General features: G+C 43.9%; 1 protein-coding gene and 1 long non-coding RNA gene across 4 annotated transcripts; one reads left to right on the forward strand and one right to left on the reverse strand.

The window, feature by feature from the left end:
* Positions 1-19,410: 19,410 nt before the first annotated feature.
* On the reverse strand, positions 19,411-43,495 carry LOC144687602 (uncharacterized). The gene is made up of 4 exons (XR_013578174.1): positions 43,366-43,495; positions 30,460-30,489; positions 24,835-24,897; positions 19,411-19,439 (listed from the first exon to the last, which is right to left on the reverse strand). It is a non-coding gene; the product is annotated as an uncharacterized LOC144687602 (long non-coding RNA).
* On the forward strand, positions 43,234-82,100 carry tcn2 (transcobalamin II). Of its 3 annotated transcripts, none has more exons than XM_078553937.1 (10): positions 43,234-43,391; positions 46,034-46,112; positions 51,059-51,245; positions 53,943-54,085; positions 56,423-56,554; positions 58,076-58,272; positions 69,653-69,824; positions 73,678-73,879; positions 78,442-78,563; positions 80,089-82,100. In XM_078553937.1, the coding sequence occupies exons 2-10, from the start codon at positions 46,055-46,057 to the stop codon at positions 80,148-80,150; spliced, it is 1,275 nt and encodes a 424-aa protein (XP_078410063.1). In that variant the 5' UTR covers positions 43,234-43,391; positions 46,034-46,054; the 3' UTR covers positions 80,151-82,100. The 3 variants fall into 3 exon arrangements, with proteins under 3 accessions (XP_078410063.1, XP_078410064.1, XP_078410065.1); XM_078553938.1 differs by having other exon boundaries at positions 43,287-43,396; XM_078553939.1 differs by lacking the exon at positions 43,234-43,391 and adding an exon at positions 43,531-43,667.
* The last annotated feature ends 62,079 nt before the right edge of the window (positions 82,101-144,179 follow it).

Raw genomic sequence — 144,179 nt, forward strand, 5'->3', positions numbered from 1 at the left:
CTTCTCCCTATCCACCCTGTCCATGCCCCTCATAATCTTGTACACCTCGATCAGGTCACCCCTCAGTCTTCACTGCTCCAACGGAAACAACCCAAGTCTATCCAACCTCTCTTCATAACTTAAATGTTTCGACCCAGCAACAGTAAAGGAACGGCGATATACTTTCATGTCAGGGTGGTGAGTGGCTTGGAGGGGAAGTTGAAGCTGGTGATGTTCCCATGTATCTGCTGCCCTTATCCTTCTAGATGGTAGTGGTCACGGGTTTGGAAGGTGCTGCCTAAGGAGCCTTGGTGAATTTCTGCAGTGCACCTTGTAGATGGTGCACACTACTGCCACTGTTCATCGATGGTGGAGGGAGTGAATGTTTGTGGAAAGGGTGCCACTCAAGCAGCTGCTTTGTCCTGGATGGTTTCAAGCTTCTTCAGTGTTGTAGGAGCTGCACTCATCCAGGCAAGTGGACAGTATTCCATCACACCCCTGATTTGTGCCGTGTAGATGGTGGACAGGCTTTGGGGAGTTGGGAGGTGAGTTAATCACTGCAAGATTCCTAGATTCTGTCCTGCTCTTGTAGCCACAGTATTTATATGGCTAGTCCAGTTCATTTTCTGGTCAATGGTAACCCCCAGGATGTAGGTAGTGGGGGATTTAGTGATGGTAATGCCATTGAATGACAAGGGGTGATGGTTAGATTCCGTCTTGTTGGAGATGATCATTGCCTGGCACAGGTATGTCACTAATGTTACTTGCCATTTGTCATATCACTTGCCACTTAACCAGGTCTTGCTGCATTTGGACATAGGCTGATTCAATATCTGAGGAGTTGCGAATGGTGCTGAACATTGTGCAATCATCAGCGAACACCCCCACTTCTGACTGTATGATGGAAGGAAGGTCATTGATGAAGCATCTGAAGACGGCTGGGCCTAGGACTCTACCCTGAGGAACTCCTGCAGTGATGCCCTGGAACTGAGATGATTGGCTTCCAATAACCATAACCATCTTCCTTTGTGCTAGGTATGACTCCAACCAGTGGAGAGTTTTCCCCCTGATTCCCATTGACTCCAATATTGCTCAGGCCCCTTGATGCCACTCGGTCAAATGCTGTCTTAATGTCAAGGACAGTCACTCTCACCGCACCTCAGGAATTCAGCTCCTTGATCCATGTTTGAACCAAGGCTGTAACGAGGTCAGAAACTGGGTGACCCTGGAGGAACCCAAACTGAGCGTTAGTGAGCAGGTTATTGCTAAGCAAGTGCCGCTTGATTGCACTGTTGATGATCTCTTCCATCACTTCACTGATGATCGAGAGTAGACTGATGGGGCGGTAATTGGCCTGGTTGGATTTGTCCTGCTTTTTTGTGTACAGGACATACCTAGGCAAGTTTCCACACAGCCAGGTAGATGCCAGTTTTGTAGCTGTACTGGAACAGCTTGGCTAGGGGTGCAGCAAGTTCTAGAGCACACGTCTTCAGTACTATTGTCAACTTGAGCTTTACAAGTGCTGGAGATTAAAGCAGTAACAAGTAATCAGGTATAGCAAGAGTAGGATCGAGGCTAAAAGCCTTTTCTGTGCAACATCGACCGGGGGGAGATTTCATCCATTGTATGATTTTACCAAAGCCAGCAAATGAAATGCGGTGAGTCAAACTTGGATGACATGAAATTCTGGTTCTGTTGAAGTCACCAACCGCTCCCATTGGTAGGATAGCAAATTCCATAGAACGACGTCTGTGATAAGTCACACTTCCATGCTGGTAACTCTGGTTTAGCTGAACTTGTCTAAGCTTGTCATCTGACCAAGCTGACCAGAGCAGAGTTAGACCACACAAGAGTGAAAAATCATAGAGTGCTAGGCAAGCCATCATTTGAATAGAGATCTCCCTGTGAAAGGGTGTGCAAAGCCTGCGAGCATCGCTAAACTGTGAGAAAGTTAAAAGGTGTTGTCAATTGGAGAGAAGGTGAAGTTTATACAGCAAGTGGAAAACTGTGGTGCGAAGCAGAAAGCAGACATTGTGAAGGATTAACAGATTCCATTATCAAGTTTGCCCACCATTACGAAATACAAGGCAAACATCTTGGAACAGTTTGACAAGCAGACATTCTCTCTGGCAAAGAAGAGGATGAGAACGGCTGCCTAACCTGATGTTGAAGAACTTCTGCTAACATGGTTTCACACTTTTAATGCCTCTGAGTACTTGTGCTTTGGCCTGTTTTGCAGCCTTTACTTGCAGCTATTATAGTGTGACCAGATTTTAAAAGTTAAAACCAGGATAGGTGGAGGTCTGTAATGATTTACATGTTGGGAGACCAACGGTGGGAGTCAGGAGCAGGGGCTGTTGAAGATAGGAGGCCATGTGATGACATCTCCCGGAATGTGTCTGGCCAGAGTTGGGAAACCTATGCTGCAGATCTTGAGTCACTGAGAAATGCCCAAGCACTTTAATTTTAACCCAATATCTCTTCCCTGAAACACAATTCAAGCCTTCATGAAAACATTTCAATACTGCTTCAATGTGTGTAATTTTACATATTGCATGCTTACCTACTTCTGTACAAACAATACGCAGTGAATCCATAGTAATTATGAATGAGTAACTCAGAACAGCATTATCAGCAATACAGCCCATTAGTTACAGTTGAACACATGTTCTGAGTAGATTGTGTTAGCATGCAGCAGGAGGATTACATTTACGAGCATTTCTCAATCATCATTGAATATCATTTCCACAAATGTACACATTTGTACCAAGTAATAGGTGTATCTTGAATATTAAATACTTGGGTTACAAGGATTTTTGACTTTATAAGCAGAGGTACTGAGTACTTAAAGCAAGGAAGTTATGCTAAACCTTTCATAAAATGCTGATTAAGCCTTGGCTAGAGTATTGCGTTCAATTCTGAGCAGCACACTTTAAGAAGATGTCAAGGTTTAGAGAGGGTGAAGAAAAGATTTAGAATGGTACCAGTGATGAGGGACATAAATGGACAGACTAGAGAAACTGGGGTCATTCTTCTTACAGCAGAGAAGGTTGTGAGGAGATTTGATAGAGGTGTGCAAAATGACCTTTTAAAATGACTGAAACCATCTCTGGCTGTCATCTTCGAACAATATGAGCTAATCTGGCAGTATCAAAGAAATTTGCACCTTGTTATCGCTGAAGAGATGCAAACTGCCTCTGTGGACTGCAGAGACCAAATTCAAAAGGAATTATACAAAGGCCATCTACATTTCATAAGCCAAGCCTGGCCACCAGAGTCTATTAGTCTGCTAGGACAAAGAGTCCTGAAACCTTCCTTTTGAATTCTTAATGTTTGGAACATTAACAATCTCAGGAATCCAGACAAAAGAACGTACGCCCTTTGTCAAAGCCAAAGTGGTGAGATGGTAGTCATGTGACATGACCCCCCCCCCTTCCCCCCAGCTGGGAGAAGCAGTTATACTGCCTTACTGTACTGCAAATCAGTCTACCACCTTCCGTCTACCAAGCAGCAGCTCAGAAAAGGGGCTCTGTCCAGGTTTGAATGCCTGCCCCCATCTACATTGTTTCTACCAGAACTTGTGAACATCTAGATCATCGCCTACAAGACTAATTCATCTCTGCATGCCTATCTCACTGTGGAAGTCAACTCTACTGGAAAAGTGAATTATCCAGCATCAGTTCAGCCTGCTGACCCCTGTGAAGGAATTCACAATTGGACTTTTGATTCTGGACTCTGGACTCGCATGAAACAATAAGTCTTTGCTCTGTGGTTTTTGTCCTGTTCATCTTTCTATCTCTATCCCTCTTTTATTGTATGAATGCCCAGGGGGCTACGTAGCCCACCACAGCATCCCCTGCCCCCCAGTGTTTTGTGTGTGTGCAAACAAACTAACCCCTTTGAGTTTGTCCTATCTTGAGTTCGCTGTGGGGTTATTAATAGAAATTGGATTGCACCAAAACTAAAAGGTTGGGAAATAGGCCACCGCTTGTAAAGGGGGAAATCAAAATTAAAACACCTTTCTGTTTATAGATAAGTGGTGAGAGGAGAAATCAGGGCTGTTTAAAATAAACCCCCTCCTGTCTGTAACACAAAAAACACAGATTTAAGGTGATGGCAAAAGAACCAGAGGTGAAATGAGGAACATTTTTTTCGCACAAGATGTTGTGATCTGGCATGCACTGCCTGAAAAGGCAGTGGAAGCAGCTTCAAGAGAAAGTGGATAAATATTTGAAGGCAATAAAGTTACAAAGGGAATGAGTAAGGGAGTGGAAAGCTCTAATTAAGATCTGGAATGGGTAAAATGAACTGAATCACCACTCTTGTTACTGTATTGTTCTGTGATATATTGCTTACATTTAATCATATGTCTTGTTCTAGACTGCTGAACTGCTAGAAACATTCAGCTTTTAACGAATCGATCCCTCCCCTTCCTAATTTAAATACCTCCATCAAAATATCCTAAAAGTCTCTTCGTTCCATCAAAAACCACCCCAATTCCATGGGCACCACTCACTCAAATTTGCCCAAGTGATAACTATCAGGAAAGACTAAATTGGCTGGGGTTCTTTTCTTAGAAAAACAAATACTAATGGGTGTCTTATTACAGATCATTAAACTTATGAAAAGGCTTGATATGGCACATGTATAGAAAATGTTTCTGTTGTGGAGAATCCAAACTTTTCCATAAATATAAGTTAGTTGGTAATAAATCCAATAAGGAGTTCAGGAGGAACTTCTTCAACCAGAGAAAGCTTAGAATGTGGCATTTGCTACCACATGGAGTAATTGAGGCAAGTCGAATAGATGCATTTAAGGAGAAGTTAGACTAGTACATGAGGGAGAAAGGAATAAAAGGATAGGATTAGATCATGTAGGGCGGAACTGTCCAGTCCCGTTGGTGGCCGGCGCCGTGGTGGGCATGAGCGGACAATATGGTGAGAAGGCCAAAAATCGGTTTCATGCTGTTGTGAAGCCAGTTTGCGATTGTCCACTCCGCCTGTCAATGGCGGGCCCCGTTTCCCGCCGTCCAACGTCAGGAACTTAATTTTAATGCATTTGCATCTCATTATTGTGACCTCATGCTAGAATCAACCTGCCATGTCAAATTTACCGCCCACGTCGGTGTGACTTCAGGACGATGTGCTTCACAACTGCCTTCAGAAGATGTGCGCCTGGCGAGCTGAACATAGACAGGAATTCAGAGGTGAGTGCTCACAACCTTACACAGCGCTCGCGAGCATCGCCCACAGGACATCAAGGAAGAGGCGCTGCGCATCCCGGGGGGCATAGACAAGTCGCTTTTTCCTGGCTGGCTTTCAGTGCCTGGGCAAAGGCTCCAGCGTGGGTGAGGCCAGCGGTCAGAGGGGGCGGGGGGGGGGGTTGCGGGGTGGTGGTAGTGGGGGTAAGGCAGCACACACTGAAGAAAGTGCACAAACACATTCCAGGGGACGGGAAGGGGGTGAGGGGGTTTGGTGAGGGAAATGGCCATGTGTTCGGAAAAGCTTGTCAAAATTAAGTATTCTTCTGCAGCTGAGACCATTTAGCAGCAGCTCCATTGACATGCTTGGAGTCGGGCCTCTGAAGCTTTTCTTCCCACTCAAGCAACGCAAAAGCATGAATGTGCCACTAAATGCCCCAGAACGCTTCACCCCTCAGGTGCAGACTGCAAATTAATGTGTGCTTTAGGGGGCAGCAGAACAATTGGCTAACTGGGTAAGTTATAGAATCCTCTTGTGAAAGGTGGCCGTGGTGCAGTCACTAGTGGATGGGTTCACAGCCCCTTGCAATGTCTTTATTAAGGTTAGGACCAGTATCCGTCATGGTTCAAGCTAACAGTGCAGCCTTGCAGTGCATGTTAGGAAAATGCCTGCGTCAGTCGAAACTGCCACCAATTGATCAAGTGGACTGGGGTGGAGCTGGGTGGGGTTTCAGACAGCCATGAAGCACACTATACACTTTCCATCCAAGTGGTGGGCAGCACTCTCCTGCATGCGTGAGGGGGCCTGCAGACTTAACCAAGAGAGGTTCTTAGGAGGATCCTGCAGGAGGACAACATTAGGATCATGGAGCCTGGTGATTTAGTGGTATGCCTCATGGCTTACAGGGAGCAGAGGAGGAGAAGAAGAAGAAGAGTGTGGCGGAGGCACCTGGCTCAGCAAAGGGAGGAGCACCTCCCTCAAGATGAAGGGGTAGAAGGGCCTGCTGCACACTCAGCTGAAGATCCACAGAGAGCCGTCGCCTGTAGCACTACACCCAGGGTTTATGGATGGCGCCTGTCACTCCTGCGGATGACAGAGAACCAGTCTCGCCGAAGACTGTGCATGTCTAGCAGACTGGTTGGTCACATATGCCACCTGCTGCAGAATTTGGCGCCACGGGGACATTGAGGACATCCATTGCCAGTGGCCATGAAAGTGACCACGGTGCTCAATTATTATGTCAGTGGCTCCTTCCAGGGCTCCACAGATGACCTGTGTAGGATCTCGCAAGCCTCCACCCACAAATGTATCCAGGAGGTTGCGAACGCCATCTTCACAAAGGCACAGAACTTTGTGCATTTCGCCCGGGATTTGGAAAGCCAGGAAGCAAAAGTGCTGGGATTTGTGCACATCTCAGGTTTTCCACAGGTACAGGGTGCCATCGACTGCACTCACATGGCACTTAGATCCCTGTGACAACAAACAGTCAACTACATTAACCGCAAGGGCTCCCAGCCGCTGAATGTTCAGTTGGTCTGCGATTAACACAAACACATCCCACAGGTCTGCACAAGATTCCCAGGGAGAATCCACGACTCCTACATCCTTAGAAAGTCTCAGATCCCTGACATCTTCCAGGGTCCACAGAGGGTGCAGGGATGGCTCCTCAGGAACAAGGGCTACCCACAGAGGACATGGTTGATGATACCCGTGCGGCAGCCTCAGACTGCAGCAGAGCAGTATAATGAGGTTCATGCAGCGACACAGACTTTGGTGAAGCAAACAATAGGAATCTTGAAAATGAGGTTCCAGTGCCTCGACAGGTCTGGTGGAGGACTACAACACAGTCACCAGAGGGTGTCACACATCATCATCGCTTGCTGCATGCTACACAACCTGGTACTGCAACGGGGGGAAGACCTGGTTGAGGAGGGGATGGAAGAGCTGAGGAGGATGTGAAAACTGATGAAGGTGATGAGGTCCTCGAAGATGAGGATCCCGGTGATGAGGCCACCGCACTGCCCAGGCTAGGCAGTCGAGCTCGGGAGGCCCTCAGAGCCACAAGATTTGTGAAGGATGATAACAAGATGCAGTCCTGACATCCTGACCTTGCATCTGTGAATGGTTGTTGACTCCTGTGTGGCTGATGGTAGTGCACATACCCTCAGCACTCAGGCTCATGTCATGGAAATGCAGCAGGGGCCCTAAAAGTCGCTAGATTCCAGGAGAATGATGATGACATGAGGACACTCCATAGATCTTCACATTGCTTCTGTGAATGTTTGACTCCTGTCTGGCTGAGGACAGCTCGCTTGTGCTCTGTGATCAGGATCATATCATGCGAGATGCAGCCGTGAAACTTCAAACGCACCTGATCCTTTGTCAGCCTTCAACACCTGACCCCTTCAGGAGCACAGCGTCACCAGTCACAAGTGCTGAAGAGATGGGGGACCAGCCCCACCTCAAAGGTGCTGAGAACACACAGAGAGAATGACGGAACTCTGTGGTGCCTGCCCACAACATTCTGGCAACAATGACAAGCACCATCGAGGTGTAGGCATCACTAATATGTACAGTGAGTGTGAAGCCAGACCATCATTTTGGTCTGAAGGTTACACAAAGAGGCCCAGGGCTGAGACACCTGCCTTTATCTTGTGCAGGAACCAAGGTTTCACATCTGAGTCACACGAACACTGCTCATAACAAGGAGCCATCGGCAAGGAGACATTCTTGGGAGTTTATTTACAATAGTGAACATTATGTACAAGTGATTACCCGAGCCCAGGCTGTGCAACTACATCTTCTTAACCTTCCTAACCCTGCCTCTGCTTCTTGGTGCTCCCGCAACATCCACAGTGGCCTGCTGACTGCGACGCCCTGTCTGTGATGACTTCAGCGTGAGTCCTCTAGAGGGCTGAGACCTGGAGGACTCCAGCCTGCTTTGGGTGTCCTGCTGTGGGCCAGCTGCATCCTCCTCGGCCTGTGGAGCTGGAGCTGCGGGGTCATAGGAAGAGGGGGTTTGGATCGGCCGGATGTTCCCAGAGTCACCTGGGTGGATGTCCCCAGGGTGTTGAGCTGCTAGTCATCCTCCCTGTGGGTGTCCAATGGGCCCTTGCTGACTCTTTGAGGAGATGGGGAAGCTGGAGTGAGATCGAGCTGCCCCGCACCCCTCTCGCGTTGATACAGTTGGAGGCCAACCATGGCGCCAGTAATGGAGTTCAGCCCGTGCAGCAGTGCAGGACCGATGTCCTGGACCAAAGTCTCCATGGTGGCTGCCATTCAACCAGTGTTGACCTTCGTGTGTCTGCATGCCAGCACTATCACTTCACACTGAAAGCGGACAGACTCCTCCATCGTCCCTTGCAATTTGAGGAGTGCACCAGATATCCCTTCCTAATGTTCCCTTGATTGGCTTTGCAGCTCCACAAACTGATTGAGGACCGAGTCCAGAGGCACATCATCTGACTTGGACTCAGCAGATTCCTTGCCTCCAGCAGTCATCCGAGTGCCAGCGATCTTGGGTGTCCCTGCCTCTGCCTGCTGTGGAACAGATTGTGTTCTGTGCTCACCAGATTGTGATCCCGAGGCTGCTCTACTTCTAGGTCCCACTGAGGTATGTGTCGCTGCACTGGTGGAGGGTGTGGGTAGGCCGTGGCAGGTCATCAATGATGCTGCCCTCAGGAACTTCATCTGAGGTGCTCTTGGTGCTAGAGTTGCAGCCAAGGTTGCCTGAGGGCAACGTGGCAGATGTTTCTAGGAGAGAAAGTGGAGATTATTAGTGCATGGCCGCCGCGGTACACACAGAACAGTGGAACTCAGAGTAGCATTTAGAGAGGGATGATGTGGAGCAGGATCCTCATGTGGATGCATGCCGCTGACCTCACTGTCACCGCAGGAATGGTCTACGTCCTCTCTGGCTAGCTCCAACGTGCGACTCTTGAACGGAGTTAGGACCTTGATGTCCGGCACTCCACCCCCGATCTGGGACCTCCATTGTTCATTGTGTGCCATCTTATCCTGCGTAAACACAGATGCAGAGAGTGTGAGCAAGGCTCATGCCCGGCCCAATGAGAAGGATGCAAGGTGTGTGTGTGTGTGTGTGTGTGTGCGTGTGTGCGTGCGTGCACACGTACTGAGTGGATGTGGTGAAGAGGAGATCTCCAGAGGAGATGAGGCCAGATGGAGATGTGAGGGTGTGTATGAGGGAGTGTGTGGTGATGTCCCTTGGGCTGGCATTGGGTGAGATGCCAGTGAATGTGTGATGGGCTTGAGAGAATGTGAGTTGAGAGTTATGAGATAGTTGACTTAACCTGGTGGCACAGGTGAGATCATTCATCCTTTTTCTGCACTGGATGGCCGACCTCTTGTGTGCAGTGTTGTCACTGACCACTTTTGCTACTCCCTCCCAAGCTGGAGTGGTGAGACTGATGGGCCTCCTGCAGCCAGAGTTGGGGTAGAGGACATCGTGGCAGGTCTCCACAGCATCCAAAAGGCGTCCCATGGATGTGTCAATGAACCAGGGGGCTGCACTCTTCTTGGCTTTTGGGGCCATGTCTTCACTGGAGCAGTCCTGGGCTGCAAGCATTGAAAAGTGCCACGTGGCTGCAGTTTAAATATGGCGCTTGGAGAAAGGAAGTGTAGAGACAACGGCATGGTGGGCAAATCGGAGCCCGGCTGCCAGTGAACTGGCGTGTTTCCCGTCACTACATAATTTATGAAGCAGGAAGGGGACGACACTGTGCAAGAATCCGCCATTGTGGCCGGTACCGCACTTAGTGCAAATCTGGGATGATTCCACCCATAGGGTGGGACGAGGCTCATATGGAGCATAAATACCACCAAAGACCAGTTGGGCTTAATGCCCTGTTTCAGTGCTGTAAATTCAATTTAAGTGGTCATCTTCATGTGAGCCTAGATGGTGAACATCAACAGGCTGGTTTAGTATGTGCTGAACTATAGATGGATCTGATCCTGTCCTCGCTTCCAGCATGAGTTGCTGGGCATTGATCTGCACTGGGACTGATTTAGTCTTCCTTACCTTACAGACATTGTAATCGCCCAACTGCCACCCCAGTTCAAATATGTAAACTCAGCACAGCGCAGGAATTGAATCTGGAACCTTCTATTCAATATGCTTTAGTTTCTTACTGCCTTTTGCTAACAGAGCTATCAGGGGAGCTCTTATGTGCTGATTGATGAACATAGGTATAATTATTGATATTTCTGAGATATGCCATTACTGAACCATCAGGTAAGGATTACACATTAATTTAGTGCATCCGTTCAATATTCACCATGATGAATACAGTACCTTTACAGCTTGGTCCTGCTTGCTCCACTTCAGAGGGTTCTCAAACTTGCACTGCCATCCTCCACAAGCCACAGAGCACTGGATGTGAGCAGGGATAACTAGTCACATGTTCTCTCCCACTTTGGTATTCAATTGGCACTCGCCTTCTACAGACTCCCTGGAAAAAAGCCACACATGTTTTAGATTGCACAATGGCAAAAGAACTGCTGCACTGTCAGAAGTGTTGTCTCTTGGCGGAGACATTAAACCGAAGTCCATCTTCCCTTTCAGAATCACTAGGTGTTATTTCAAAGAAGAGCAGGGAAGATCTCTGCATTATCCTGGCCAACAATTATCCCTCAACCACTATTACTAAATAAAACAGATTGTCATTATGGTCATTATTACATTGCTATTTGTGGACCTTGCTATGTTCAAATTGGCAATTGCATTTCCTACATTACAACAGTGACTGCACTTCATTGGCTGTAAAATGCTTTGGGACTTCCTGAGGTCATGAGAGGTGCTGTATAAATGCAAGTTCTTTCTTTTCTTTCTAACAAGATTAGATATTTCTCAAAATGCTCCCAAGTCTGAAAAACCCCAAATTGCTCTAGTCCCTCACAATTCAAATCTTTAACATTTTGGATCAGCCTCATGGCTCTTCTCTGTACACTGCCTCCAGTTCTTGAACATCTCCCATGTGATTAGTGACCAGACTGAACACATTGTCCATGATGTAATAAAACAGAAAATGCTGGAAAAGCTCAGCAAGTCTGGCAGCATCTGTGGAGAGAGAAACAGTTAAGGTTTTGAGTCCATATGACTGTTGTTCAGACTTGAAACGTTAACTCTGTTTCTCTCTCCACAAATGTGTTTATTTTAGACTTCCAGCATCTGCAGTATTTCCTTCTATTCAAGAAGCAGTTTGACCTGAGCACAGAACAGTTTGATTTCCTGAGACTTGAATTCTACTGACATGCACTATATTTCCACACATGAAAAGACCTATGTTGTTACTTGTGATTGGACATTCGTGAAGATTTTAAGTGCATGCTACCTAGTTGGTTGTTGTGTGCAGTTGTTCTAAAGCATAAAGAACAGAGCAAACTAAGTAGGTATTTGGGGATCTCCCTCTGTAATATGATATTAACATTTATATAGCAATTCAGATGAATGCACTTCTTTAAGTGAGTTGGGCTTAAAGATTTCAGGTCCGCAAATTTGTCTTGATATTGAGGATAATTTTTCCAATTTGCCCATGGAAAGCCACTCTGTATGGTAGCATATGTCAGAAATTTGGGGTGTATATAGTGTGTGATGAAACCATCTGTGATGTGCACCTGAATTTCCAACTATGCTCCTAGTCAAGGAGGCTCCCCACTAGCAGTGAAAAATCAAACAGATGCTTCTACTATATTTATTGAAGTATAGGAAGGAGTTGACCAAAGTGACCTGCTGAAATTGAGTGCAGATGGGTTCAGGGAGCATGTGCGGTCTGTGTTATCACACAATCACTACTTCCTACCCCTGGATTTGGTGCTATACTTAATGAGAACCTGGGGGAAATCAGTGAGTGCATGAAGTATGCAATGATCTGCTCTATAAGATGATCAATCTGTTCATAATGGATGTTGACGGGAAGGAAATATTTCACTGGTTGAGTTCAGCTCTGCCCAGCCACTTCTTCCTTAGCTTCACTTGTTTTATTGCTTTAATTTCCTGTCCCTGATTCTTATCCAGTGATTCCCTGCTGATAAGCGAACATCTGTGGATGTTGTGTATGGATAAGAATGAGCTCTTCTGTGATGCTTGCCAAGTTGAATAGCTTGGTGACACTGTGTTGGCTCCCAAGTGGCAATTGGTCAATTACATTCAGTGCAGGCATCTCACTGCCCCTCATTCCAAACTGTGTAGGAGCTGGATAAGAAAGCATGCACATTGTAACAGTGGATGAGGGGTATCTCTGAGTGATTTCTAGGTTCCCATTTTGATATTGTAGATGTGCTGACTGTGTGTTCTGGGGATTGTGAGCTTGGTACTAAAAGAAGGTGGGAGCAGATCCCTTTCCTTCATAACACAACTGCCTAACAGACAGGATGCATAATAATACATCCAGTTTGTGGTCCCTTTGCTGAGCCACAGATGCAACCCTTCACCTCCTCAGTTTATAGAAAACTTGTTCTTCATCCTTGTTGCCAGCTTAAGTTCAGCTGATCCTGCTGTACAGAGGCAGATGCTGTTTACGTTGTTTTTATTTATTCGCTCACGGGATGTGAGCGTCATTGGCAAGGCTGACATTTGTTGTTCAATCCTAATTGCCCTTGATGGTGGTAGTGAGGTGCCTTCTTGAACTGCTACGGTCTATGTGGTGTATACCTACAATGCTGGTAAGAAGGGCGTTCCAGGTTTTTGACCCAGCAGCAGTGAAGGAATGGCCATATAGATCCAAATCAGGATGGCGAGTAACTTGGAGGGGAACATGCAGGTAGTGGTGTTTCCATGCGTCTGCTGCCCTTGTCTTTCCAGTTGGTAGAGGTCGCTGTTTGGAAGGTGCTTGGTGAGTTGCTGCAGTGCATCTTGTAGATAGTACATACTACTGCCACTGTGCACTGGTAGTGGAGGGAGTGAATGCGTAAGGTGATGGTTTGGGTGCCAGTCAAGCAGACTGCTTTGTTCTGGATGGTGTTAAGCTTCTTGAGTGTTGTTGGAGCTGCACTCATCCAGGCAAGTGGAGAGTATTCCATCACACTCCTTGTAGTATACGGGTATATGGCATAGCAAAGGTTAATGTGGGACTGGAAAACAGCACTGCCCACAGTGTGATGTAAAGGGACACATGACATGAGGCTAGAGTCAGTTGCGGACTGGAGACCGGTGTAGAAGCAAGCATGGAGTTAACTCATAGCTTAGGCTATACCCTGTATGTATGTACACAGCTATGTGTTATCAATAAGCACTTAATGTTCAACCATACAAGACTCACGAAGAGGTTCTGAGACCTACCGAACATATACAACACTCCAGACTTGTACTTTGTCGATCAATATAAGCTAGCCACCAAGGAATCCAATAGGGAATTTAAAAGTACCTTCTTCACCCAGAGTATGAGAATATGGAATCACAGGGAGTGGTTGAAGTGAATAATATAGTTGCACTTAAGGAGAGGTTAGACAAGCATACAGGGAGAAGAGAATAGTGGGGTATGATGATAGATTTAGATGAGGAAAGATGGAAGGAGGGTCAAGTGGAGAATAAACACTGGCATGGACTAGTTGGGCCACATGGCCTTCAAACTTCAAAGAGACTTCAAATGGTTCCAACTTACTTACTGAATAGTTCCCCAGGAAATATTAGACAGAAAAATCCTAGTCTAACGCCTGGGACTAAATGCAACTGACATCCCCACCCAATCATTCACACTGACCACACCACCCCCAACTTCCCCCGACCCAAGCTGACTAGCCTCCATCACCCGACCCTCTGACACCCTCCCTGACCCGACCTGACTAGCTCCAACCACCCAACACCTGCCCCAACCTGACTACTCCCCCAACGCTCCCTCCTGACCCCCCCAAACTGACCTGACCACCCTACCTACCAACTTATCCAGCTGCCACACTACCCCCTTAGCCACTTACCTCACCCACCCCTTACCTACCCTAGCCACTTATCTTAGTCCTGCTACCCTCTTAGCCATTCACCTTCTTTCCGTAGTTTTTCAAAGCAACTTTGGGACATTTAAACTCTTTAATTATCAGAATACGGCAGCTAGCGCTGTAAGAAGGGGGCATGGTTTCTGTGCAGATTCCCTTTGCTAATGTCTCAGAGGTTTCCTGAGCTGAGTCAGTTTGGAAGGATTCTCCATTGGAAATTTGCCCAGAAAAATTGGAGGAAGGCAAGTGTGTAGTTTTTTGTCTGATCAGGGTTGGAAATAGGCGTTTCAACCCTGATGGAAAGATTTGGGCCACTGAAATAGCAGCTGTTCATGCCCGGATGCATCTCACTGGGCATGCAGGGTGTGGGTGAAAGTTTCTGCACTCAAAGGTCATCTGCAGGATGAGCAAATGTCTAAATAAAACAAATAAGATGACACACTGAGCAGAGAGGTCAACCCAGGCAAAGATTTTTCCCATCATTGAACCAGGTCTCCTCAGCATAAATTACAACAGCACATCAATGATATTTAGAAACATAGAAACATAAAACGTAGAAAATAGGAGCAGAAGTATGTCATTTGGCCTTTCAAGCCTGCTTCACCATTCAATATGATCATGATTGATCCTCTATCTCAACGCCATACTCCCGCTCTCTCCCCATACCCCTTGACACCTTTAGAGTCCAGAAATATATCTATTCCCTTCTTAAATATATTCAGTGACTAGGCTTTCATAGGTTCACCACCCTCTGACTGAAGACATTTCTCATCTCAGTCCTAAATGGCCTATCCCGTATCCTGAGACTGTGACCCCTTGTTCTATAACCCCCAGACATTCTTCTGTTTCAGTCTGTTAGGGACTTACATTTGTCTTCACTAATCTTTTTCTTTTTACATACTTATAGAAGCTTTTAGAACTTATAGTCTGCTTTTATGTTCCTTGCAAGTTTACTCTCATACTCTTATTTTTCCCTCTTAATCAATCTCTTGGTCCTCCTTTGCTGAATTCTAAACTGCTCCCAATCCTCAGGCTTGTTACTTTTTCTAGCAACTTTATATGACTCCTGTTTGGATCTAATACTATCCTTAATTTCTTTTGTTAGCCATGGTTGGGCTGCTTTTTATGTTGTGCTTTTGCACCAGAAAGAAATGTATAACTGTTGCAATGCATACATTCATTCCTTAAATACATTCATTCCTTAAATTGTCTATCCACCAGCATGCCTTTTACTGAATTTCCCCAATCTATCTTAGCCAACTCACGCCCCTTACCGTCGTAGTTTCCTTTGTTTAGATTTAGGAGCCTAGTTTCAGATCGGACTACTTCACTTTCCATCCTAATGAAGAATTCTATCATGTTATGGTCACTTTTCCCTAAACACAACAAGATTATTAATTAACCCCTTCTCATTGCATAATACCAAATCAAGGATAGCCTGTTCCCAGTCAGTTCCTCGACATACTGGTTTAAAAAAACCATCAGGAATTCACCTGCTACAGTATTTTTGCCTAGTCTATATGTAGATTAAAGTCACCCATGATTACTGTAGCACCCTTGTTACATGCATCTCTAATTTCCTGTTTAATGCCATCTTCTACCTTATTACTACTGTTTGGAGGCCTGTATACAACTCCCACTAATGTTTTCTGCCCCTTGTTGCTTCTTAGCTCCATCCAGACTGATTCTACATCTGGATTCTCTGAGCCAGTATCCTCTCTCACTATCGTATTGTTTTCATCCTAAACTAACATTGCCACCCCACCTCCTTTTCCTATTTGTCTGTCTGTCCTAAATATCGAGCACCCCTGGATATTCAGTTCCCAGCCTTGGTTACCCTGCAGCCATGTCTCTGTAATCACAATCATATCGAAACCATTTACATCTATTTGCGCTGTTAATTCATCTACTTTATTGCGAATGCTCTGTGCATTCAAATACAGTGCCTTTAGAATTGTCTTTTTAACATTTTTGCACTTTTTTTGTACTATGGTCCTATTTGCCTTCCACTTTTGCTTTCTACTTTTCTGTCTTTCATTCCTACCTTTGTTTCCCTCTCTTGTATTTCCCCGCTCAGGTTCCCATCCCACTGACAGTCTAGTTTAAACCCTCCCCCACAGAACTAGCCAATATCCCTGCGAGGATATTGGGCCCAATCCTGCTGGGATGCAACCTGTCCAGCTTGTACAGGTCCCATCTTCCCAGAATCGGCCCCAATGTCTCACGAATCTAAATCCCTCCCTTCTACAGCATCTCTCCAGCCACGCATTCATTTGGTCTACTCTCCTGTTCATGATCTTGCTAGCACATGGCACTGGAGTTATCCTGAGATTACCAGCTTTGAGGTCCTGCTTTTTAATTTATTTCTTAGCTCCCTATATTCTGCTTTCAGGGCTTTGTCCCTCTTTTTACCTATGTCGTTGGTACTGATATGGACCAAGACCTCTGGCTGTTTGCCCTCCCCTTCAGAATGTCCTGTAGTTGCTCAGTGATGTCCTTGACCCTGGCACCAGGGAGGCAACATACCATCCTGGTGTCACATCTGCGGTTGCAGAAATGTCTATCTCTTCCCCTTATGATAGAATCCCCATCACTATTGCTCACTCTTTTTTCTCCACCACCCCCACACCCCCCCTCCTTCACACCCCCAACCCGCCACACCTCCCACCTCCCCCTCCCGTGCAGCTGAACCACTCGTGGTGCCATGGACTTGGCTCTTACTGCATTCCCCTGAGAAACCATTGCAGAAAATGGAAAATCTGTTAGAGAGGGAGATGGGATTGACCCAGGGGATTCCTGCACTACCTGCTTAGTGTCTTTACTCTATCTGGCGGTCACCCATTTCCTTTCTACCTGTGCACTATTTACCTGCGGTGTGACCACCCCACTGTACATGGTATCCACAAAGATCTCATCCTTGTGGATGCTCCACAGTGACTTCATCTGCAGCTCCAACTCCAAAACGAGGATTTTGAGTAGCTGCAGCCGGAGCCACTTTCTGCACCCGTGGTCGCCCTGAGCACTGGAAGTGTCCCTGACTTCCCACATCACACAGGAAAGTACAGTAAACTCCCACCATTTGCACCCCCCTCCATCGCGATTTAACCGCATGAAACTTTTTGTGCATCAAATCACAGTTTGCGCCCCCGAAACCTCGCTCATCCACGGTTAAAAATGTAACAATCCCGATTTAAACAGCACACATGCACAAAGGTTAATAAAGAACATACTGTACCTTTTAAAATTCCATTAGAAACGCTGTTTGTCCTCTAAGAAAGCATGCATTCGCACTGCAAAATTCCCTTCACTTCGCATGTGCAGTCTCCATGTACATGTGGGTTGCTGAGATTTACGGGATTCTACAGTGGTACAGTATTTTGCAGTACAATTACAAGACAGGACAGCACTTTACTAAAAATGTGAGTCAGAGCCAAGCAGAAAACGGCCCAGGAAGATGATGACACTTGAACAAAAAGTCACAATCCTAGATAGACTGCAATATGGTGTAAGAGCTTCCATGCTGGCCAGGGAATACTCTGTGAATGGATTGACAATCAGGTACATTAGGGAGTCTGAAGGAAAGATAAGGGCCGTTGTTAGCATTTCTGGTAGTTGTACTCCATGATAACTTTTGTAAGCAGGAGAGATCCATACTTGTAGGAAATGGAGAAGTTACTCAACGTGTGGATTGAGCACCAGCATCAAAGGAGGACCCCAGTTAATGGTCCAATCATTTGAAACAAAGCCCTTGAATTGCACCAGAACATAAAGAGTAGTAAAGAGGGTAGTGCTGCTGACAATGAAGGTGGTGCAGAAGGTGCCTATCCTTCTATTTCCAAATAATTCTCAGCCAGCACAGGATGATTTGAGCATTTTAAAAAGTGTTTCGGGCTGCATAATGTGAAGTTAGGAGGGGAGGCTGCTTCCGTTGACCATGCAGCTGCAGGAGAGTTTCCCCAAGGTGCTGCAGGAATACACTGAGGAGAGAGACTACCAGGCAGAGCAGGTCTTCAATGGAGACAAAACTGGCCTGTTCTGGAAGAAGATATCAAGTAGGACCTACATTTCAAAAGAAGAAAAGACAGTTCCTGGGTTTAAAGCAGCAAAGGACAGGCTGACACTTCTGCTATGTGTCAATGTGGCTGGCTTTAAATGTAAACCAATGCTGATTTATAGGTCAGAAAACCCTCCAGCTTTCAAAGGGAAAAATAAATGTCATCTGTCAGTCTTTTGGAAGGCTAACAGCAATGCCTGGGTTACAGCACCCGTATTTGAAGACTGGTTTGCCAGTTGCTTTCTGCCAGAGGTCTGAAATTATCTGAGGGAAAATAACCTGTCTTTCAAAGTCCTACTAATCCTCAATAATGCGCTTGGGCATCCACACTCTCTCGCTGAGAACCACCCAGATGTTGAAATTTTGTTTTTATCCCCAAATACGACCTCACTTATCCAACCAATGGACCAGGGGCTCATTGCCTTATTCAATGCTTACTACACCTGACGAAGTTTCAGCCACATCCTTCATCTTCAGGAAGCAGACCCTTCAACCACAGTCTGTGATTGCTGGGTGGAATTCAACATCCTCACAGCAGTAGGCATAATTAAGGACTTACGGGATGAAGCCAGAGCTTCAACCATAAATGACTGCTGGAAAAAAGTTTGACCTGAGGCTGGGAATGATTTCACAGGGTTCTCCAATGTGGATACTGAAGTTGCCAAGATTGCTGATTTGGAAAAACAAGTTGGAGGGCAGGGATTTGAAGACATCACCACAGCTGAAGTGAATGAGTTGCTTCAATCTCATCAAGCGGAACTCTCTACGGAAGAATTGGTTGAACTGATGAGATTAAATAAACCTAAACAGGAGCAGGAGCAGGGAGAAGAGCCTTAAAAGGCTCAGTTCACAGCCAAGATGATGGCAGATCTCATAAGGTCAGCCAAAGATTTGAAAAAACAGGCAACAGACCATGGTACAAGCATGGAAAGAAGCATCGCTTTTTGTAGAGCCATTGACACAGCTATTTCTCCTCACAGAGAACTTTACAAAATTGAAAAACAAAAGGCAAAGCAGTCAACAATAACATCATTCTTATCATCAAAATCACCCACATCAACCAGCTGAATGTAGAGCCCAACATGAGACTGAAGCTCTTCAGCTTTAAACCAGACATCACCTCATTGGTGTCTTATCAAAAGTAGTGTTCTTCTTCCCTTTAATTTTGATGAGTTTTTTTTATGGTGGCAAATGAAAATAGGTTGGGTAGGACCAGTATGTTGTCCATGGGGTCTTCTGTTCTATTAAGTGGTATAGCACTGATATAGTGATAAAAATGGGAGATGTCAAAAATTGGAGGAGGGCAGAGACATTGCATGGGTCATAGGGCTGTTGGAGGTTAGTAGTGAGGGGTGAGGCAATATAGAGATTTGAAAACATGGATGAGAATTTTTATTTTAAGGTGTTGACAGAGTGGGAGCCATTGTAGGTCAGTGAGCATTAGAATAATCAATTCTGGAGATAACAAAAACATGACTGAGGGGTTCAACAGAAGTTGGGCTGAGGCAGGAATGGAGGTGGCTGACAATACAGAGGTGTAATTAATTATTTATAATGGATATGAAATGGTGTTGGTGGCTCAGCTCAAGATCAAGATCAAGGATATCAATGTTGTGAACAGCCTGGTTCAGCCTGAGAGGGAGGGGGGTAGTATTGAAGGCTAAGGAACAAAATTTGTAGTGGGGACCAAAGATAATAGCCTCAGTCTTCCCAGTACTTAATTGGGGGAAATTCTGGCTCATCCAGAACAGAATGTTGGTCAAGCAGTGTCATAACATACAGACATTGAAGGGGTCAACAGATGTCCTGCTGAGGTAGACCTGAGTGTCATCAGCATAAACAACATATTTTTGAAGAATGTTGCTGAGGGGCAACATTTAGATGAGAAATAGAAGAGGGACAAGTGATGAAGTCTTGGGGGACTCCAGATGTAATGATGCAGGGTTGGGAAGAGAAGCCATAGCAGGATATTCTCTGGCTACACCTGAATAAGGGAAGAAGGTGTTATGACCAGTCCCCAGGTGAGGTCCCCCAAATTTGTTAACTTCCCAATTATGGCTCCAATTTTATGTTCCCGGGTAAAGACGAATGAGCTGGCTCCCCTTCTTTACTTATTGGTCACAACAAGGCCAATTTAAAAGGGATCCCTTTCCCACTGTGGATACCTTTTCCCAGTCCAAATGTACTTATTTTGTAGAAGGCGCCAATTTAACCAGGCTTTCTTGAGTCAAAGAAAGAGTAAGTTTATTAGTTACTAAAACCCAAGAAAAATAATAAAAACTGATACACACAGATCAGAAATGACAAGTTAAGAGTCCAAATAAAAGTTAAAAATGATATGAACCAGTCTTTGGCTTGTCCATGAGGTGTAGATGGTGGTACTTCGCAGCCATTAACGTGGACAACTCTGATAGAGCTGACTTTGGCAGTTTCGTAGTTAATTTAGAGATACTTGGTTCTGCAGGGTGGCTGAAAGGCTGTCCTATTTCCTTTAGATTGTAGCTTCTGTTGAGCTTTGCCTCCAGCAACAGAGAGAGAGAGAGAGAGAGAGAGCAATCCTTTTGCCTGCAAGCTGCAGGGGGATGACTCTTATTCTTCTGCTTGTTGTCACACGCAGCACACTGCACTGCAGCTCACTTTTTAACCTATTTTCCCTGTGTATTCCATGAGGCGAAATAGTTGTCTTGCATCCATCTCAGAACTATTTACATATTCTGAGATATAAAGCAACAGGAGATGGATTTTTGGGTGATGTGCTAATCAGTCTTTTGTCTCTGCAATCACAAGCGATTAAAGTTCAGTCTTTTGCATCTTTCCTATCTCCCTTTCAAATGCCTCTGTTTGAATAAGACAATGATACCTTTTCAGGTGCGGCATTCCATGTTTCGCAGGACAGATCTGTCAATATAATCCACATAGGAATTTTCAGAAATGGTCACTTTACATTATCAGCCATCTTTTGCTCAATGCCTTTGCTTGTATTTCTTTAAAAACACACAGGGTTTCCTTAAAAAGTTCAATATACCTGCCAGTCTGCTTTTCATGACAAAGGGAACCAAGCAATAGCAGTTCCACCCAGCTGGATGACAGCATTGGAGTAGGATGGTATCATCAACCATGTAAAGGCTGCAGACTGGTTGAGTAGACTGAAGACAGTGCACCACGATCCAGGACAAAATAATTAACAACTTACTTATCTGTTTATTAAGAAGCATCTGGATCTTCTTCAGAAGAACTTTCTTAATGACAGAAAGACTTTAGTTCTGAGATGCCTGCAAGCTGCCAGACCTATTGTTACAAGGGAGATAGTGGTGTAGTGATAATGTTATGGGACTAGCAACCCAGAGGCCCAAACTAACGCTCTGGTAGTATGATTTCAAATCCCACCACAGCAGCTGGTGGAATTTAAATTCAATAAAGTTAACTGTAAGGGAGCGGTGGTATTGTCACTGGACTAGTATTCCAGGGTTATGCTCTCAGGACCCAGGTTCAATCCCACCACAGCAGATGGTGAAATTTGAATTTACATAAGAAATAGGAACAGGAGTAGACCATTTGGCTCTGCCATTCAATAAGATCAGGGCTGATCTTTTTGTGTTTCGATTTCCACGTTCCCATTTAATCCCGATAACCTTTGATTCCCTTGCCCAACAAGAATCTATTGTATATCAAATATTTAATGACCCCGCCTCCACCCCCTTCTGAGGCAGAGAATTCCAAAGTCGCACAACCCTCTGAGAGAAATAAATTCTCCTCATCTCTGTCCTAAAAGGGCATCCCCTAATTTTAAAACAGTGTCCCCTAGTTCTGGACTCACCCACAAGAGGAAACATCCTTTCAACGTCCACCTTGTCAAGGCCGTTTAGGATCTTGCATACTTCAATCAAATCACCCCTCACTCTTCTAAACTCCTGTGGAAACAAGCCCAGTCTGTCCAACCTTTCCTCATAAGACAACCCACTCATTCCAGGTATCAATCTAGTAAACCTTCTCTGAACCACCTCCAGTGCATTTACATCCTTCAAATAAGGAGACCAAAACTGCACACAGTTTTCGAAGTGTGGTCTCACCAATGCCCAGTATAACTGAAGCATAACATCCTTACTTTTATGTTCAATCCCTCTCGTAATGAAGAATAGCATTCCATTAGCCTTCTTAATTATTTGCTGTACCTGCATACTAACTTTTTGTGACTCATGTACTAGAACACCTAGATCCATCTGCACCTCAGAATTATGCAGCCATTCTCCATTTAAGTAATATTCTGTTTTTTTGTTCGTCCTGCCAAAGTGAACAACTTCACATTTTCCCACATTAAACTCCATTTTCCAGATCTTTGCCCACACACTCAACCTATTTATATCCATCTGCAACTTCCTCATGTCCTTTTCACAACATACTTTCCTACTTATCTTTGTGTCATCTTCAAATTTAGCTACCATGTCTTCACTCCCCTCATCTAAGTCATTGATATGAATCGTAAAAAGTTGAGGCCCCAGTACAGACCCTGTGGGACTCCACTCGTCACATCCTGCCAATCAGAAAAAGACCCAGTTGTGCATACTTTCTGCTTTCTGCCAGCCATCCAATCTTCTATCCATGCTAATATGTTACCCCCTACACCATGCGCTTTTATTTTCTGTAATAATCCTTGATGTGGCACCTTATCGAATGCCTTCTGGAAATCCAAGTACAGTACGTCCACTGCACATGTTACTTCTTCAAAAAACTCCAATAAATTGGTTAAACATGATTTTCCATTCACATAACCATGCTGACTCTTCCCTATTGCCTTGAGCTCTTCTAAGTGCCCAGCTATAACCTCCGTAATGATCGATTCTAATAACTTTCCCACGACAGACATCAAGCTAACTAGCCTATAGTTTCCTGTTTTCTACCTCCTGTCACGACACTTTTTCAGGTGCAACATTCCACGTTCTCTCAGGACAAGTTAGTCAGTATAATCCACATAGGAATTTTCCAGAAAGTGGTAACGTTACATTATCAGCCATCTTTTGCTCAGTGTCTTTGCTTGTATGTCTTTAAAAACACACAGGTTTTCCTTAAAAAGTTCAATATGCCTGTAAGCAATTCTAGGCTGCAATCTGCTTTTCATGACAATAAAGACAAATCAGCAGTTTTAGCCTGAACTATGAGGTCTGTTAGTGTGATGTTTACCATCAGTTAGAGAGACCAGGAATTGTGGTATCCCATTCTAGATGTAGCGCATAGACTAAATTGTAAAACAATTAGTTGTGTTGCCCAGAAACTGCTATCCTAGATTGGTGCATGCAGGATCAAATCTTGGTTTGTCAGAAGTATGCACTTGGCTATGGATACTGAGTTTTCCTTGAGCATGAATAGAAAGCATTAGAAGGGAACCCCAATCATATTAACTTGCATTAAAATTTCAATCGACTTCAACAGGTAGGCAGCAAAGTCCCCAGAGTATACTCCCACAAGTAGGCTATCAAGGCCAAATAAAGTCCCTGTACAATTCCAACAGAGTACAGCAGGTAGATTAACAATGCTAAATAAAAGCTTTCATATTGAATATCATTATATATACATGCATCTGGATTTAATCAGGAAAAAAATCTCAGACACTTTTCTGGATCTATCTTATCTTTAATTACTACAGAAATTTCTTTAAAAAAATCCCAAATGTGCAATTGACTTGTTTGAAGAGTGACTTATTCTCTGCTATATTCAGTTAATTCCACAAGTTCAGCATTTAGATTCTCTCAGATTCAGTGCTTCTACGAGTCCCAAGTAGAATTCCAGGATTTCCAGCAATCCCATACTTCCCGCTGCATCCTTTTTCCATTTATGCTTCTACACTGAAAAAAGCACCAAAATAGACAGAAAACAAGATTTTTTTTGCATTCAGTGCCAACACAGTTTCCTACTTCTGCTCACAGTCAATTTGATTTAGCCTCACTATCAAGAGCAACAGGAGCCTAACTGACTCGATTCAGAGGGGAGGAAAGGCAGTTGATGTGTTTTGGAAGCTGTGATACTTTTTACTTTGAAATATTCTGCGTTTATCCATCTTTGTTCAGATTTCCAGCATCCGCAGTATTTTGCTTTTATCTTGGTTTGAAGGGTACTGTCTAAAATGAATGACCTGAAGGACAGTGATGACTTTTCAGCTTGCCAGACCTCAATGTGCTAATAGCAGGGCAGGAGAGTATGATCTGACAGGACACAAAAACTGTAAACCTAATCAACTTACACTGAACTGAATGTTAAATGAAAATCCCAAAAGGCCTTTAATCCAAAAGCAAAATATTGAGAATGCAGGAAATCTGAATAATATATTAGTCAAACTTTAATTATAGCTCAACCACATTAATATGCAAGCTGAAAAAACAGGGTCAATAACACATTATCTGTCAGAAGAAGGCAGCTGGTAATCCAGGAAAAATCTTGGGATGCTATGGGATCAACAGAATAGAGTGGTGAAGTCTTGAGTTAAGATACCAATTAAACTACAACAAGTGACATTCATGATGAAGTAACTCCACTAAACTTTGAACCAACCATGAGCAAGGGATATAGACATGACTGGAAGAACCAGTCATCAAGATGTGCATATGAGAATCACAAAGGAAGTGTGGACACAAAGAATATAAGAACTAATACTGTACCAACATCTAACTCTGTCACTGCGGTCAGATAAGACAGATAGGTCCTAATCCAGTGGAAAGAGGGTGTCTAAAAAAATCAAAAGAATTTGAGTGATCACCAGTTTGGCAACTGGGCACTTGAAGACTTTGAGAAAGATTTTGTTCCTTATTTAATGACAGTAAATAAGGATAATCTTTGTGAGAGCTAGTGTGCCTGTGTTTCTGTTAGGCAAATTCAGATCCATGAACCTCACCCTTTAACACCCAATGTGGAGGTATGAAAGGCATAAATAATGCATACCAAGGCTAGCATCAAAGGTTTAAAATCCTAAACATGAAAATATATTTTATTCCCAATCGTGCACTTTTGACTGTTCTTCAATGATGCTGAGTTTGAGCCTTAAACCTGCCTGTTTTGCATAATAAAAACAAAAAATGGTGGAAACACTCAGCATCTGTGGAGAGAAAGAAAATTAATGTTTCAGATCGATGGCCCTTTATCAGAACTCAGAAAAGATAGAAATATGATAGGTTTTAAGCAAGTGAAAGGGGGAGGGGTAGGAGGAAGAACAAGAGAGGTCTGTGATAGGGTGCGGGGCAGTAAAGATTAAATGATAAAAGGTTTAATGGTACAAAAGCCAAAGGAAGTGGTTATGGATATGATAAAGAAACAAAAGATCTGTCCAGATGAATGGCTAGATCGCAGCCATCTGACTGTAAAGTGAAGATGTATAGAAAGAAACAAGAAAAAACTGAACCAGCAAATAAAAAGAAACAAAATGGAGGCAGAAGTTATGACTAAAGTTGTTGAATACAATATTGAGTCTAGAAGGCTGTAGAGTGCCAAGTCGAAAGAGGTTCTGTTCCTCAAGCTTGTTCCTTGAGCTTCATTAGAACACTGCTGCAGGCCAAGGACAGAAAGGTCAGAGTGGGTGCAAGGTGCAGATGTGAAATAACAAGCAACAGAAAGCTCAGGGTCATACTTATGGACTGAATGGAGGAGTTCCACATGACAGTCTGCATTTGTTCCAGTCTGCTTTTGGTCTCACCAATATAGAGCAGACCATGTTGTAAACAGAAAATATAGTATACTAAACTGTTAGGAAATAGATAAAAGCAAAATATTGCAGATGCTGGAAATCTGAAACAAAAACAGAAAATGCTGGAAAACTCAGCAGGTCTACAGCATCTGTGGAGAGAAAAACAGAGTTAATGTTTCGAGTCTCTATGACTCTTCTTCAGAACTCTGTTTTTCTGTTAGCTGTTAAACCTGCTGAGGTTTTCCAGCATTTTCTGTTTTTGTTAGGAAATAGTTATAGTTTAAGTAAGTTACATATGTATTTGGGTGTGTTAAGAATAAGGAGTATCTTTAATGTTTAAGTTTGATTTGTTTTTCTGTACTTGTCTGTTAAGAAAAGAAGTTGCGTTTTAGTTTCACTTTAAAAGGTGCCTGCATTCTAATGAGATTTTTACGACTCTTGAAGGGAGTAAAGCAAACAAAGTTAGATAAAACTGTGCTGTTGCCTAGCAACCAAAGGCCCTACAGAGAGAGAAGGATAGTTTGAAACAAAAACAGAATTACCTGGAAAAACTCAGCAGGTCTGGCAGCATCGGCGGAGAAGAAAAGAGTTGACATTTCGAGTCCTGTTCTGCTGAAGGGTCATGAGGACTCGAAACATCAACTCTTTTCTTCTCCGCCGATGCTGCCAGACCTGCTGAGTTTTTCCAGGTAATTCTGTTTTTGTTTTGGATTTCCAGCATCTGCAGTAGTTTTTTGTTTTTATGAAGGATAGTTTGAGTTCAGTTGGAAGCAGCTGCCAGACAGGCTGGACAGCAGAAGGACAGAAAGCAAGTCCCAAACTGCAGTTGAAGTCAGGATTCCAGAAAGACTGGATACTGGGAGACAGAACTGCAGAGAGAGCAGATTTCCCGAAAGAACTGAAAGGTCCCAAGGCCAAGGAATGAGACAAAAAGGAAGGGTCCAAAAAAGGCCTTCTAGTCAAAGGAAGAGCAGGAGTCTGGAAAAGGACCTATTCTGTGGAAGTGAAAGTAAGGAGCAGAGAGGAATGCTCCAAGCTTCAAGCTTAAAGGGAGAAAGCTACAGAATGCAGATTTAAAGCAATATTGGCATGCAAGAAGCCAGAAGGTCCAAGGAGACAACTAAAGGTCTCTAACTCTTTACTCTGGGCATGTGAAACAGTGGTGTTCTGTTGGCATGGCTGAGTCAGTGAGGGAGAGTGCATGGAAGAAAACTTGAATGCATGTGGCGATCCAGGGGAGAGGAGCATTGGAAGGAGAGTTTGAAACCCTATAGGCGGATCCTTGTGGAAGGCTACTGAGAGAAAGCATTGGTTTGGGAGAAGATTCCAGAGTGAGTTCTTCGAGAGTGGAGATTAGAAACCCCCAGATGAAAGACGGAGTTCAGTGAGACTGGTTGGCTCACCGTGTGACAAGGGGTTGATGCGAGATCTGTAGCATCTATTTGGGGTGGCATCAGTTGCTTGGTTTCAGAGTGTGGTATGCCTGACCACAGGTACCCCATTGGTTTACATGGACTGTGTACTTACTGTGAACATTAGAGTATAAGATAGCTTTTGTAACTTGTGTTATCCTTACAAATCTGTTTATATCTGTAAAGGTATCGTTGTGGTGAATTGAAATATAATTCACCTTTTCTGGTTTAATAAACTTTTAACAAACGAATAAAAAATTTATCAGCTGACTCTGTTCGGTAGCCACTCTCCATGTATCTAAACAAAAAAATAAAAGTTAGGATCGATCAAGCCGGGTTCCACCTTGGGATTTGGCTTGCTGAGTAGTAACATAAGCTGGGATCGTAAGAAAACCAAAGATATACGATGAAATTACTGTTTCATTTGCAAGGTGTGTTTGGGGCCATGGATGGTGTGAAGGGGTAAGTAAAGGGCAGGTGTTGCATAATCTGTGCTTGCATGGAAGAGTGGTGCAGAAAAGGAAGAGGTGTTTGGGGGAGTGAAGAGTGGACCAATGTATTGTGGAGGAAATGGTCCCTTCGGAATGCTGAAAGGGGAGGACAGGGAAATCAAGAATCTTTTGCATCCTTACTGGCCTGACAACCTCTCCTAATGAGATTAATGTGTACATTATCACATAATAATTTAGCATTATTTACACCCAAGACACTGGTATCCTTCTTTTACAATTAAGGGCTGAGTGAGTGATCAGTCCACACAGTTGATTCATGTTAATGAGTTCTTCTCAATTAATCAACTTCAAAGCTCACTTTCTCTAATTAGCATGTGGCTGCCTGGTGATCTTATTGTTCAGGTGTCCCCTGCTACCAGTTGTTCTGTATTATCCAGCAGCTATTGATACATTCTCCAACTCCATGTCATGAGAAAACAAAAACAAAAATACCTGGAAAAACTCAGCAGGTCTGGCAGCATCTGTGGAGAGGAGCACAGTTAACATTTCAAGTCCGCATGACTCTTCAACAGAACTAAGGAAAAATAGAAAAGGGGTGAAATATAAGCTGGTTTAAGGTGGGGGGGGGTGGGACGAGAAGAGCTGGATAGAGGGCCAGTGATAGGTGGAGATAACCAAAAGATGTCACAGACAAAAGGACAAAGAGGTGTTGAAGGTGGTGATATTATCTAAAGGAATGTGCTAATTAAGGGTAGAAAGCAGGACGAGCAAGGTACAGATAGCCCTAGTGGGGGTGGGTTGGGGTGAAGGAATCAAAAAAGGCTAAAAGGTAGAGATAAAACAATGGATGGAAATACATTTAAAAATAATGGAAATAGGTGGGAAAAGAAAAGACTTTATAAATTATTGGAAAAAACAAAAAGGAGGGGGAAAATCGGAAAGGGGGTGGGGATGGAGGAGAGAGTTCATGATCTAAAATTGTTGAACTCAATATTCAGTCCGGAAGGCTGTAAAGTGCCTAGTTGGAAGATGAGGTGCTGTTCTTCCAGTTTGCGTTGAGCTTCACTGGAACAATGCAGCAAGCCAAGGACGGACATGTGGGCATGAGAGCAGGGTGGAGTGTTGAAATGGCAAGCGACAGGGAGGTCAGGGTAATGCTTGCGGACAGACCGAAGGTGTTCTGCAAAGCGGTCACCCAGTCTGCGTTTGGTCTCTCCGATGTAGAGGAAACCGCATTGGGAGCAACGAATGCAGTAGACTAAGTTGAGGGTAGTGCAAGTGAAATGCTGCTTCACTTGAAATGAGTGTTTGGGCCCTTGGACGGTGAGGAGAGGGGAAGTAAAGGGGCAGGTGTTGCATCTTCTGCGGTTGCATGAAACCTTTTTTGATTCCTTCACCCCACCCCATCCCCACTAGGGCTATCTGTACCTTGCTCGTCCTGCTTTCTACCCTTAATTAGCACATTCCTTTAGATAATATCACCACCTTCAACATCTCTTTGTCCTTTTGTCTGTGACATCTTTTGGTTATCTCCACCTATCACTGGCCCTCTATCCAGCTCTTCTTGTCTCTCCCCCACCCCCCACCTTAAGCCAGCTTATATTTCACCCCTTTTCTATTTTTCCTTAGTTCTGTTGAAGAGTCATGTGGACTCGAAACGTTAACTGTGCTCCTCTCCACAGATGCTGCCAGACCTGCTGAGTTTTTCCAGGTATTTTTGTTTTTGTTTTGGATTTCCAGCATCCGCAGTTTTTTGCTTTTATCCACGTCATGAGGTTCTGTTATTCTATGCATTACTTTGAAGGGAAAGGGGACTCTCATCCTAGCTTCTTACAGCTAGAAATTGCTCCATGTGCTACATTTATCCCTATGGCAAATTAATAGACCTGCTATAACTTTGCTTTGTGTGAGTGCAGAGGCAGGATGGATAGAAGGCCCACCTCGGTTCTCTAACACAACAGCCCAGCTCCTAACATCATTTAAATGCCCCTACACCTCACCCCTCACCCCACCCCCCACACACACCCATACCACCCCACATTCCCCAATTCCACCCCATGCTCCCTGAGGTTCTACCATACCATCTCATTCCCCAAGCCACCTCAATGCCCCCAATGTATCCTCCATAGCCACTCCCCCAGTATGTTCTATCTACAGTTCTCAGGAGCCATGTAATACCAGTGGGAATTGTTTTAAAATCATTGGAAAACCATTAAACCTGTAGCAATCTAAGAAGACCTTGAAATCAAACTCACTATCATTGATATTGGGCAAAAAAACCCAAGGAAAAAAGTTGTAATCCTTTAAGTGCCTTTAAGGTTTGTAAACAAACAAGAAACCATATGAAAGACATAATCTGTAATTATAGCCTTGTGAAAGTTTCAATAGTTATTGGATCAATAAGACCACCTGCTGAGCTGAAGCTTTTGAAACCCAGCCATACATTCATAATGGAACAGCTGTCATAACAAAAGCACCACAAACAGAACAGATTCCATTTCAAAGCAGACTGCCTGTCAATCAAGGAGGGGCAGCATGTCCAGACCATTTTTTCAACCTTCAGAAGCAGGATTTTTTTTAAGCAGCCAGAACTGCCAGTCCAATTAAATCAGAGCACAAAAGCTTGACAGCAGAGGACACTTTTTTTTTTACACTTTTTAATATATTATGGTACTTACCCATTGGAAAAGTACTGAAATGCATTTGAACAATTACACAATAATGGTCAATATAAGGGTCAACTTACCTTTGCAAGACAGATCCCTATGATGAATCCCTGCATTAAAAACACATCTACATTACAACACAGCACCTAATAGTGACATTTTAAGGTGTCAAAACAATTTTACTTATCTTTCAGAATGTTTCTGATTCCTCAGCAGATTTTCTATTTTCTTCACAAACTCTCAAACCTGGTGGGCTTTTAATGGGCTCCCAAAACCTCGCACCACCAGACAAAAATGGTGTGTGAGGGGAAATTCGATTTTCATCCCCCATTTAAAACGGGAAATCTGACCTCGGGGGGGTGGGGGGGTCAGTTCGCATTTTGCACACTAGACATTCCTGACTTGCATAAAGTCCAGAGGAAAATGGCTCGGGGTTGGGAATGCGGAGGAAAACTGGATTTATTCCCAAAAAAATCCCAAGTGTGGCCATTTGTGCATCAAAATGTACCTCTGCACCCAGATGAAAAATTTGGCCCCAGAATCTAAAATTCAATTACTTTTATTGCAGATCGGATAAAAGGAAGATGATGTCATATTGCTAGCTGGAAACTTCATGAGTGTAAGTAAAGCCAGCCCTTTGTCCAAGTCAACCCAGAGTTTAATTAGATCCTGCCTTGGTATGTTTATAATGCCCTGCACTTACCTACTGTCTGCTCCCCTTTGAGTGTTAAGAACAAAGTGATGCATGCCAGCATATCCAAAGTAACCAAGGTTGTTAATTAATCGTAAGTATGAAAATAGTCCTTGACAAATATGATGACGCTTATTGAGCTGTGATAGATATCGCCTTTTATTTCTGTTTTATTTTAAAAATAAAATGAAAACTTGAGAAATAAAGAGACATGCTGTTAAAGCTTTTCACCTTGCACTCATCAGGACAGATACAAGAATGCCAAATTTCAAAGGGAACAACAATTTATACTGCATGAGAAAAGGGTGTTGATTGTCAAGTCAGCTCTGATTGGTTGAGGTGTTTCCATGGACAATGCACCAGGGAAGTATTCTTCAATCAGTCAGAACTTAAGTTAGAACCTGCCACTACATTTGAACACAAGAACACAGATGAGAAAAGCCAAATAGTCCACCTGATCCATTGATCATGGCTTACAATTGTTTCTTTAAAAACAAATGTGAGGTTTTTGTCTCCGCTACCCTACCTGGAGATCCATTGCATTTGCTGATCACATTTTGCATGAAGAATTTCTGACAGCAATCAATGTTCCTTCACATTTTCTTTCCAAAATTTTCAAATTTTCTGGTTCACTGGTGGTGACACTTTGCCTCTTATTGAAGCCTCCCCGCCTGGCTATACTTACCATCATCTGCCTTGCATAAAGCTCGTCTGGTACCTACTCCTCCTGTGAATACTTCACCTTATTCAACCCTTCTTCTTTAAAACAAAAGAGTGCAGCTTTGGAACTGAGTGCATACCTGGGAGTTTGGTGAGTGGGGAGTTTGGGTGAGGAGGGGAAGGAGGTGTTCCTTTTCTTTTGCTCTTTCTACCTTTTTCACCCTGCAGGAATAGGTTCTTATTCTACTACAGGGAAAGGAGCCGGCTGTTTGGTGAATATATGGTAAGTGGTTAAGGTCTGTTCCAGTCCTAAGGTTTATAATAGTAAACAAACTGGTTGTAAAGTTAATAAAGTATATAAAAAAGGAAAATAAATAAGTGGATAATATAATTAGACAATTAATTAAAACATGTCAAGGATGGCAGGACAGGTGATGTGTCAAGGCTGCAGCATGTGGCAGCTCCAGAATGCCAATGTGATCCAGGGTAAACACATCTGCACTAAGTGTTTGTTGCTCTGAGTCATTGAGCTGGAGGCTGAGCTGCAGACACTGCAACACATCAACGAGGGGGAAAGTTACCTAGATGCTTTGCACCAGGAGGCAGTCACACCACTTAGGATAGGGTCTTCTGATTGGGTCAATGGTCAGGGACAGGAGGGTGTGACTGCAAGTGAGGCAGGTAAGGGGTCTCAGAGGGAATGAGTGCAGGAGCCTCAGCCTTTGCTATTGTCCAATGAGTTTGAGGTTATCTCAGCTTGTTTGAATGAGAGTGGATGCAGGGTGGATGAGCAAACTGACCATGGCACCATGGTTCAAGAAGCCATTCAAGTCGGGGGTCGGGGAGACGACAAAAAGGAATGTAGTGGTAGTAGGGGATAGTATAGTTAGGGGGATTTGACACAGTTCTCTGCAGCAAAGACCGAGAGCCCAGACGGCTGTGTTGCCTGCCCAGTGCCAGGGTTTGGGACATTTGCTCAGGGCTGGAGAGGAACTTACAGTGGGAGGGGGCGGATCCAGTTGTTGTGGTCCATGTAGGTACCAACAAGACAGGAAGAACTAGGAAAGAGGTTCTGCATAGAGAGTATGAGGCACTATATTAAAAGGTAGAATTATTACCTGAGCAATGTGCAAATTGGAATACGGTAATAAAGTTAGAGAGATGAATGCATGGCTCAAAGACTGGTGTGGGAGAAGTGGCTTCATAGGGCACTGGCACCAGTACTGGGGAAAGCGGGGACTGTACCCTTCGGATGATCTACACCTGAACTGTGCTGGGACCAATGTTCTAGCGAGCCGCATAACTAGAGAAGTAGAGATGGCTTTAAACTAAATAGTTGGGGCAAACGATCAAATTTGGGAAGATGTGGTAAATCAAAGAGCAGAGAAAAAGCAAAAGAGAATGATATTAATATGGGAAATGATAAACAGACAGCGACAGGAAGGTCCAGAGAGTGCAGGGAGTACAAACCTTGGAGTAATTCAGCAGATAAGGCTGGAGGTTACAAAAATAATAAAAGGACAAAACTAAAAGTTCTGTATCTGAATGCACATATCATTCAAAATAAAACAGATGAACCGAAAGCACAAATAGAAATAAATAAGCACAATCTGATAGCCAATACAGAGCCATGGCTGTGGGGTGACATAGATGGGACGTGAATATTGAAGGGTATGTGACATTCAGGAAGGACAAGAAGCTAGGAAAAGGGGGTGGCTCTGTTAATTAATGATGGTATTAGCGTAATAGAGAGGGATGATCTAAGTTCAGAAAACCAGGATGTAGAAACGGTTTGGGTAGAGATGAGAAATGATAAAAGCAAGAAGTCAATTGTGGTTCTAATGCACATGCCCCCTAACAGTAACCACACAGTAGGATGGGGTTTAAGGTAGAAATAATGGGAGCTTGTCGGAAAGGTACAGCGATAATCATGGGGGGTTTTAATCTGCATATAGACTGGGAAAATCAGATGGGCAAAGGTAGCCTAGATGAGGAATTCGTAGAATGTTTTCAGGATAGTTTCTAAGAAAAGCATGTTCTGGCACCAACCAGAGAGCAGGCAATATTAGACCTGGTATTGTGCAACATGATAGGTTTAATTAATGACCTTACAGTGAAAGCAACCCTAGGTAGCAACTATCATAATATAACTGAATTTTACATTCAGTTTGAGGGAGAGGAGAGTGGGTCCAAGACTAGTATTTTAAACTTAAATAAAGATAATTATGAAGTCATGAAAGCTAGCTAAAATGAACTGGCAAATTAGATTAAGGGATAGGTCAATAGAGATGCAGTGGCAGACAGTTATGGGGATATTTCAGAATACACAGAATAGATACGTTGCAAAGAGAAATAAAAATTTGAAGGGGAGGACCCACCACCCATGGTTAACTAAAAAAATTAAAGATGGTATCAAACCTAAAGAAAAAGCCTAAAAAAAACAAAGATAGGTGGCAGGTCAGAAGACTGAACAGAATATAAAAAAACAGCAAAGGATGACCAAAATATTGGTAAGGAAGGAATAATTAGAGTGCAACAGAAAACTAGCTAGAAATGTAAAGACAGTAAGAGCTTCTATAGACATTTAAAAAAGACAAGAGTTTAAGTGTGTTGTTCCTATAGAAGGTGAATCTGGGGAATTAATAATGAAAAATAAGGAGATGACAGATATATTGAACTGGTATTTTGCATTCACTATAGAGGATACAAGTAAATCCCAGAAATAGCTGTAAATCAGGAAATGGGAGGGAGGGAGGAACTCAGGAAAATTACAATCACTAGGGAAGTGGTACTGAGTAAATTGTTGGGGCTGCAGGCTGATAAGTTCCTAGATCCTGATGGACTTCATCCTAGGATCTTGAAAGAAGTGGCTACAGAGATAGTTGATGTGTTGGTTTTAATTTTCCAAAATTCCGTAGATTCAGGGAAAGTTCCATTAGATTGGAAAATAGTGAATGTAACTCCGTTATTCAAAAAGGGAGAGAGACAGAAAGCAGGAAACTACAGGCTAATTAGTATAATATCTGTCATAAGGGAAATAGCAGAAGCTATTATTAAAGACGTTATAGCAGGGCACTCGGAAATATTCAGGGTAAGCAGGCAGAGTCAACATGGTTTTGTGAAAGAGAAATCATGTTTAACCAATTTATTGGAGTTCAAACAGTTGTTTGATAGTACAGAACTTGAGTATTGCTGAAAAAAGACATCTAAGCTTTTCATCTTGCACTCATCAGGACACCTCACAAGAATACCAATAAGGGGGAAAACAACCATTTATGCTGTATGTGAAGATAGTGTTGATTGGTTGGCAAGTAGCATTGCCATGGGGAATGTACCAGTGATGGTGACTGACAGTTAACTGCCAAGCATTGTTGAAATTCAAACCAGGCAGCTTGACTCTGATTGGTGAAGGCATTGCTCTGAGGAATGAATCAACGAATGGCTTTCACTTATTTTGTTTAGCTGAAACAGGCGTAATGTGTGTACATGTTCTTTCTGTCTGCAAAGAACAGGGCCCTGTGTATTAAATATGTAGCTTCCAGGACATGCAAATGCACCACACTGTGAGTCCGACTGACAATCTTAAATTGGTTGTCAACGTAATTCTTAGCACACTGAGGAATATTTAGGAAATGTTGTCCAATTGTGGAATCACGTCTAATGATGGACACTGTGTTTTGAGTTTTGCAAGCACTGGCTGGTCGGGTATGGTCTGTACCTTGCCTGTTATGAACAGTGGCTGGGACATGCTGTTTGATACGATCTGCCAGTCTTTGGGATGTACGACCTACATACCTACACTGGCACTGAAATTCATATACCACATTACTCATTTGTGTGATAGGTAGAATGTCTTTCTGGCTTGACGGCAGCATACTGTTAGTGGTCAATACCACTCGTTACGACTGCATAGTAGCAGCGTGAGATAGTTGCTTCACCTATTGCTTAAATTTTTTGAGATACCTTGCCCTTCCAGGGTAATTTGAGGTAGACTGGGCACTTTTCAGGGCCAAAAGTGATGGCCTTAGGCTCATTCATGAGTTTGAGTCATATACAGCATGAAATGATCTGATCAGGGTAATCATCATCCATGCAGGATACCTTTGATGCGCCCTATTTCAGCATCAAGTTTGCATGGTGAACAAATAGTTCGGGCCCTATTTACAAGATTGCCGATAAGACCAATCTTATAGCGTGTAAAACTGTAAGAATCCCAGCACGTGAATGACCAGTGAAGGTAGGCTTGCAGCAGACTGTGGTAGAGAACCCCCGGCAGATTTCTCAACTAGTATGTGAAGAGGATATAGATAGGTTAAGATAGACCTAGAAAATGGAGCATAATGCGGGAAAGTGTAAAATTGTCCATTTTGGCAGGAAAAATAAAAAAGCATATTATCTAAATGGTAAGAGATTGTAGAGTTCTGAGATGCAGGTTTAGTGAATAATTAGGAAAGCTAATGAAATGTTATAATTTATTGTGAGATGAATTGAATACAAAAATAGGGAGGTAATGCTTCAGTTATACAGGGCATTGATGAGACCACATCTGGAGTACTGTGTACAGTATTGACCTCCGTATTTAAGGAGGAATGTAATTGCATTGGAAACAGCTCAGAGAATGTTTACTAAACTAATACGTGGATTGGGCAGGTTGTCTTATGAGGAGAGATTGGACAGGCCAGGTTTGTATCTGCTGGAGTTTAGGAGAGTAAGCGGTGACTTGATTGAAACATGTAAGATCCTGAGGGGTCTTGACAGGGTTGCTGTGGACAGGATGTTTCCTCTTGTGGGAGAATTTAGTACTAGGGAGCCACTGTTTAAAAATAAGGTAATGTCCATTTAGGACAGAGATGAGGAGAATTTTTTTTTAAGTCTTTTGAACTCTCTTCATGAAAAGGTGGTGGAAGCAGAGTCTTTTAATATTTTTAAGGCAAAGGTAGATAGTTTTGTGATAAGCAAGGGGTGAAAGGTTATCGGGGGTAGGCAGGAATATGGACTTGAGGTTACAATCAGATCAACCATTATCTTATTGAATGGCAGAGCAGGGTCGAAGGGCTGAGTGGCCTACCCTGCTCCTAATTCGTATGTTCATATGTACTCCCCAGTCCCCTTTGCACCTCTAACCCATTTAGATTCTTATTTTCCAAGTAATATGTCACCTCCTTATTTTTCTAACTAGAATGTAATATCTTACATTCGCCTATATTGTTATTCATTTGCAAATTATATTCCCATTCTGCAAGTTTCTTAATGTTTTCTTGAAACGTATTGTAGTCCTCCTCAGAGTTGGCTATTCCTCCCAATCTGGTGTCTTCCGCAAATTTAGAAATTGTGCATATTGCATTATAAATAAGTGAACAATATGCATGTTAGCAATAGTGTATAAATATACAATACACATTAGAAATAGTGTATAACATGTACATTACACACGTTATAAATAACGGGCCATAACTTGTCATAGCAGCATCTAACAGCACTTGCCAATATTTAGATTTGTCCTTGCATATTTTGGTTTTAAAACGTTTGCATGTGGTAAGTTGATGAAAGTGCAAACTGATAATGTCACAGTGAGGGGAACAGTATATCAGGGTGAACAGAACAACAACTGTGTATCTCCTTAACCAATTAGAATTGAGGTCTGTGAATTTAACTGTCCAAAGACTGAGAAGAGGGTAGAAATTAACAGTGGGCGAATTTAGTTTCAAATCAAGTACAGAAAGAGAAATAACGGAAGGGCAGAAAGATTTGACTAGGAGAGCAAGAAACAGAGAAACAGAAAGGAAAACTAAAGAATAACACTTTAAATTTGATATTTTAAAAATTCTACAATTAAAACCTTAAAGAATGAGAATCCCCACCTGTGACAGTTAATTTTTAATAAAGGGATGCTTAGACTAAAATAGGAAATATGGTTGAATTTAGCATTCAGTTTGAGAGTGAGTAACTTGGGTCGGAAACAACTGTGCTAAACTTAAATAAGGGTAATTACAATGGAATGAGGGCAGAGTTGGCTGGAGTGGAGTGGGAAAGCAGTTTAGCAGAAAAGATGGTTGACGAACAATGGCAGATGTTTAAGAAAATAGTTCATGACTCTCAACAAAGATACATCCCGGTGAGAAAGAAGGGTTCTAGGAAGGGGATAAACCAAGCATGGTTAACCAAGGAAGTTAAGGATAGTATCAAATTGAAAGGAAAAACATACAATGTGGCAAAGGTTAGTGGTAAACCAGAAGATTGGGAAAGATTTAAAAACCAGCAAAAGATGGCCAAAAAAAAATAAAGGAGAAAATAAACTTTGAGATAAACTAGCAAGTAATATAAAAACGGACAGTAAGAGCTTCTTTAAATATATAAAAAGGAAGAGAGAGGCCAAAGTGGACATAGGCCCCTTAGAGAATGAGGCTGGGGAAATAATAATGGGGAACCAGGAAATGGCAGAGGAGTTGAACAAATACTTTGCTTCAGTCTTCACGGTAGAAGACAATGCTAAATAATCAAGGGGCAAAAGCGGGGGAGGAAATAAATAGAATAACTATCACTAGAGAAAAAGTACTAGGGAAACTCATGGGGCTAAAGGCTGATACATCCCCTGGACCTGATGGGTTGTACCCTAGGATATTGAAGGAAGTAGTTACAGAGATAGTGTTTGCACTGGTAATAATCTTCCAAGAATCCTTAGATTCTGGAAAAGTCCCAGGGGATTGGAAAACTGCCAATGTAACAACATTATTCAAAAAGGGAAGGAGACAAAAAACAGGTAACTATAGGCCAGTTAGCTTAATATCTGTCATTGGGAAAATGTTGGGGTCTATTATAAAGGATGTAATAGCAGAGCATTTAGAAATACATAATTGAATCAAGCAGAGTCAGCATGGCTTCATGAAGGGGAAATCATGCCTAACAAATTTATTAGAATTCTTTGAGAAGGTAACCAGAAGGATAGATAAAGGGGAACCAGTAGATGTAATATATTTTTATTTCCAAAAGGCGTTCAATAAGGTACCGCACATAAGGCTATACCCCCCATGGTGTTGGGGGTAGTATATTAGCATGGATAGAGTGTTGGCTAACTAATAGAAGACAGAGAGTTGGGATAAGGGGGGCATTTTCGGAATGGCAACCTGTAACTAGTGGAATGCCATAGGGATCTGTGCTAGGCCCTCAATTATTTACTGTATATATTAATGACTTAGATGAGGGAAGTGAATGTAATCTCGCCAAGTTTGCAGATGACACAAAAGTAGGTGGGAAGGCAAGTGGTGAGGATGACACAAGGAGTCTACAGAGGGATACAGACAGGTTAAGTGAGTGGGCAAAAACTTGGCAGGTGGAATATAATGTGGGAAAATGTGAGGTTATGGACTTTGGCAGTAAGAATAGAGGAGCTGAATATTATTTAAAAGGATAAGGACTGCAGAAGGCTGCAGCACAGAGGGATTTGGGAGTCCCTTGTGCATGAATCCCAGAAAACTAACATACAAGTTCAACAGATAATAGGGAAGGCAAATGTAATGTTGGTCTTTATTTCAAAGGGAATGGAGTATAAAAATAGGGAAGTCTTGCTGAAGCTATATAAGGCACTAGTCAGACCACATCTAGAATACTGTGAACAATTTTGGTCCCCTTATCTAAGGAAAGATATACTGGCATTGGAGGCAGTCCAGAGAAGGTTCACTAGGTTGATCCTGGGTATGGAGGGATTTTCTTATGAGGGGAGGTTGAGTAGATTGGGCTTATACTTATTGGAGTTTAGAAGAATGAGAGGCAACCTTATTGAAACATATAAGATTCTTAGGGGGCTTGACAGGGTAGATGCTGAGAGATTGTTTCCCCTTGTGGGAGTGTCCAGGACCAGAGGGCATAATCTCAGAGTAAGGGGGTGCCCATTTAAAATAGAGACGAGGAGGAATTTCTTCTCTCAGAGGGTAGTCAGATCTGTGGAATTTGTTTCCCCAGTGGGCTGCAGAGGTTGGGTCGTTTAGTATATTCAAGGCCGAGATAGATAGATTTTTAATCAATAAGGGAATCAAGGGTTATGGGGAAAAGGCAGGAAAGTGGAGTAGAGGATTATCAGATCAGCCATGATCTCATTGAATGGTGGAGCAGACTTGATGGGCCAAATGGCCTACTTCTGCTCCTAAGTCTTATGGTCTGTGGTGAGTTTAGTATGTACTTACCATGCAAATTCAGGAACTTCATGAGGCAGACAGCAAGATGCTGCTTACACAAAGCTAATGACACAATTGCACAACTCAAACAAAACAGCAACTTTCAGATATTTGAGTTTAACTGTGCATCTACTCTTTTCTGTACCATCTGAGCATAAATAATGGTGAGCCCCACTAGCCTTACTATTACTTTGACAGCTAAATCTGAGCCAGTGTATGTAATGTCATGAACATGTTAGAGTGTGCATTTCAGTGTAGAGAAAAGCTTGCATTTTTATAGCACCTTTCACGACTTCAGGATGTCACAGGATTTCCAGCAAATGAAATGTAATCTCACTGCACGAGAACATATAATTAACATGTTAGGGAGACTGTGGCCTAGTGGTAATGTCACTGGACTAGTAATCTGGACAAAAACAGAATTACCTGGAAAAACTCAGCAAGTCTGGCAGCATCGGCGGAGAAGAAAAGAGTCGACGTTTCGAGTCCTCATGACCCTTCAACAGAACTGAGTATAGTTAGGAGAGGGGTGAAATATAAACTGGTTTAAGGTGGGGGGGTGGGGGGGAGAAGTTGAGGGTGGGGTGGTTGTAGGGACAAGCAAGCAGTGATAGGAGCAGATAATCAAAAGATGTCACAGACAAAAGGAACAAAGAGGTGTTGAAGGTGGTGATATTATCTAAGAAAATGTGCTAATTAAGAATGGATGGCAGGACACTCAAGGTACAGCTCTAGTGGGGGTGGGGTGGAAAGACTGACAAGGTATTAGTTGTAGATTTAAAAATAATGGACATAGGTGGGAAAAGAAAAATCTATATAAATTATTGAAAAAGGGAAGGGGAAGAAACGGGGTGGGGATGGGGGGAGGGAGTTTAAGATCTAAAGTTGTTGAATTCAATATTCAGCCCGGAAGGCTGTAAAGTGCCTCGTTGGAAGATGAGGTGCTGTTCCTTCAGTTTGCGTTGGGCTTCACTGGAACAATGCAGCAAGCCAAGGACAGACATGTGGGCAAGAGAGCAGGGTGGAGTGTTAAAATGGCAAGCGACAGGGAGGTTTGGGTCTTTCTTGCGGACAGACTGCAGGTGTTCTGCAAAGCGGTCGCCCAGTTTGCGTTTGGTCTCTCCAATGTAGAGGAGACCGCATTGGGAGCAACGAATGCAGTAGACTAAGTTAGGGGAAATGCAAGTGAAATGCTGCTTCACTTGAAAGGAGTGTTTGGGCCCTTGGACGGTGAGGAGAGAGGAAGTGAAGGGGCAGGTGTTGCATCTTCTGCGTGGGCATGGGGAGGTGCCATAGGTGGGGGTTGAGGAGTGGGGGGTGATGGAGGAGTGGACCAGGGTGTCCCGGAGGGAACGATCCCTACGGAATGCCGCCAGGGGGGGTGAAGGGAAGATGTGTTTGGTGGTGGCATCATGCTGGAGTTGGCGGAAATGGCGGAGGATGATCCTTTGAATGCGGAGGCTGGAGGGGTGATAAGTGAGGACAAGGAGGACCCTATCATGTTTCTGGGAGGGAGGAGAAGGCGTGAGGGCGGATGCGCGGGAGATGGGCCGGACACGGTTGAGGGCCCTGTCAACGACCGTGGGTGGAAAACCTCGGTAAAGGAAGAAGGAGGACATGTCAGAGGAACTGTTTTTGAAGGTAGCGTCATCAGAACAGATGCGACGGAGGCGAAGGAACTGAGAGAATGGGATGGAGTCCTTACAGGAGGCGGAGTGTGAGGAGTTGTAGTCGAGGTAGCTGTGGGAGTCGGTAGGTTTGTAATGGATATTGGTGGACAGTCTATCATCAGAAATTGAGACAGAGAGGTCAAGGAAGGGAAGGGAAGTGTCAGAGATGGACCATGTGAAAATGATGGAGGGGTGGAGATTGGAAGCAAAATTAATAAATTTTTCCAAGTCCAGACGAGAGCATGAAGCTGCACCGAAGTAATCATCGATGTACCGGAGAAAGAGTTGTGGGAGGGGGCTGGAGTAGGACTGGAACAAGGAATGTTCCACATACCCCATAAAGAGACAGGCATAGCTGGGGCCCATGCGGGTACCCATAGCCACACCTTTTATTTGGAGGAAGTGAGAGGAGTTAAAGGAGAAATTGTTCAGTGTGAGAACAAGTTCAGCCAGACAGAGGAGAGTAGTGGTGGATGGGAATTGTTCGGGCCTCTGTTCAAGGAAGAAGCTAAGGGCCCTCAGACCATCCTGGTGGGGGATGGAGGTGTAGAGGGATTGGAAGTCCATGGTGAAGAGGAAGCGGTTGGGGCCAGGGAACTGGAAATTGTTGATGTGACGTAAGTGTCAGAGGAATCACGGATGTAGGTGGGAAGGGACTGGACAAGGGGAGAGAGAAGGGAGTCAAGATAACGAGAAATGAGTTCCGTGGGGCAGGACCAGGCTGACACGATCGGTCTGCCGGGACAGTTCTGTTTGTGGATTTTGGGTAGGAGGTAGAAGCGGGCCGTCCGAGGTTGGGCGACTATCAGGTTGGAAGCTGTGGGAGGAAGATCTCCAGAGGAGATGAGGTCAGTGACAGTCCTGGAAACAATGGCTTGATGTTCAGTGGTGGGGTCATGGTCCAGGGAGAGGTAGGAGGAAGTGTCTGTGTCCCTCTTTGATCCTTTTGTCTGTGACATCTTTTGATTATCTGCTCCTATCACTGCTTGCTTGTCCCTACAACCACCCCACCCTCAACTTCTCCCCCCCACCTTAAACCAGCTTATATTTCACCCCTCTCCTAACTATACTCAGTTCTGTTGAAGGGTTATGAGGACTCGAAACGTCGACTCTTCTTCTCCGCCGATGCTGCCAGACTTGCTGAGTTTTTCCAGGTAATTCTGTTTTTGTTTTGGATTTCCAGCATCCGCAGTAGTTTTTTGTAGTAATCTGGACACCCAGACTAATGTTCTGGGGGCACAGCTCCGAATCCCATTAGGGCTGGTGGAATTTAAACTAATTAAAACAAATCTGGAATTGAAAACTAGTCTCAGTAATGCAAACTATCACTGATTGTCATAAAAACCTACCTGGTTCATTTATCCTTAGGAAAGGAAATCTACCATCCTTACCTGGTCTGGCCTACGTGTGAATCCAGACCCACAGCAATATTAACTCTTAACTGCTCTCAAGGGCAATAGGGATGGGCAACAAATGCAGGCCTTACTAGCGTTGCCCATGAATGAACAATAAAACACCTTATTCATCGCGTTGCAAAACAGTGCACATGGAGACATGTCATAAATTAATATCGCAGGTTGCAACTATGTAAATTAGATACTCGACTCCGTGTACTTTAAACTCATATTGACAAACTCTACAGGTCAGTGCGGAAAGCGGACTGTCTTGTGAGTATATTGCTGTTACGAAATAAACAGGAAAACCCCATCCCCCGCCCTTTGCTGGCTGAGAGAGGTCGGCGAGAATCAGCTGAGAGCTCACATGATACCGATTCGGAGACAAACAGAAACGCACCATTTCATACTCTTGACCGCTGGCTGGTAAGGTATTGCTTTTCATTTTTGTTTTCAGGTTCAGTGAACGTTGCTGTGTTGGTTGCTCGTTGCTTGACGATCTGGAATCTGTCCCGTTGACAAGCAGCTCTAGGCAGCCGGGGATCAAGGCTGTATTCCAGCTTCCTATCTCCACTGGTCCGGGCTCGAATTCCTGTCCGGTTGCAGACTAATAAGTGGATTAATGAGTTGACTTGGATATCTTTATAGATCCAGGATCTTCGCTCAGAAATCTGTTACAGCAACATACGCCCTGCAGCAAAAGTAAACTCTGTCTTCCCAATGTGTTCATATCAGCTCTTTAACTTGTTTTTCCAGCCCTAAGGGTTTTTAACTCGAAAATCTCCTTTCCTGGCTTTAACCTCGCCTCTCTCTACCTTCGGTGCAGAGAGATCCCCAGAGAGTGTAGGTTTAAAATCAACAACAGGAGGAAGAGTTAAAGTTTACATTCTTGGGACGTTTTATATTTTTAATTCGGGTATCACACATATACATTTTTTTAAGAAAGCCAATCTAAAGAGGAACTTATCTGACAATAGAAAATTCTCTCATTGATCTCAAGATGGATCCAAGAGTAATTAGCCTCCAGTTGACCTCAGGATATGGTACCTTCAGACCTAAATTTTGACTGAAAGGGCAGGCCAGGGTTACACACAATTATTCCTTGGCAGCAAAATGCTACCTTTTGTGTGTGCTCCTGTTCTTATATGTAGTCTGACTGGAGACCTGCTACTAAGAGTGTTGTCCTATGATGAGAGGCTGAGTAAACTGGGTCTACATTCTCTGGAGCTGGAAGAAAAAAGAGGTGATCTTAATGAAACATTCAAGGTTATGAAGAGGTTTGACAGGGTGGATACTGATGCATTGTTTCCCCTGACAAGCAAATCTAGAACAAGGGGACACAGTTTCAGGATAAAGGGCTGATCATTTAGGTGTGCTTCTAACTGTGTTCCAATTACTGGAGATAACAAAAATACTCTGGCATGAACTCAGTGGACTGAATGGCCTCCTGTGTCATAATGAATCTATAAGTGAGATGAGGAGAGGTCTCTTCAGTCAAAGGGTTGTGAATCTTTAGAATTCTCTACCCTGGAGGATTGTGGATAGACTGAGAGAGACAGATTTTTGGTGTCTCAGGGAATCACAGAATATGGGGAGCGGGTGGTAAAGTGGAGTTGAAACCCAAGGTCAACTGTGATCATGCTGAATGGTGGAGCAGGCTTGACTTCTCCTATCATCCCCTGTTCCTATTTCTTATGTTCTTATGCTAACTCGACTTGAAGTGAAGTGAGATTGAAATGAGGAGGTGTGGGTGTGCCAATTATCCTGCAGGAACTGTCCAGGAGTTCAGTCTGTACTATCCTCTCACTATGTCCACTATGTCCCATTTGGGGCGGGTGGGGAGGGGGTGGTGGTAACTGATGTGAGAGGGGAAGTGGGTATAGAGTGGGTAGGAGTGTGGACACAATCATAAAACATCAAAGGCAATGGCAGGGTAAGGTGTGAATCAATATCACTCATTTTACATTATCACCCAAGGTCAAAATTGCCACCCCATCCCCAACCCCGCCCCCCTCACCCTCACCATATGCCAGTAAGAAGAGAAAATAATGAATGAGTGCTTTTGCTGTCTATCAATTTTCCAAATGATTTGGGTCTTAGGGACTTGGTTCCCTACTCTCACAGTAAGACTATTACACACTGGTTCAAGTGTATTTCTTACAATTACCACAAAGAGGCAAGAAGTAAGGGCTGCACTGATACTGGACTCAAGCCCTGGTGGCCATGTGTTGCCAGATTGTTGTATTTTTGCTGAAACAAGAAGCCAGAGTTCAGTCAGGTGTGAACAGTGGTGGGATTTGATGATTAAAGGTGAAAAAGCGACTGAATTTTGGCTGTTAGCTGAAAGGACCTAGTTAATGCGACGTTATTGAACATATCTACTTTGTATTCCTCTATTGCAGTGTTTGTTTCAAGTGCATTTAATTTATAAATAAATATTCAGAGTTAAATGAGAATTATTGGCCTTACTTTGTTGTACTTTTTGCCCTTGGAGATTTTTTTTTGCTCCTGATTTTTAGATCACTCTAATAGGTCAGTTCTGATTCCTGATGCTTTTGAAAGTATCGTAATTATCCTAGTCATCCAGGTAAGCTTTCAGTATTGTATCCAGGATAATGAGCAGAATTGCCTTTTGGTTGATTGTTTTCAATTATTGGAATTATACAATTTCAGGATCTTCCCCTGTTTTCAGTACACAATAGCATATTACAATTTGAATTATTATGAATTTGCTTAGAACCTGAATTATTCTGGTGCTGTTCTCTGAATACTCTACAATGTTGAATCAGTTTAGTTTTGAAGCAAGGATGTCCAAAACTATGTATGCAATTCCAAATGTTGCCTCGTCAATGATTTACATCAGGATAGAATAGCTTATTTTGACTTGTAATAAAATCCTCTTGAGATGGATTCTGGTGAATAATCAGCCCTGTCAATGACAGTTCCCTAATAACTAGATATTTTAAGTGAATGGTCAATAATTGTCCCCATATCTTTTTCTTTTATAATTTTTCAATGGAAAATCATCCATCTTTAAGTAAATTCTCTTTCTGTGTTTTATGAAACAGGTTGTTTTCCTGAAGAACATTATGCAGCCCAGAAAGTTGCTGTTGATAACCTGCATGCTGGTTCTCTTCCTTGAAGTCAGTAAGTATGGCAGGAAGTATAGAAAAGCAGTGTACTATTTAAATGAAGAGATTGCAGAACTGGGTGGTACTGAGGGATCTGGGTGTCCTAGTACATGAATCATCAAAAGTTAGTGTGCAGGTACAGCAATTGATTAGGAAAGCAAGTGAAATGTTGCCATTTATTGCAAGGGGAATGGAGTATAAAAGTAGGCAAGTTTTTACTGCAGCTGTACAGGGCATTGGTGAGACCACACCTGGAGTAATCTGTACAGTTTTGGTCTCTGTATTTGAGAAATGAGAATTGCATTAGAAGCAGTTCAGAGGTTTACTTGACTCATTCCTAGGATGAAGGGGTTTTCTTATGAAGAAAGGTTGAACTAGTTAGGCCTATACCCATTGCAGTTTAGATGAATGAGAAATGATCTTGTTGAAACATATAAAATTCTTAGGGGACTTGGTAGGGTGGATACCGGGTAGAAGTTTCCTCTTGTTGTGGAGTCTAGAGCTAGTGGACACAGTTTAATTTCAATATAATTCCAGTTTAATTCCAAGAATAAAAAGTCTCCCTTTTAAGACGGAGATGAGGAGAATTTTTTTTCTCTGAGGGAGGGTAGTTAGCCTGTGGAATTCTCTCCCCCAGAAACAGTGGAGGCTGGGTCATTGAATTTATTCAAGACTGAGATTGATAGATTTTTAAAAGACAATGGAGTCAGGGATTATGGGGGACAGACAGGAAAGTGGAGTTGAGACCACAGTCAGATCAGCCATGATCTTATTTAAAGATGGAGCAGGCTTGAAAGGCAAAATGGCCTACTCCTGCTCCTATCTTTCTATGTCCCTATAATTGGAATCTTTTGGTGGCCAGTCTGAGCTTTAATCTTGTGTAACAATCCTTGTTGGCTATTTTACTCAGTAGACTGGACACAGTCTAAATTACATTGAGTGAGGGTGGGGGAGGGGCAGTGATGTAAAATAAAGCTGCAATAACTTGAAGCATTTTCTGCATCCTGGCTCCGATCATGCTAATATGGAGGATGTATTGTCATTAATATTGAGTTGAGGTAGGAGGGGAGAATTCTCCCCATCAATGTCCCTTTAACAGAAGGGTAAGCTCCTTAATGGGACCCCAGAAGCCTGTCCTTGTGGTCAGGCACTAATTACTAATTCATTCCATTGATATCTGAATATAATTCTGTATGGGAGTTGCATCTTCCCAAACTGACCAGTGATTTTCAGTATTCTTAGACTTGCTACAGAATGCATGGCTGCTGCAATTTCTTTTATCAAAAGCCAGAGTGGCCTCTTTCAGATAGGGGTATCTCCAACTGTATCCCACTTTCAAACAATTGTAATTAACATGACCATTCTCTAATAAAGTTGCCACCCTTACAATCTAAGACGGACCAATGAGCCTCTTGGAACATTTCTCCCTATCTCTTTCTCCCCACCCCTCTCTCACCCTGGGCCTTCCCCTCTCCCCCTCTCCCGCCGCCCTCGGCCCTCCCCTCTCCCGCCCCACCCCCGGCCCTCCCCAGCCCCACTGCCCCCTCATCTCGCCAACCCCCCCCCACCCTCTCCCCAGCCCTGCCGCCCCCTCACCCCACCCCTGCCCCGCCAACCAGCCCTCCTCACCCCCTGCCTCTAACCCCCCGCAGCCCTCCATAGCCCTACAGCCCCTTTCCCTGGCCCTCCCCAACCCCGCTACCCCCACACCCTGGCCCTCCCCTCTTCCGTTGCCTCCCCCTTGGCCCGCCAGCCCACCCCCTACTCCACCAGCACACCCACCGGCCCTCCCCCACCCCTCCGGCCTCCTCTCGCCCTGCCCTGCACTCTCTTTCCTATCCTCCCTCATTTGCTCTCTTTGCACCCCCCCCACCAACCCCTCCAGCTCACACGTGCCCTCTGCGATGGTGGAACAGTGAGGCTGAGATTGGGAATAAAAAGTTTGTTGAACCAAATGATTCTATTTGAATTTCCTAAGCTTTCCAATGTTCTTGCTGATCTTGTGTATGAATTGCCACTCTTTGAAAGTATCTGCTTTCAGTCTCTGTCTAACACAGTTCTCTAATCTCTCACACAGTAATTAAGGGAAGCAAGAGGGACTGATAAGTGATTTTTGCTTTAAGAGGCATAATAATCACCTTGTAGGATGTTTTGCTCACAATGGGCGGGGGGAGGGGAAAGCTTTCTATTGTGTTGCAACCTTGAGTTTTGACCAAAAGCTATTATAAATTTTGCTGACTTCAGCAACATTCACTTTCTGCTGAGTTTGATATATAACTCCACAGACCAGGAAAGCAAATTGCTTAAGAGTGTCTGAGTCTAACAGAATTTTGTGGGAATTCTTCAATGTATTGTATTGCGTAATTATTAGTGGGGATCACTTATGTGTGCCTGGGAGATTACCTGAGTATTTTGAGTGTATAGTCCATATTCACCTGGTTTTGTTTTAAATCCCGCCATGATCTTGCCCCCTCCCTATTTCTGAAATTTCCTTGCCTTTTTGTGAGCTCTACTCTCCCAATTCTGGCCTCTTGTGGATCTCTGATTTTCATCGCTCCACCATTGTCTGCCTAGGCTGTAAGATGTGGAATTCCCTCCCTAAACTCTCTGAACCTCTAACTTTCACCCCTCTATTAAGATACACCTTAAAACCTATCTCTTCAACCCAATTTTTCAATCACCTGTTCTGATGTCTCCTTATGTGGCTCGGTGTTAAATTTTGTTTTGCTAACACTTCTGTGAAACAGCTTGGGTTGTTCTACTATGTTAAAGGTGTTATAAAAATGCAAGATTGTTGTTGGATTTCACAAGGACAACTCAACAATAACTTGCAATTATATAGCACTTGTTAATGTCCAAAAAACATCTTTGCACGCTTCAGAGACAAAGGGGAAAAATGGGTACTGATTCAAACAAGGAAAGATTGAATAAGGGAACAAAATGTTTGGTCAACAAGGTGGGAACATTTGCAACATGGGAGCAGGAGTAGGCCATTCAGCACCGAGCCCTCTCCGGCATTCAATTAGCTCATGGCTGATCATTTACCTCGACATCACTTCCCTGCGCTATCTCCATATCCGTTTATGTCATTAGTAATCAGAAAACTGTCGATTTCTGTTTTGAACATGCTCAACGATTGAGCTTCCACAGCCGCTGGGGTTGAGAATTCCAAAGATTCACCACCCTCTGAGTGAAGAAATTCCTCCTCATCTCAGTCTGAAATGTCCTGCCTCTTAATCTGAGACTGTGTCCCCTCGTTTTAGACTCACTAGCCAGGAGAAACGTTTTATCCACATCCACCCTGTCACGTGCTGTAAGAATTTTGTAAGTTTCAGTGAGGTCACCCTCATTACTTGAAACTCTGGGGGATATCGACCCAGTCTCCCCAATCTTTCCTCATAAAACAATCCTACCATCCCAGGCATTAATCTGGTGAACCTCTGTTGTATTCCCCTCTATGGCAAGTATATCCCTCCTTAGATAAGGGGACCAAAACTGTACACAATACTCCAGTTGAGGCCTCACCAAGGCTGTATACAACTGCAGTAAGACATCTTTACTCCTGTATTCAAATTTCCTTACAATGAAGGCCAACATACCATCCGCCTTCCTAATTGCTTGCTGCACCTGCATACTAGCTTTTAGTGACTCATGAACAAGGACACCCAGGTCCCTTTGGACACCCACACTTCCCAAACTCTCACCATTTAAGAAATATTCTGCCTTTCTGTTTTTCCTACCAAAGTGAATAACTTAACACTCATTCTCATTATATTCAATCTGCCATGTTCTAGCCTATTCACTTAACCTGTCCAAGTCCCCTTGAAGCCCCCTTGCATCCTTCTCACAACTTATGTTCCCACCCAGTTTGGTGTCATCAGCAAATTTGGAAATATTACAATTGGTCCCCGCATCCAAATCATTGATATAGATTGTGAACAGCTGTGGACCTAGCATTGATCCTTGCGGTATCCCACCAGTAACATGCTGCCATCCTGTGAATAATATTTTTGATGAAGGGCTATTGGTTCCTTGAAGTGTGGGCTCATTGCTGCCCGTCACCAGTACACCAGTAGCTGGTCTGATGCCCATAGTCACCGTGTGAACATCCAGAAATGCCCAGTACACTTGACATCGAGTCTTCAATGGGATATCATCAGGCAATTTACTGGCACAGCAAAGACAGAGAGGTCAGCACTGCAATTAGGTCAGGATGTCTTCCACTATTTATTTATTTGTTCTGCTTTCCATTTTCTGTAAAACGCGTCCACCATAGCTGTGCCTCGTCTGAAAGTTGTGGGATTTTCTGTTTACATAACTTATCTAAGACTGCTTTTTCCCTCTACTCTCACTGTCTATGGCCTACACATTCACACAGAAGCAGAGCCTCACAGCCACACACACATTCCTGATGAGTGCACAGCCGGGCACCAGTGCAGTTTAAACGGTACTTTGCAGCAAACCCAGACATGAGACGAGGAAAACTTCCAGTGGTGGAGAGCTTTGGGAACTGTAAGGTCAAAGTCACTTGGTCCCCCCAAGCAATGCTACACTCAGCACACGTCATGTCACAAACAGATGACTTTCGACTTATAGTTCCCAATCTCTCCACCACTGGAGGTTTTCCTCGTTTCATGTGTGTGCGTGCGCATGTGTGTGGCTGTGCACGCGGCTGTGTGTGTGTGTGTGTGTGTGTGGCTGCGTGTGGTGTGTGACTGTATGTGTACGTGTGTGTAGCTGTGTGGCTGCGCAGCTGCATGTGTGGTTGCACAACTGTGGTTGTGTGCTTGGCTGCGTGTGGGGCAATCTGAAGGAGACGTGCAGTGCAAGAACCTGGCCACACACAGCGAAGGAAAGTTTGAGGGAGTGTTGATATGTTATGTAGTAATTGATGGAAATTATTTGCTATTAAATCCATTAAAACTCCCCCTGATTGTGTCCTCTTCATTCTGTTTCAATCAGAGCTGAAGGCCAATCCAGGATCGATCATCACGTCCCTGAATGCACGTCTTCAGCGATCCACCCTCTTGGCTTTGCCGGCCCATCCCAGTGTCCATATTGCCCTACAATTATCAACAAAACACAGACTCCCGGATGAATGGGGATACCAACAGAGACTGAAAACTGAACTTGAAAGCAAATTGACCAGGTAATCATCCTCCCTGGCCCCATCCCAAAGCTTCAAATAGCTGGGCTCAGTCTAGCATCAAAAATACCACACCCTGGTCTCTTTCACTTGTACTTAGAGCTTCTGCGTACAAAGGGAAAAAGGTAGGGACGGGTGAGAGGCACACCTTTAACCAGGATTGTTCAATGTACCTAATGTAGAATCATATATTCATTGCAGAGAAAGGTTATTCGGCCCAACTGATTCATTCTGTGTTCCATCTGCTGCTGAAACTCTTATCCATGCCTTTGTTATCACTAGAGTTGACTATTCCAATATACTCCTGGCCAGCCGCTTACCTTGCACCTCCATAAACTTGATCCAAAACTCCGCTGTCAGTGTCCTAACTCAGAACAAGCCCTGTTCACCCTTTGCTCACTAGCTTAGATTGGCTCCCAGACCAACAGTGTCTTGATTTTTAAAGTTCCCAGCTTGCTTTCAAATCCCTCCATAGCCTCACCCCTCCCAATCCCTGTAACCTCCTCCAACAACCCTCAGATATTTGTCCTCCTCCAATTCAGGCCTCCTGAGTTTTCCTGATTTCCTCCTTTTCACCATTGGCGGATGTGTCTTCAGCCATCTAGGCCCAGGCTCTGGAATTGCTTCCCTAAACCTCCCCCCCGCTTTCTACCTGTCCTCATTAAAGATGTTCTTTAACCCCTACCTCTTTGACCAAACTTTTGGTCAGCTATCAAATAGCTTCCGATGTGGCTTGGTGTAAAATTTAGTTTAACAATTTCTCCTGTAAAGTGCTTTGGGGCATTTAACTACTTCAAAGGCTCTCTATATGCAAGTTTTTATTGTTACGATGCTCTGCATGAGCCCCTTCCCCCCGCTACTTCATCTAACCATATCAGCATATTGCTTTCCCCTCGTGTAATTTACCTAGATATCTATTACAGGTATCTCATAGTTATAGAGTCCTAGATGTCTACAGCACAGAAAAAGGCCCTTCAGCCCATCAAGTCTGCGTCGGTCAAACAAGCACCTAACTGTTCTAATCCCATTTTCCAGCACTAGGCCCATAGCCTTGTATGCCATGGCATCGCAAGTGCACATCCAAATACTTCTTAAATGTTATGAGGGTATCTGCCTCTACCACCCTTTCAGGCAGTGAGTTCCAGATTCCCACCACCCTCTGGGTGAAAAAATTCTCCCTCACATCCGCTCTAAACCTCCTGCCCCTTACCTTAAATCTATGCCCCCTGGTTATTTATTCCTCCACCAAGGGGAAAAGTTCCTTCCTGTCTACCCTATCTATACCCCTCATAATTTTATACACCTCAATCATGGTCCCCCTCAATCTCCTCTGCTATGCCATTCGCTTCAGCTACTGCATTTGGTAGAATTCTAACCTTACAAATCTAGGCTGACATGCCAATGTAGTACTGAGGTGCCGTCTTTTGGATGAGATGTTAACGCTAAGGCCCTGTCTGTCCTTTCAGGTGGATGTAAAAGATCCCATGGCGTTATTTTGAAGAAGAGCAGAGGAGAATCCCTAGTGTCCTGGCTAATATTTCTCCCTTGATCAACATCACTAGAAATAACGGATTATCTGGATATTATCTGATTGCTCCTTGTGGGCGCTTGCTGTGTGCAAAGCGGCTGCCACCTTTCTTACATTACAATAGTAACTGCACTTCAAAAACTACTTAATTGGCTGTAAAGCACTTTGGGATGTCCTTAGGTCATGAAAGGTACTATATAAATGTAAAACTTTTTCTTTTCTCTCTGGGTAAGGACACTTGTCCTGAATTCCCTATTGGATTTATTGGTGCTGAGCTTTTATTTACAGCTCCTAGTTTTGAATTCCCCACAAGTAGAAACATCATCTCTATGTCTACCTTATCGAACCTCTTCTTCATTTTAACGATGTCTATTACGTCATGCTTTGGCATCCTTGTTTTTAGAGAGAGATCCCCAAGTCAAACAATCCATCCTAGTAGATATGTAGCAGAAAATAAGAGGGTCACATTTCCCTGTGGGAATCCCTCATAAATTGTAACAATGTTCTTCTTCTGGCACTGCAAAAACATCAGGGTTCCCCAAAATAAGTTGTGTGGTAAGTTAGGATAGTTGACTTTGTCAGGAAAACTCACATGAAGCACTTTCTGCACAGAACAATATTCACAATCCCTGCCCCATCTCTACATATTTTGCTAAGGCTTGGTCTCCTCCAACCCTCTCCTCCTTGTCTCTTCTTCCCTACCCTACCTTACTCCTGTTCCTTATTCTCACCTCCACCTCCTCCTATTCCCCACTTCATGCATTCCGTTCCTCACCTCTTTCCTTCTCCCCCTCCCCTGCCTTCTTATGCCTCTCAAACACTCGTTCTCACTCGCTCACTCTTCCATGATTCTCTCCCTTAGCTGCCACAAAATAGTTGGTGTGGGACAGGAATATAGGCCAGGCTGAATAAGGATGGCAGATTTCTTTCTCTGAAGACATCGGTGACCAGTTTACTAGTGCCTAGTTTTGAATGCTGTGAGATTTGAGCTTTCATGCTTTGGATTATTAGTCCAAGCCTCTGGATTACTGCTCCAGTATCACAGAATGGTTCCGATCATCATGAGGCAGTGGGGCTGAGTAATTGGAATCTCACAGATGAAGTGTCTTTAAAGATTTGTGATTAACGATGAGGGGAAAGACTTAACAGACTTTCACGATTCACTCCCTTAGCCCCCCAGATTTGCAACCCTCCACAGGCCTGGTAGCCCTGTACCTGCTGGCTCTGCGAGCATCCTGCTATGACCTTTCCAGTCTACGCCATGCACTGCCGTATCTCAAAAACAAACTCCGAGCTGAAAAAAGACACATAAATGGTATGTACTTTCAGCCTTTTCGCAGATTTGTGGGGGGCAGGGGTTCTGTCTGGGTGTGTGTGTGTGTGTGTGTGTGTGGGTGGGGTTTCTGCATGGGTGACGGTTCTATGTACACAGGGGCATTAGGAGTTCTGTGTGTGTGGGGGTAGGTGGAAGTGTGTGTGTGTTGGGGTTCTGACTGTCTGTCTCTCTGCACTGGGGCTTGTACCCTGCTCTGCCACTAGGTGAATACTGTTCAGTGTGTTATAACTGCTGCCATCTGCTGATGGGGACAGGCTCTGCAGAATCAGTAAAAGTGCTGAAATTGGGCACGTTAAAAAACCTGCATTTCTTTCGGTGCTGCTTTTCCATTGCTGTCTCAGCTATATCTGGCTTTGCAAGTCAGGCTTTCTTTGTACAAACTGTCTAATTTCTGGGAATGCCACACTTAAAAATGTCACACATGCAAAGTGCATCTTAGAGAAAGAGACCTTCATTTATATAGCACCTTTCTGAACTGTAAGACCTCCCAGAGCGATTTACAGCCAATGCAGTACTTTTGAATTGTAGTCGCCATTATAGCGTAGTAAACGCACTGTCCAATTTGTGTGCAGCAAGTTCCCACAAACAGTATTGAAGTAAATAACTAGTTGTTGGCTGAAGGACAAATATTGGCCATAATACAAGATAAACCCCTCTGCATTTCTTTGAATAGTGCAATGGAATCTTTTACATCCATCTGAGAGTGCAGACAGGGCCTTAGCGTTAACATCTAATCTGAAAGACAGCACCTCCAACAGTGCAGCATTTCTTAGTTATGTGCTCAAGTGTATGGTGTGGGAATTTAACACACAAGCTTTTGACTTGGAGATAAGGGTACTACCACTGAGCCACAGCTGACACTGAGAGATTGGTCTTTATTGAGTTACCTGGAGTGGTCTAGAACACCACAGGAGACAGCTTACATTAACCAACCTCGACCAATTTTAGTCCACAGGTGACAGACAGCCAGAACAGAACTGGGGATCTCCATGGTGTTTAGGTTATTTGAACAGTTGTGCCTGTTCTTATACTAGAGACTTCAATCACCTAGAAAGATCAGGACAGCAGGCACTTAGGAAACTGTAACCTCCAAGTCATGCACTATCCCGACTTGGAAATATGTCACTGTTTCTTTTTCGTTGCTGGGTCAAGATACAGGAACTCCCTCCCCAACAGGATAGTGGGAGCACTTTCACCACATGCTCTGCAGTGGTTCAAGAAGACCCACAACCATCTTCTTAGGAACAGCTAGCAATGAGCAATAAATGCTGGCTTTGTTAGCGATGCCCATATACAGAGAATGAACTAAAAAAAGTTCCCCTCTGTCACCTACTGTTGGATGTTTATACAGAAGAAGCCTAGAGCTACTCCAGACCAGTCTGTGCAATGATGTCATGCCTCACTGCCACTCAGCACCTCCCCACCTGTATCTGGTGAATTAACATGCACGCCCATGCTAATGTTCAGTACTGAAATGGATGTGCAGGAGCACTGCCATACCCTCAGAAAAGGGGCCTTTGTGACTCTCTGATGCCAACAATTGGAATTGCTGCCTCATTGGAGTAAAATGGCAGTGAAGAGAGCAGGGCTACTCAGCAATCTTTCCTGTTACCTCCCTTCAGGAATTTGCCCAGCAAGAATCTTTTCCTCCTGAAGGCTGTTTTTCCTGAAAGCAGCAAGGGGCGGTGGGGTGACATGTTCCAAACTGTCAGGGAGAGATTTGTGAGCTTTACAAAATGGTCGCACTTTGACCTTTCGCCTCTGAGGCGTCTTCCTATTTATTGATTTTATTTACATTACTATTTTTAGGATGTTCAGTTGGTAGGAAGCTTTAAGAAGGTAAAAGGGGAGGTTGGGAGAGGATTCCCAAGTAAACTTGGAAATGAGTAGGGGTCAAGCAGCCTGTGCTGTAGCAAATGTACCAAGTGTGGTATTGTGTTAGAGCTTGCACTGTGCATATTGTAAATGTGTGGTGTTGTATGTTGAGGGTTTGTAACATATATAGTATTGTCTTAGAGCATGTGAGGGGATTTTAGGTGTTATTTTTGAGCATGTTGTGTTCCACAGTGTGTTATAGTGTAATTGGATATTGTCGTAGAGGTGTATATTCTGTTGTTGTATACCAGGATGTTATTGCATTTTAGAGGATGTTGTGAAGGCAGCCTTAATTGGTTCTCACTCTGCTTAATTGTATTTCAGCTGGGCCAGTCCAACAGGAACACTTACAAACCCTGAGTCCTGGTGGTTCAGCAGCTCTCCCACATCAGTCACTATTGATGTTGTTATACTAATCCCTGTTTCACCTTGTGATTGCAGATCATCATGTCCCTTTGACCAACTATTACCAGTACAGCCTGGGTGTGCTGGCACTGTGTGTGAGTAAAGTGCGGATGGATCACAGTGTCCTGTCGGGACTGAGGCCACATGAACACCACCATCACTGGATTGGTGGGCATTTTGTTTGACTTTCATTCTCCGATGTGTCATTTTTGAGGGCATAATAATTCATTTTGAGGTTTGTTCTTTTGCTGACTTCTTCCAAAATTAATTGGGTTAAAGAAAACTCTAAGCCGGATGGCCATAGACTTGAGTCCTGGTTTGTACTGAGTTGGCTGTTATTGGTTGAAGTGTTACAATTGGAATTTGTGCCCTAGGCGAGGGAGGTGGGGTTTCCCTCTTCCTGATCACTGTCAGAAAATGCCTGCATCAAAATGTGTGTGTCGAACTGTTGGGTAAGGAAAACTTCAGTGCTATCCCATGTAAATAGAAAGAAGTTTACATTTATAAAGCGGCTTTCATGACCTGGTATTGGTTGAAGGCTAAATATTGACCACGAGAACTCATCTACTCTTCTTCGAATAGTACCATGAGATCTTTACATCCACTTGAGAAGGCAGACAGAACCTCTGTTCTTATCTGACAGTGCAGCACTCCCTTGGAACTACACTGGAGTGTCAGCACAGTTTTTGTGCTCAAGTCTCTGGAATGGGACCTAAACCTCTAACCTTCTGATTCAAAGATGAGAGTGGTCCCCTGCACTGCCTTGTCCACACATGACGGAGAGAGACATCAATGAGAACTAGTAGGGCAACAAAGTCCTGGAAAATAATGCATTGGCAAGGTCAGCACCGTCAAGTGATAAACAATTCCCAAGAATCACTGACATTATTATATTTACTGCTGAGCAGTTTCTGTCAGTAAATTTAAAGAGCAAAAGGACCTGAGTGTGGCTGAGGGCTGTCTCCTGGGGTTCAGCATTGAATGGGGTTAGATTTCACACCCTCCTTCACTAAATGTACATTCATAGCTGTCATTAATCACTCACAAAGAAAGAAAACACCTGCTTTCATATAATGTCATATACCTTTCAGAAACATCCCAAGGCACATTGGCAGTAATTTTAACAATAATGTAAATCAGATGATACCCAATAAATGCTCATTATATGTCTCTCTGGATTTTATAAACTTCAATTGAAGCCATTTTGCACGTAAAGGATCCAACCAACATAAATGAGAGGAACAACTGGCTGATTTGTGTCCTTGTGGGGTTCCTTGAGGAAGGAACTTTTGCCAGGACACTGGAAGAACTCTCTGTTCATCGTCCAGTTCTGCCGTGGGTTCTTGAACATTAACTGGAACCACTGAAGCAGGTAGATTTGAACTTTAACTGCTTATCTGGAAGATGGCACTACTGACAGTGCAGCACTCCCTCAGTAATGCACTGCAGTGTCAGCCTTGGTTAAATGTTCAAGTCTTGGGAGTAGTGTATGAACTCACAGTGCTACTGAATGAGCCAGACTGACACCAATACAACTGCAACACACAGTTGAAGGGGGCTAATGACTTCAGGATGGGCACAATTCGAATTTGCCCCTCATCTTATACACAAAATCCCTGATAAAGGTGAGACAGCTACTTGTTTTTATTGGTTAAATAAATGGCTAACCTGGCTCTGTTTTAACAATAGACACGGAAGCAATGATGGTTTTGGCGCTTAAGTGTATCCATGAATCTAAAGTGCCTAATAGCAATACCTGGATGTACAGTAATGAGAAAAGAAAAAAGGTACAGACAGCAATGAACAAGCTGATAAAAAAGATACAGAATCGGCAAGCAGAGGATGGCAAAATCGGGAACATTTACAGCACAGCAGTGGCCTTGCAGGTATCCCGTTAAAAGGCTTTGACCTCCTATATGTGACATGCAAAAGTTCTGAGATCCAACAAGTCTAACAGCAGAATGATAATGGTGCAGAATCTGTGGCCTGTATACGTTAACCCACTGACTAGTGAGGTCATGAATGGCATTCTTTGTGACTGGAACCATGGTGCATTGTCTCTCCTTGTTGTCCAACTCATTCAATCACACCACCTTCCTCCAACACCTCTCCATTGTTCAACTTGGTGGGATTGCCTTCACAATTGGTTTCCCTTAAACCCACCTGGATGCAACCAGAGCATTTGAACTAATGATTTCTCATTGGGATTTCCCCCAAGGATTCATCTATTGCCCCCTCCTTTCCCTCATTTGCCTGCTTTTCCTTGGTGACATCATCCAAGGGGTCAGTTTCTACACATATGTTGACATCCAGTTCTTACCTGTCCACCATCTCATCCTTCGCTGCCCTTCTGCTGTCAGGCTACTCATCTGACATCCAGACCTGGACGAGCATCGTGTGTCTTCAGCTAAATGTTGAGAACTGTTAACTTTTTCCATCCACCCAGCATAAACTCTGCACCCTCAGCACAAGCTCCAACCTGCTCCCCTGAGCACTGTCTCAGGAAAATAAGATTGTTTGCGAGCTCCAACTATTATTCAACCCTGAGCTGAATTTCTGTCTCCATGTCCTCTCCATTACCAAGACTGACCCCTTCAACCTCAATAACAATACCTGTCTTAGCCCATCTGTCACTGAAACCCTCATCTATGCTTTTAATGTGTCCAAACTCAACTATTCCAGTGTTTTCCTCTGGCTTCCATTCCTCCATCTTCAAAACTGTTGAGCTAAAGAACAGGTGAAGACATGGCTGTGCACGTGGGAAGGGGTGCATTACGAGGACATTTTGGTTCAGGAGGCACTCGCAACCCTTAGGTTAGACAGTGATTTAGATTTGGTTAATGGTCAGGAACTAATTGACTCAAGCAAGTAAGGAGACCACAGATAACAGTGGTGGAGGAGATCAGCCTTTACTATTGTCCAACAGTTTAGAAGATTCACTACTGGTGTAGATGAGAATAAAGACGAGAGGAAGGATGAGTAAATGGACCATTGGTACAGGAGACCATTCTAGTGGGGGACGTGAAAAAGAATATGTTAGTAATAGGGGGCGGTATACTAACTGGGATAGATACTATTCTCTGCAACCGTGATTAGGAGTCTGAAGGTTGTGTTATCTGCTCTCTGTCAGGATTAAGGACATCTGCTCTTGGCTGGAGAAGGAGGTAGAGGATCTGGTTGTCATGGTCCACATAGGAACCAAAGAAATAGGTAGAACTAGGAATGGGATTCTGCTAAGGGAGTTCAAAGAGCTAGGGTACAAATTTGAAAAAAGAACCCCAGAGATAATTCTTCCTAGGCAGTCCCTTAGGTTCAAGGATGGCTTGCTTCCACTCTGGCTTGATGGATTTTGAGATGGTTGACAAGTCCAATGTGCGATCTGCAGACTCTGCCTGATCCTTGCACATGAATCACAAAGTTGATATGTAGGTATAGCAAGCATTAGAAAAGTATTTTAGCCTATACTGCACGGGGGTTAAAGTATGAGAGTATTAAGTCCTGCTACAATTATATAGGGCTTTAGAGTCATAGGCCGGGATTTTCCCTTTGGTGACTTGGGGGTGGGGCCCGCTCGCCGAGGGGAAAATGACATGGGGAGGAATCCCCAACATCATCCCGGTCCATTTAAATCTTCAGGAAGGCGGGCGGACAGCGAAATCAGCTGTCCGCCCGCCGACCTGTCAATGGCCGATTAAGACCATTGACAGGCTCATTAAGATAGTTAAATGCCCTGCCCAACCAACCTTAAGGCTGGCAGGCAGGCCGGGAGCCCCAGCGGCCTGTAGATTATAAATGAAACTTCATCCACTGGTGGAATGAAGTTTCGTTACCGTTTTGTAAAAATTTAATAAATTTTATGAGTTTGTTATCAACATGTCCCATCTCGTGTGACATTGTCACATGAGGGGGACATGTTAATAATTTTAAAATGTCTCTATTTTTAGAGTTTACTTACCTTTCACTAAACTCCCTGAGACAGGACTTTGCCTCAGGGAGCAGTGCACTCTTTCGCGCACACGCGTGAAAGAGCGCACTTTGACAGTTGGGGATTCCCTCTCTCTCCCCCCCCCGGAACAGGAAGCACATAGCACTTCCTGTCAGGCAGGCCGCTGGGCGGGCCTTAATTGGCCCACCCACTCAAAATGGCAGCAGGCCCCGGTTCGCGCGGGGTTCGGCTGCCCGCCTGCTGCCGAGCTGGTGGGTCCCGCCCGCCAGCCAAGGGCTAAATTCTGCCCATAGAGTCATAGGGGTCTACAGCACAGAAAAAGGCCCTCGGCCCATTGAGTCTGTGCCGGTCAAATAAGTAGTATTCTAATCCCATTTTCCAGCACTAGGCCCATAGCCTTGTATGCCATGGCATCGCAAGTGCACATCCAAATACTTCTTAAATGTTATGAGGGTTTCTGCCTCTGCCACACTTTTAGGCAGTGAGTTCCATATTCCCACCATCCTCTGGGTGAAAAAATTTTTCCTCACATCCCCTCTAAGCATCCTGCCCCTTACCTTAAATCTATGTCCCCTGGTTATATCACCAAGGGAAAAAGTTCCTTCCTGTCTACCCTATCTATGCCCCTCATAATTTTACACACCTCAATTATGTCCCCCCTCGATCCCCTCTGCTCCAAGGAAAATAACCCCAGTCTATCCAATCTCTCATAACTAAAACTCTCCAGCCCAGGCAACATCCTGGTAAATCTCCTCTGCACTCTCTCTAGTGCAATCACATCCTTTCTATAATGCAGATTCCAGAACTGCATGTAATATTCTGGCTGTGGCCTAACCAGTGTTTTATACAGTTCCAGCATAACCACCCTGCTCTTATAATCTATGCCTTGGCTAATAAAGGCAAGTATCCCATATGCCTTCTTAACCACCTTATCTACCTGTCCTGCTACCTTAAGGGACTGGTGGACATGCACACCAAGGTCCCTCTGATCCTCGGTACTCCCCAGGGCCCTACCATTCATCGTGTATTCCCATGCCTTGTTTGTCTTGACCAAGTGCATCACCTCACACTCTTCCGGATTAAATTCCATTTGCCACTGATCAGCCCATCTGACCAGCCCGTCTATCTCCTCCTGTAATCTAAGGCTATCCTCCTCACTATTTACCAGCCCACCAATTTTCCTGTCACCCGCGAACTTACTGATCAACCCTCCTACATTCAAGTCTAAATTGTTTATATACACTACAAGCAGCGAGGGACCCAACACCGATCCCTGTGGAACCCCACTGGACACAGGCATCCAGTCACAAAAACACCCCTCGACCAACACCCTCTGCTTCCTGCCACTCAGCCAATTCTGGATCCAATTTGCCAAATTGCCTTGGATCTCGGGCTCTTACCTTTGTTATCAGTCTCCCATGTGGGTCCTTATCAAAAGCCTTGCTGAAGTCCAAGTAGACTACATCAAATGCATTGCCCTCATCTACACACCTGGTCACCTCTTCGAAAAATTCAATCAAATTGGTCAGACATGACCTCCCCTTAACAAAACCATGCTGACTGTCCTTGATTAGTCCCTGCCTCTCCAAGTGTAGATTAATTCTGTTCCTCAGAATTGCTTCCAATAGTTTCCCCACCACTGAGGATAGACTGACTGGCCTGTAGTTCCCTGGTTTTTCCCTTCCTCCCTTCTTGAATAATGGTACCACACTGGCTGTCCTCCAGTCCCCTGGCACCTCTCCTGTGGCCAGAGAGCTATTGAAAATTATTGCCAGCGCCCCTGCTATCTCCTCCCTTGCCTCACTCAACAGCCTGGGAGACATTTCATCTGGGCTGGGAAATTTATCTACTTTTAAGCCTGCCAGACCACTTAGAACCTCCTCCCTTTCTATGCTAATTTCTTTAATTATATCACAGTCTTTCTGCCTGATTTCCATACCCATGTCGTCCCCCTTGCTTGTGAACACCGACACAAGGTACTCATTTAGAACCCTACCTACATCTTGCGGCTCCATACACAAATTACCACTATGGTCCTTATTGGGCCCTACTCTTTCCCTAGTTATCCTCTTACTCTTAATGTAATTGTAAAATAACTTTGGATTTTCCTTTATTTTACCTGCTAATGCTTTTTCATGCCCCTTTTTTGCTCTCCTAATTCCCTTTTTAAGTTCCCTCCCGACACATTCTATACTCCTCTAGGGCTTCCGCTGTTTTGAGCCCTTGGTATCTGCCATAAACCTCCCATTTTCTCTTTATCCAATCCTGTATATCTCTCGACATCCAGGGTTCCCTGGATTTGTTGGTCCCACCTTTATCTTCACTGGAATTTGTTGGCCCTGTACTCTCCCTGTTTCCTTCTTGAATGAGTCCCACTGCTCCGACGCAGATTTACCTAAAAGTAGCTGCTCCCAGTCCACTCTGGCCAAATCATACCTGATCTTATTAAAATCGACCTTCCCCCAATTTAGAACTCTGATTTCTGGCCCATCCTTGCCCTTTTCCATTACAACCTTGAATCTAATGGAGTTATGATCACTATCTACAAAATGTTCCCCCACTGATACCTCTACCAATTGTCCAGCCTCATTCCTTAAAATTAAGTCCAGGAACCCCCGTCTCTTGTAGGACCTTCTGCGTACTAGCTTAAAAAGCTCTCCTGGATGCATTTTAAGAATTCCGCTCCCTCTAAACCTATCACACTATGACTAACCCAGTTAATGTTGGGGAAGTTGAAATCCCCCACTATTACTACCCTATTATTTTTACACTTCTCTGAAATTTGCCTACAAATCTGCTCTTCTATTTCTCTCTGACTGTTTGGGGGCCTATAGTACACTCCCAACAATGTGATTGCTCCTTTTTTATTTTTAAATTTTACCCATATGACTTCATTTGAGGAGCCTTCTAAGATGTCATCTCGCCTTACTGCCGTAATTGATTCCCTGATCAATATTGCAATACCCCCTCTTCATTTACCTCCTTCCCTGTCTCGCCTGAAGACCCTATATCCTGGAATATTGAGCTGCCAATCCTGCCCCTTTCTCAACCATGTCTCTGAGACAGCAATGACTTCCATGTGTTAATTTGTGCCCTCAACTCATCTGCCTTATTCGTCAGACCCCTTGCATTAAAATAAATACCATCCAACCTTGCCAAACTCCCTTGGGCTGAACTGACCTATAATTTCTATGCCTTCCAGACTCATTTGCTCTCTCCTCTGATTTTGGCTGTGCATATCCCCCTGCTGAACCTCCTCTCAGGATCCCACCTTCCTGCCAAGTTAGTTTAAACCCTCCCCAACAGCACTAGCAAACCTCCCTGCAAGGATGTTGGTCCCATTCTGGTTCAGGTGCAACCCGTCCGCCTTGTACAGGTCCCACCACCCCCAAAAACGGTCCCAATGTCCCAGAAATCTAAAGCCCTCCCTTCTGCACCACATGTCCAGCCACTGGTTCATCTGGACTAACCTCCTATTTCTATACTCACTAGCGTGTGGCACCAGAAATAATCCAGAGATTAACTTTTGAGGTCCTGCTTTTCAATCTGCTTCCTAGCTCCCTAAATTCTGTTTGCAGGACCTCATCCCTCTTTCTAACTATGTTGTTGGTACCAATATATACCATGATCTCTGTCTGTTTGCCCTCCCCCTTTAGAATGCCCTGCAGCCACTCAGTGACATCCTTGACCCTGGCACCAGGGAGGCAACATACCAACCTGGAGTCACATCTCCGGCCGCAGAAACGCCTGTCTGTTCCTCTTACTATTGAGTCTCCTACCACTATTGCTCTTTCCCTCCTCCCTACCCCCCGCCTTCCACTGTGCAGCTGAGCCACTCACAGTGCCAATGAGCGTGGCTGCACTGCCCAAAGGAACTGTCACTCTCACCGTTTTTCAACACAGAGAAACAGTTCTCAAGTGAGATGCACCATGGGGATTTCCTGACTACCTGCCTGACACCTTTCTTCCAACTGATGGTCACCTATTCCTTCTCTGTCTGCACTTCCGTAAGCTGTGGGGTGACCACGTCTAAAAACGTGCTATCCACGAAACTCTCAGCCTCGCGGATGCACCTCAGTGCCTCCAGCTGCCGCTCAAGCTCCAAAACTCGGAGCTCAAGTAGCTGCAGCTGGTGGCACTTGCTGCACACGTGGTCGGTCAGAGTGCGAGGAGCATCTAGGACTTCCCACATGTTGCATGCAGTACATAACACGGGACTGAGCTGCCCTGCCATGCCTCTAGTTGAAAAAAACCCTTTATTTTAAGTTAAATACAGTTAAAAAAAAGTTAAATTATTTATGTACTTTAAATAAAATCTAGAACTCTTACCTTTCCTTAGCTTAATCTATTTTAAGCTGGAGAAAAACACTTACCCACTACTCACCAATCAGCTCTCACCTTTGTGCTGACATCACTTTTTGAAGTTTCCCTGCACTCACGCTGGTTCTGATCTCTCCGCCGCTCTCTCGTGCTGTCTTGTGATGTCACTCTTGTTATTTTCAACAAGAACTGACTGCAGGACATTCCTCCCAGACTGCTTCACTGCGATGCTGACTACAGGACACTCTTCCCAGAGTGTGGAGACCTCACCTGGAGTGCTGTGCACAGTTTTAGTCTCCTTACCTGAGGAAGGATATACTTGCAATGAAAGTTCACTAGACTGATTCCTGGAATGAGAGGTTTTTCCTATGAGGAGAGATTAGGTAAATGGGCCTGTAGAAGTTCACCCATGATCTTATTGGGTGGGATTTTCCAGTCCTGCCAGTGATGGGCATTGCTACCAGTGCGGCAGCAAAATTTGGAGAGCAGCCAAAAGTCAGTTGATTTTCAAATTTTCCCGTCCTACCTGCCATGATGTCTGCCACTGGTGGGAGCAGAAAATCCCACCCATTAAGTGGAGGAGCAGACTTGATGAACCAGATGGCGGTCTCCTGCTCCTATTTCTTATGTTCCTATATTCTAAATTGCAGCTCATCCTAAACTCCACTTTATTTTTAATAGCTTTCATTTATGGGATTTTACATAAAATTTACAACATAGAAAGGGACCATTCGACCCAGCAGGCTCACATAAGATTTTATGCTGCAGCCAAGCCTTTTTTCATCTGACCCTATCAGCAGGCTCTTCTATTCCTTTCTCCCTCATGTACTTAACTAGCTTCCCCTAAAACTGTGCAATTGGCCTCAGCTATTCCATGTGGTAGAAGGTTTCCCATTTTAATCACACTGAGTGAAGTTTGCTTGCTGAACTGTTGTCTCCAGGTTAAGTAACACTTTGATTTTAGAATTCTTATCCTTGTTTTCAAATCCCTCCATGGTCTCAGCCCTACCTATCTCTGTTATCTCCTCCAGTTCCACAACACTTCAGGATATTTATGCTCCTCTAATTCTGGTTTCTTTAACATCCCTGATTTTAATTGCTCCACCATTGGCAGCTATTCTTTCAGCTGTCTTAGCTCCGAGCTCTTTCTGCCTCGCTGCCTCTTTTACTGCCTTTTAAGACGTTGCTTTAAAACCTACCTCTTTGACCAAGCTTTTGGTCATCTTCCCTAATATCTCTTTACATAGATTGGTGTCCTATTTTGCTTTATGAAGCTCCTGTGATGTGCCTTTGGAAGTTTTACAACATTAAAGGTGCTACATAAATACAAATAGTGCTTGGTTAATTGGGGACTATCTTATATTTCAGGCACCTTGCCCTTTTTTTACTCCATCACAAGTGGAATAATCTTCTTTACATCTATCAAACCCCTTTGAAATTTTAAAGACCTCTATTAGCTTACCCCAAATTTGTTAATCGCTAATTAACTCACTGCAACAGCCATGTTAGGTAGAATGGACAAGCATCACCAGGTGATGAGCATAACCTTACATGGCCTGTAACAATTTTGAGTTTGCTCTAGATTCCCTCTTAGATTCTGTGTCGCTGGTTTCTCCAGTGTCACATATGATCAGTTTATCCCGACTGCCAAATACTGAGCGCTATGCTAGCACGATCTGGAGCTATATCAGTGGGACATCTTGTTAATGGAACCCTTTGTTATATGAACTAGAGACCATTATCTTCCATATAACTTTGTGCTTTACTCCTCCAGTTTTCTGAAAGGCAGACTGATCAACACTGAACAAATGTAAATCAACACGTTGGCTTATCTTGCAGCTTTCAGATGAATAAAATGGATGATATTTAATCGTATTCAACTTAATTCGGTGTTGCTTCCTTAGCAGGCAAAATATCTTGTTTTTTGGTCATGAGTTCAAGCTGTATTGTAAATAAGACATGCCTGGATTTCTCCCTCAATTGATTTTCCCGATACTTCCTCACGCTAAATCTTCATTTGCCCTTTTGTTCCCTTTCTCGGCAGAAAGTTAACGGCTTGACCACTAACCCTCCCTCAGCTCTCATTGTCTTGGGGATAGCCAGTAGGGCTGCAATTAAATGTCTGTAGGATCCCTAGAAATGAAAAGGCTTCCTGACACATTTGGGACAATTTCCTAACTTGCCAGAGAGGCTAGGGGGAAGTGAGGGGCCTGCAGGATCGGGTGAATCGCCGGTTTTACAATTGATCTTATGTGTTTCCTCAAATTGCCCCACTGAGCCCGAATAATCTGTAAGAAATTTTAACACTGTTTGAAGCCAGAGTGATTTGTGAGGGAACACTGCAACCCAGTTTATCTGGCTCCATTACACGTCCCAGCACTTCTGTTAAGTGAACTAAATTTTAATTTAATAGCATTTTAATATGAATTATACCAATAATTTTTTGTGATTAAAATAGTCAGGATCCCAAAATGTGACATGCATCCTTAGACCAGCAATCTGGTCCACTGAGACCCCAGGTGGCTGAGCTATTGGTTTGAGACCATGTTCTCTGAGACAGAAAATTCTCCTTATACATATATGCCTTGATCGAAAACTGTCAAGAGCTGGCATACAGCCGAATAGGGATGGCTTAATTCAACCGTTTGATTTGTTCTGCAAATAATCAATTGAGTCAAAAGGGAGTTTTAGCTTGGTGAAAAATGGGGCTGTCTCTTCAATCCATCACTATCAAAAATCTTTCATAATTTGGAATGAATAGCTAAAGAAGAATCTGTTTCCAGTGGCAGCAGTGTTGATAACTAGAGGACATAGATTGAAGATAATCGGTGAAAAATCAGGGAACCTGAAAAGGTAGTAGACGCAAATTCAATAGTAGCTTTCAGAAGAATATTGATTATATATTTGGAAAGAAAACTTGCAGGGCTATGGGGAAAGACCAGCAGTTTAGAACTTCATGGATAGCTCCTTGAAAGAGCCAGTGCAGATATGATGGGCTGAATAGCCTGTTTCTATGAATGCAGAATGAGGTGGGGAGGCTGCCATCTCATCTTTAGCTTATGCATTAGCTGTCTTCGATGCCTGTATAAACTAACATGGAGTCACATAATTTCTCATGGCAGAGGTTGAACTACTGGGTACTTCCATCAGAGAAGTTGACTGACCATTCCATTCCCGGGCAAATATGTTCAACAGCCTAGATTCAGTTCCTTTTGTTTCATCAATGTGGAAATGAGCATGTTAAGATTGTGCGGGATACAATCTATCTTGTACATAGATTTTGAGTTTTGAATGCTGGTTTAAGTTCAATATTCTTAGAAGTTGTTATGACCGATGCAGTTGGTAAAGCGGAGTTATTTAAAAATCCCAGAGGGAAACTTTAAACAACTGTCATAACCTATAATTTTAAGTATTATGTTTGAGATGTGACTCTAAATTCAGGAATCAGACCACCAGTTCTCGAGGCTTTACATTAAACTAATTGAAGCATTTTATTAATTTACACAGGTTAAAATATATATACACATGGCTACAAATTACTACTATCATAACTTTTAACAAATACCCAAACTAATTTCTGTTAAGGCAACAGCAACCCATAAACTTAACCTAACACCAGGCAAAGCATTTTTACGTTACGAATTCAAAATGAGGTTCTTTTCACTGTGGAGCCAGGTGGAGGCTTACAGCTGCCTTTTGATCTTACATTGCCTCTGCTGAAGTTATACCAATTGATTGATTTCAAATTCTCATTGTCTCACCAGCCTCTTTGAACTTCACCTTTTAACAATGAAAACCTGTTCATAGTACCAATTTTATTAGTAATATAAACATATGGCTTGGTATCTGCTAGATAAGTGTCAAGTTTTCACCCCACTCCTTGAATGCTGTATTCAAAAAATGCAAGTGCACTCTACCTCTCTGTTTACATCTCAAACTAGTACATATCAAAGCACCCGGACTATCTGACTTTAATCCAATTAAGACACACCCGCAGGCTAAACCTCTATTTTAAAAGAAAAATATTTTCCAAAATATTATATACATTAATAGCTTCATGACAGAAGTGTTGGTAAAGTGTTGTGCATTTTATTGTTTTGATAAACTGAGAATGTCTGGGTTAAATGTTTTAAATTAATTAAATCTGTTCTTTTGATATCTTGCTATAGTTTAATTTCTACTTTTAACAAATCTGGTGCATTAGTAGCTGCATTGATTGTAGCCTATGTCACATGGTCTGATCAAGTTGATATCCAAAGGAATTGGACATATTCCTGGAGGTGTCATTGTATGATCTCCAAGTACCCTGTTCCCATACTCTGCCATTGGTTGCCACGCTCCTCTATCCTTGTGGCATTTCACCTTCCCACCCCAATTGAAAAGCGAATGGAATCTCTGTTATATCATTGGATGATTCTTGATAGTCAAGTCAAACAGCCTTTTATCGCATCAGATAAAAGTGTTCAAAGAAAGCGTTTGTGAATGCACCTATGACTTTTTCCCCCTGGGTTACTTGCAGCAGTGTCCTGAGATTAATCTTTATTTCCTGGGGACTCAACCCTGGAGGGTTGGCAACCTTAATCACAAGTGGACTCATGTAATTCCCAATGATCAATTTACATTAATAAGTGGGTTTGTTAACAGCCTGGGTGGCACTACAATGCCCAGTATTCTGTGGGTAATGTCAAATGTTGGTGCCTGTGGTTCATGTAGAACAGCAGCTTGCTTACTGGAGTGTTCCTGGACATTGAGCTCAAAGTTCTAAAGGGCCCAGAAATTCTAACACTGATGTTCCAAAGCATGTGTTCTTTATTCTGTCCATTTTCCAGTATATGCTGTTGGTATCCTGCTGTTCTCCTGGGCTGTCATTACACCCCAACTCTTGCGCCCCACTGATCCCAGTGTATTATTTAAATAATGGCTGTTACCCAGAACAAATCCTCACCTGTAAATTATACAAGTGGTGTTAACACTGAACATTAATAATCTGTTGCTTTTAGGCTCTGTTGGCTATGGGAGATAACGAAAGATGGTTAAAGGGAAAAGAGAAACTGCTGATTGAGGCCCAAAATGGAACCTTTAATAATCCAATGGCACTGTCTCAACTATTACCTGTTCTATATCAAAAAACCTACCTGGATATTGGCCAGATAGACTGCAGGAATGAGAATGGTAAGCAAAGGATGAGATCTTACTAAGATAAGCTATTATTGCTAAGCTGCTAAGAAAGCAAGGTGAATCACTGTAGTGAATTGTTGCTTAGCTGGAGAGGGAGGACAGCAAGCTGCCAAGGTAACGTATTACATGGATTTGTTTAAAAAGAAAGGAGCTTGAGGACTGATCCTCCCTCTTCACAGCCACAAAGTAGAGTTTAGCCATTGCTTCTGTTATATTGTTATTATTGCAATATGGTTTAGGAACTATACGTTCCTGCTTATGTATATGTAAGTATCCAGGCTGCCCTACAGCCTGTGTATGGAACTAACAATGTACCAGTCCACAGTACAGGATGTGATCTGAGAAATGTGTTTGATGAAGCTCCTGCATTTGTATTTAAAAGTGTGATTATTTTAAACTTCTGAGAACTACAAGACATAACATGGTGGCAGCAGGTGTCCGTGAGTAAAACCTGAGCATTATAAATGAAATAAATGCTGATTTTTTTTTTAATTCTTGCATGGGATGTGGGTGTCACTGGTAAGGCCAGCATTTGTTGCCCATCCCTAATTGCCCTAAAACTGACTTTCTCGGTCATTGTAGAGGGCAGTTAAGAGTTGACCACATTCCTGTGGGTCTGGAGTCGCATGTAGGCCAGAGCGGGTAAGGACAGCAGGTTTCCTTCCCTAAAGGACATTAGTGAACCAGATGGGTTTTTATGACAATCAATGATGCTAAGGGTATCCAATGTAACCATCAAGTTACCTGGCTTGTACTTAATGTCACAATCATAATCATGAATCTTTATCAAGAGACATTGCAATCTTGGTGCTGCACTGGTCAATGGTTTTCACCAAATCATCTCCAGTGGATAGTGATCGGTCTCTACCAAAAATCTTTTGCCAAATAGGCGTGAAAATGCATGACTCCAAATGCTAAAGCTAATGTTTCCCACGTGATGTTGGACAAAGCTTTAGAAGTAAATGCAATCGGTTTGCTTTTTTGTAGCATGCATGTTTCCAGACCTTTCTGTCTCAAGGGTAGCTGTCTCCCTAGGATCGTCAAATTACAATATTGATGTTTCTGATAATGACAGTTTCAGAGCTTCGAAGAGGTATTGGTGGTCGTGGTTGCTATTACTGAGACTAGTTTCCGATTCCAGATTTATAAATTGAGTTTAAATTCCACCAGCTGCCATGGTGGGATTTGAATTCGTGTCCCAGAGAATTAGCCTGGGACTCTGGATTAATAGATAACTAGTCCAGTGACATTGGCCCCATTTAGATTAGATTGAGAAAATTAGATACCTAATACTTTCTGTTGAATCCTGATGCAAAGTTGTTGTCCCAATTGTAAACTTGGCAATTCTATGCCTGCATTTCTATCGTGCACATTGGTCATTTCCACTTGCAGTTTTAAAAGTTGTTGTCTAGTTTCTGAGAGAGTAGAATGGGTAAGAGTAGGTAAATTGGTACGTGTTGGTCTTCCAAACATGAGCTCTGTTGATGATGGAATAGTTGCACTTAAAGGCTTTGCTCTCAGGTGTAACATTGTAATGTGTAGATCTTGCTTGGCCTATCTACATTTGAGAATTAGGGATTTCGCAGTGCAAATTATTTGTTCAGGTAGGCCATTAGATCTAGGGTAATGAGGAGAAATAGTAGGGTGGACAAAATTCCACTTCTCTCTCTCATCCTAAAATAGCTTACCAATAAATTGCAGGCCATTGTCCATAATGATCTCTCTAGGTACACCAAATAAACGGAAAATAGCACTAGGAATGTGTGCGACAGTTATGCTTGACGTATGGTGCAATTGTCAAATAATGGGATACTTGATAAAGTGGTCAATGATGACCATGAACTCAGTCCATGGACATGAAAGAGATTGGATGTGACTTCGAACCAAGGATAGTGAGGAACTTCATGTGGAGTCAATGTCACTAATGTCATTGACGACTTCAATGCCATTGTTCATACCCGGCCAATAGACTGTGTCTCATGTAAGTCTAAAGACAAAAAACTGCGGATGCTGGAGCTTATATTTCACCTCTCTTCTATTTTTCCTTAGTTCTGTTGAAGAGTCATATGGACTCGAAACGTTAACTGTATTCCTCTCCGCAGATGCTGTCAGACCTGCTGAGTTTTTCCAGGTATCTTTATTTTTGTTTTTCTCTTGTAAGTCTTCTTACCCAAGCAATGCCCACGTGTGAGTGATGAAGTTGTTGAAGGATATCAGGTCATAAACATTCCGTATGATGACCTGCCTGGCTTTAAAAATGACTCCCTGGGAGATGCCTAACTCATCCCAGTTGATCCAAAATGGTCTCACATGTTCGTGCACAGGCTAAATTGAATCAGACCATCTTTCTGTGATGGTTTCCCACAGTTTCTGCAGTGTAGAATCTTTTGCCATTTATTCTTGTAGCTGCTGGCATTTGTGTTGCGCAATATGCACCACATCAATTTGGAGAACATCATCGAGTTCGATGTCAATGAAGTCAACTTGTAGATCCAAGGATATATCTTCTATTTTTGCTGGGTTAGGTAATTGGCTAAGAGTATCCAAAGTTACCTGGCTTGTACCTAATCTCACAGTCATAATCTTGAATCTTTATCAAGAGTCGTGACAATCTTGGCACTGCACTAGTCAATGGTTTTCACCAAATCATCTTTAGTGGATTGTGGTCGATCTCTACCACAAATCTTTTGCCAAATAATTAGGTATGAAAATGCATGACTCAAACGCTAAAGCTAATGTTTCCCGCTCAATGTTGAAGCAGTTTGATTGCGTTATGGATAGAGATTTTGAAGCAAATGCCATCGGTTTGCTTTTTTGTAGTATGCATGCTCCCAGACTTTTCTATCTCCAGGGTAGCTGCCTCCCTAGGATCGTCAAGTTGCAATGTTGATGTTTCTGATAATGACTGTTTCAGTGCTTCAGAGAGGTATTGGTGGTCTTCATGCCAGAGGAAAGGCAGCTCCTTTCTCAACAATTCCCTTAGCGAGGACAATTTTTGAGCAAAATTGGGAATGTATGCAGACAAGAAATTAAAGAGGCCTAGACATCTTCGAAGATCGCCCTTATCTTGAGGAGTTGGCATGGTCTCAATATCCTCTACTTTACTTGGATCGGGATGTCTGCCAGAACTGGAGTAAATAGAACTGAAGAAATTGACCTGCTGCATGTTGATGACACATTTCCCCTCTAGTGATGGCATGCTGCTATCCCTTAAAGGCATGTTACAACAAGAACTACCAAATCCAAGAGATGGGGGAATATCCTACCACCTCTGAGATCCTTGCATAATGTTTTTGAGAAAAGAAAACAAGCTATAAAAGACTAAGGTGTTCAATTTATTTATAACACTCTATTGTTAATTTTCTTTTAGTATAGATATAATATAAAAAAGTTAATGATTGGAAGTTATATTAATATATAGGGGCATTTTTTTAAAGAAAGAGGGATGTTATATTGTTATATTATTCCAGTATGATTTAGGAACTATATGTTCATGTGTATGTATACATAAGCATCCAGAGTGCCACATCGCTCACTAGTGCACTTCAGTCTGTATATCAAACTAACAATGTATCAGTCCACAGCACATGGTGAGATCTGAGAAATGCATTTGATGAAGGGTTGGAGTTTTAAAGTGTGATTATTTTAAACTTCTGTGAGTCACAAGGTATAATTTCATCCCGCCTAATGATGACAGAAACAAGATCAGTGTTGAGGGGTGGTGGTGGTTGGGGGGTGGGAGGTGAGGTGCGATGCAGGTGGGGAAAAACCCACAAGTCCAAACATGGTCTCTGTGTGGTTACATTTCAATAATACGGCCTGAATAACTGCTTCCCTCATTGAACAGGTGGCCTGAAGCAGATACTCTCGAAAGCAGAGACCACTGACAACAGTACTGAGCCTAACTCAAACCATCAGACATGGTTTGTTGATCTCACTGTGAAAAACTTAAACAGGACTTTCAGTCGCACAGTCAAGGTGCCACTTCTTGACCAGATGTCTCTCCTTGGAGTATTGAAGGAAGCACAAAATGTTGACAAAAATTTCAAGTAAGATCAGAATTTCCTGAATGTTTCAATGCCTTGCATAGTATTTGCAGCACAGAAACAGGCCATTTGCCAGAACAAGTCTATGCCAGTATTTATGCATCCCACAGGCCTGCTCCTGTTCTATTTCACCTAATCCCCTCAACATATCGCTCCCATTATTTTATTCCTAGTGTATTTATCTGGTGTCCCTTTTAAATACATATATATTAATCACTTCAGCTAGTTCTTGGGTTACTGTGTTTCACTGTCTGGATTAAGAAGTTTCTCCTAAATTCTCTATTGGATCTATTAGTGATTGCCCTATATTTCATGGCCCCTAGTTCTGGCCTGCTTTGAAAGCAAAAACTATTCTCAACGTACATCTACCGTATCAAACCCTTTTGTAATTTTGAAGACCTCTAACAGGTCGCCTTTCAGCCTTCTCCAGTCTGTTTAATGTTTCCTAGTAGGTATATCTGGTATCATTCTTTTGCACCTTCTCCAGTGCCTCTGTATCATTTTATAACATGGAGACTAGAGCTCCAAGTCCAGATAACAAAGATTCTATACAATTTTAACACCACTCTACTTTTTGATTCTGTCCCTCAAGTAATGAACCCCAGTGTGTTAAATGCCTTTTATGGTCTTGTTAACCTACATCTCCACTTTAGTCATTTGTGTATTTGCACCCCCAGAATCCTCTGCTTCTCTACTACACTTAGCCACTTATTTCCCTCCTTATTTTTCCCACCAAAATGCATTACTTCAATTAACTATATTGAAGCTCATTTGCCAAATACATGCCCATTCTGCAAGTTTACTAAGCTGTATTTTGTTGCAGTCCTCCTCATAAACCACATTCCCCAACTTGGTTTCGTCTGCAAATTTTAAAATTGTACTTCTGATTTCTGAATCCAAATCATTTATAAAAAAGTATTGAACAGCAGTGGTCCTAGTGCTGATCCTACACTCTGTTTTGTAGCCAGCTTGCTATTAATACTGTTACTTGTCCCTTGACTCCACATGAGGAGGAAGCCCTTTCCTGCCATTTTGGATCTTAAAGTTACTAATGTGCAGAAGTTAATGGACACTGTGCATGGGGTAGAAGGATATATAGAGAATACACACTAGTAAACAGCTGGGTTTATATATAATATACACACAGTGGAGAACAGGGTATCTCAAGGATATCTTCTCTCTCAACTCCATTTTCCCAACTGCTCCCTTTTTCTTCCCCTGTATTCCCTAAGAGATCAAAATCTGTTTCTCTCTGTCTTAAATCTACTCAGCAATGGAGCATTTACCATCTTCTGAGATAGAGAATTCCAAAGATTCACAGCCCTCTAAGTGAAGAAATTTCTCCTCATCTCATTCCTAAATGATCAACTCCTTATCCTGAGACTGTGCCCTCATATTCTAGATTCCCCAGCCAGGGGAAACAACCTGTCAATGTCTACACCATCAAGCCCCTTCAGAATCTTGAATGTTTCAATCAACCTCTCAACCTTCTAAACTTCAGAGAGTATATGCCAATTTACTCAGCCTTTCATCATAGGACAACTGTCTCCACCCAGGAACCAATCTATTGAACCTTCGCAGAGCCACCTCAAAGGCAGATATACCCTTCCTTAAGTATGGAGACCAAAACTCTAATAATACACCAGGTTTGGTTTCACCAAAGCCTTATGCAATTGTAGCAAGGCTTCCTTACCCTTGTACTCCGGTCCTTTTGCAATAAAGGCCAAGATGCCATTTGCCCTCATAATTGCTTGCTGTACCTGCCTGCTAACTTATATCATGCTTTTCTATTCTTACTACCAAAGTGAATAAGCTCACACTTCCTCACATTTTACCTGTTTTCCACTGAGTTAACCTGTCTTTATCTCTTTGCAGCCACTTTATGTCCTCCTCGTAGGTAGAATTTCCACCGAGCTTTGTATCGTCAACAGACTTGGATATGTTACTCTCAGTCCCTTTATCTAAGCCATTAATATAGAATGTAAATATCTGAGGTCCTAGCACTGATCTTTGTAACTCTTTCGAGTTATCAACAGATCTCATGTAACTCTTTCGAGTACATTCACAGTTCTTGGGTTTTTTTTTCCGGGAGTGGGACATGAACCCACAACCTTCTGACTCAAAGGCGAGGGTGCTATGAACTGAGCCACAGCTGACACCTCTCACTGATCTTTGTAGCACTCCACTAGTTAGCCTAACTGGTTTCCTGTCCAATCATCATTAACCAAACATCTATCCATGCTGATGTTTACTCCCAACTTCATGAGCCTTTATCTTGTATTAACCCTTTCTTTCGCACCTTATCAAAGCCTTTTTGAAATCCAAGTCTGCCTACATCCACTGGCTCTCCTTTATCTACCTTACCAGTAACATCCTCAAAAAGCTAATAAATTTGTCAAACATAATTTCCCTTTTGTAAAACCATTGTTGATTTTCTGATCATTCTATGATTTTCTAAGTGACATTGTTATGACACCCTGAATAACAAATTCCAGCATTTTCCTGATGATTGATGTCAGGCTAACTGTAGTTCACAGTTTTCTCTCTCCCTGTCTTGAAATGTGTTACATTTGTTAACTTCCAATCTGATGGGACTGTTCCAGAATCTAAGGAATTTGGCAACATTATAGCCAGTGCATCCCCTATCTCTGCAGGTACCTCTTTTAGAACCCTAGGATGTAGGCGATCAGGTCCTGGGGATTTGTTAGCTCTTAGTCCTTTACGTTTTTCTAAGGCTTTTTCTCTGCTGATACCTTAAGTTCCTCACTCTTATTAGTCTTTTGGTTATACTGGTATATAATTTTTATTTCGTATTTATGTATGTGTATTTCCTGGTATGCAATTTGTATCTTTTACTGTGAATGCAGACACAAAATATTTACTTAGCACCTCTGCCGTTTCCTCATTCCCCATGATGATTTCTCTTGTCTGCTTCTAGGGAACCAAGTGGCTTTCCATAAAAACTCCTAAAATCTGTTTTTGTGTTCCTGGCTAGTTTACTCTCATTCTAATTTTTCCTTTTAAATCAACTTTTTGGTCGTCCTTTGCTAGTTTTTAAAACTCACCCAATCCTCAGCTTATTACTATTATTTGCAACATTATAAGCCTCTTCTTTTAACATAGTACTACCCTAACTTCCCTAGTAAGATATGGATGAATCTTTCTCACTGAGTTTTTGTTTTAATGGCATGTGTTTTTGTTGAACATTTTCAATAGTTTCTTTAAATATTTCCCACTGTTTATTTATCACCATATCTTTCAATTTAGCCATCCAATCAACCTTAGCTAGCTCTCTCCTCATAGCTATGTAGTTGGCTATATGTTAAAGATTCTTGTTTTGGCCTTGAATATGTCACTGTCAGACCCAATACAGAATTCAATTGTATTATGCTCACTTTGTCCCAGAGAATCTTTTACTTTGAGGTCACTAATTAACCCTGCCTGGGAGTATTGCACAATACTAGATTTAAAATAGCTTTGTCCCTGGTTGGTTCTACAATGTATTGTTCTAGGAAACTGTTGTAAAAGCAATCTACAAACTGAACTTCCAGACTACCTTTGCCGATTTGATTTATCCAGTCTATGTGGAGATTAAAGTCTGCCTTTGTTACAAGCTCTAATTATTTCTTGCTTAATGCAACAGTGTAAGGCATTTAAGCAGGGTTAGAAGATACTAAACCAAGGTATACAGATGTAATTCAGTCCCCATGTCCTTGTATTTATGTTTCTGTTATAAATTTTGATGTCCAAATATATAATGGAAACTACCCGTGGAAACCTGCCAGGCAGCAATTAGCTTTGTGAGCTGGCAGCATGGTGCCCCCATTGGCAAAGGGTGGCATTACAGTATGGCAAGATTTTAGAGGCTTAAGTCTCCAAATGCAAACTTTAATGAAAACATCAAAGCACACAAAAGGCAAATTGATGGAAAATTTTAATCGTGTAAAATAAGTGTTTAAAAATTGGTTATTTTGGACTTCTGAAATTCTGACCTTGGTACACCATCTCATCTGTAAATTGGCATGACTAACAGTGCAGCACTCCCTGAATCTTTACTGAAGGCTTGCTGGGTAAACCTCCAGGAGCGGAAGTTCTGAGGAGCTTCACCCAAGTATGCATCATCACATATATGCGCTGTAAGTTGTTTGCAGACTGCTCAACTATTAAATAATCACACAGAGCCTAACCACAGTTGGTAGTCACACCAGTCCCTATGCAAAGAGGCCACTGTCTAGTTATTAGGACCAGTAACCCTGGTCCTTTTTTTTCACTTTGCCTAAGTAAGTGGCACTGAATTTAATTCTAGCACACTCACCACTACATTGGCAGAGAATAGCCAACCTAGTGCAAACCTGTGCCCATCTGATATGTAAAGCTAATACATGATGCATTTACCCACTGGATTATGTAGAGAGTCTTAATTAAATTCGGCACTGTTCTTTGCGACTCTGATGCTGATGATTTCTCAGTCTTTGCTCTTTCAGGAGAGGAACTTGTCAATTGATGGAGCTGAATTCCTGATTCAGTAACAGTTAAAACATTTGCTTCCTTCCCACTACCTGTAGCTTTGAGACCAAGCAGACTCTTTGGGGACCTTTCCTGACCTCAGTATACCACCTAAAGGCACAAGATAATTCAAGGTCCTATTGGCGTCTGATTACAGGAGAGAACACCCCACTTAAACAAGGTGAGAAGTAATTTGGGCCAGTGATAACTGGCTCAATCTAGTGGTAAACTTGACAGTAAGAGTAACATTGCGTACAAGAATAGGTCATTTTGCCTCTTCAAGCCTGCTTCACCATTCCTTTAGATCATGGCTGATCTGCACATTAACTCCATATCCCTTACTATGATGACCTAACAAAAATCTGTTTCAGGCTTAAAAGTTCCAATTATTCCAGCAGCTACAGCCCTTTACAGGGAGAGCATTCAAAATTTCCACTACTCTTTGTATGGAAAGAGCCCTTTGTGATTTCCCTCCTGAAGGTTCTAGCTCAAATTTGAAGATTATGTCTCTTTGTTGTAGATTCCTCCACCAGAGGAAACAATTTCTGTATCTACCCAATAAAATTAATTCTATCATTTTAAACATGGCAATCAGGTCACCTGATTTCCTATACTAAAGGGAATACAAGTCAATGCATGCAATCTGCCCTCGTGGATTTAATGCTTTAAGCCTGGTATCATTCGGATGCAAGTGTGTCTTCATTTCCAAGAGTAACAGCAGAGAGAGAAGTTTTCACTGATGGGGAAAAACAGGCATCATATATGTGTTATACGTGTATATATATGTGTGTGTGTGCATATCCATGTGTGCATATGTGTGTATATATATGATACAAAAAATGGGTGTAGAAAAATAAACAGATGCATAGATGCAGAAATGAACATGTGCCTATACCGATGAAGACGTGACATATGTTGCAAATACAAACTTTGCACTCACAGATACAAACAATACACATACATAAAGATGGACATGAATGCAAATGTATGTATATTTGAGTATGCATATATGTATCAATAAACTTTATTAAAGCAACTCAGCCTGTCACTATCTTGTTGGATTGTTTTTGATTTCCTGTTGTCTTCCCATCTTTCCCCATCAGCTGTTATGCTGAGTTTTGATTCCATGATCTTGCATTATCCCAGCAGGGAAATGCGCTATAATGAGTATGGGATTTGCAAAGTCACCCCTGTATTTCCACAAGCAAGCGCTTGATAATGGGAGCGCTGCTGCCCAGTCTGATTGCTGATATTGCATGCATATTCCAGCAGGAATCGCTATTCAACAAATGGAATTCTGACTTTTTTCCACCCTTTCCTGTTGTGGTGCAGAGGCCACCTCGAATGTTCTAACATGCTGCCTCAGCACAGACCAGTGAGAATTTCCCTGTTTTTAATGCCATAGGATCATTTCTGCCCACCTGGGGGAGCAGACAGGGTCCCTGTTTAATATCTCATTTGAAAGACCTCCAACAAAGTAGCATTGAAGTGACAGCCTGGATTTAGTATTCAAGGCTGTAAATAAATATGTCCTTTTTAATATAGCTCTGAAAGTGGACCAACCCACAAGCATGGGAAATTGTATTTTGTGATATACATATTGTACATTAATAACTTCTGAATGGCGGATTATCTTGTCCCTCACTGCCGCTCAAACAGGGGCCATTTATTTTTATTCATGCTGTGTTTTCATCTTCTCTTTGCAGGGATTCAGGATTATCTCCCGAAGCCAGGAGAACACATCCTCCTGCAGCTCAGTAAGTTCTAGCAGTGCAAATTGAGCTCCTGTCCTCCACCTCAGTTGTCCACACACCTGTGTCCAGTTTGCTCAGTGACTGATGAATAATTCAGAGCCCTAAATAGCAAGTTAAGCAATCAAGAATTTTTAAAGTAAAAGAAAACATAATCATTAGTCTTTTTTCACCCTGACATAACAGCAGGCCCTATATCTCAAGCAAGCAATGACACTGGCACTCCCAAGAAGGAGGGTGACTAACCACCCCCTGCTGCAACTGCAGGTTGGGTAAGTGTCTGATTTATCAAGTCTTGTTGGCAAAGATCCCAGCAATTGACCTTCAATACTATCACATCATGAGTTACAGTCTTTTTAAGTTCATCCATTGCTGCCACAGACAGTTAATGTGGGTGAAGCCTCCCTCCATGTTTCATCTGTACTAAGGAATGTGCAGCCAACCAACTTGAACAACTAGTTTCTCTCAGACTTACCACACTTTAAATAAATTATTGTGTGCCCTACTTTTCTGGAAGTGAAGACTTGCTGGGATACAGTGCAACTTGGTCATAAAGCATCTCAAACAGTGCCGTAGAGAACACAGCTTCATGAGGTTTTTGGGAAAATGTAATGATGTTGACCAACAGATGAGACAGTGCTTAGAAGTAGAGTTAAAAGCCAAGACGGCTGAAAGCAGAGAATATGCAGCCAAATGCAGCGCTGCCTTAAATCGTCTTGCGAGTAACTTTCCTCTCAGTTGGTGCATCCAAAATACTGGACTTTGAACTGATCTCTTAAACTCTGGTGCAGCAATCTGGACATTTATAGACCTCGATGTCAGCTGTGTTGATTTTTAGAAATTTGTTTGATAATTTATTTCTGTCAAGAAGAGGGACAAAAGTATCCTGAGGAGAAACAAGAACTGGCACAGTTACATTTAGTGAGAAAAAGACTAAGGAGGTGTTAGTGTGAGGGAAGGTCAAATTAAGATACTTGTTCCCTTTGTGCAAGCAGCTTGCTTTTACCTCATCTAAATGGTCGTTCTTTACTTGGGAGTCTAGATAGCAAGCGTCTGCAGGTATTGAACTGCAGGGTGCATCACCTCCAAGAAAGATATTGTCCTCACCCAGAAATAACAGATGAATTTTACAGCAAGAGCCCATGTTTAGTGATTCATAGTGAATTCCCAGACTGAAGTTAAATTTTGTTTCTGGTCAAGAGCATTGCGACCAATTATTACACTCCTAGTGCTACATAACTTAGCACAGATCAGTGATTGAACTCAAGATCTCTAGCCTGCATGGCTCATAAGATACTCTTGAATATGTTATCATTTCCCCACCAGACCTGGAAGTCTCACTCTGACATGGCAAAGTTGTACTGATGCTGCTTGACTGATTTTTTTTTCAGTAGCCTGCTGTTAGGTTAATATTGGCAAATGGGTAAATAAACCTGATTAATAAATGAACTTCTAGTAACCATAAGAGGCCCTGTGGTACAGTGGGTAGTGTCCCTGCCTTTGAGCCAGAAGCTCCAGGTTCGAGTTCCATCCCAGGACTTGTTGGCCAAGGAAGGTGCATTTATAACGCAGCCAAACAGGATGAGTATGAACCTGCAAATCCTTCCAACATACACCAGTGGCAGGCAGGAAGAGCGGGAGAGAGTCTTGGTCAGCCATGTAATGGAATGAAAGTTGGGGCCTTGACCATCACTGTCCATAGCTCCAGACTACAACATGCATGTAAAAGTGCATGTTGCCACAGCAGTTCCTGAGTGAACTGTAACACACCACCACGTCTAGTTACATGGTGCTGATTGCATGTTGTCAGAGGCAGGAGATTGAGGCTGATGGGAAATTGCTCCAAACTTTGTCTCAGCATAGCCTGAGGTGCTGCAAACTGTTGTTACATGCCTTTTTCATTGTTGCTAAATATTGTAATCATGATGTTTTATAAAATTTAATTATTAAAAGCATTCGTCAACCTCTGCCGCCTTTTGTTTATATTGCTCTGTTCATGCACATGTTCCACAGCTTATAGCATATTGCTGTCACTTTGTTCCCCTGTTCCTGCATTGACCTGTGTTGCCATCCAGGCCATTACAGTGGTAGTGTAGCCTGCTTGACAGGACTAGGTGACTTTGGACCTATGCAAAAGCGAAATACTACTGATGCTGGAAATCTGAGATATAAACAAAACGCTGGAAATACTCAGCAGTTCAGGCAGCATCTTTGGAGAGAGAAACATCAGGTTGATGTTTCATCACATCTCTGGATGTATGGTACCCAGACCTCTCCAACACTGTGGTTTATCTTGTGCTATGTCTGGGACTGTTGTAGATTTATCAGCCACTATGATTAGTGAATAACTCCATTTTGGTTATGTAATACAGCTCCTAGGTTGGTAAGAGGTGAAGTAACTTTGGTCTTCTCTTCACTAGCAATTCCTGTGTTCCTAATGTATGATCGCCATCATGCTTATTTCACAGAGCCTTAAGTCTGTTAAACATATTACCTCCAACAGACCTGCTACTTCTTAGAATCTTCCGGCTTTTAAAACCCTGGTTTGATTTAACTTGTCATGTCTCCTACTCTACTCAACTTTCATGGTGGCTTGAGCCATGGACTTTGCTCAACTGCCTGGGTTTATTAAACTTCAAGAAAAAAAGCTTGCAGCACACCTACAAAGTGCCATAGCAACCAGTTCTGGTGGTTTTTACTGATCTTACCATTTTGTGTGTGATGCTCTGATTATTGACTATTTCTGTCTACCTGACCATGACCACTTCTGCAAATGTGAGATCATTTTAAAACTGATGCTGGTATCTGAACTCACATCAAGTCTCATTGTCCCATCACCCCTGAGCTCACTGGCTATATTGACTCCTGGTCCAAAAATGTTCATCTTTGTGTTAAAATTCCTCTACACCTCACCCTTCCCTTTCACTGCAGCCTCATCCAGCCCCACAGACCCCAAAGATCTCTTTGCCCCTCCAAATCTGGTCCCTTGTGCACTCCCGATTTCTATTGCTCCACCATCAGTGGCTGTTCCTTCAACTGCCTAAGCCCCAAGCTCTGGAATTTCCTCCCTAAGCTTCTCCTCCTCTCTACCTCTCTCTCCTCCATTAAGATGCCCCTTAAAACCTACCCCCTTGACCAAGATCTCTCCAAATATCTTTATATGGCTCAGTGTCAAGAATATTGTTTGATGGTCATTTCTGTGACACAGCTTGGGATATTTTATAACATTAAGGGTGCTGTATAAATACAGTCAATAGTTAATGTTATTTAAGGACTTTACAATGCTTATTGCACTGCTACTAGCTTACCATCTTCAGCTACAATATAGAGCTCCCCAACAGAAAAGTACCAAAAGCAATAGGCTCCTAAGTCTCAGTCTGTATTTTGTGCTTGTGATTCTGAAGAGTGGCTTGAATGCATGACCTTTTGACTCAAGGTAAGAGTTAGGGTTAGGGTGACACACAAACACAATAATTTAGGTATGTTTATATGTGCACATATATCATGAGAGAGAATCAATTCACTGTTCATCATAATGAATATTTGTTAAGGGGAATGGAACACACTCGATTTTTTGCCATCTGTCTCTCCAAGGTAAGGTGCAGAACGCAGAATAAAGCTCCCTATCCTCATTGCTGTTATTATACTCTTATCATAAGATCATAAGAAATAGGAGCAGGAGTAGGCCATGTGGCCCACCAAGCCTGTTTCGCAATCCAATGAGATCATGGCTTGTGGCTTCAACTCCATGTCCCTGCTTGCTCCCATAACCCTTGATCCCTTTGAAGATCAAAATCAGTCTAACTCAGCCTTGAATATATTCATTGACCCAGCCTCCATGGCTCTCTGGGGAAGAGAATTTCAAAGACTAATGACCCTTTGAGAGAAGAAATTCCTCCTCATTTCTGTCTTATAGGAGATCCCTTATTTTGAGGCTGTGCTACCTGGTTCTAGATTCCCCCAGGATGGACACAAGCTTTCAGCATCTACTCTGTCGAGCCCCCTTAGAAGCTTGTATGTTTAATAAAATCACGCCTCATTTCTTCTAAACCCCGATGAGTATAGGCTGGATCTGCTAAACTTTTCCTCATAAGACAACCCCTTCAGCCCAGTTAACCTCTGAACTGCTTCCAATGCAGTTATCCCTCCCTCATAGGGTTGCCAACTGTGATTAAATATATTCCTGGAGGTTTCAGCATATGCCTTGCCCAACGCTTCCACTATTAGCCATAACATCCATCCTTGTGGTGTACTGCCTTGCTAGGCCAAATGGAAAGCAAGAAGACTCATTACCCATATGGATGATGCTTGCCAGCCAAACAGCCCTTTCTTCCCATTCTCAATATTATTATATCTGGTAAAGAGAAATTTTCAAAGAAAATAACAAAAAAAATCTTTATTTTAATGTCCTGATGATTTTTCTCCAAGGTTGCACACAGCAGTATCCTAGAGATTGATCTTCAATTCCTGGAGACTCCGGGCCAATCCTGGAGGGTTGGCAACCCTATTCCTTAAGTAAAGGGAGCAAAACTCCAAAACTGTACACAATACTCTAGGCGTGGTCTCATCAATGCCCTGAACGCTGTAGCAAGACTTCCCTACTTTTATATTCCATCTCCTTTGCAATAAAGGCCAACATTTCATTTGTCTTCCTAATTACTTGCCATACCTGCACGCTAACATTTTGGATCCTCTCAGATCCCTCTGTAACTCAGCATTCTGCAGTCTCTATTTAAATAATATTCTGCTTTTCTAGTCTTCCTGCCAAAGTGGACAACACACATTTTCCTGCATTACACTCCATCTGCCAAATTTTTGCCCGCTCCCTTAGCCTATCTATAGCTCTTTGGAGACATAGGAACAGGAGAAGGCCATTCAGCCCATTGAGCCTGCTCCCCCATTCAATACGAACAGCCCATTCATGGCTGATCGAACACTTCAATGCCTTTTACCCACGCTATCCCCATAACCCTTTACCTTATTCTTAATCAGAAATCTATCAATCTCTAGTTTAAACATACCCAATGACTGAGTTTTCACAGCCTTAAGATACAAAAGAGACACCTCTTTTGTATCCTCTTCACAACTTACTTTCCTATCTATCTTTGTATCATCAACAAATCTGGCTATAATAAAGTCTGTTCCTTCATCTAAGTCATTAATATAGACAATATAAATACTTGTTGTTCATTGCAAACCCTTGCCTTTCTCAGGCAGGTGATTTAGGCCAATTAATACTGAATTGGAACACAATTGTGCTTGTATAAATGCAAATTTTTATTTCCAAGCACATATCTGTGCCCATTATAAAATGGATTGAGTTGAGTATGTTCAAGGCTGAGCTGGTCTCCTGGGGAATTCACAGATGTGGGAAAGTAGCCTTGAAGCAGTAGATCAGCCCTGATTGTGTTGAGTGGTGGAGTAGATTCAAGGGGCCATTTTATTTACTTCTGTTCCTATTTCTTCTGTTCTTATGACTGGCTAATTTATTTTATATTTGTTTTTAATGGATGGTAGAGGTGATTCACATCCCAGCTATCTGGGCAACATTTCAACCCAAGTCCCATACATGAAAGGCCATATACATTTATAAAAGCCTCCACTCAATGTGCCTCACAAAGACTTGCCAGCAGAAGTGAGATTAACAGTAGAATAAGCGATGAGTTGAACTGGGGGTTATTTCTGCGCACTGTATGTGCTGCACCACTCCAGTATGCTTGTACAATTGTTAATTTCAGGAGTCGATCAATACCCCCAAGGTTCGGGCTTGACTTTCCTATAAGACTATTGGGATGGGCTGATGAAATTGGCTTTTGAAGGTGGCACAAAATCACAGATAGTGAATCGACAGACTCTTCTCATACCTTCCACCTTCATTGAAGTCACGAGAAAGGAAATCGGCAGGGTTTTATAAAGCAGCCCACACTGCATAAACCCAGGTGTTGGCCAATTGTATTATCCAATCAAAACACAGCTCCAGAGTTCAGGAGTTGGGTGAGTGTTGAAAAGTTGCCTTGGTTGGACTTTGAGCCCGACTAAATGACATTCAGAGTGAAAATGAACAACCAATGGTTAAATACATAGTTATGCACTAAAGGATACGGACCCTGTCAGGCTCAGGTTTATCCCCCATCTATTTGTTCTCAGGACAATTAAACAACTAATGGGAAGAGGAGGCTGCACAAACATCCACATCCTCAATGATGGTGGAACCCAGCTTACCATTGCAGAAGACAAGGCAGAAACATTTGCAACCAGCTTCAGCTAGAAATGCTATCGCAGCCTCCTCCTGAAGTCCCCAGCATCACAGATGCCAGCCTTCTGTCTTGATTCAGAATCGCTCCTTGTGTTGAGTGAGCAGGGATGATTGATGCCATTTTCTTGAACTACACCAGGTGTCTGCGCACCTGGAATAGTTCCGTCAGTTTGTTCACGGTGTAATATAGAACTGAGTCACAAAGATCGCAAGCCTGGTTCTTGATCCTTACTGAATTAACTTAAGAAATGAAAAAAAATTGTATTTATAAAGCATATTTCACAATATTAGGGCATCCCAAACAGCTTTACAGCCAGTTAGTTTGGAAGTGTAGTCACTGTTGCAGGAAATGCAGTAGCCAATTTGTGCACAGTAAAATCCCCCAAATAGCAATGTAATAGTGACTATGTGAGGGAACTAATACCTCACACTGTATATTTTTTACTAAAGATATATAGATGTGTTCATGGTTATTTCTAAAATTTTAAAAACTGGACAAAGACTTATTAAAATTGGTTGAATCTATGTCTGCCTGTGACCCTTGAACAAAAGGAGCACCTGACAGTATAAAGGAAACTCACACCTTGTTATCTCTGAGGGGACACTAATGACCCCCTGCTGTTTAAATTAACACACCTCCTGTCTGTAACAGAAATTGGGAGCTCAAGTCCAGGATCAACCATTTAAATTTGAGCATAGTCCAAGTAGACATGAGCCAAATCTGAGATAAAAGACCATAAGACCATAAGACATAGGAGCAGAAATTAGGCCATTCAGCCCATCGGGTCTGCTCCGCCATTCAATCATGGCTGATAAGTTTCTCAACCCCATTCTCCCACCTTCTACCCGTAACCTTTGATCCCCTTACCAATCAAGAACCTATTTCGGTCTTAAATACACTCAATGACCTGGCCTCCACAGCCTTCTGTGGCAATGAATTCCATAGATTCACCACACTCTGGCTAAAGAAGTTTCTCCTCATCTCTGTTCTAAAAGGTCTTCCCTTTACTTTGAGGCTGTGCCCTCGGGTCCTAGTCTCTCCTACTAATGGAAACATCTTCCCCACGTCCACTCTATCCAGGCCTCTCAGTATTCTGTAAGTTTCAATCAGGTCCCCCCTCATCCTTCTAAACTCCATCGAGTATAGACCCAGAGTCCTCAAACGTTCCTCGTATGTTAAGCCTTTCATTCCTGGGATCATTCTCGTGAACCTCCTCTGGACCCTCTCCAGGGCCAACACATCCTTCCTGAGATACAGGGCTCATAATTGCTCACAATATTCTAAATGTGGTCTGACCAGAGCCTTATAAAGCCTCAGCAGCACTTCCCTGCTTTTATATTCTAGTCCTCTCGAAATAAATGCCAACATTGCATTTGCCTTCCTAACTACCGACTCAACCTGCAAGTTAACCTTACGAGAATCCTGGACTAGGACTCCCAAGTCCCTTTGCACTCCAGATTTCTGAATTCTCTCCCCATTTAGAAAATAGTCTATGCCTCTATTCTTCCTACCAAAGTGCATGACCTCACACTTCCCCACGTTGTATTCCATCTGCCACTTCTTTGCCCATTCTCCTAACCTGTCCAAATCCTTCTGCAGCTTCCCCGCCTCCTCAATACTACCTGTCCCTCCACCTATCTTTGTATCATCTGCAAACTTAGCCAGGATGCCCTCAGTTCCTTCGTCTAGGTCATTAATGTATAAAGTGAAAAGTTGTGGTCCCAACACTGACCCCTGCGGAACTCCACTAGTCACCGGCCGCCATCCTGAGAAGGTCCCCCTTATCCCCACTCTCTGCCTCCTGCCAGACAGCCAATCTTCTATCCATGCTAGTACCTTGCCTCTAACACCATGGGCTCTTATCTTACTGAGCAGCCTCCTGTGCGGCACCTTGTCAAAGGCCTTCTGGAAGTCCAAGTAGATAACATCCATTGGCTCTCCTTTGTCTAACCTACTCGTTACCTCCTTAAAGAATTCTAACAGATTTGTCAGACATGAACTCCCCTTGATGAAACCATTCTGACTTTGCCCGATTTTACCATGCACTTCCAAGTATTCTGAAATCTCATCCTTAATAATGGACTCTAAAATCTTACCAACGACCGAGGTCAGGCTAATCGGCCTGTAATTTCCCATCTTTTGCCTCACTCCCTTCTTAAACAGGGGGGTTACATTAGCGATTTTCCAGTCCTCTGGGACCCTCCCTGACTCCAGTGATTCCTGAAAGATCGCCACTAATGCCTCCACTATCTCTTCAGCTATCTCCTTCAGAACTCTGGGGTGTAATCCATCTGGTCCAGGTGATTTATCCACCTTCAGACCTTTCAGTTTTCCTAGCACCTTCTCCTTGGTAATGGCCACCATACTCACCTCTGCCCCCCGACTCTCTTGAACTTTAGGGATGTCACTCGTGTCTTCCACTGTGAAGACTGACGCAAAGTACCTATTCAGTTCTTCCGCCATTTCTTTGTTCCCCACTACAACTTCTCCAGCGTCATTTTCCAGCGGCCCAATGTCCACTTTTGCCTCTCTCTTACCCTTTATATATCTAAAAAAACTCTTGCAATCTTCTTTTATATTACTGGCTAGTTTACCCTCATATTTAATCTTCTCCCTCCTTATTTCTTTTTTAGTTGTCCTCTGTTGGTCTTTGTAGGCTTCCCAATCCCCTGGTTTCCCACTGCTCTTCGCCGCATTATATGCTTTCTCTTTAGCTTTTATGCTGTCCCTGACTTCCCTTGTCAGCCATGGTTGCCTCGTCCTCCCTTTAGTATGCTTCTTCTTCCTAGGGATGAATTTTTGCTGTGTCTCCCAAATTAGTCCCAGAAACTCCTGCGATTGCTGTTCCACTGTCTTTCCTGCTAGGCTCATCTCCCAGTCAATTCTGGCCAGCTCCTCCCTCATGTCTCTGTAGCTGCCTTTAGTCAACTGTAATACCGTTACATCTGATTCCAGCTTTTTCCTCTCAAATTGCAGGGCAAATTCTATCATATTATGGTCACTTCCTCCTAAGGGTTCCTTCACCTTAAGCTCCCTTATCAAATCTGCCTCATTACACATCACTAAATCTAGAATTGCCTGTTCCCTAGTGGGCTCCACCACAAGCTGCTCCAAAAACCCATCTCGTAAAAGAGTCAATAGGAAGCGAAGAGGAAAAACTCAGTGCCTGGAATGAATTTTAAATCACAGTAACTTACTACAGAAAATTCCTCCTCCCTAACACTAGGAAAATGGCAACTTTTGATGACCAGATGTGGGTCCAGCAAGGGAATGTGAGCTTTGAGACATTAGCCACTCTTAGCACAAAACAATTGAAAGCTGTAGCTAGGGAGGTACAGTTAAAATTGCCCAGTATCGTGAAGAGAAACAACCTGATCCAGTTGTTAGTAGAACATTTGGATCTCACGTTACTGATAGAGCAGTTAGATGTAGAGCTCAATCATGACTCTGAATCCCCCCCCCACTAGCCAACTTCGAGCTGGAAAAGCTCAGAATACAGCTAGAATTTAAGGATAGGGAAAGTGAGAGAGAAAGGGAAGCTCGAGCGAAAGAAAGAAAGGGAAAGAGAGAGCAAGAAAGAGAGAGAGTGCAAAAGAACAGGAAAAGGAAAGGAAATTCCAACTCCAAAATTGAAATTGGACCTAGCAACTCAAAGGGAAAGAGAGGCCAGACATCTGGAAGCTGCGAGGGAAAATCTCTCTCTATCTTACAGCAACCCCTATCTCTTGTCATGAAAAGTCGATTACAGCTACGAATTACTTACAGGAATATTGAACTTTTTAAGGAAGCCGTTTGGTCTTAAAGGAATACAAGCAAGGACAGGGAGTAAAAGATGGCTGATAATGTGAAGTGACCACTTCCGACCTTAGCATGCACCCGCTGACCAAAATATCGCACAAGTGCGGGATGACGTTGGGACGCTCACCCGATGTCATCTCGCGTGATTTCACACCGGACCGGGTTGGGCGCGCACCCGCCTGATCGGTGTAAAATTCTGCCCAGTGTGTGCTGGTGTGCTGTGAGCATGAGAGCAAGCAAAAAAACAAGCTAGTCACCCTCTGCAGCTTTCTCCCTCTCTCTCTCTGTTACTGGAGGCAAAGCTCAGCAGAAGTGACAAGCTAAAGGAAATATGGCAGCCTTTAAGCCACCCTGCAGAACCCAGTGTCTCCAAACTAACTGGGTAACTACCAAAGTCAGCTCTACTGGAATCACTCAACTTCACAGTCACAGCATACCACCATCCACACCTCAAGGACAAACCAAAGTCTGATTCATATTATTTTTAACTTTTATTTGGACTCTTAGCTTCTCATTTCTGATCTGTGTGCATGTGTGTTGCATTTTTATTATTTTTCTTGAGTTTTAATAACTAATAAACTTACTCTTTCTTTGACTCAAGAAAGCCTGGTTAAATTAGCTCCTTCCAAAAGATAAATACATTTGGATGGGAAAAGGTATCCAAAGGGGTGAAGGGATTCCTTTTAAATTAACCTTGTTGCGACTAACCGAAACGGTTGAATAAAGAGGGGGAGTCGGCTCATTCCTCCTTACCCAGGAGCATAACAAAATCGGGGGTCCGTTCGGGAAGTTAACAAATTGGGGGACCTCACCCGGGGACCGGTTGTAACACTTTCTAACCCTGAACCACTCTCTGAGACCCTCAAGTATGCTAGATTCACTCCCAAATTTGAAGAGAGTGATGTGGAGTCATTTTTTTGCCACTTTTGGGGAAAGTAGCAGGACAGCTAAAATGGCCATTGGAGATCTGGACATTTTTAATTCAAGGGCAGCTGTCAGGGAGAGCCCAAGCGGTCTGCTCCATGCTGCCTCCAGATGTATCCTTGAATTATGAGCAGACCAAGGCTGCCAACCTAAGTGCCAATGAGTTAGTCCTGGGGGCATATCGCCAGCAATTCTGGAATGCTCGTAAGAAGCCCACACAAACTGACACCAAGTTCGAAAGGCTGAAGCAAATCGCGTTCGACTGATGCATAAGATCCCTAAGAATCCCATGTACTTATGAGGGGTTACCTGAGTTGGTATTGTTGGAGGGATTCAAAAATTTCTTACCCTCCAACCTACGGGTGCACCTAGAGGAGCAGAGAACCCTCACCGCTAGGGGTGCAGCTGTCACAGGAGGCAGCTACGATCTCACCCATAGGCCTGGGAACTCGGGCAGACCCTTCCCAACCCACTGCCATGAGCATCGGAAAGATAAGATTATCTAGATAGGAGAGACACCCACCCCAGAGAAGAAAGCACAAAGGAGGGTGCGAGAAGCCCCCCCACAGCCCGAAAGGAGAACCCCCAGAGACCAGGTTGTTCCCATTGCAGTAAAATAGGCCATTCCAGGCCTGAGTGCTGGAGATTGTGAGGAAAGCCTGTTGGCCTAATAGGGCTTCATATGAATAGTCCCCTAGAGGACTCCCCAATGTCTAGTGCAGCAGAGCAGGCAGAGACTCTCACTACAGAAACTTACCCTTTTGGGGGCATGGTACTACATGTGTCTAAGCTAGACAAACTTCCAGAGAACTTCCTTTCAGGAACAGTAGCCCCCTACCCATCCCAAGGCATGAGCAAGTCCGTGGTACTGCTCTGGGACACAGGGGGCCACTCAGTCCTTAATGTTGGAGGGAAACCTAAGCCTACCCCCACGTCCTTCCTGAAGGCCAAAGCCCTGGTCAGTGGAGTGGGAGAGGGATCTGTGTTTTTCCCCCCTCCATAGGGTCCACCTAGAGTGTGACCCTGTTTCAGGTCCTTTTACAGTAGGAATTGTCCCTAAACTACGAGTAGCAGGGATCAATTTCCTCCTTGGAATTGATTTGGCTGGCAGCAAAGTATTAGCTAACGAAAGAAAAGAGGCCAACATCAACCAATCTGCAGGACAGCAGAAAGCTTGGGAAAGTCCAGAAGCCCAAAAGAATGAAATAGCGTCCATAAACATTGAACGAGGGCTGCTCGAATGTAACAAGGTGGAAGACAGGCCAGTAAAATTTAAAAAAAGGTCCAGGAAGAGCTAATGGAATTTAAAATAGACTCTCAGAATACCCCAGAATTAAACAGGGACCAGGAAAGTCCCTGGGCAGGGGGAGACATAGTGAGGGAGATGCCCCATGTAGTCGAAGAGCCTGAAGGAAGGGAGGTTTTAAACCAGGAAAGGAAAAGATTAAGCAATTGCCTGAAGTATGGCTGGCAGAACCATTCTTTCCAAATTTAAAAAAGACAAAGGGAGTCCCCAAACTTACAAGCAAATAGGGAGTGAGATGCCTCACCCTATTGAAAAGCCACAAGGGGGTATAACAGAGCTACACCTCCACTTGAGGGCAGAAGTATTCCAGGGACATGGAACAAGTTAGGAGAGCGACCCTCCCAATCCAAAGGCCCTGGCCGAGATGCCATTGATTGACCAGTAGCTTTATGGCGAATTTAAATGGGGACTTGGAAAGCTCCCACATTGGCACAGAAAGCGTGGGGTGATGCCTTACTTAGTTGAAAAGCCACCAGGAGGTACAGCGAGGGCCGACCATCCACCAGAGGGCAGTAGTGTTCCAAAAGACAGAGAGCCTACCACCCAACTGACCAGCAGAGGGATCCTAACCAGATTGGTCCCCATATTTACCCACATTAATGCAGAATCATGAGGTGACCTGACAGCATTGCCCACTGCAAACTGCCAGTGTTACAGTACTGTAGCCCTCCTATCATCCAGGCCCAGAAAGGCTGGTCCAAGTTCAGGAGCAGACTGCCCGCCTGTTGCTGTGCCAACCTAAAGCATCTAGCAACAGAAGCTGGAACACTCTAGCTGTGCTGGCACTCGAGTCGGACTCTGGACCGGAATACCTGAAAGAGGCCAACGTCCCATTAAAACACCCCAATCTCCTGACCCTCAACCTAACCACAGTCCCTGTGTTTGAACAACTGAACTCACACGTTACCAAGGAGGACAGGGAAGAGCTAAGCAGGACAAGAGCTGCTCAGCCCTATGATCAAAAGATCTGGCACTCATAGAGTGAGAGGCCCAGCATTCTCCTGCAGATAGCCCGGAGCAGCTTGACCGTCATTCAACCCCTGAGGGCTAACCACCCTCTAAAACCCCCAAGCCCTTTAGAGGACATTTAATCAGGAGTTGGACAGGCTGTGCCCTGAAACCAATGGCTCTGCTTATGCCTGATCCCCAACAGAGCAAAATTCAGAACTCTAGCCCAAAATGGACTCGCCCATAAGGACAGATTTGAATCTTACCAGGTCACCTAACCCTTCCACCTTCCAGGACAATGTTCTTGCTGAGCAACTAACCCAGATTTTAACCTCCAAAAAAAGGGAAATGCAGCAGGGAACTGCCATTGTCCCTGCTAGTTGTGTGTCTGATGTGCCCGTGTGGATGAGAGAATGAATATGTATCTCTTTACTTCCTTTTCCTCCTTCAAAAAACCACATTAAAAAAAGAAATATAATTCATTCTTTTTCTCCGACACCACGAGGACCGTGAAGGGACTAAGAGCTCACACTGTATATTTTTTTAAAATAAAATATATATATAGGTTTCCTCATTAAATTTTTAAAAACTGCACTAAGACCTTTTAAAATAGCTGAATCTAAGGCTTGAAAGGAAGAGATTGGTGAGACCAAACGCAAACTGGGCGACCGCTTTGCAGAACACCTGCGGTCTGTCCGCAAGAAAGACCCAAACCTCCCTGTCGCTTGCCATTTTAACACTCCACCCTGCTCTCTCGCCCACATATCTGTCCTTGGCTTGCTGCATTGTTCCGGTGAAGCCCAACGCAAACTGGAGGAACAGCACCTCATCTTCCGACTAGGCATTTTACAGCCTTCCGGGCTGAATATTGAGTTCAACAACTTTAGATCTTAAACTCCCTCCCCCATCCCCACCTCCTTTTCATTTCTTCCCCCTCCCTTTTGTTTTTTTCAATAATTTATATAGATTTTTCTTTTCCCACCTATTTCCATTATTTTTAAATCTATAACTGTAATACCCTGTCAGTCTTTCCACCCCACCCCCACTAGAGCTGTACCTTGAGTGTCCTGCCATCCATTCTTAATTAGCACATTCTCTTAGATAATATCACCACCTTCAACACCTCTTTGTTCCTTTTGTCTGTGACATCTTTTGATTATCTGCTCCTATCACTGCTTGCTTGTCCCTACAACGCCCCCCCCCCCCCCAACCTTAAACCAGCCTACATTTCACCCCTCTCCTAACTTCACTCAGTTCTGCTGAAGGGTCATGAGGACTCGAAACATCAACTCTTTTCTTCTCCGCCGATGCTGCCAGACCTGCTGAATTTTTCCAGGTAATTCTGTTTTTGTATTGAAAGGAAGGTTGTGGGTCTCTTTGCCCTAGCAGATGAGTAGACTCTGGTTGGCCAACCTGGGTTATGAAATGCAGATGGCCTTTGTACAGCTCTCTTTGAATTTGGCCCGTCCATCCAACAGTGGGTCTGTCTGCAACCCTCGAACAAAAGTCCTGGCAGTAACAGGAAATTTGCACCTCATTATCTCTGAACAGACACTAATGTCCCCAGTGTGGGATGCACAGGCCAAATTCAAAGAGAGCTGTACAAAGGCCATCTGCATTTCATAACCTAGGTTAGCCAACCAGAGTACTCATCTGCTAGAGCAAAGGGACCCACAACCTTCCTTTCAAGCCTTAATGGTTGGAACCTCTTGGGGACTCAAGTGATGTGAACCTTTAGCTGATGGAATCACTTATATTGCCTTGCAGTACTGCGAACTCAGTCTACCATTTTACCATCTAACTAGGAGCATCACAGAAAAGGAGCCCTGCCCAGTTGAATACCTGGCCCGATCTACACTGTTTCTGCTGGAAATTCTGTACCATCGCCTACAAAATTGATTAATCTCTACATACCTTTTTCATTGTGTGAAGTCAACTCTATCGGAAAAGTGAGTTATACAGCATCAGTTTTCAGCGTGCCAAGCTCTGTGAAGGAATACCTCATTGGACTTTGATTCTGGACTCTGGGACCCATGAGAAACAATATTTCTCTTTTCTGTGGTCTCTGCATTGTAAATCTTTCTTTCCTCTATCCCTCCTTTACTGGATGAATGCAAAAGGAGGCAACATTGCAACCTTCCTTCTGCATCAGAGTGTGCGCAAATAAATTAACCCTTTGAGGGCATCCTATCTTGTGTTTGCTGTGGGGTTATCAAAAGAAATTGGACCACACAAAAACAGAGGGGCTGGGAAATATGCCACCACTTATAAAGGGGGAAGCAAATCAAAAACACCTTTCTGTTTATGGGTGGATGGTGAGAGGAGAAATTAAAGCTGTTTAAATTAATCCCCATCCTGTCTGTAACAACTAGATAATCTGTTTTTAGGTGTTGGTTGAGGGACACCAGGGGAAAATTCCCTGCTCTTCTTTGAAATAGTTTCGTATGACTTTTTTTTACTCATTCATGGGATGTGGGGGTCACTGGCTGGGCCAGCATTCATTGCCTATCCCTAGTTGCCCTTGAGAAGGTGATGGTGAGCTGCCTTCTTGAACCGCTGCAGTCCATGTGGTGTAGGTACACCCACAGTGCTGTTAGGAAGGGAGTTCCAGGATTTTAACCCAGTGACAATGAAGGAACGGCGATATAGTTCCAAGTCAGGATGGTGAGTGGCTTGGAGGGGAATTTCCAGGTGGTGGTGTTCCCATCTATCTGATGCCTTTGTCCTTCTAGATAGTAGTGGTTGTGAGTTAGGAAGGTGCTGTCTAAGGAGCCTTGGTGAATTCTTGCAGTGCATCTCATAGATGGTACACACTGCTGCTACTGTGCGTTGGTGGCAGAGGGAGTGAACATTTGTGGATGTGGTGCCAATAAAGCGGGCTGCTTTGTCCTGGGCAGCGTCAAGCTTCTTGAGAGTTGTGGGAGCTGCACTCATCCAGACAAGTGGGGGTATTCCATCACACTCCTGATGCCTTGTAGATGGTGGGGATTCAGGAGGTGAGTTACTCGTTGCACGGTTCCTAGCCTCTGACCTGCTCTTGCAGCCACAGTATTTATATGGCTAGTCCAGTTCAGTTTCTGGTCAACGGTAACTCCCAGGATGTTGATAGTGGGGGATTCAGAGATGGTAATGCCATTGAAGATCAAGAGGAGATGGTTGGATTCTCTCTTGTTGGAGATGGTCATTGCCTGACAGCTGTGTGGCATGAATGTTACTTGCCACTTGTCAGCCCAAGCCTGGATATTGTCCATGTCTTGCTGCATTTGGACATGGGCTGCTTCAGTATCTGAGTATCTTCAGTATCGTGAATGGTGCTGAACATTGGCAATCATCAGCGAACATCCCCACTTCTGGCCTTATGATGGAAAGAAGGTAACTGATGAAGCAGCTGAAGATGGTTGGGCCTAGGATACTACCCTAAGGAACTCCTGCAGTGATGCCTTGGAGCTGAGATGACTGACCTCCAACAACCACAACCATCTTCCTTTGTGCTGGGTATGACTCCAGCCAGTGGAGAGTTTTCCCCCTGATTCCCATTGACTCCAGTTTTGCTAGGGCTCCTTGAAGCCACACTCAGTCAAATGCTGCCTCGATGCTAAGGGCAGTCACTCTTACCTCACCTCGGGAGTTCAGCTCTTCTGTCCATGTTTGAACCAAGGCTGAGGTCAGAGGCGGAGTCGCCCTGGTGGGACCCAAACTGAGTATCAGTGAGCAGGTTATTGCTAAGCAGGTGCCACTTGATAGCACTGTTGATGAGCCCTTCCATTACTTGTCTGATGATTGAGTGTAGATTGATGGGGCGGTAATTGACCAGGTTGGATTTGTCCTGCTTTTTGTGTACAGGACATCCTTGAGCAATTTTCCACTTAGCCGGGTAGATGCCAATGTTGTAGCTATACTGGAACAGATTGGCTAGAGGCGCGGCAAGTTCTGAAGCACAAGTCTTAGTACTATTGCTGGAATATTGTCAGGGCCCATAGCCTTTGCAGTATCCAGTGCCTTCAAACCTTTCTTGATATCACGTGGAGCGAATCGAATTGGCTGAAGACTGGCATCTGTGATTCTGGGGACCTCCGAAGGAGGCCGAGATGGATCATCCACTCGGCACTTCTGGCTGAAGATTGTAGCAAATGCTTCAGCCTTATCTTTTGCACTGATGTGCTGGGCTCTCCCATCATTGAGGATGGGGATATTTGTGGAGTCCCCTCCTCCAATGAGTTGTTTAATTGTCCACCACCATTCACAACTGGATGTGGCAAGACCGCAGACTTAGATCTGATCCGTTAGTTGTGGGATCACTTAGCTCTGTCTATCACTTGCTGCTCATGTTGTTTGGCACGCAAGTAGTCCTGTTTTATAGCTTCACCAGGTTGACACCTCATTTTTAGGTATGCCTGGTGCTGCTCCAGGCATACCCTCCTGCAGTCTTCATTGAACCAGGGTTGATCCCCTGGCTTGATGGTAATGGTAGAGTGGGGGACATGCCGGGGCATGAGGTTACAGATTGTGTTCGAGTACAATTCTGCTGCTGCTGATGGCCCACAGCGCCTCATGGATGCCCAGTCCTGAGTTGCTAAACCTGTTCAAAATCTATCCCATATTACACAGTGGTAGTGCCACACAACCTGATAGGGGGTATCCTCGATGCGAAGGCGAGACTTTGTCTCCGAATGACTGTGCGGTGGTCACTCCTACTGATACTATCATGTGCAGATGCATCTGCGGCAGGCAGGTTGGTGGGGATGAGGTCAAGTATGTTTTTCCCTCTTGTTGGTTCCCTCACCACCTGCCGCAGACCCATTCTAGCAGCTATGTCATTTAGGACTCAGCCAGCTCGGTCAGTAGTGGTGCTACCAAGCCACTCTTGGTGATGGACATTGAAATCTCCCACCCAGAGTAAATTCTGCACCCTTGTCACCCTCAGTGCTTCCCACAAGTGCTGTTCAGCATGGAGGAGCACTGATTCATCAGCTAAGGGAGGGCGGTATATGGTAATCAGCAGGAGGTTTCCTTACTCATGTTTGGCCTGATGTCATGAGACTTCATGGGGTCGGGAGTTCATGTTGAGGACTCCCAGGATAACTCCCTCCCGACTGTATACCGCTGTGTCGCCACCTCTGCTGAGCCTGTCCTACTGGTGGGACAGACATACCCAGGGATGGTGATGGTGCTGTCTGGGACATTATCTATAAGGTATGATTTGGTGAGTATGAAAATGTCAGGCTGTTGCTTGACTAGCCTGTGAGGCAGCTCTCCCAATTTTGGCACTAGCCCCCCAGATGTTGGTAAGGAGGACCAGAAAGTGAACAGACTCTGCTTAATGCCTTATTCGAAACATGGCACCTCCAACAGTACAGCACTTCCTCAGTATCACCTGGATTTTGCACTCTGGAGTGGGACTTGAACTCATGACCTTCTGACTCAGAGGCAAGACTGCAAACACTGAGCCGAGGTTGAATAGGCTGTCACTGTTCCCTCGCTGGACTCGTGTGATGTACATGAGGGCAGCTGGCCTGGGAAAGAAAGCCAGAGTATTCATGGAAAGGGAGAATCTGGTGGATGGGTGGGGGTGGGGAGTTGGGAGGAAAGGTTAAAAAAAATGTGGAAGTATCTGGAAAGCTGTCTCTCAGTGGCTATAGGGTAGGGTTGCCAACTCAGGTTGGAGATATCCCTGGAGGATTCGTCATGTGCCATCCTGCCTCCAACCACCCCGCCCAGTCAAACAGGCATTTTAAAAAAATAAATCTCTAATATTCTTATAATAAATGATCACGTTCAAATAAATGGGAAATAAACACTATTTTAATGTCCCTATGATTTTTCTCCCTGGATAGTATATTCAGATACCTAATCTTTAATTCCTGGAGACTCCTGGACAATCCTGGAGAGCTGTCAGCCCTGCTGAAGAACATTGAATATAACTTTTTCAAGAAGAGGTTTATGAGTTTGTATGGGAGGGTGGTTGGGTGGGGGCGGGGGGAGGGGACGGAGGGTTATGTTGCTGCTATTTGAGTCCTCAAGGCCTCAAGTCTTTAACAAGCCCAGGTGAGAAGCACACAGCACACAAGTGACAACTGACATGGTAAGTCGCATGGTAAGTTCTAAGACTAGAAAGGAGGTTCTGCTGAAAGAATTGGAACAGTTAGGAGCTAAATTCAAAAGCAGAACCTCCATGGTAATAATCTTGGGACTACTACATGAGCCACGGGCAAACTGGCATAGATAAATAAAGTCAAGGAGTTAAATGCATGGCTCAGAGATTGGTGTGGGAGGAAAGGGTTTCAGTTCATGGGGCACTGGCACCAGTACTGGGGTAGAAGGGAGCTCTTCCAGTGGGATGGGCTTCACTTGAACCGTGCTGGTACCAGTGTCCTGGTGAATCAAATAACTAGGGCTGCAGAGAGGGCTTTAAACTAAATAGAGGGGGTGAAGGTTCTGGAGAGGGGATACGTAAGCTTACAAAGCAAAAGGATATGGCAGCCTTGCAGGGCAGCTATTTAGGTAATGATACCCAGAGTGTGACAGGAAGGGACAGAGTGTACACAAACATTAACAAAGCAGTAAATAGGGTCAAAGGGGGAAAAATGGTAAAAAAGCCAAATTATTGGCTCTTTACTTAAATGCACGTAGTATTCAGAACAAAACAAATGAATTAACGGCACAAATAGAGGTTAATGGGTGTGATTTATAGTCATTACTGAGACGTGGTTACAAGGATATCAAAGCTGGGAACTAAACATTCAGGACAGGCAGAAAGGAAAGGGTGGTGGGGTAGCTTTGTTAGTACGAGATGGAATAAGTATGATAGCAAGAAAGGATCTTTGGATCAGTAGATGTAGAATCCATATGGGTGGAGGTAAGAAATAACAAGGGGAAGAAGACACTGCTGGGAGTAGACTATAGGCCCCCGAACAGTAGCTACACTGTAGGACAGAGAATGAATCAGGAGATAATGAGGGCATGTAAAAAAGGCAGTACATTAATTATGGGTGACTTTAACCTTCATGTAGATTGGGAAAATCAAATTGGCAGAGGTAGCCATGAGCAAGAATCCATAGAGTGTATTCGGGAGAGTTTTCTACAACAATATAAATATAAAAGAGGAGAAGGTGTTGCATTATTAGTTAAAGAGTCAGTTATTGCAGTAAGGAGATATGATATCTTGGAGGGGGCATCGAATGAAGCTTTGTGGGTAGAGTTTAGGAATAAAAAAGGGGCAGCCACATTGTTAGGTGTTTATTATAAAGCCCCCAGATAGTCAGTGGGAAATTGAGGAGCAAATATGTGCAGAATTTGTGAGGCGTGTAAAAGAAATTACAATAGGGTAATTATATTAGATGATTTCAAGTTTCCCAACATTAATTGGGATAGACATAGTGTTAAGGGCTTGGATGGAGTGGATTTTTTGAAATGTGTACAGGAGAACTTTTTAGGTCAATATGTAGAGGGTCCAACAAGGGACGGTGCAGTGCTGGACTAATTCTGGGAAATGAAGCCGGACAGGTGGCTGAGGTGGTGGTGGAGGACCATTTTAGTGATGGCGACATTTTATAGTAACAAAATGAATCAATATGCTATCCCATTCATCGGATCTGATGCTTCTGTAGTCAAACGCACACAGTGTTACCTGCATGAGAACTTACAGGAAAGTCCTGTCCAGTATGGTGCACATGCTGCTGTCGGTGGAATCGTCTCAGCCAGATAGCTGGGTTTTTTTTCTGGTGTTTCACAAAGTTTAGATTGGGGAGAAACCTCCTAATCAAATACCCAGAGTTTTTCTCATTTGGATATAGCAAGTTGCAAAAACATGTTTTGGATTGAGGGAGAGTGGATTTTAATAAAATAAGGCAGGATCTGGCCAAGGTAGACTGGGAACAGCTACTTGTGAAGAAATCTACAGAAGAGCAGTGGGGAGCGTTCAAAAAGGAAATGGGGAGGGTACAGACTCAACGTGTTCCCTCTAGGGTGATAGGGAGGAGTAACAAGCCCAGAGAACCATGGATGACCAGAGATATTCAGGAAATGATGAGAAGGAAAAGAGAGGCTTTTAGCAGGTACAAGGGGAGCAAATCAGCGGAGGCATTAGTGGAGTACAGAAAATGCAGGGAGGAGCTTAAGAAAGCAATTAGGAGAGCAAAGAGGGGATATGAGAAAGCTCTGGCTGGTCAAAGTAGGAAAAATCCCAAGATATTCTACAAGTATATCAATGGGAAGGGGATAACCAGGGAAAGAGTAGGGCCCATTGCAGACCAAGGGAGAAATCTATGGGTGGAGCCAGAGGACATTGATAGAGTGTTGAACGAATACTTCACATCCATCTTCACCCAAGAGAATGAGGATGAAGGTATGGAACTCAGGGATAGAGACTGCAAGGTTCTTGAGCAAATTGATATAGGGAATGACAAAGTATTGGAGGTGTTGGCAGGCTTAAAAGTGGACAAATCTCCACGTCCAGATGATTTGTGTCCCAGACTGCTGAGGGAGGCAAGGGAGGAGATCGCAGGGGCTCTGACTCAAATTTTTAATTCCTCTCTGGCGACGGGGGAGGTGCCAGAGGACTGGAGAACAGCTAACGTGGTTCCGCTATTTATGAAGGGTTGTAGAGATAAGGCAGGGAACTACAGACCAGTGAGTCTCACGTCAGTGGTAGGGAAACTATTGGAGAAAATTCTGAAGGAGAGAATCCATCTCCACTTGGAGAAGCAAGGTTTGATCAGGAATAGTCAGCATGGCTTTGTCAGAGGGAGGTCATGCCTAACAAATTTGATTGAATATTTTGAGGAGGTGACCAGGTGTGTAGATGAGGGTAGTGTAGTTGATGTAGTTTATATGGATTTCAGCAAAGCCTTTGACAAGATCCGACATGGGAGACTTATGAAGAAGGCAAATGCACATGGGATACAGGGTAATTTGATAAGGTGGATTCGAAATTGGCTTAGCTGTAGGAGACAGAAGGATGCTTCAGTGACTGGAAGCCAGTGTCCAGTGGCGTACCATAGGGATCTGTGCTGGGTCCCCTATTATTTGTCATTTATATAAACGACATCGATGACTATGTGGGGGCTAGGATTACTAAGTTTGCAGATGACACAAAGATTGGCCGGGTGGTTAACAATGAGGTTGAGTGTCTTGGGCTACAGGAAGATTTTGACGGGATGGTCAAATGGGCAGATAAGTGGCAGATGGAATTTAACCCTGAAAAGTGTGAGGTGATACACTTTGGAAGGAGTAATTTGATGAAGAAGTATTCATTGAATGACATGACACTAAGAAGTTCTGAGGAACAAAGGGACCTTGGCGTGTGTGTCCATGGATCTCTGAAGGCGGAGGGGCATGTTAGTGGGGTCGTGAAAAAGGCATTTGGGACACTTGCCTGTATCAATCGAGGCATAGATTACAAAAGCAGGGAGATCATGCTGGAGTTGTATAGAACCTTGGTGAGGCCACAGCTGGAGTACTGTGTGCAGTTCTGGTCGCCACATTATAGGAAGGATGTGATTGCACTGGAGGGGGTGCAGAGGAGATTCACCAGGATGTTGCCTGGGACGAAACATTTAAGTTATGAAGAGAGGTTGGATAGATTTGGGTTGTTTCCATTGGAGCAGAGAAGAGTGAGGGGTGACCTGTTCGAGGTGTACAAGATTATGAGGGGGGTGGACAAGATAGATAGGGAGCAGCTGTTCCCCTTAGTTAAAGGGTCAGTCACGAGGGGACACAAGTTCAATGTTAGGGGCAGAAGGTTTAGGGGGGGATGGTGAGGGAAAATTTTTTTACCCAGAGGGTGGTGACAGTCTGGAATGCGCTGCCTGGAAGGGTGGTGGAGGCTGGTTGACTCACATCCTTTAAAAAGTACCGGGATGAGCATTTGGCACATCATAACATTCAAGGCTATGGGTCAAGTGCTGGTAAATGGGATTAGGTAGGTAGACCAGGTGTTTCTCATGTGTCGATGCAGACTCGATGGGCCGAAGGGCCTCTTCTGCACTGTGTGATTCTGTGATTCTGTGAATATGTTGTGGTTCCAACCAGGATCAGGCTATTTTGGATCTGGTCATGTGTAATGAGGCAGGTTTAAAAATGACCTCAGAGTAAAAGATCCCATAGAAAACAGTGACCATAAAATTTAGCATTCGGTTTGAGAGTGAGAAACTTGGGTTGGAAACAACTGCGCTAAACTTAAATAAGGGTAATTATAAAGGAATAAGGGCAGAGTTGGCTGGAGCAAACTGGGATAGGATTTTAGCAGAAAAAATGGTTGGTGAACAATGGCAGCCATTTAAGAAAATAGTTCATGACTCACAACAAAGATATATCCCAGTGACAAAGAAGGATTCTAGGAAGGGGATAAACATAGCATGGAAAATTAAATTAATCAAATTAAAAGAAAAAGCATACAATGTGACAAAAAATAGTGGTAAGCCAGAGGATTGGGAAAGTTTTAAAAGCCAACAAAAGATGACCCAAAAAGTAATTAAGAGGAAGAAAATAAACTTTGAGGGTAAACTAGCAAGTAATATAAAAACAGACGGTAAGAGCTTCTTTAAATATAAAAAAAAAGGAAGAGTGGCCAAAGTGAACATAGGCCTCTTACAGAATGAGGCTGGGGAAATAATAATGGGGAACCAGGAAATGGCAGAGGAGTTGAATAAATACAGTCTTTATGGTAGAAGACATTAATAGCATTCCAATACTAAATAATCAAGGGACAAAAGAGGGGGAGGAAATAAATACAATAACTATCACTAGAGAAAAATTACTAGGGAAACTAATGGGGCTAAAGGTCAATAAGTCCCCTGGACCTGATGATTTGCTTCCTAGGATATTAAAGGAAGTAGCTACACAAATAGTGGATGCACTGGTAGTAAACTTCCAAGAATCCTTAGATTCTGGAAAAGTCCCAGAGGATTGGAAAACTGCCAATATAACACTCTTATTCAAAAAGGGAGGGAGACAAAAAACTGGTAACTAGGCCAGTTAGTTTAACATCTGTCATTGGGAAAATGTTAGAGTCTATTATAAAGCATGTAATAGTAGAGCATTTAGAATTACATAATCTAATCAAGCAGAGTCAGCATGGCTTTATGAAGGGGAACTCATGCTTGACAAATTGATTAGAATTCTTTGAGGGGGTATCTAGCAGGATAGATAAAGGGGAACCAGTAGATGTAATATATTTTGATTTCAAAAGGCATTCGATAAGGTGCCGCACGTAAGGCTACTTGATGACATAAGAGCCCATGGAGTCGGGGGTAGTATATTAGCATGGATGGAGGATTGGCTAACTAATAGAAGACAGAGATTTGGGATAAGGGGGAATTTTCAGGATGGCAAATTGTAACTAGTGAAGTGCCACAGGGATCAGTGCTGGGGCCTTAATTGTTTACAATATATATTAATGAATTATATAAGGGAAGTGAATGCATTATCGCCAAATTTGCAGATGATACAAAAATAGGTGGGAAGGCAAGTGGTGAGAATGACACCAGGAGTCTACAGAGGGATATAGACAGGTTAAGTGAGTGGGCAAAAAAGTGGCAGATGGAATATAATGTGGGAAAATGTGAGGTTATGCACTTTGGCAGGAAGAATAGAGGAGCTTAGTATTATTTAAATGGAGAAAGACTGCAGAAGGCTGCAGCACAGAGGGATTTGGGAGTCCTTGTGCAGGAATCCCAAAAAGCTAACACACAAGTTCAACAGGTAATAGGGAAGGCAAATGGAATGTTGGTCTTTATTTCAAAGGGAATGGAGTATAAAAATAGGGAAATCTTGCTGAAACTATACAAGGCACTAGTTAGACTACACCTAGAATACTGTGAACAGTTTTGGTCCCCTTATCTAAGGAAAGATATACTGACATTGGATGCAGTCCAGAGAAGGTTCACTAGGTTGATCCCGGGTGTGGAGGGATTTTCTTATGAGGAGAGGTTGAATAGGTTGGGCCTGTATTAATTGGAGTTTAGAAGAATGAGAGGCAACCTTATTGAAACTTATCAAATTTTTAGGGGGCTTGACAGGGTAGATGCTGAAAGATGTTTCCCCTTGTGGTAGAGTCTAGGACTAGAGGGTGTAATCTCAGAGTAAGGGGGCGCCCATTTGAAACAGAGATGAGGAGGAATTTCTTCTCTCAGAGGATAGTCAATGTGTGGAATTCTTTACCGCAGAGGGCTGTAGAGGCTGGATCATTAAGTATCTTCAAGGCTGAGATAGACAGATTTTTAATCAGTAAGGGAATCAAAGGTTATGGAGAAAAGGCAGGAACGTGGAGGACAGGATTATCAGGTCAGCCACAATCTCATTGAATGGCGGAGCAGAATTGATGGGCCGAATGGCCTACTCCTGCTCCTATCGTCTTATGGTCCCTGTGCAACCTTGATCTGGCCTGGGCCCTAACAGTTACATAGGCTGATTATTTGACTATATGCCTGACTCATAAGATGAGCATAGAGTCTTGTTTATACAGGGTCACAGGCAGTAGTCAGCACTTGCAATTGAGAGCACAGGCAATAGTGAACATCTAACATGGAGGCTGTACTTTTATCCTCCAGCCTCTCACACGGTGATGTCACAGTGATGTCACTATGTAGCTTCTTAAAGGTACATGTCATTGTCTTCATTGTCTTGCGTACAATATCACAACCATGATCATGTGGAAAGCTAGCTGGGGTGAGTATACTTCTGAAGGAATAGGTGGACAAGCGGCAGATGAAATGTAATGCAGAGAAGTGTGAAGTGATTCATTTTTGTGGGAAGTACAGGGAGGGATAATATAAAATAAAGGATACAAATTTAAAGGGATGCAAGAACAGAGTGAGCTGGGAGAATATGTGCACAAATCATTGAATGTGAAAGGGAAGGTTGAGAGTGCAGTTAAGAAAGCATTTGGGATCTTGAGCTTTATAAATAGGGGCCAGAATACAAATACAAGGAAGGTTTGATAAATCTGCATAAAATGACCAACTGGAGTCTTACATCCATTTCTGGGCACTACACTTTGGGAAAATATGAATGCTTTAGAGAGGGAAAAGCTCAGCAGGTCTAACAGCATCTGTGGAGAGAAAAACAGAGTTAACGTTTCAAGTCTGTATGACTCTTCCAGGAATGTCTACCTTGAAGAAATACTGCTCTTCTCTACGATAGGATTTCCGCTTGTCTCTTTTGCCCTGTTCACCATCAGCACCTCCTTTAGCCAGTACCACTACCATTAACACCCCTTTGTCCTTGTGTCCATGACATCTCTGTCCATCTCTCCTTTGCCCCCACCTATCACTGGCCTTCCATCCAGCTTCACCTGCTCCAACCTCCCTTAAACAGTATAAATTTCATCACATTTTTACTTCTCTTTAGCTCTGAAGAAGAGCTATACATTAACTCTGTTTCTCTCTCCACAGATGCTGTCAAACCTGCTGAGTTTTTCCAGCATTTTTTCAGATTTCCAGCATCCGCAGTATTTTGCTTTTATCTTTACTTCTGCACTCAAATTCTCTTGCAATAAAAGCCAACCTACCATAGAATTGGATCATTATCTGAAGAGGAAACATTTTAAGGCTACAAGGAAAAGGCAGGAGAGCGGCACCAGGTGGGTTGCTCTTGCAGGGAGCCAGCATGGGCATGACGGGCTGAATATCCTCCTTCTGTGCTGTAACTATTCTATGATCCTATGGATGGAAGAGACTGCACCTCCTTGCAGCCAGCAGCAGAGGGCACTAGGGTATGCTGAAGCTCAGTCCAGAAGCTGCAATGAGTGGTCACAGGGCTCGGGGCTGAAGGAGGGAGAGTCCGCTGTGTGTTTGGACAGTTGCAGGCACTTGGTGTGTGTCCTGGGACATTTACCCTCCCTGATGAATTTGGGTATTTGTTTGTTAGGAGTCCATTAAAGACTTGTTTGGATCCTCAAGCGGGAACCATCTGGAAAATCCCACAGCACAGTAAACACAACCCATTCTGATATCATTAAGCCTCTTTGTTTCTTTGTCTTCTTTAATTCCACTGAGCCATGCATAGCTGAGGGTACAGGCAAGCTTAGTCCTGTAGCTTCCCCTCGGTATCAAGGTGCCTAGCCCCCCACAGAGCAGCGCTAATAAGATCAGCAGCATGTTGGGCAGAATTTTACATTCCCTTGCCGGTGGGTTTGCAGGCCAAGGAGGGGCCAGTAAAATTCCTCGGATGGTTTTCCCGCCAGCCTCCCACCCACCCTGACCACTCTGCAGTTTTGTGGTGGGGTGGGTGAAGCCTAGGCTGGCACCCCCCCCACCCTTGCCCCAATTGAGACTCTTGAGTGGCCAGTTAATGACCCGTTTTCCACCCGACCTCAATTTTCAGGCTGACAGGAGGAGTTCAGGGGCAAGGGGAAGCCCAGAAAGTGACCCTGTTCAGGCCTCGGGCAAGGAGTGGGGGGGGGGTTATGGGGCAGCTCCATCACCATCTTCCTTTCAGCCTCGGGCAAACCCACCCACTCCACACCCACCAGAAGGTCTGGTCCCTGCGGCTGCCCCCTCCCGTCCGACCTCTCCGCCAACACCCCCCAACCACCTGCCCATCCCCCCACTGGGCTCCACCTCCCCTCCCCACCCTGAGACCACCCCCCCACCCCACACTTGCCTGGTAGGACTTGTGGGACTTAGACCCTGGGGCCTGTTTGCAGTCACAGCCCTGTCCACTGTAACCTCTGGTGCTGCTCGGACTGGAGAGCAGCTCCCTGAGGTGGGGCTTCCTCCTGAGTGAGGGGCGGAATTCCCACCTCCAGTCAGTTAACACTTGCTGGAGCGCTGAGTGGCTGTGAGGCAGCCAGTGTCAGCGGGAGATCACTCACCCGTCAACGGCTCAGAGGGCAGGTAGGGAATCCCCGCCATTCTAAAAATCCAAACCGCGGGAGGGAGCAGAAGTCCAATCACTTGGTGCAACTGTGTCCTTGTGCCCTCCAGCCAACTTGCCGATCCTCACTGTGAGCAGGGATGGTATCAGGCCAGCAGGCTGAAAGTCCCACCACATTCACACCCTGTGCTGAGGAACCAGTTGGGTCGTTTAACATTTATTTGCCTTCATATGAATCTTGGTGGGCAGAAGTTACTGCACGTGGCCTCCATTTCTTTATGCATTCTTGGGACGTGGGTGTCACTGATAAGGTCAGCTTTTGTTTCTCGTCCCTAACTGCCCTCGAGAAGGTGAGACAAGCTGCCTTCTTGAACCTCAACAGCCCAAGTGGTGTAGGTTCACCCACAGAACTGCTTGGGACAGAATTCTAGGATTTTGACTCAGCGACAGTGAAGGAACTGTGATATTGTTCCAAGTCAGGCTGGTGTGTTGTTTGGAAGGGAACTTGCTGATGATGGTGTTCCCATCTATCTGCTGCCCTTTTCCTGCTAGGTGGTAGATGTTGTACATTTGAAAGGGGATGTTGATATTCCTGGTTAAGTTGCTGCAGAGCATCTTATAGATGGTACACATTGCTGCTACTGTGTGTCAATGGTGGGGGGAGTGGATATTAAGGTAGTGGATATGGTGTCATCAAGCAGGCTGCTTTTTCCTGGGTGGCATTGAGCTTCTTGAGTGTTGTGGGAGCCGCACTCATCCATGCAAGTGGGGAGTATTCCATCACACTCCTGACTTGTGCCCAGTAGATGGTGGACAGGATTTGGGGAGCCAGGAGGTGAGTTACTCGTCACAGGCTTCCTAGCCTCTGACCTGCTCTTGTAGCCACAGTACTTATATGGCTAGTCCAGTTCAGTTTCTGGTCAATGGTAACCCCCAGGATGTTATTAGTGGGGGATTCAGTGATGGTAATGCCATTGAACATCAGGGAGCAATGGTTAGATTCTCTCTTGTTGGAGATGGTCATTGCCTGGAACATGTATGCCATCAATGTCAGTGGCCCCTTATCAATACATGCTTGTATGTTGTCCAGGTCTTGCTGCATGTGGGCATGTACTGCTTCAGTACCTGAGGAGTTGTGAATGGCACGGAAGGGGGAACATCCCTATTTCTGACCTTATGATGGAAAGAAGGTCATTGACGAAGCAGCTGAAGATGGTTGAAGACACTACCCTGAGGAACTCCTGCAGTGATGTCCTGGAGCTGAGATGACTGACCTCCAACAGCCACAACCATCTTCCCTTGTGCTAAGTATGTCTCCAACCAGTGGAGAATTTTCCCTCTAATTCCCATTGACTTTGATTCTACCAGGGCTCCTTGACGCCACACTCAGTCAAATGCTGCCTCAATGTCAAAGCCAGGCACTCTCACCCCCCACTCTCACCTCACATCAGTTAATTCACTTCACCCCTGTGCTCACTAATCCTGTTCTGTCAATGCCTCCATTTTAAACTCATCATCTTGTGTTTGAACCCATTCATGCCGTTGCTTCTACCTATCTCAGCAACCCCCTCCAGCCCTACAATGCTCCAAGATCTCTGTGTTCCTTCATCTGGCCTCCTGTGCATCCATATAACCAATCTGCATGTGCCAGCATTGATGATAAATGGTGTTTAAATGTGGGCAACCATCACAGCATGCCAGATGCAGCCTTCACCCAGTTAGCTGTGGTTCAGTGCATTGAGCTCTTGTTTCTGAGTCAGAAGGTTGTGGTATTAAGCCCCACTCCAGAGAGTTGAACTAAAGATCTGGGTTGTCATTTCAGTGCAGTGCTGAGGGACTACTGCACTGTCAGAGGTTCTGCCTTTTGGCTAAGACATAAACACAGTTGCAGGTAGATATAAAAGATCCTAAGGTGCTGTTTGAGGAGGAGCAGGGGAGTTTTACCTGATGACCTGGCCAATATTTATCCCTCACCCAACAGATTCTCGCTGGACTGTTCGTGGGTCCTTTCTGTGTGCAAATTGACTTTGAGTTTTGTACATTACAATGTTTGATTGATTACACTTTAAAAGTACTTCATTGGTTTCAGAATGTCTTGAGATTGTGAGTGGAGCTACATAAATGCAAGTTCTTTCTTTAATATTTAATTATTATATTCTTATACCTTTGTAGAAAGACCTTGCTCCTTCTGTCTGTAATATATTGTGAGTAAAATGACAGCACAGTGGACTGTTAGATATTCCTGTTGTACATCATAATCTATTGACCTGTGGACCATAGTGACAACATTTCAAAATACTTTTAAAGTTATAAACGTTGTTTTTTTGATCCACATTTACACTCTGAGTTAAATGGCACCATATTTCAGAGCCTGACCTATCCACTGAGGCATTATCTACCCCAGAGTGCAGTGCAGAGAGGAGCAGTGAAATGGATTCTCCCATCCCCGCCCACCATGTAAAACAATGTGACCTTAAGAAGTGACTTTACCAGGATACATTTCATGATGCTACAAGGGTAATTTGGTTTGTAAGTTATTGAAATATTCACAATTTCCCTTCCTGAAGTAAGGATTATCAGGAGTTAAAAACCTGTAACAGCATTTCTTGTTGGAGTCTTTTTGGCAAGATGCTCTGGGTAGTGGCAAATGATGACCCATTTCAGACTGGTAATACACTGGGCCACTCAGTCAGAACACTGACCCTTACTCATGTTGTGCCGTGTGCATGCCTGTATCTTTTTGAATCTGCCTCTTGGGAAGTTTGTCATTATTAAAGGCAGTTTATAAATTCAAGTTATGTGTCTTTATCTGTGTGTGTCTCTATGTGTATACATGAATGTTCAGAGGCGGAGCAGACTCAATAGTCAGTGTGGTCTACGTCTGTCCCTAGTTCTTGTGTGCGGGATATATACGTCAGGTGTGTGTTGGGTATGTACATCAGGTGTGTGTGGGATATGTACATCAGGTGTGTGTGGGATATGTACATCAGTCATGGATGTGATATGTACATCAGGTGTGTGTGGGATATGTAAGTCAGGTGTGTGTGGGATATGTGCATCAGTCATGGACGGGATATGTACATCAGGTGTGTGTGGGATATGTACATCAGGCCATGTATGGGATATGTACATCAGTCATGGATGGGATATGTACATCAGGTGTGTGTGGGATATGGACGTCAGGTATGTGTGGGATATGTACATCAGGTGTGTGTGGAATATCTATGTCAGGTGTGTGTGGGACATGTACATCAGGTATGTGTGGGATATGTATGTCAGGCATGTGTAGGGCATCTATGTCAGGTGTGTGAGGGATATGTATATCAGGCGTGTGTGGGATATGTACATCAAGTGTGTGTGGGGCATGCATATCAGGTGTGTGTGGGTGATGTACATCAGGTGTGTGTGGGACATGCACATCAGGCGTGCGTGGGATAGGTACATCAGGTGTGAGTGGGGTATGTACATCAGGTGTGTGTGGAATATCTATGTCAGGTATGTGTGGGATATGTACATCAGGTGTGTGTGGGGCATGCATATCAGGTGTGTGTGGGTGATGTACATCAGGTGTGTGTGGGACATGCACATCAGGCGTGCGTGGGATAGGTACATCAGGTGTGAGTGGGGTATGTACGTCAGATGTGTGTGGAATATCTATGTCAGGTATGTGTGGGATATGTACATCAGGCGTGTGTGTGACATGCACATCAGTGTGTGTGGGATATCTATGTCAGGTGTGTGTGAGGTATGTACGTCAGGCATGTGTGGAATATGTATGTCAGGCATGTGTGGAATATGTACGTCAGCGTGTGGGATATGTATGTCAGGCATGCGTGGGATATGAACGTCATATGTGTGTGGGATATGTACATCAGGTGTATATGGGGTATGTAAGTCAGGTGTGTGTGGGATTTGTATGTCAGGCTTGTGTGGGATATGTCGCCAGGTATGTGTGGGATATGTACTTCAGCCCTGTGTGGGAGATATCTATGTCAGGCATGTATGGGATATGTACATCAGGTGTGTGTGGGATATGTACATCAAGCATGTGTGGAATATGTACATCAGGCGTGTGTGGGATATCTCTGTCAGGTGTGTGTGAGTTTTTGTGTGTGTACGAATGTACAGGGTGTGTGAGATGTATACCTGTGGTGTGTGTAGGCATGTGGATTATGTACGTATGTTGAGTTGCTGTATGTGAGGTTTTGTGTGCGTCCGAATGTACAGGGCATGTGTGGTATGTGGGCGATGCGTGTGTGTGAGTGTGCAGTGGTTTGTGGAGAGGGGACGTTTGCCTGACCTGCACTAATGCGTATATGTGCACACACAAGGTGCATATACGTGAGTACAGTCCAGCACTTTACCCGACAGCAGGATAAGTTATTGCGTCAATCCCTGGAATCTTATTTTGCTCCAAGTAGCTGTCAGCTTAGCCACAAAACAGCCCCAACGCTTCAAAGGTAAAGGTATTGCACGAGTGTGAGGTAATGCAGGATGTTCCTGAGGCCTGCAATGAGTTACAGATCCTTTTTCAGTCACTGGCTAACAGTCACTGGAGAGGGGCTGGCGAGACTTGCATTTGTGTAGCGCCTTTCATGACCGCAAGCGTTCCATAACGTTTTGTGGAGGGGGGTGAGATATTTTTGAAGCCCAGTTACTGTTGAGGTACGGCAGCCAACTTAAGCACGGCAAGATCCAAGGAGCAGAATCCCAATGAGGATCAGAACAAAAATAAAAATCACAAGTGAAAAATACCAAAGTGAGGAGGACGCAGCGTAAATAGACGAGCGCATTAAACGCAGCCTCACAGGTCCCGGGGTGTCTGTCCCCGTGCAGTCACAGGAAAGATGTTCAGAAAACACGGGTTGGAAAGGGGCCCGCCATTCACAGAGAGTTTCACAGTAAGAAGTTGAGCTGAAGTATTGAGAGCGTGGCCCCTTTGTGAGCCTGGGAAGATGGGTGTCCTGAATGAGTGACAGTACAAAAGCTAGCACCGCACTTCAAAAAGGAAAGGCACATTTCTTCGAGTGAACCTAACCCTTTGACCCCTGTTCTGCTTGTACAGGCCCAGCATTGGTATTTGCAATGCTTCAAATTCCTGTTCACTCGATCAGGCTGGGAAACACAGCCCTCCAGTCTCTCATTAAGAATCCACACTGAGGTATTACAGAGTTTTAAATTACACCCCATGCTCTTCATGTGTTTCTCTTTTTCATCCAGGTCTGGTCCCCTGTTCTCCCCCACTTTTCAATGACTCCCTGATCTCTATCCCTACTCCTCCCCCGAAGCCAAGCAGTGCCAAGCCTCTCTGCTCCTTGACAACCAGTGCCCCTACCCCTCCCCTCCCCCCCCACCATCCCAGCTCGCCCCATCACACCTCCCCATCATCTACTCCATCACCTCTCCACCTCCCCATCACCATATCCCCACCACATCACCCCACCCCATACCCCATCACCCCTCCCCATCACTCAAACCCCCTGCCCCATACCCCAGCACCCAAACCCCCACCCCACACCCCATCACCCCTCCCCATCACCCAAACCCCCACCCCTCACCCCATCACCCAAATCCCCACCTCACACCCCATCACCCCTCCCCCTCACCCAAACCACGCCCCCATACCCCATTGCCCCTCCCCATCACCCCACCCAATCACTTCATCTCCCCATCACCATCATTATACCTTCCTCCACATTTCCCCACCCAAACTCTCACCCCTCACCCCATCACCTCTCCCCATCAGCCCATCCCTCACCCCATCCCCCACCTCTCACCATACCCCACCACCCCCCACCATACCCCATCACCCCCAATCCATCTTCCCTTCCCATCTCCATACTACCCCACCCAATCACCCATTCCTCACCCCCATTCCCCACCCGATCACCCATTCCAATCCCCCACCCCAAACCCAACCACTCCTCACCCCCAACTATCTGACAAGCCAACTGAGAACTCAACATGTGGGAAAATCGCAGTGTTTAGCTTGCGCCCCGGCAGGCTCTGAGGTCCAGTGGATCCCACACTACGGCTCTGTGTGTTGGAGGGTAACTATCTAAAGTGTCTCAGGCTTCTATGATTATTGCCTGTGCTGTGTGTGAGTGGATTGTGGATGACTTTATCTGTGCTGAGTGAGCTGTTCACAGGTGAGCTGTCAATCCAGGGTTCAGCATTGACCTCAGAACCTCCCAGGCCAGAGAGCAGAAATAATGGCCAAGGTTTATCATTCCTGGTCCCTACAAAACCCAGGCATATGTTAAGAAATTATTAAGTCTCTTGGGTGAGGTACAGCGGGGTGACTGATTCTATACACCAACAACACATGGCATCTCTCAGGCGTCAGCCGCAGGCCTCTGAGTCAGAAGGTCAAGGCTTCAAGCCCCATCTAAAGACTCGAGCACAAAATCTAAGCTGCTATTCCACCGTTGGAGGTTCAATCTTCTAGATGATACCTTAACGGACGCCTCACCTGCTCCCAGGCGGACATAAAAGACCCCATGGCCAGTACTTAGGAAGAAAAGCAGTGGAATTTACCATAACACCTTGGCCAATATCTGTTTTTCAACAACCTTCACCTAAAAAAAGATGATCTGGTCTTTGTTTGTGTGATCGTGCTGTGCATGAATTGGCTGTCAAATTTCCAACATTACAACAATGATTACACCTCTAAAAGTCTATCTAAATAACTGTAAAGTGCTTTGGATCATCCTGAGATCACAAAAGGTGGTATATAAATGCAAGTTTCTTTTTCTAAGGATGGCATGGCGAAGATTTGGGAAACAGCTCAAATTTTGGTAACGAGTAACTGGAGCGGTTAAATTGCACTGGCAAGCCCTACCTGTGGTTTGTTGGCTGGGCTGTTGTAAAAGATTCTCCCCTTCCCCCTGGAACTTTTCTACCCCACCCCGCCACTGCCCCCACTTAATACACTGAAACTACCAACAGTCACCATGGTGACTAAACTGGACTGAAGCCGATTTTAAATCCTCGGTCATCTTTTCTGCCCACCTCACTGAGTGAGCTGCCATCCATTAACTATTGCTAAAGGGGCACAAAAGAAGCCCCGTGTTATTCAAATAATATATGGATGCAAATGGAATGTGTAGTGATCAGGTAACCAGCAGCCTTGGGCCCAACAGCAGGACAGACGTTTTGTTGTAGAATCTGATAAGGAACCTGAGGAATGTGAGGAATGTGCTAATGAATGAGGAGATTAGAACAGGACCTACAGCCTAGCCTGAACCATCAGGAACTATCCGAGTCCACAATCCTGCCTTATTGCTATCAGGATCTGAAAATCCAGCTACAGCCACATCCAGCCAATAACTTAGGTACTGGAGTCCAGTCAAACAGCAGAATATTGCTGCAGGTGATGAGGCTCCAGAGCACTAAGAAATGGGCTTTTAGTTTACTGAAACTACTCCAACACCAAAGCTGAGGACAGAGACCTCCCATCAGTAATCCTGACTCCTTGTTTCTGACCTAAAAGTCTCATTATCAAGTTTTACTTATCTTCCCCAGTGATTCATGCAGGGGTGCAGATCCCTTATACATACAGGTTCATGATCCCTCAGGAATACAGATCCCTCAGTTATACGGGAATACAGATCTCTTATTCATACAGGGTTACATATCCCTCAGTCGTAAAGGGATACAAACTCCCAATACCTGGTTTGGTTCAGTTGACTGATTTGAGATGGAACACCTTAGGGGCACTACAATAGTCTCAGCTTCTGTGGGCTAGGGAAGAAGATGGGGAAAAGATCATTGAACATTGAGACTATCCCATGGCCCAAGTGTAGATCTTGGATGTGGACAGGATTGTGCTCAGATGTAGCAGTCCCCATGGTAACACATCCTTATTGTTCAAGCTCACAGATAAAGAATGGGCCACTTGGCGCCTGCTGTGACCTCCACAGGATCAGTCAGGGGCTTCAAGAGAAAAGATAACAATAAAAGTTAGTCATGCTGCTTTCAGTCAGTCAGAGAGTCATAGGAATGGAAATACTCTCCAGGGACATTGTAAAGAGCTCAGAGTTCCTCTGCTAGCTCACTGGTAACATTAACTACCCAATATGCTGCTTACAGTTTTTAAATTTATTTGTAATTGCAGATATATCCAGCAGAGGGAGTGAGGCAGGGAGTTAACACGAGGAGATGTGGAGTTAGGAATATTGGTATTGTGTTTTATGCCTTGGAGATATGCAGAGATGACACACCAGTTTCTATGTCTGGACAGGAGCTTTATTTACAATGTTTCTAAAACATCTGCTCTCATGCTTCCAGCTTCTTGTTTTCAGTTTAGTTTCTGTTTCTCAGTAATCGCATCCGGGCTTCACTAATAGCACATAGTGAACAGTTAATGGACACACATAATCAAATAGCAAATAATTGAACAGTTGAATGCAACATCCTTTTCCCCCTTGTAAAACCAGAAGACCTTATTTTAAATTAATCCATCATACACATTGAACATATGTAGATTGAGTCATTTCTTAGATATCAACGTGTCCATTTTCTCTAAGTACAGAAATAGTCTTTGAGATATGAATGTGTTGATGACAGCGTTAAGATCTATGAGCTAGAGATTGTAGTTCTGCGCGATCAGCTCGATGAGGTGTATGATTAACATGGTTGTTCATTAGAAATGAAAATATAACCTCGTGACCACTGTACTCAAACATAATGGACTACTCACTATCTAGCCCCTTGCATTCCACTTTGTTTTGTCATCTAACAGATAAGCGTTGGTACCGAGCAACTGCTTGATCTACTTTGGTCCTGATGGGAGATGATCTAAGTTTGTGGTTGTGATTTGGCCATTTGATGTGAAGCTAATTTTCACTTAAAATCATGGTTCCGTTCCACCTGTTTGCTTGTCGAAGTACACTTATGCTTTACCTTCTAGTTTTGTGATTTCTTCTGCTTTTGCTCTTACATTCTCATTGGATAGCGGCAATGGCTTAAGAATGGTCAGCAGTATGCAGAAGTTACAACAGGCCATAAGTTCAGCCAGTGTCTTTCCGGTCAGAGAGTGTGGGGTGGATTGATATGTGCGAAGTACGATATGAATGGATTGTTCAAACACTTTCCCCTCCGACATGTTTACTTTCAGACTGTCCTTGATCACCCGTCGAATTGTTTGATGCCATTATTTGAATGCGGGTTGTGTCGTGATGTCAGATGGTGGTGAATCAGTAGCTTGCTAGGAACTGACTGGAAACAAATTGTCTGTAGTGATAGTCTCTGGCAAACACCATTTTATAAACAACTTGTCTAATATGTCAATGACCAAATGACCATGGAATTTATTGGATCCATTTCCGGCCATTTGCTATGTAGATCATGAGCAACAAGCAAAAATCATTGATTGCCTGCACCCCTCCAAAAATATCTACTTAAAGTTGTTTTCATGGTTTTGTTGGCCATGAGGTTGGCATAGAGGTGCAGGACACAATTTAACAGATTTTTCACTGAGTGTACAAGCTATGCAGTTTCTAATGAACTTTTTTATGTGGCAATCTATTTTTGACCACCAGGCTTCTTCACGGGAACATTGTTTCATCATAACAAGGCCCACATGTCCTTCATGGGCAAGATATAACATATGTTGTTCTAGTGCTTGTAGGATAACCACTTGAGTTCCGTGTGCGATACAGTTGTCATCAAAGAAATCAAGCTCATTGTGTACTCTGGAGTATGAGACCAGTTCTTCCTCTATTTTGTGAGGCTACTTGGTTTTTAGATACCAGTTTAGTTCCTGGAGTATGCTATCTACTGTAGATTCTGTCTTCAATTCCTCTCATGTAACAAGATTCGCGATCCATGTGAAATCACCGTGATCAAGTAGTCTTCAATGTCACAAGTCACTTCACTATTGCTTATGCTGTCTGTGATTTTAGTGCAGCTAAGCATGTCAGCTACTTGGCCGCGTGATCCTGCAAGATACTTGATCTTGAAGTTACGCTGATGAAGACAATCTGACTATCTGTAGATGCGTGGATGTCGATGACTAGATCCTGATGTGGCTAATAATGTAAGTCAGTGCTTGATGATCAGTGTGGAGAGTGAACTCTCTACCACAGAGACGTGTACCAATGTTCAAAGCGTCGATGAAGGCGAGTGCTTCCTGCTCTCCAGTAGAACATTTGTGTTCAGTTTCCAACAATGGGCGTGGTTTCCTTTGACGTGCTGTGAGAGTACAGCTTCAATCACATTTCCTGATGCATCTGTTATACTTTACCACATGTGGGATGAAAGTTATTTTTCACCTTTAATATGTCAAATGCTGTTTGCTATGTTGTTGTCCATTTCTGTTGTGTATCTTTGCACAGTAGCTTTCGAAGAGGTTCCGTGATCTCTGTGTACTTAGGAACAAATTTATGACAAAAGCTGGTAGTATTGGGGGACAATGCCACTCTTTCATGTCAGACGAAGTCAGGAGCACATGAATGGCTTTGATGTTGTTGTGCGTAGGCTTTACTGCATCTGCTGTACCCTAGGAAGTCAACCTCGGATGCCGCAAATGCGCACTTGTCTCTGTTGAGCATCAAACTGTGTTGTGTGAGTCGAATGAGCACCACTGATAACTGCCGATGATTCTCTACTTTATCCTTTCCATGGACAACAACATCATCAAGTAGGCTGAGCGTCACCTCAACGTGTGACAAGACTGAAGATAAAATATTCTGGAATGCACTAAGTGCTGAACTTAGTCCATAGGACAGTCTGCAGTACTGAAACACACCTTCATGAGTAAGAAAAGCTGTAAGATACTGGGTTTGCTCTGCTCGTGGTATCTGAAGATAGCTCCGTTGCCTATCGAGCTTAGTGAAGGCGGTAGCGTCACGAAATGATGCCGATTGTTCTTGGGTTGTAGGAAGTGTATACTCGAATGATAACTTTGTTGACCACCTTAAGCTCAATGCTTACTCTAAGTTTGCCATTTTTGCATTGTGTAACGACTAGGTTCGATATCCATGGTGATGAGAGTTGCCTCGCTCAATGATACCGCTGCTTTGAGTTGTTTCAACGACTGTGACACTTTGGCACAGGTTTCAAAAGGCAACCATCTGAAATTTTGTGAAACTGACAAAATTGACATACTGATGTGAGAACTGTAACAACACCCCTGATTCTCTCCAAATCCAGTCAATAAGGAAGGACACTGGCATGTATGGTCAGTGTCATGGATCACATTAATGTGGGCCCCGGTAGGGTCTTCCCGTTTGAAACCAATCTAACAGGTGTACCCCCTGTTTCTGCCGTTGGTTACATAGAATGTGAACCTGCCTAGGGTGCTGTTTCTGTAGCGTGCTGGAACTGCGATTGTTCCCAAAACTGGAATAAACTTGAAAAATATCTGTCGCAGGAGTGAAAGTTATGAAAAATACCGATGGTGGAGATTGTTGCTTAATTTAGATACTTCTGCACAAACATCGATAAGGAGCAACACTCGCATGCCCACAATCTCAACTGAGCATCCCTGAAAATGTCCTGGTGCTTTACCATCTGGGATGATATACACATGCTGCACCTCACCCTCAGAAGTAGATTCTTCCATGTGTCGAATCAGTGAGGTTCTCTCCTTCAATGACCTGTACACTTTTACAAAGTGATTCCATTTTAAGCATGAGTTATACTTTTACCTTCCAGCTGGACATGGTGTTGTGAATCGATAGGTACCTCCACAACATAGGCATATTTTTCATGGTGTCTGACCATGATGGGCTCTCTGGCATCTCTGATAGAACGTATATCATTCGATCATCACACTTATCTTTGGCCCAAAGTATTTTCCAAGAGCACTTACTGCTGGATCATATGTAGGCAAGTCTCCTGTGAGCTGATTGAATATTCACTGGCCTTCTGCTTCGAGACAATGTACGAGTACCACCTTCTTCTGGATCACTGCTACATCTTGTCTGTCCGTTCACGTAGCAAGCAAGTAGGTCTTGAACCCCAAAATCCATCAATCCCGCAGGTAGATCTTCCAGTGAAGAAAGGGAAGGTGCAGGTGCTGGAGCTGGTAAATTTAAACTATCCTCCATCTCACTGCCAATTGTTGTGCTTTATGCCTCGGAGATATGCAGAGATGACACACCCAGTTTCTATGTCTGGGAATGCTAGAAATCTGAAATCTGAAATTTATTTCCAGAATCTGCAGTAAGTTGTTTTGTTTTACTGTCTAATTCACTACCGCTTCAATTCCAGAAATGCTCAGCTTGAAGAAGTTGTGTTCTCTCTATCAGGATTGTCTTTTGCCCCTTTTACCTTGTTCACATGCTTTCATTGCTTTCTGTTTCCTGCCCGGTAGTCGATTGGGCTCTACAGAAATTTGCTTTTACAGCCACATCTCTTTACTCATTGGAACATAACCCACAATGCCATTTTCTCAATCAGCTGTTGATGGATCTTCTAAAACTAGGAATATGGGGATAGAGTGGGCAAGTAAATTTGAGGTACGAGATCAGCCATGATCATATCGAATGGCGGATTAGACTCAAGGGGCTGAATGGCATACTTGTGCTCCTTTTATTGATGTTCTTGTGTAACCATTTACTCCACCTCGAGACCCATCTTTAGTTTTCTTGCTTTCCCCATTACTAACTCCTTTTGCCTTTCACCTCCATCCTTTTATCATTAATCTCTCCTGCCTCCCCACGGGGTTGGTGGCAGCGTCTGGCATCCCATTGCCCCGACGGGACCAGAGGAACTAAGACTAAGTAAGTGGACCTGCCTCCCATCACAAAGCTGCCCTTTTGTTTTACCTCCCTCCTCCCTTTTTCCTCGCCATTAAACCGCTAAGTTCCTAACATCTCCCAGTTCCGATGAAAGATCATTGACCTGAAACTTTAACTCTTGTGTTTTTCTCTCTGCAGATGCTGCCTGCCTTGATGAATAATTCCAGTATTTTCTGTTTTCGTTCCAGAAAACACTTTCCTTCCAGTCGGGCAAGTGCAACTTGTACTGTGGTTCTCCCCATCTTATTTAACATTCCGAGGAGCTTGGTAATCACAAGCAAATGTTCCTCAATGAGAAAAGCCTCAACCACCAGAGTTAATCTGATGAAACCGGTGGATAATAATTTAACATCACGGAAACCTGCCCAGTTTTATTCCATATGTGACATCCCTGAGGAACCATCACATTCCACAGAGTAAGAAAGACAGATAGACTGACTTTCATGAAGCACTTTATTAGAACTCTCAGCAAAGGCTCAGTTTACTTGAAAGTACAGTGACTGTTGCTATGTGGCAAAACATATTGCGCACAGCAAGAGCCCACGCGTGGCAATAAGGTGAACCACCAATTTTAGTACATGCGAACATACAAACATATGAATTAGGAGCAGGGGTAGGCCATTCGGCCCTCAAGCCTGTTCTGCCATTTGATAGGATGATGGCTGATCTGATTGTGGCCTCTACCCCGCATTCCGCCTACCCCCGGGAACCTTTCACTCCTTTGATAGTAAAGAATCTATCTACCTTTGCCTTAAAGATATTCAATGGCCCTCCCTCCACCGCTCTCCAGGGAAGAGAGTTCCAAAGGCTCACGACTCTCTGAGAGAAAACGTTTCCTCTCATCTCCATCAAACAGGAGACCCCTTATTTTTAAACTGTGTTCCTGAGTTCTAGTCCCTCCCACAAGAGGAAACACCCTCCCAGCATCCACCCTGTCAAATCCCCTCAGGATCTTATACATGTCAATAAGATCACTCCTTGTTCTTCTAAACTCCAATCTGTCCAACCTTTCCTCATAAGATAAAATCCCATCCCAGGTACCAGTCGTGAACCTCCTCTGAACTGGTTCTAATATATTTAAAGCCTTTCTTAAATAAGGAGACAAAAACTGTACACAGTACTCTAGATGTGGTCTCACCAATGCCCTGTATAACCGTAGCAAGTAGTAGTGCAGCAATTGTAGTAGTGTGGTTGAAGGAGGAATGATGACAGAACAAAAGGTTGTTCTAGGTACATCATTTTTGGCTCCTCTCCAACCTGAGCAACACCTATTCACCCTAACTTTAACCCTTTATCTCCTGTCCAGTAGCCAAACTCCTGTGAAAGATGTTTCCTCTTGCATCAGGGGTAGAAATTTGACATGAATGGTATTGCGATCAGCCTCCCATTACATGCACAGCTTCATACCTATTGCAATCAATTGAATTTAATATCGAGCAGACTGTACAGCGGGCGTCGATTCGTTTTTGCTCATTTTACACTTTCCTCAAATTCGAATTTCTCCCCCTGTATGCCTGAACTCTTCAATAAGCTTCCTGTGAGACATCTCATCAAATGCCCTCTGTAAATCAAATACATCTTCTGTATTGCTTTCATCTATCCAATCAGTTCTTCTAAAGACTCCGTTATATTTGTCGGACAGAACTTCCCTTTAATAAATATATAGAGTCTCCAGTACAATTTGCTTAAACGTTTGTTTTTACAAACACCATGCTGCTGACTGAATTCTCCATATTTTCTGTAGAGGTTTAGCCTGGACAGCTGAGTGCAGCCTCTCTGTCTTTAGTGATATCTGTGTAATTAGACAGGTGGATGAGGGGCCTTGGGGCAGTTGTGACTTACCTCAAAATTTCCACCTGCCTTTCTGGCGCCTTATTACATTACCTTTACCTTTACCGTATCGCATTACCTTTACCGTATCGCATTACCTTTACCTTTACCGTATTGCATTATCTTTACCTTTACCGTATCGCATTACCTTTACCGTATTGCATTACCTTTACCTTTACCGTATTGCATTATCTTTACCTTTACCGTATCGCATTACCTTTACCTTTACCGTATTGCATTACCTTTACCGTATTGCATAACCTTTACTGTTACCACATTGCATTACCTTTACCGTTACCATATTGCATTACCTTTACCTTTACTGTATTGCATTATCTTCATTTTTTTCCCCCTGACCTAACACCAAGGTAACCGAACCACATTTCCAACGCTGCCGGACCTGCTGAGTGATTCCAGCATTTTCTGCTCTTTATTTCAGTATCATTCTCCATCACTCCATCCTCATTGAAAGTTATGGCTTCAAGTCCCACTGCAGAGACATGGGGCTGGACGGCTGCTTTGTGACTGGCGCAGACATGATGGGCTGCATGGCCTCCTTCCGTGCTATAAATTTCTACAGAGTTTGGAAGGACACTGAGGTGGGAATGGTGGCAGGCGGGCCCAGAATTACCCAGTGCCAGCCGTCGCCCCGGTTTGCCAGCATCTTCCCATTTCCAGATCATTTTGAAGGAGACAGGGCAGGCGGAGTGACTACCTGCCTGCAAGCAATGGGTACTTTGTTAACATAAAGGCCTACTGAGGCCAATGGTCGAAAGCCAACTGGAGTTTTCCAGTCAGCCTGTGGGGGCACCCCCGTGCATCCAGAGCTCAGCAGATGCCTGGAGATTGCCCCTCATGGGGGCCTAGCGCTCCAGGATCCTTTTGAGGCCTTCTCCGCACCACCATATCTGCATGGCCACAGCCTCGGGCCATGTTAGCTGTGAGCGGAGTGGGAAGTTTGGAATTTGGGGACAATGGGAAGGAGGTGCTTCTTTTTGGTTTTAACACATGTATTGAATTGTGTCCAAGGTATCTTGGACAATTCACACTGCCAGTGAAGTGGTGCTGGTAAAATCCAAGACCAAAAGAACAAGATCAGGGAGAGACATTTGATTTCTTGGGCGCGTAAATAAGAAATCATGATTTGGAAAGTCTGATGCTGATGGGAAAGATCGATGGAAAAAGAGATCGAGGTAGACAAAGAATAATCTTCCTGGAGAGCCTTGCAAACTGAATGAATGTACCACCAACAAAGATAATCCACACCTCCAGAGCAAGGTGGACATGGAGGTCCATGGTCGCCAATGCCCTCTTAGAGCGTGGTACCTGAAGACAAAGATTGGTTTGTGTAAACTTGAGGTGAAAAGTAAAGCAGCAGATTTAAACAGTGAGTGTTTATTGGGTTTTTTTTTGTGGCTCATGTTTCTGTGTTTTGGTGTTAGCCCCAACAACACAAGAAAGAGTACGTAAAATGTCCTGTTTAGGGATCGCAAGGGTTATAATATCTGGAACATTGAACCATGTGCAAATTGGCACAGGGTAAACAGATTAGGGAGGTTAACATGTAGCTGAAGTAGTGATGCCAGAAAGAGGGTAGCAGAGAGACCTGCTGAGTTTTTCCAGGTATTTTTATTTTTGTAGCAAAGCATTAACTCTGTTTCTCTCTCCAAAGATGCTGCCTGACCTGCTGAGTATTTCCAGCATTGTCTGTTTTTAGTGCAAATAATAACCCTGAAACAGATGAAGCAAGGGAAGAGAGTAAAATAATAGTCAGCAATTGTGCGTCAGACACTGCAGATAAAGGGAAAAGTTTAAACATATACAGTAATTAAATCAGGAGCGAGAAATAGGAAATATGAAGAAAAAAGAAACATATGAGAGCAGAAGGACAAGTTTGGATGTATGGTCAGAATGTTTTTTTATACAAACACACAGAGTATAAGGAATTAATTGAAAGAATGCAGCTGCAAATTCAATTTGGAAGGTACAACATGGTAGCTGTTACTGAGACTGGCTGCAAGGTGCTCAGGATTGGGAACTGAATATACCAAGTTATCAGGTCTACAAGGGGAGGAGGTCTTGTGGTGCAGTGGTAGTGCCCAGACCTCAGAAGCTCTGGGTTCAAGTCCCGCTCCAGGACTTGATGGACATAGAAAGTATGTTCATAATGTGGCCAAACAGGTTGATTATCAGCCTGCAAAAACCTTCCAATATGTCTGATGGCAGGTGGTAAGCACAGGAGAGTTTCCTGGTCAGCCGTACTACAAGGTCCAGTCAATGTTTGGGATCTTTATTTCTGACTAGTGACTGACCACGCTGGGTATGAGGCATTTGGTATAAGCAGTAGCAAGTTTATTAAGTTGGAGCACAAATAATATAACAACATGGTACTTAGCAAGGCAGTATCACAACCTGTTCTCATGAACACCAGCTCTGGACTCTCCAGTTAATCAGATCAGTTCTTGTTGACCATAGTCTATCTTCTCTTCTCTTGGTTGCTTGTTGAGGGTCACAAGACTCTTCTTCTTATACCCTTTTTGAGTCTAGCTTGTGCTGTACGAGGTGACTGATTAATTTACCCTTGAGTAGGGTGAAACCTCATCTTAGCCAACCTGATTAGTTTACCATTATTTTATTATTCACCTGATTAGCTTACCATTATTTCATTATTGTCCATTAGTGTATTGTTAACTTACATGTCTCTCATGCATGGTGTTTTTGTTTATTAAGCAGGAGACCCTTTAGCTAATGTAGTTAACATAACACAGTTCTTTATCTTTGCTATTGTCTTATTATAGAGTTCAGCAGATGAAAATGCTTCCAATCAGCCAAAGTTCAGAATACTCCCTGACCCAAGCATTTACAACAGCTTGACATTCCTTTCCACCATTCCCCCATATATTTGAATCTTACATCGACTAAATTATTAAAAGTAATGCGTTGCTTCCTGGCATTTTCCGAATTCATGCTTCCATACTAACCTACAATACTGCAGAAGGCAAGGGAAAATGACTGCACTGCTTTGCCAAGCATAATCATGGACCAACCCAATGGAAGTCCATTGTCACCAGTCCCCTTTTAGGGCGTGGTACCTGATGGAGGAGGAAGGTCTGCAGGAAGGAGAGGAAAATGGTAGAGGGAAAGGAATAGACTTAGTGAATAAAGATGAAGCAACTTCTATGATATAATGTGAGGTAAGCAAGAATCGGAGATCTCATGCTTCAATTCATAAATTGAATTAAATTAAGAATCAGAAAAATATTTAAAGCTGTTGTGGGAGTTGTATTTGGGTTTCTGGTGGCAGCTGTGGCAGGATATATAAATGCAGGGATTAGAAAGCGTGTAGTAAATGCAGGGTGCCTTTAATGGGGGATTTTAATTTTGGTATAGATTGGGATAAGCAGAAAAACTCATGGAGTGAAATTTCCCCCCCATCGGGGTGGGGTTGTGCGGGGACAGGCGTGGACCCGATCGGGTCCGTGCTGCCATTTTACGTGGGCAGGCCAATTAAGGCCCACCCAGCGTGACATGCACCTGGAAGCGCTGAGCGCTCCCTGTGCGGGCGGCAGGGGGAGGGGGGATTCCCTGAGTCTGGAGTGCGCTCTTTCACGCACTTGAGTGCCTCAGGGAGATAAGTTTTAAAAATTTTAATAAAGAAGAAAAAAAACTTAAGACATGTCCCCTCATGTGACAGTGTCACATGAGCTGAGACATGTCAATGAACTTTAATGAAAAAATTTATTTAATTTATAAACCCTTCAGGAAACCTCATCCGGCCCGTTGATGAGGTTCCATGAAAAACGCGAAGGCCGCCTAGGCTCTTCACCTGCCCGCCAACTTTAAGGTTGGACGGGCAGCTTTCTCAATAGCCTTAATTGGTTAATTAATGGCCTTTGGCAGTTTGGCGGGCGCACAGCCAAGTTGGCTGCACGCCCGCCGAACTGAAAATGTAAATGACGCGTGGTGACGCACGCTCAACGTCACCCTGCGTCATTTTACGCCTCGACAAGCGGGCCCCGCCTCAACTCGCCAAGCCGAAAATTCTCCCACATGTCACAGAGATAGCACATTTCTTGAATGTGTTCAGGATAGTTTTCTGTAACAATATGTCCTGGAACTGACAAGGGGCATGCCATATTAGATTAAGTAATGAGCAAATAACCAGATTTTTAAATAGCCTAACAGTGCATGAACATTTACCCAATAACAACCATAATATGATAGATTTCAATGTTGTATTTGATAGGGAGAAATGTGAAGCAACTATTCAGATCCAAGATTTAAGAAAGGCTGACTTCAATGTAACTAAGTTAGTAAACTGGGCAAACCTGTTAATGGGTAAAATGACAGAAGATCAGTGGGAGGAGTTCAAAAAAGAATTTAATTTGCTGCAGAACTAGTTTATACCCTTGAGGGGCAAGAGCTCAACTTGCCAAAGCATAACAGTCATGAACAACTAAAGAGTAAGAGACAACATAAAAGTAAAAGAAAAGCAGACCAAGATGCAATAAATCGTGCAGATCCTAGCGGATGGGAGAGACACGAAGAATAGTAAAGGGTAACAAAATAGATAGGAAGAGCTACGGAAAGAAATATGAGAAGTATCAAAACAACACAGAACTTTTACAATTATTAGGGAAAAAAACGTGGTTACCAGCAATATGGGCCCATTAAAAACTGGCAATGGTAATATTATAGATGAAAATAAGGAAATGGTGGACATGCTTTGTGTCAGTGTTCACAGTGGAGGATGAGGATAGCATGCCAGACACACCAAAGAAATTATTATTGAATTGGGGATTCAGTAAAATGAAGCTAAGCAAATTAACAGAAATGAAGAAAACAATGGCACTGAAGAGTGACAAATCCTCAGGACCAAATGCTTTCCATTCCTAGGTTTTGAAGGAGTTGATGAGAACATTGCAGATGCCCTAACTATAAGTTTCAAAACTTCTCTTAACCCAAGAGCCATTTCTTTAGATTTCAAAGTTGCATGGGGTCACTCCGCTATTTAAGAACAGTGAGAGAGGGAAGGCAGAGAATTATAGACCAGTTAGCCTCTAACATCTGTTGCTGGGGAATTACTAGAGTCTATAATTAAGGAAAGGGTCACTGGACACCACAAAACTTTTCAGGTGATAGAGGGAGCCAGCATGGACTTGTAAAGTGTAGGTCGTGCCTGGCGAATCTGATTGAATTCTTTGAAGAGGTGAGAGGATTTCTCGGTCTCAGTTGCTGCTGCCCAAAGGCACTTCTGTCCCAACACTGGTGTCCAACGAACTTCACGCATTTGTTGTCTGTGTGAAGATCTTGACTAGGGACTCCCAGGTTCACAGCCCCGTCCCTATCGCCAGTTCTCCAATGCCAAAGGACTTGGCAAATGGACCCTTGGAGAAGTCTGTGCGTGACTTTGTTTAATGTGAGGACCTTGGGACGCCATCATTGTCCACACAATCTTGACAGGATGGTGATCAGCTTTCAGTGACATGTCAAACCATGATGACCGGGACCATCTTGCTGCTGCAGTCTTCTTCCACCTTTGCTGCTGGTGATTCACACAGTCTTCCTTTGCCTGCATTGAGGACTTTTTAGGCTGCAGTTTGCCTGGCATCCCTCCACTTCTGAGAGCAGCGAAAATGGGCAGGTACTCTTATTGACAGTGTGTGAGTAGTGGTGTCCTGCAAGAGTCTGTATTGGGGCAACTATTCATTGCATTCAACAACAACTGAGATGATGCAATACAGACAGACACATAGCTACATTTTTCAATGATATAAAAACAGCATTGTAAGCCACATCGATGGAAGTATTACATTACTAAGAGAGATTGATAGATTAAATGAATGATCAAAACTGTATCAAAGAGATTTCAACATAAGCAAATGTGAGGTCATCCAATTTCGACTTAAAAAAAGGATACAACAGAATACTTTCTAAATAGTGAATAATAGAAACTGTAAAGGTCTAAAGAGGCCTGGGATCCAGGAAGACAGATCATTAAAATGTCATGGACATTGTACAGAAAATAATCAAAAAAGCCAATGGATTTCTGGCCTTTAGAGGGCAAGACTATAAGGGTTAGAAGCCATGCTCCATCTATACAAAGCCCTGGTTAGACCACACCTGGAGCACTGTGAGTAGTTCTGGGCAGCACATCTTTGAAAGGACATATTGACCCAGCAGAATAATACGTGAACTCCAAGAGTTAATTACAAGGGGAAATTACATAAACTAGGTTTGTGTTCCTGGAATTTAGAAGATTAAAGGTTTATTTGAAAGAAATTTTCAAGATATTAAGGGGAACTGGGGATAAACAGAGATAAATTATCTCTGCTGGTTGAATCTAGATCTAAGGGACATATAACCTAAAATGTACCTTGGCCTTTCAGGAGTGAAGTTGGAAAAAATTTGGAACTCTCTTCCCCAAACAGCTGGGTCAATTGTTAATTTTAAATCTGAGGTTCATGGATTTCTGCAAACCAGGTATATGGAGTGATGTCACACACCAGCTACCTGATCAGTCATGTGACAAACCAGGATTTGGGGTGGTGACACGTTTCCCCTTAATGAAGCCCCTCCTGTCTGGCTATACTTGCCCCATCAAAGTCATTGTGGTGATGGCGTGATGCTTATCACGCCATCATACCTTGGTCTGACACCCCCACCCCCTACTCCTCTGGCACTTTCTACTCCTTTGAACACCTCACCTTGCTCCATTCCTCTTGCTTCTCATTCAAAATCATCATTCTCTACCACCCTCCCAAGTGTGATAAAATTTTCCCCACTTCATGGCTTTCCTCCCTTAGCCTCTGCACTGAACAGCTTCTCATTCTTGGTGATTTCAACTTCCAAGTCAACCCATCTTTCTCTCCTCTGAGTTCACTGCCCTCTTCCTCCTCAAACTCTCCCTCCATGTGAACTTCCCAACCCGTATTCACGGCCACTCTTTGACTTTCCCATCTAATGTGACCTTGCTATTCCCACCCTCTCAATCACAGATACAGACATCTCTGATCACTTCCTTGTATCCATTCACGCCCTCCTTCCATGCCCCAACCCTATCTCCTTCGGTATCCGTCTCTGACATCTATAAATCTCAACTGTCTGGCTTTTGGCCCTCTTGTTCGCTATCACATTTCTACAGGTACAGATTTGCTCAACCACAACCTCACCTCCATCTTTCATCCCTTAATTCCCAATAAAACCATTGCTGTCTCTCACCCTGTCTGTCGCCCCAGGTATGGCCCTCAGCTCCATTCCCTTGAGTCCATGGGACACAGACTTGAAAGGTTTTGCCAGGTAACTGGTTTAGCCATTCACGCCAGAACAGGCTGGACCACTTAAAACATTATCAGGTCCGGCTCTCATCTGCTAAAAGTGCTCACTATTCCAGGATCACCCTGGAATGCAAAGATAACCCTCAGTTTCTTTTCTCTACTGCAAACTGCTGTTAAATCCCTCTCCCTCACTCCCAATAATAAGTGGAAATAGCTCATGAACCTCTTTGTCACTAAGATCAAGACCATCCAACTAGCTGCCTCTACTATGTCACTTCCACTAGTCTACCTGGTCAAACTTCCTCTCATACTTTCCCCTACCTTAGCCCTGAACTCACATCTTTCTCTAGTGTCTCCCCTATTTCCTCTCATTCCCTCTCTGAGCTCAACTTATCTATGAGACCCACCTCCTATTCCTGCTAAACTGCCAACCACCCAACTTCCATTCATGGTCCCATGTTAGCCGATATTGTTAGCAGTACTGTCTGTTTAGGTGCTGTCCCTCTCTCCTTTAAATTTGCCAGAATCACCCCTCTCCTCAAAAAAAACTAGCCCATGATCTCATCGTTCTTGCAAATTGCTGCACCATCTCCAACATCACTTCCTTCTCCAAAGTCCTTGAATATGTTGTCACCTCCCAAGTCCATGCCATGTTTCCCAGAACTCTACATTTGAATCCCTCCATTCAGGTTTCTGCCCCTGCAGCAGTACCAAATCCACTCTTATCAAAGCCATTAATGATATCCTATGTGACTGTGACAAAGATAACCTTTCTCTCTTTGCCTTTCCCAACCTGACTTCAGCCTTTGACACAGATGTTTACACCATCCTCCTCCAATGCATCTCCACCGTTGTCCAGCTGGGTGGGACTGCCTTCACCTGGTTCCATTCCTGTCTATCTAATCATAGCCAGAGAATCACTTTCAATGGCTTCTCTTCTTGCTCCTCCACTGTTACCTCTGGTGTCCCGCAAGGACCTAACCTTGGCCCCTTCCCATTTCTACATCTACATGCTTCCCTCTGGCGACATCATCCAAAAACAAAGCATTAGTTTTTTCATGTATGCCGACAACACCCAGCTCTACCTTGCATCTCTCTCGAGTCTTCCACTATTGCTAAATTATCAGACTTTTTATTCGACATCTAGTACTGAATGAGCAGAAATTTCATCCAATTAAATATTGGGAAGACTGAAGCCATTGTTTTTGGTCCCCACTCCAAACTCTATTCCCAAACTACCAACTCCATCCCTCTCCCTGGCAACTGTCTGAGCCTAAACCAAACTGTTGCAACCATGGTGTCATACTTGACCCTGAGATGAGCCTCCATCAACACATTTGTTTCATCACTGTTCATCACTGCTTCATCGTCTACCTCCACCCACATCATCCAACCTTGCCCCTGTCTTAGCTCATCTGCTGATGAAATCCTCATTCATGTTACCTCTACATTCGACAATCCCAATGCACTCCTGGCTGATCTCCACATTCCATAAACTTGAGGTCATCCAAAACACTGCTGCCCATTTCTTAACTCACATCAAGTTCCGTTTCCCTATCACCCCTGTGCTCACTGAGCTACATTGGCTCTGAGTCAAGCAACATCTCGATATTAAAATTCTCATCCTTGTTTTCAAATCCCTCCCTGGCCTTGCCCCTCCCTATCTCTGTAATCTCCTCCAACCTCGCAACCCTCTGAGATATCTACTCTTTTCTAATTCTGGCCTCTTGAGCATCCCTGATTTTAATCACTCCATCATTGGTGGCTGTTCCTCCAGCTGCCTGGGCCCCAAGTTCTGGAATACCCTCCCTAAACTTATCTGCCTCTCTACCCCATTTTCCTCCTTTAGGACACTCATTAAAACCAACCTCTTTGATCAAGCATTTGGTCATCTGACCTAATATCTCCTTATGTGGCTCGGTGTTTTATAATGCTCTTGTAAAATGCCATGGGATGTTTTATTACATTAAAGGTGCTATATGAATATAAGGAGTTTTGTTGTCATTGATAATCTTAGTGAACAGTGGAATAGATTGAGGAGCTAAATATCCTACTTCCAATTTCCAATTGTGGTGCTCATCTGGTGACTCTGGATAAATACTTTTACGATCCTTGGCCAGACCCCAGAACGGGTGGAGATCCATTTAGGGACCAATAATATTTTGATTAAAGTAAGTAAAGTTCAAGATTGACACTCACTAAGTGAGTAAAGCCACAAGATTCCATGGGTTTTGGACAAACAAAAAGAAACTTTGCTGTGCAAGCTCAAAAAGATAAAACAATTTATAAAATCTGTCTTATACTTTAACATTTAGAGTAAGTATGAGGCACATGTGAATTAATAGATGGACTGTTGTAGGACACACCATATTACACAATGGATGACAGATGCGACCAGAACAGATTCCATGGATTTCTCAACAACTCACCCAAATGTTTGTCACGTTGTGAGCCAACCAATCTCAGTAAAAACGTTGTCTTTCTCACGAGGGTTTCCAATCTCTACATTTGAAGATCTCACCTTAGAATTCGCTCCAAAAGTCGCTCCCCCTCTGACAGCTTCAACGACAACCCACCTCATAGGGTTTCAATCTCACCTTCTGAGATTCCTTTCCCTTGGATTTCTGAGTACACTCAAGCTTCACTTTCCAAGTACAATGTTAGATCTTCAGCCATGCCAAGCAGAACACCATGGCTCCACAGGCGTACCTTTGTCCCAACGGCCCACAGCACAGGGTCACCAACCTTCAGCTGCCTGCTCTGATTTTCAGGGCTCCTCTTGTGCCCACTTCACTCAAAGTCTTCTCCCTCTAGCTCTTTCTTGAATTCAGAGTCTATTACTCTGCTCCTTTCTTTATCTTCACCTAAAGGGACCTATTCCTGTCCCCTGGCTTTGTCCCTTACCTGGGATTACCTTTTGGGACCTTCCCCCTGTCCCTTTCCTGTGTCCTGCTCCCTGGGACACCTGCAAGATAATGGTGCTCCGCTCCAGGTCACCTGACCTGCATTTTCGCATTGTCCTGTTTCTTTTCTTCTGCGCAGGTGTGCAGGGCTGGTTCCTGGCCTGGAGAGCAGAAAAAATCCGAATTGCACCTGTGCGGCCATTTCCTGGCCAGCGCATGCGCGGAAGGTCTGAGGTTTGTCAGGAACCGGGGTTCCTGACCTATGAACTAAAGAAGGTGAGTTTAGGTTTTATCACAATGCACACCACAATCTGGTACTGAGCCAATTAGTTCTCATTTGAGTCCGTTAATCTCAGTCACAGCAGTTATGAGGGCTGTTCAATTAACCTCAGCACCTCCTTAGCCAAGGATAAGACAAAGAAAGTCAGTCAGGGTTCCTGCTCCTGATCACCACTTCCCATTGGCTACTTCTGAGGAATGAGTGGACGATAAGATTGGGCTCATCTGTGACGTAGCCCATGCACAAATAATCTGATGCTGATTGTGTGGGCTCACACACACAGAAAGAATGGGCACTCGGTTGGGGTATTAGAGCTTTGCAGCCCTCAGTTCTGTTCCCAGCCCCAGTCACTGTCTTCCAAAATGTCACACCTGATGCATGTGAAGTGTCAAAAAAAGGAAGAGCCTGCATTTACGTAGCACCTTTCATGACCTCAGGACATCCTGACACACTTTATGGTCAACTAAGTACTTTTGAAATCTAATCACTGAAAATCAAGATTAAAGACTGGTTTGAATCTCATGTTTTTGAGACAGTAACAAATCACAACTGAGTGACTTTATTAAGGGAAATAAATACTTAAAAAACAAAGCCAGGCCCTTCCTGCTGGTTTTCCCTGACTTCCATAATCTTGTTTCTTCCGAAGGGTGGGGAGCTGGGGATTAAAAGCTGCTGCGGTTTAAATCAGTGATTCTCAAGCTTGGGCCAGTGGATCATTGGGGGTCTGGAAAGACTTTCCAGGAGCCTCCCCCCGCCCCCGAGCAGAGGCAGCCAAATGGGTGGATTATATGGCCGACTGCCCATGGTCAGGGAAGCACCATGGTCAAAAGGAAGCGAATGAGTGCCAGCTAGAGTTGGGCTTGGCAGAGCAGAGTGCAGCTTCCTTGTGTATGGCACAAAATGGGCTGGCTGTCTCTGCTAGGAGGGAAGAGTGCATGAAGGGGTGTGGAGATAATCAGGTAGACACACAGCTACCGAAGCTGGCGGTGGGCACCCAGGCAAGTTCAGCTTTGTTCAAGAGGGGCATAGATAAATATTTAGTTACTACATACTTAAATTCAAAGAAAAGGCACCAAAAATAAGTTCAGATCCCATCTTAACATGGAGAGTGATTTACAAGTGCCATTGTCAAACATCACTCGGAGGATAGACAGATTCTGTAGTGAGAACTGGACACACCTGTCTAACTGATACATGTAAGTAAACACCTATTTTCTCAAAAGTATTAGTAAAACACACTTTGCATGCAATATTTTCATATTATGGGTATTATATAGTGATACCAGTGCTGCAGGAGTTCTACAGTGTCACAGACTCCGACTTTCAGAAAAGACATTAAACTGAGGCCCTGTCTGCCCTCCCAGGTGGATGTAAAAGATCCCATGGCACTATTTTGAAGAAGAGCAGGGGAGTTCCCCCCAATGCCCTGAGCCAATAATTATTCTTCATCAAGCATCTAGAAACAGATTTGTGGGATCTCTCTGTGTGCGGATTGGCTGCTGATTTTCTCATTGAAGTATACAAAGTTCTAAAGGGGCTTGACAGGATAGATACTGAGAGGTTGTTTTGCCTGGCTGGGGAATCTAGAACACAGGGGCACAGTCTTAGGGTGTGGCTGATTATTTTGAACTGCGATGAGGAGAAATCTCTTCACTCAAAGAGCTTTGGAATTCTCTATCCCAGAGGGTTGTGGATGAATGAATATGTTTAAGACTGACATAGATTTTTAGTCTCTCAGGGAATCAAGGGATATGGGGAACGGGAAGTGGAGTTGAAGCTTAAATCAGCCAGGATCATATTAAGTGGTGGGGCAGGCTTGACGAGCCCTATGGTTTATTCCTGCTCCACTCTCATGTGTTCTTATTAGAATTTAGATGGGGGAGTCCATAATTATTGCTCTGAGATTGGGTCCTTCTGCCTTGGACTCTATAGGTGTGGGACTTGGTTCTTAGACAGACTGTAAACATACTGTGGTATCTGCTTAACACTTGTTTTTTGGTGCTACATCTAAACAGGTTACAGAGTAGGCACATAGCTCTTAAGCATAATTCCAACTCTCTCTCTCTCAAGAGTCTAATACATCACTGACTAGTGTCAGTGGTACATCATCATTCATGTCATATATTAGCATATCCCATCTGTTAAGCCTTTATGCTACACCTCCCCACAAGTATTCTATCCTATTTTTTAACAACAACATGACACTATGGCTGGAATTTTCCAGCCCCTCATGCCGGTGGGATCTTCCGTTCCCGCTGATATGAATGGAGGTTTCAATGGTTCATCGGCCCCACCACGGGAACCCACTGCCAGGGGGGCTGGAAAATTCTGGCCTTTGTCTTTAGCTATTTACATTGCATTTCTGTAACTCCCTCTTTATCCCTCAGTATTCTCGGCCCTTAGGGAAGGAGGCTTAGAGACATGAGAGTCTGGTCTGACATCTGCAGAATAGGACAACATTTTATCAGCATTGCTGTCAGCATTGTTGGAAAGCTGAGTGTAGGTTTCAGAATGACTGTACTGCAAGGATAATGAAGACTTCCCAATGAAAGACTGATCCAAAAGGGAAGACTGAAGAGAATCGATCTTTGAACTCTCTGGGACTAGAAGAGGAGAACCCAGGACACTGTGAGGAACTTGGTCCCTCGAAGGACTCTGGGAAGGAGCTTCAGAAGAAGAATGATCTTGGGAAGACTTTCACAGGTGTATCATGGGCTGCTGTATCAAAGACTGAAAAGGCAATGAAGATCTGAGATTCCAATGAGTGTAGATGATTTTAGAAAAAACAATAAACTTCCTGTAAGACTGTCAGGAGAAGAAGATGATTTCCCAGTGATTTTTTGGGAGAACCATCTACCTTCTGTATCTCTGTATGAGATTGCTCCACTATGGGCAATGGGAAGAATTACTGAGAATTTAGAGACAAGACATCGTGATCTTCTGAATTGAGAGGTCTGGGATAAGATTGCTGTACAGGATTCTGCATCTTTAGAAGTGATAAAGATCCTGCTGAGGCTTCTGTGCTAATCACCAACTCTCAGGAGAAGACGACTTTCAGCTGGGGCTGAACTATGGGTGCCAACTGACTTTCACCCTGCAAAGGTACCAGCTCTTGAGCAGTGTGATACTCTCTGGACTCAAGCAAGGTATCTTCTGTGGAAGACTCTTCATGGACAACAGGTGATGAAGTAGGCAAAACATCGCTACATTCTGAATGCTGCTCAGCCACTAAAAACACAGCTGATTCTTCTAAAAAGGCAACAGAAATGCCAGGAGGTGAATCCATCAATGGGAAAGATGAATCACCCTCTAGGACCTCAACCTCCAAGGGGCCACTCAGTACTGCAAGGGATTCTTCCTCATTACTCTCAAGGAAGAGCCAATTCAAGTCCAGCAGGTCTTCATTGGGATGGTCACCACCTGCTGCAGTGTCTTCTGTATCCTCCATCTCTGGCCTTTTGTGAAGAATTGAGATTTATAACAACCTTGTCTGTGAAAGAAAGGAACTTACTGCTGAGCGTATAAACTTCCTCAGCTTCTGAAGACTGAAATTTCCACTGCTTCTATATAATAGGATGAAGATTGTTGCATGAAAGACAGTGAGTCGTTCAAACAATGAGCATCATCTGGATTTTCTAAGATCCCTAGAAGTATGCCAACATCGCCCCTCAATAAGGATGTACGTTGATTGTGAAGAACATAGGGAGAATCAACAATCTGTTGCCCTTTGTAGCTAATAGTAGAAATAATCCTACCTTTGATTGGAAGGTCTATGCTGCCCTGACCTTGTAACTTGATGTCTGATGGATAAAGGGTCATTGGCTGAAGCCATTGAGATCATCTGCTATTTTATTAACAGAAGCTCCAGTATCCATATTGTTGATGTTGGATTTTTGCGTCACAATGCAGGCATCTCAAAATAGCTGCCAATGTGGAATTTCCCGCCCTTTAGTTTGTTTGGTGGGCTTTCGTATGGGTGGAGCTGCTGCCCGTGGGAATAGCCAATCTATGGAATCATGTGAAGCCTCAGCGTCGCCACGAGCCACAGCCTGATTCGCCGTTCGGAGTTGGGGCCGCATTGCACGCTGAACCGCCTGCTTGATAATGGGGTTCTGTGGTGGATGAAGAAAGGTATCAAAGGCTTTAATAATACAATCAAAATCCGCGTGGACTCCTGCACAGCCTGCCTTTAGATAACATCGTCTGCTTCTCGACCTACTGCATAAAGAAAAGAATGAACTTGGAGCATTGTCTCTTCTCATTTAGACCTGACACTGCTCGGTGCCAGAGAAAATGGCATTTCCATAACCAACTGCTGACCTTTCTACAGGCCTGTGAGGCAGTCAGACAGGAAGGGCAAGGGCAGAGACTGCTCACTAGGTACAGTCATCATTACCTCTCTCCTTCTGCCGCTGCAATTTCTCGAGCTGCTTTCAAAGGTTTCTTCACTCTGTGGTTCCTTTGATAACACCAATGGGGCTTTTACATCGATGTCTCCACTGCTGCCACCATGTTCTGAGATTGGGTCCTTCTGTCTTGGAATCTAGGCTTGGGACCTGGTTCTTAGACAGACTGTACACATACTCTGGTACCTGCTTAACACTTGTTATTGGTACTACTTCTAAACAGGTTACAGAGTGGCCATGTAGCTCTTAAGCATAATTCCAACCTCTCTCTCTCTCTCTCTTGGAGTGAGTCAACAAATGATTGACTAGTGTCTCTGATACATCATTGTACATGTCATACATTAGCATATCCATTTGAAAAGGTTTCCTTCATCATATAACGTTTGAGAACCACTGGTCTGGATCATCAGGCCAACAAGCCAGAGTTTCTAGTGAAGGGATGTATTAATGCTTCAGGATTTTTTTTACAATGGACAAACATCGCTCAACAACAGCATTAAGCTTGTGATTGTCTTCAAGGTGCAACTGTTTCCATCACAGAGGTGATACAATCAAAGCCATCTGCTCACCAGGTCAAACACCGAGCAGGCACCTGGGTTTCCCATGATGGGTTTCTGGTGCCTGCAAGGGTCTCGTTCGTTGTGGTGGTCTGCTGCACTCTCTGTAACATGGGGCTCCAGAGAGGTGTAGACCATGAGGGCAGTGAGGCCCTTGAAGGAGACAGCTCTTTGCAAGAAGAGGGGGAGGAGGATGTAGAAGAGGAGAAGGAGGGGGAGGATACAGAACACACGGAGGTGCTGCAGCTACACAGGGAGGTGTCCAGGCAGCACGAGCCTCAAAGGTTTTGTCAGTGAGCCATGAACACCAGGGATCATTTGATTCAGGAACAACCCAACAAAGCTCAGGATAAATGGGATGGTTTGGAACACCCCCTGAGCAGCCTGTGCTAACACTTTCATTGAAAATGCAGCCTGTAACATGTAAACTCTTACTGTCAGTGAGGGCTAAACACCTGTCCGGAGGTTTCACCGTCACTATTGAGGAAACCTTGATCTCCTTCGCTGCCTCAAAACTCTTTCCCTGTCCGCTACCATAAACGGAGTCTCACACACGTGTGGCTTCATGTCATTATTTACATTGTGCTCAGAAAGGAAAACAGTGTGCAGGCACAGCAAGAGGTCACCCCAGTGACCCACTCAGTGCTCTGCATGATGCAGTGGCTTCCCCGCATGGCCACTTCTACGTGGAGCTTCCCATGTGCCCTTGGAGGAGGTGGAGGCAGCCTGCTCACTTGTCTCTCCTTGTGTCTGAAATGCATGCGGCAGTCATCCTTGTCATGGCAGTGCCCGGTGGGTGGGGTTTGGGAGGTGGGGAGGCCTCTTCAGAGACTGATGCACCTCATTCATTGCAGATGCGGCCTCCAACAGAGGGCCCAGCCACACAGATTCTCCCACTGTCGGAGGGGTCAGATAGACCAATGATGCTGAAGGCATCTCATGAGGGGTGGTACTCTCATCCTCTTCAGTGATATCCCCAGTCCTTCAGATGGCTGGAGGGGAACTGCTTCAGGCTGTTTAGTGTGACTGCCCCTGTCAATGCACAGTTCCCACATGCACCCCGAGTGCTGCCGTGTATGGCTCTCCACGAGGTTGACCAATCTTTCCATTAAGGAGTTGATGCACTGATAGCCACATGAGGGAGAAGATGGTGGTGCAGTTGTAATGCTCTGGGGACATGAGTTCAAATCCCACCATGGCAGCTGGTGGAATTTACATTCAATTAATAAATCTGGAATATAAAGCTAGTCTCAGTAATTGTGACAATGAAGCCATCATCGATTGTTGTAAAAGCCCATGGGCAACAAATGCTGGCCTTGCCAGTGATACCCACATTCCATGAAAGAATTTTAAAAAAGCGCTGTGTCGTGGTGGTGCACATGAGCTGCATGGGCTCCTCCAATACCAGCCCACAACCCCGCACTACCTCAGGGAACTCTGACATGTGGGAACACATCTGCTGCTGCTGGTGTAGGTAGAGCCTACCCTTTCCTGCCAAACCCATCTCCATATCAATTAAGGGGTCACCCCTGTGAAATTTTCTGCTCCCCCCACTCACTACTGCCCTCCCACCCTGGGCTTGGGTTCGGGAGCCAGGAATGATCACAACTTCCAATTCCCAGCCCAAGAGTGAAAATTCAGCCCTCAGTTCTCTAACATTTAGAATCATGACAAAGATCTTGTTCTGTTAAAGATTTACCATATCAATCAGATGTTACAACATGACACAGAGGGCATAAATAACAAACGTAAAAATAACCTCATTGTACCGGCTCCCGAAAGAAAGGAAAAGCACAAATACAAAATGGTTTGAAGTTTGTACCGAGAATAGAAGTAGTGCTGAGATTAGTGATGGTTTGTAAAACTATTTTTATTCATTTATGGGACTTGAGTGTGATGGAATACTCTCTACTTGCTTGGATGAGTGCGTCTCCAACAACACTCAAGAAGCTCGACACTATCCAAGACAAAGCAGCTTGCTTGATCGGCACCTCATCACCACCAAGGCCAGCGTTTGTTGCCCATCACTAATTGGCCTTAAGAAGATGCTGGTGAGCTTCTTTCCTGAACTGCTGCAGTCCGTGTGGTGAAGGTTCTCCCACAGAGTGCTGTTTGGGAGGAAGTTCCAGGATTTTGATTCAGCTACAGTGAAGGAATGGTGATATATTTCTAAGTCAGGATGGTGTATCATTGGGATGTGGTGGCGCTCCCTTAACTTTGCTGCCCTTGTTCTCCTAGCTGGTAGGGATTGTGGCTATGGAAGGTGTTGTCGAAAATAGTGGGGGCTTCAATAATGGTAATACCATTGACTGTCAAAGGGAAGTAGTTCGCTTATCTCTTGTTGGAGGTGGTCATCAGTTTGGCACTTGTGCTGCAAATTGCAGCAGTGCATCTTGTAGATGATACATACTGCAGCCATGTTGCACTGGTGGAGGAGGGAGCAAATGTTGAAGGTGGTGGATGAGATGCCGATCAAGCAGGCTGCTTTGTCCTGGATGGTGTCGAGCTTCTTGAGTGTTATTGGAGCTGCACTCATCCAGGTGAGTGGAGAGTATTCCATCACACTCCTGACTTATGTCTTGTAGAGATCTTGGTGTACAGGCTTTGGGGAATCAGGAGGTGAGTTACTCACCTCAGAATTCCCAGCCTCTGACCTGCTCTTGCAGTACTTACATAGCTGGTCCAGTTCAGCTTCTGGTCAATGGTAACCCCCAGGGTGTTGATGGGGGCGAATTTAACAATGGTGATATCTTTGAATGTTGGAGATGGCTAGATTCTCTCTTGTTGGAGATGGTCATTGCCTGGCATTTGTGTGGCACAAATGGTACTTGTCACTTATCAGCCCAAGCCTGAAGGCATCCCAGGCCTTGCAGTATATGGACATGGACTGCTTCAGTGCTTGAGGAGTTATAAATGGTACCAAACACGGTGCAATCATCAGCAAACATCTCTACTGTTATCCTATGATGGAAGGAAGGTCATTGATGAAGCAGGTGAAGATGGTTGAGCCTAGGACGCTACCCTGAGGAACTCCTGCAGTGATGTCCTGGGACTAAGATGGTTGACCTCCAACAACCACAACCATCTTCCTTTGTGCTAGGTATGACTCCAATCAGTGGAGAGCTTTCCCCCTGATTCCCATTGACTCCAGTTTTGCTAGGGCTTCTTGATGCCACACTCGGTCAAATGCTGCCTTGATGTCACTCACCTCATCTCTGGAATTCAGTGGTTTTGTCCATGTTTTACCAAGGCTGTAATGAGGTCCAGAGCTGAGTGACCCTAATGGAACCCAAACCAAGTATTGGTGATATAAAAACAGAAAGTGCTGGAAAAACTCAGCAGGTATGGTGGCCTCTGTGGAGACAGACAGAGTTAATGTTTCAAGTCCATTAGGTCTCTTCTTCAGAATTGAAGAAGCCTTGGTGAGTAAGTTGTTACTGGGTAAGTGCCGCTTGATAGCACTGACGACAATGCCTTCCATCACTTTGCTGATGATCGCGAGTAGACTGATGGGGCAGTAATTGACTGGGTTGGATTTGTCCTGCTTTTTATGCACAGGACATACCTGGACAATTATAGACTTTCTCAGGTAGATGCCAGTCTTGTTGAGCAGCTTGGTTAGAGGTGCAGCTAGTTCTGGAGTACAATGGTGTTGGGAATGAGACGGAGTTGAGAATGAGGATGTGAAGCAGTGAATTACAATGTGTGTAAAGAATGTTAATGATTGTGCAGATACATTTCTTTGAAAAACATTCCCCATTGCTGGTTTCAAATGCTGTCTCCTATGGGAAAAGAGGTAAAATTTCCATCTCTGAGTTTTATGGATTAAAGAGGCCCCAGGTTCGATGCCCAGTTTGAGATTTCAACAGGGGCAGTAGTAGAGAAACCACATGTCGGACAAGTGTCCCTGGAGTAGGGAGGGGTAATCACCCTGGTTCCTGTTAATGATTGGAAATATATATGAGTAGGCATTGATCGAGGGCGAGATCAGGCTCAGTTGTGAAGGCCTCCTTAGTTGATCAGCCTGCTGCTACTTACTGTCAATAGGCTCCTTGGTGAGATAAAAAAAGGATCACCATTTGTGGAACCAGACACCAAGTGTAGCAGTCACTCCTCAAAGTGAGAAGGCAATGGAGCAATAAACACCAATCCACACATATATCCAATAGACAGTCAATGTTTAATGTCGAACTCAGATTGAATCTGATTCTTTGTTGCTGTTAACAGTGACAATCACAATGAGATGAAGTTGTGTATAATCCTGCACCTGATCAAGTCAATGCACTGGGTCAGAAACATGCTACTGTACAATCCTACTGCATGGCTCCCAAATGGATCGACTCAACACACCAACCCTCTTTTGCAATCGGCCATGTTATTCAGACTCTGAGTGTGTCCATTTTAGTTAACGTTCACATGCAGAACAGCATAAAGAGCCTTTGAAACACCTAGAGAGAAATGAACATCTAAACTGATTTTCAGCATTACACCTTGTTCTAATTTGCCCCCTCCTTGACCCATCTTCCTTTTTAAATTACATAATTTATGGATATATGTGAAAAACAGACTATTCCACCACAGATGGCATCACTGTTGAACCTGACCCTGGTCCCAGTGGAAGCAGAGTTTCTAACAGGACAGCAATCAGAAGCAAGCACCATTGACTTTACACCATTTTATACCCAATTTGCAGCCTTCCCCACCATCCACACACACACCCACGCACATAAAAACACCCACATCAACACAAACACAAACCCACACACACAAACGCACACACATAAAAACACCCACACCCACAAACCCACACACACATAAAAACATTCACACCCACACACACACAAAAACACCCACACACCCACAAACACGTAAAAACACACACACCCACATACACACAAACCGACTCATAAAAACACACACATCCACATTCACACCCACATACACATACACCCAAATGCACAACCACACCCACACACATTCACAGCCCCACATACACACCTACATACACACACCCACATACACACCCACCCACATGCACATCTACATACACACACGTGCCCACACCCACACACTCATCCACAACCACTCACACACACACTCAAACACACACCCACTCACACTCATTCACATCTACACACATTCATCAACATCCACTCACTCACACACACATCCACACACACCCTCACACCCATTTACACACACACCCTCACATACACCCACTCACATACAAACACCCACACACACCCATACACCCACACACATATCCACACTCGCACATGCACTCACTCACATTACACACACAAACACTCACACACACCCACACACATACCACACACACACACACATGCGCCATACACACACACGCCCATCCACACACTCACATTCACCCACACACAGACACACATGCACTCACACACTCCCCGGCACAGATCAGCTAATTGAACACAAACTAGATTTGAATTAGGATCTTCCATGAGGCTTAGTATTACACCAGGCAGTGCCTCTTACCTCAGTGAAGGAGTAGACATTGACAAAGAAGTTTGAGAAGATCATGGATTGCAGGAATACAAGAGCAACAGAAGGAATGCCTGAATATAATGAGTGTCCCTGGATTATATCTTTCATTTTTCTACCAATCGTTTCCTGTAGCTTAAATTGAATGAATCGAGCAAGCTTTAAATATCTAGCGACCACATGTAGGAATACATTAATGCTCTGGCTGACCTGGGAGGGATGGAGCTGTCACTGGATGCAAAAAGGGAAACTGCTCCATTCCTCAGGAATGCTATCCCTCCCCCTCCCCCCACCACATCCACACACTCACTACAGATCCATTCTCACATGAGGCTTTCTGATACACTACACATCTGTATTAGATGTGACACTCAGAACAACCAGCAGTTCCTTCAGTCTTAAGAGTAACGTCCTGAGTGAAATGAAGTTTAAATAAAAAAGGCATGTTTTCACTCCAAACATTTTGCTCGAAGACCTTTTTGCGAA

This window comes from Cetorhinus maximus, chromosome 12, assembly GCF_964194155.1.
Source record: "Cetorhinus maximus chromosome 12, sCetMax3.hap1.1, whole genome shotgun sequence".
In the NCBI taxonomy this organism is placed as follows: Eukaryota; Metazoa; Chordata; class Chondrichthyes; order Lamniformes; family Cetorhinidae; genus Cetorhinus; species Cetorhinus maximus.

Coding starts and splice junctions, on each gene's coding strand:
- tcn2 (XM_078553937.1), top strand. CDS start 46,055: ATGCAGCCCAGAAAGTTGCTGTTGATAACCTGCATGCTGGTTCTCTTC. Junction 51,246..53,942: donor CTTGAAAGCAAATTGACCAG/GTAATCATCCTC, acceptor TCACTCCCTTAG/CCCCCCAGATTTGCAACCCT. Junction 56,555..58,075: donor ACACCACCATCACTGGATTG/GTGGGCATTTTG, acceptor TTTTAACAATAG/ACACGGAAGCAATGATGGTT.